The 144179-nt window shown below is 47.6% G+C and overlaps 1 protein-coding gene across 1 annotated transcript; it reads right to left on the bottom strand.

Annotated features, from left to right (window-relative positions):
* Positions 1–55682: 55682 nt before the first annotated feature.
* On the bottom strand, positions 55683–120760 carry LOC142586081 (uncharacterized). Its single transcript, XM_075697341.1, has 9 exons — positions 120680–120760; positions 110224–110313; positions 109121–109332; positions 108443–108817; positions 104610–104801; positions 103931–104170; positions 77830–78211; positions 56301–56435; positions 55683–55857 (listed from the first exon to the last, which is right to left on the bottom strand). Exons 1-9 carry the CDS (start codon positions 120694–120696, stop codon positions 55683–55685), a joined length of 1818 nt encoding a protein of 605 aa, XP_075553456.1. The 5' UTR covers positions 120697–120760.
* Between the last annotated feature and the right edge of the window lie 23419 nt (positions 120761–144179).

Here is a 144179-nt window from a genome sequence, read left to right as displayed (position 1 = left end):
GAGGTTTTTTTTAATTCAAGGCGCAACGAGTTCTATACTTTACAACCAGTAACTTGTATTTGTCGTTTTCCGTATATGTTGTGAATTGGAGGTGAGTTAAAGTTTGTCGGGCCCTCCTCTGCGGGCGCACGGGGGAAGCATTTGAAACGCGCGCCACAACAGCAAAAGCGTTTTCGCTTTATGTGCGCGTGAAAGAGTGCTTTTGTTGTTCGCTGTCGAAACTTTGTCTGCGCGCCCTGTTCACTGCTTGCTCGCTTTTTTGCAATACGCATTCTGTTATCTACCGTAAGATTGTGGTGGTTATTGGTTTGTAAATACCATTCTTTCGTCGCTCCCTTTTGCCTGTACATGTGGTTGCCTCGCTCTTCTGGCGCTCGTTTCTTCGTCTTTTTCTTTTCTGCTATCGGCCGCGAGACTGAGGTAATTGTTTTAGTGCTTCGTTACATCGTAAATTAAAGCGGTTTCTGTTCTTTGCGCCCCTGGTCCTTTGTCGTGCTGGTCACGGCTCGCGGACCCCCTGAGCGAAGGCAAGGGGCCTTCAAGTTATACGAGGCTACGTTTCTAGTGACACGCGATGCCGTCCGAAACAGGGACGCGGGTAGAAGTAGTTGGCTTCACTATAATGCTAGTAACTGGAACACTTTTTTGTTGACATAACCGATCAAATGGCAGTACGTCCATATGTTGCCATGTTGCATATGCCCATATGCAGCGGTTTATTATGATGAACTATGTCATAGTGATTAATTTCTTCTTATAGTTGTTTTCTGAATCTTACATACCGGTTGAAGGTATGTGCTGCAAGACCATGGTCAGGATTCAGCACAGTATGTTAAAGGACACCAAAGGTAAATACTAAGTCGATGTGGACGTGGACCTTTCCAGAAACCTCACAACGCCTATTTCGTGCCAAGAAAAGGCTTAGTTTACGAGAAAATTGTATCTGAAGGTTCCGAATACCTCTTTCGAAATTTAAATATGTCGCCACCCAACCGGAGGAGTGGTGACGTTGCATACGCCATCACCGCCCTTTGCTGCCGTTTGCGAGTAAAACGGGGCCCGACAGACTGCGACACCGAGCCAAGACAGAGTGGCGGATTCGAGTCTGCAACTGCTTTTTGGTCAAGCGACATAGACCGTTTGGGCATCCCGTGAGATCACAGGGAAGTTGAATTCTCTGCTACTTGCAGTTTGTGCGAGTTTCGCTAGCCAGCAAAACCAGCGCAGCACTAGGCAATCAGGAAAGTACCCAAACGCGAAAGCGTGGGGGGCACAGAGTCGAGCGAAAACGAAATCTTTCGACCACCCGCGTCGTTGCCAACGCTAATTTAAATTTATTTTTTTCTAAACATGAAATTGAACTGGACAAGTACCGTTTTATTTAATCTTATAATGCAATACAAGGATGATCTTTGCAACGAGCAGTTGAGTAAAATTGACAGAATTTACCTCAGGAGTGCTTTCGTAATTGGGCAAGTACTTGAATGTCCCTGGGGAGTTTCTTATCATGTCCTGCATTTACCTCGATTTCTCGATTATTAAGGCTCTATTCGCGATAATATTCATGCCTTAGAGATTCTCGAGCCCTAATCTATCACTTTAGCTTGGCTTAGTATTTGTCTTGAGCGTTTCTCTAAATGGCTATGTATAAATGCGAAATATAGGGTACCCAGAGCTTTGCTATCAAAGTAATTTCCGGTTTGTAATAATTGATAATTGAAGTTAGGTTAGCAGGATTCTTTGAGGACCTATCATGCATTCTTTGAGACATCACTGGCTTATACGGTGCCAAGTGCCACGCCCTCTGCTGTGGAGGATTCCCAGATAAAAAGCAGTACGGAGTAGGATTCGTAATTGATGTAGACATAGCGGGCAACATTGATGAATTCTACAGCGATAATGAAAGGCAAGCAGTAGTCGAAACAATACTTAATAAGAGCTACATAATAAAGCTAGTACAAGCCTACACTTCAACCTCCTGACATGATAATGATGAAATAGATTAGTTTTATGTAAATGTTGAACTAGCGATGAGAAAAGTGCAAGCTCAGTAAAGTGTATAAATGGGCGACTTCAATGCAAAAGTGGGGAAAAAGCAGGCTAGTGATAAGGAATTGGTAACTACGGCGTTGATTCTAGCAACGCTAGAGGAGAGAGGCTGCTAGAATTCGCAGAAAGGAATAAGCTTCGAATAATAAACACCTTTTTCCGGAAGCGTAGCAACAGAAAGTGCACCTGGAAAAGTCTCAATGGTGAAAAAAGAAATTAAATTGATTTATTACATGCTGCTGATCCGAGCATAGTGCAGGATGTAGAAGTGTTAGGTAGGGTAAGGCGGAATAATCATAGGTTAATGGGGGCTAAGATTCACTTCAGTTTGAAGAGAGAAAGGTGAAGAAAAAGAAGAGAAATTGGTCAAGAAGAAACAGGTGAACTTAGAGGCAGTAAGGGTAAAAGCAGACAAATTCAGGCTGGTACTTGCAAACAAATATTCAGCCTGGGAACAGATAGATGAAGATGACGTAGAGGTAATGAATGAAACCATTAGTACACTGGCTTCAGAAGCAGGAATTTAAGGAGGACGCTGCATGTCAAGGCAACCAGTAGGTAAGATCTCCCATGTAACAAATGACATAAAAAATGACAAAGCATGAACGTGTATAAATCCAGACATAACATAGAATTCGCCGAAATGTCATACATAGTAAACAAGAAGCAAGTAAGCGATATTCGAAATTACAGCGTCTGAAAAATTGAGGAAGCAGTAAAAAAATGGCTGCAGCATGGAATCAGAACAAAACTTGAAATAGGACATAGCAATATGTAAGCAGTGAAAGATAACAAGGGTAACGCAATCAGTAATTTTGATGATATAGTAAAAGCAGTAGAATTCTAAGGTGAGCTGTAGACTACTGAGACTGGGCAACCTTCAATGGAAGTAGTGATGAACACGATACACAGGCTCTTTATATTACTAGCGATTAAGTTAGAACGGTCTCACTAGACATGAAACAGGGAAAAGCGGCGGAAGATGGATCAGCAGAAGATTTAATCAAAAATGGAGGAGACATGACTGAGAAGCCGGCGGCGTTTTATACGGACTGTCTCACGACATCAAGGGCCCCAGAGAACGGGAGGATGCCAACAGACAATTAATCCACAATAAATAGACATTAAATAACTGAACAATTACAGCGCCCTTAGCTTACATCCGTTATTGTATAAAATGTTCACCAAGATAATCACCAATAGAATAAGGGCAACACTGGAATTCAGTAAACCAAGCGAACATGCTGGCCTCAGTCATAGACACTCTTTAATGGCTCACATCAATGTCATCAATCAGGTAATCGAGAAATCTGCAGAGTTTAATGAGCCTCTCTATATAGTTTTCATAGGTTACGAAAATGAATTTCATTCAGTACAGACCCCAGCAGTCATAGAGGCATTACGTAATGAAGAAGTGCAGCAGGCTTATGTAAATATATCGGAAAGTATCTACAAATATTCCACAGTTACCGTATTTCTCTACATCGAAAATAGAAAGTATGGGAAATCCAGCATCGGAGCCAGCATCCGAAGAAGTCGAGGACAAAGTGACTCGTGAACGGCGGAAGCGGGTGTTCGAGGGGCGGCTCTTGGGCGCGGCAGGCGAGGACGTCCTGCTGGCGTCGTCTGAGGGACCCACATGGGCGCCCGTAACGTGGGGCTCCGGCGGCGTTCGGGGCGGACTATGATCATTGGGGAGGCGGGTGGTGAACTTTCCACGGCCAGTAGCGACGCCTGCCCGGCTTGGTGCATAACCATCTCCACTGTGCCAGCTGCAGCGCCGGTGTTCACTGAGGAGCGAGTCCACCGGCTCCTCTTCTGTCGCCATCATCAGTTCTGGCATGGTATGGCAGCATGGAGACCACGCCTGGCTCTAAACCCGTTGGCGCGGCCACTTCCAGCGACTGGAGACGTCGGAGAGCGGCGACGACTGAACCGTCGACGGTAAGGGAGCCTCCAAGGCATGCAAATGCAAGCTGGCAAAGAAAATGGCTATGAAGAACCCTTCGTCGGGTAGCGAGGCCGAGAACAAGAGCGCCGCGTCATCTTCATCTGAGCCCGAGGAGGGCGAAGTCTCAGACTCTGGCGGCGGTTCCTCTGCGCCGGCCGGCGGCAGCGGCCTCGCAGACGACGAGGACGATGATTCCAAAGAGGAGTTCATCGACGGCTGCGACGAGAACCTCATGGAGGCTGAGGTCAGTTGTCAATAGTAGTGGAAGCGGCGCCGCTAGAGCGAAAATGATCATCTGCCATCTTCCCCTCCTGATAACTGGGTGGTGTGGTGCTGTGAGGTCTCTCTGTTGTGGAATGGCAGCGAGCGGGCGACTGCTACTTCCGGCAACCTGCCGCGTGCACTCATCCGAACGGTGTTGAAGAGGAAGACCTGACCAGGTGTACCTCCGGGAATGATTTAAGTCCTTCTGGTTCCTGCAAGACCTCAATAATTGGAGGCTCCATCACCTGTTCGGCCGCATCTTCGCCAAGCGTAAGTTTGGGAAGCCAGTCAGGTTTAGGGCCTTCGTGTTCCTGGAGACGTTGGTGGCTCAGACGTTGCATGTTTCGCCCATCCTCGTTTAGTGGAGCAGCCTGCAAGGTTTGCCCGCCGCTGGGGGCCTGCTGACGTGCACTGAGCAACTGCGCTGTCCGCACTATATATAAACGTATATATATATATATATATATATATATATATATATATATATATTTATGTATAAATAAAGGGGTCGGACAAGAACACAATCTCCAATGCTATTCACTGCATGCTCGGAATAAGTATTCCAGCTATTAAACAGTGAAGGCTTAAGACTAAGGATCAACGGCGAATATCTCAGCACCCTTCACTTCTTAGATTACATTGTCCTGTTTACCAGCACTGGGGATGAATTACAACATGTGATTGAGGACCTTAATAATCCCCCTCTTAACAAGTGTACAAGTGGGGTTGAAGGATAATAGTATCAGAGGAAGATCATGATCAATAGCTTATCAAGGGAACAAGACTTTAGCATCGCCAGTCACCCTCTAGAGTCTGCGAAGGAGTAGGTTTACCGAGGTCAATTACTCGCACCGGGCTCTTACCATGAAAAGGAAATTCGCTGAAGAATAAAAATGGTTTGGAGCGCACACGGCGGAAATTATAAGGTCCTGACTGGAAGCTTGCCACTATCATCGAAAATAAATGTGTACAATCAGTGCATTCTACTGGTGCTAACATATGGGGCACAAACATGGAGACTGAGAGAGAAGCTCTAGAAGAAGTTAAGGTCTGCGCATAGAGCGATGCACCGAGGAATGTTAGGCTTAACGTTAAGAGACAGGAAGAGAGCGGTGTGGATCCGAGAGCAAATGGTGGGGGTAGCCAATATGCTAACTGATGTTAAGAAACAAAATGGAGGTGGTGGGCAGGTTATGTAAAGAGTAGCGAGGATAACCGGCGGAGTATTAGGGTTAGAGAATTGGTGCCAAGAGAAGAGAAGCACAGTCGAGGATGGCCAAAGATTAGGTGGGGTGTTCAAATTAAGAAATGCGCAGGCGCTAGTTCGAATTGGATGGCGCAGGACAGGGTTAATTGGTGATGGCAGGGAGGGACCTTCGTCCTGCAGTGAACAGAAAATAGAGTGATGATGATGATAATTGATAAAATCCCCCCATAGAGCATATTACATAGCACATCAATGTGTTTTTTCCAGTGTAGGTGATTGTCTTATACTACGCCAAGATATATGAACGAGGAGGTGCGCTTGAGAGGATTGTTATTAAGTGCTATGTGAACTGAAACTACATCTAGAGGCCACATGTATTTGGTTTTTTTCAACTATAACTTCTATTTATTTTCCGCAAGCCATCTTGAACTCTTAGCCAGCTCAGCAGGACAAAAGTCCTTAATTACTCAGGTCAGGAAGGCGGCAGAGGCCAGTGGGGCCCTGGACTGAGAGGTTCGTTAAAGGAGGCACCTCTCCTTAAAATCTTTTTCTGGCAAATAAAGTTTCTATATATATATTTATAGAGCCAGCTCGGAATTAGTTTTCCTTTGAACATGCTGGGTATAGTCTCCCGTTACTATTATAACTGTATCATCGGTATACATCAGTGTTTGTGCAGAAGTTACTCCATTGGGCAACACATTAATATATAGGGGGAAAACACAGGTCCCAGGACTGATCTTACGGAACACTGGTACTGACTCGTTTAGGGGACGATGCGAAGTGCCGACTAGTACGACTACGGTTTTGTGAATAACTTCCCCACAACTCGGCAGCCTGTCCGCGAAAACCATTGCATTTTAGTTTATTTAGTAGCATGTAGCGATCGACGGTGCCGATTGGTTTCATTAGGTCAAGAAATACCAGTGCGACAAGCATATTATTTTTGAGAGCTGCTGTAAGTACTTGAATGAGAGACAATACTGCAGTACATGTGTAAAAAGCTACCCTGAGTCCTTGTTACTGCCGGCTAATTATGTTATACTTTTCTAGAAATGTTTGAATTCGCTTCGCGAGAATCTTTTCGTAAATAGTATTGAGTATACTCAGGATAGGTCGTCAGTCGATAATAAGAGGGATCAGACTTAGGATTCTTGAACATCAGTATAACCTTGACCAATTTCAGTGACGATGGGTAAGTACAACTGCTTAACGAGAGGCTGAAAATGCAGCATAGTATAGATCCTAGTAGGGCAATGATTTCTGTAACCATGCGCATAGTTACACAATCTAGGCCAGGGCCCTTTTAACATGGCATGCTTGCTCCAACTGAAACCAATTCACATAGCTCTATGCCAAAAACAGAAAACGTTTTTTCAATGAAATGGGGTATGCCTGCGCAGTGATGCAAGCTTGAGAAATTATTAACTAAAGATACCCCGACACTTCAAAAGTACGAGTTGAAATTGTCAACTGTACTAGCATCATTTTCCGTAAAACAATATTTTCATATCTGCTTATACTAGCCACTTGCACCATCTCCGAAACGTTTTGTGGCATTTTGAGCGCTCTCAATGAGATTTGACTAGTACTGCTGCTTTCAAGCTGTCATCCTTGCGACAGATTAATTGCGCTGGGTTTTGCATTGTCTTAGGTGATACATATTATGCTTCTTTTGGTTCCATTTATGATGCCCCTTAGTCTGCTTTCCTTCAAATATTTAGCATGTCGGCGGCCATCCAGGGACATATTGGAGATTTATAGGAGTGGGCGGCTACGGTTATGCGGCTACTGTCGACAGCGCACGCAAGGAAGTGAAGCTTGAGAACGCATCATTCACGCCGTTATGCTCTATTTCCCCTAATTTGATTGACAATGTTCTTGGGGAGCTAGCCTTAGTGTATTCTTGTTACACGATTGTTCTGTGGTTTCGCTGGGTCTCTGAAACTGTTAGCTCTAACAAAAAAGGGTAGATCATCGGTTATCGGGGTATCATACAAACCATCGGTACCAGGCTCTTCTATGTTAGTTTGAGCGTAATTCATTAGTGTCGAAGATGTGGTTGGTAGGCTCGTAGGTATGGTAATGACGTTACAAAATCTGAATGAATCGAGTAAGTATTTATAGCTATCTACACCTGGGCATTGCGTGTTGATATTCAGCTCGACACATTACTCCTTTGTAGCTTCTTTAGAGCCAATAGAATCGCTTCTAGGGATTTTTGTCCTTGGGAAAACAGTGCTAGCATCAAACATCAATGCACTTCCCTTCTGCTGTCCTCAAGATTTTTCCTCCTAATAAATCTCCTTTTTCTCATTCCTCACTTACAAATGCTTACGATACGGGCAGCATGTTTCTGCCCCCCATTAAGTGTTGCTATCTTGAATTTTTTTTATCACAAAAGAAATGTTCCTATTATTCAGCGGTCCTCATGGTAAGCGTCGTTATTTGTAACTATTGTACCACATAAAAAATATCGCCAACATAATCAGCCGCATGATTTCTGACAACGTAACTAGGATATCGTTATACTAAAAGCCTTTTAAACTTGGTCCGCATGATAAGCATGATTATGTTGAACTTTCATCCTAGATACACGGTGCTATTATAAGCGGCATTTGACTAAGAGTGCTGAAGGGGCGCCCTTATGTCCTGCAGTTCGCAAGCAGAAGAATAGTGAACTTAGTCTACGAAGAATATAATGAAATGAACTACTTTTAAAGGATTCAGGCAAGAGATGATACATGGGCTATTGACCACTTCTATTTCATTATGATTGTGGTTGTGCATGCTCGATATGTCAAAGATGCATACGATGTCAAACATGCATACGATGTCAAAGATGCACACGAAAACGCACAGGCTTTGGTGCGCGTTTTACAGCGAAGCTGTGTACCTCAACAGCCAACGCATACGCTTGGTTAGTCGCCAAAAATAACCTCTTTCGTTGGGCGATCCCGGAGGTAGTTCAATATCAGGCCTACCCGCGGCGGAGGTGAAGCAGGCTTTAAGTGCGCTTCTCCTAATAGTACTAAATGAAAAAAATTTCAAGATGCAATATTCCAAGTCTATGCTATACAGAAATTGTTTGTGAACAGCAGATGGACAAAGGACAAGAAGTATGTGCATGCGTAGGCCCTCGACTCGCAAGAGGACAATGTAACCAACTGTAGGGATGTCTGTGCAGTACAAACGAAAGATGGAATTGCGATATCCGCGATGTATATAATTCCAGGCACACCCAAGTGTGATATTCAGAAGGTCGTGACCACCCACTGTGCATGAGTTAGCCGTGATGACACCATCCGTGTAATCATCGTTGAAGATATCAATGAGCACATCTCAAAACCACACATGAAATGGTTCACAGAGTTCGTGCTAGAAGAATTTACTTTGAAGTGCCACACCGATCGAAGTCAGCCAACTTCTCAACAACGGTCTTGTACAGATTCAATGGTCGCACAAAATTTACCTCATTTCTAACTGAACTGGATATTGCAGTACACACAAAGCTGTCCTCCCTACCATTGCCAAATGATTAAAATACACACATGTGCCCATATCTAAACCTGTGCGATGTGCTGCAGCTTCGATGCTCATCCACCTTCTCATAAGAGAATGACTCCTCAATTTTCTTATTGCCTGCCTTATCATCTGGAAGCGTTCATTTTTCTTGTCGATGCTTTAGTAAATAAAATTAACTACTTGTAAACAAACGAAAAGCACACGTTATTAAACAACATATGTGTGAAACTGGCTCAAAATTCTGAAAGCTCTCAACTTTTAACAAGCGACCTTCATAGTGGATTTTCAACTTACCTGCTCCGCTGGCCGCTGAATCCTTGCGAGGAGTGCCGCTGCAATGTGGCAATAGGAAAGAGTTGGGTTTCAGGAAACATAACCCCCTACGTCTACTCTTGCAAAATAATTATCCGTTTTTCTGTAGCTTAAAAGTGGTCAGTAAATTCTATATTTAGGCAGCTAGATATAAGAAAGCCCGGAATACGCGCGTAATTAGTCGCCCTGCTGGAGCATTTGGCGTCTAGTGCCACTTACAAGTGTCACACTTCGTAACGGCGGAGCTGTTGCCACCTCTCTTACTGCTGCGAAAACAATGACATTGCGCGATATGTGATTACTAGCTTAGTCAGCCGCGTATTCGCTTAAGATAACAGGAGTTTTGCAATTCCATCTTTCTTTTCCGGTTTTCTCTTCTTGCGCCAAAACATCCTTCTTATTTTGCGTGTGCTCATTCCTGACAGCACCGCCCTTGCGACTGATCCGGCTCGTGTGGCGCAGTTGAAGGGTAATTCGCCACACCAACACACAAGGGATAACGTTGTGTTCACTACGAGCGAAAAGCTATTAATTACTTGTCACAGAGTCAGCTACGATTCTAGTAAGGCTTAGTAATGACATCAGTTGTTGCATTTGCTACCAAAAGAGGCGGTGCATACGAATAGCACATGTAGCTATCTAACAAAACGTAGATAAAATGTGACTTGTATAGTGCCATTAATTACGGAGTTATTAGGGAGGCCTTTTTTTTGTTTACAAGAGGCACTGTCATTGATTAGAAATAATTTTATTGCTTCGCTTCTAAAAGTGTTGAATAAGTACCATATTGTTACGATGTATTAACGGTGAAGAACACAGCAGCAAAACATGTGAATCACAAAACTAACTCTTTATTGCGCGAACCGGTGCATGTGGCAATCAAGCACAACGGTAGCGGCGAGCACAGTCGGCTATCGTTGACATGTGATCTGGGTGACAGAGAGGTCACCTGTTTGTACATGGCCCAATGAGCCTTCCAGCCTAATGGCTGGTTCTCACGGAAATTTTAGAATGTACACAAGCGTTTGCGTCACGCACAAAACTCGATTATACGAGGAACATTAACAACATTGGCAAATGATAGCACCATAGATAACATTCAAGAAAGTTCCGGTACAGAAAGACGTCTTGTGCTGAACAACAACCTTCAACGTTCGTTTGCTGGCGAATTTCGGTCATGTGACAAAGCCTAAAGAGCATGCGTGTCGCACGCCCCCCTGTTGAAAAGCATCACCCGGATGCTATAGACGTAACACGAGAGCGAAAAAATCATAGTGCCCTTCAATTCTGTAAAGAAGCATGACCAGCGAAACTGTGTATGTGGGCAACTCCGCCGCGTTTTGGCTCGGCGTTCCAGTATCTTTGGGATGGGCCCACGTGTGGGGAGTGTTTAACGCCTGCTTCACCTCAGCCGCGGCTCGGCCGGGCATTGCACCATCTTCAGGATCGCGCCACGTACGGGGAGTGCTTAGCGCTTGCTTCACATCCGTCGCGCGTCGGCTCAGCGTTTCACTATCTCCGGGATCAGCCTACATACGGGGTTTTTTTGGCTTACCACGCCAACGACACGAAATTTTCCTCAGACGGTACACGTATACAGCTTCGCTGTAAAAACAAACCTACACGTAACACAGAGCAACAACAAAGCAAAAAATAAAGAAAGCCCCAAAGTTCACTAGCGCGGGTACAAAAACTTCAGGCACACAATTGGATCTATAGCATAAAACTATTCCAAACTTTTGTATTCCAAGTCTGCAGTCAGTCCTCCGCGATCGACCAAAGCATTCTTGGACCACGCCCACTCAACTTATCTGTCACAGAACGTCACGAAAACCGTGATAGCTCCCCATCTGATCTGGTTATTTGTACAAGTAAAACTATTGCTTGGGCAAGTTGGTTCATGCTTGAAGTGGTAAAGGCAAGGGGAGAAAACCAGGACTCAAGAAGAAGAACACAAACGACAGGACCAGCGCCCTCACAACTAAGTTTATTTTCGCAACAAGCCTGCCTTATGTAGGTTATTTACGCGGAGTCGCGCACATAACTTTAGAAGTAAAAAACAGCAATCTATCGACCACTCAGGAATCTTATTTGACACATATTATCGAATGGGCACACAAGAACCACACGTGGATCAGCACAGGAGGCAATTGATCTAGTATAGTCTTTTTCCAAGCCAGCGGGGACAAAACCAGACATAAAAAGTACCGTCTACGCTTCACTACCAAACTATCCACAACATAACACACTTCAAACGCCTAAGGCCCAGTCAGTGATAAAACCCGCACGACTAAGGGAATAACGACCAACGAATAACACGGAAAGACATGAAAAATGCGTCTAAGTACAGTGTCTGCGTCAAAACTAAGATCTTTAATAGTCACTCACCTAAAAAATTGATAAAACACGTGACCGCGCGAAGAAAGAACCACGTGACAAACAATGAAATGGACAGAAGTTTTCAACGATAAAGGACTGCTCAACAGCGTCTGCGTCAAAAAAAGTGCAACAAAAGCTTAAGAGTCACTAGTAAATCGTCAACAAAATAAAACTAGTTAAATAAAAGGAAGACAGACGGTAAAACCAAATGAAACCACTCTAACATGAGGCCTAAATGAAACCTTCTAAAAAAGTCGTCTCCTTGTCACTAAGCATAATGGACGACCTGCTGACGCATGCGTTTCCCTCTTTTTTGATGAAATAGGCTTCCACAATTTCCCGTTCAAACCTGTTTTTTCCAAACTTCAAAAATTTAGTTTTGTCAAACTGAGGGCGGCAATCAGAGCAGTCTCTGCAATGCTCTGCAAGGAAACTCCCTGCCTTGTTGCGCAGATTACGACAATGTTCCATTGCACGCTCATTGAAACATCGACCTGTTTGTCCAATATAGCTGCGACCACAGCTTAGAGGGATTTAGTAGACTACACGTGTCCTGCATTCAGTGAACTTCTTCTGATGCTGAATTGAACAAGCCGGGCGTTTCTCTTCATTCATGGCACAAAGCTTAGACAGCTTGCAAGGCGCCGAGAAGATAACCTGAACGTTATGCCTACTCGCCACTTTCTTAATGTTGTGCGATACCTTATGAAGGTACGGAATTACCGCAGCAGAACTGCGTGACACTGGCTCCTTGATAAGAGGCGGGTGCTTTAGTTTTTGGAGCATCGTTTCGCAGACAGCTGAAATCAGACATGGCGGGAAGCCTGCCTGTTGTAGTCGTTGCACTTGAGCGCTAAAGCTAATTGGCACCAAATGGATACAAGACTTAGTTAAAGCCGTTTGCAGAGAATTGGTAGCAATTGCACGCTTTACAATCTTGGAATGGGCGCTCTCAAACGGTCCTGTCGTTTGGTTATTTGTGATTGTACGTCTCTTCGCCATTAGCCCTCGGCTATCGGTCAAACTTTTTTGGGCTGCACCCACTTCACCTGTCTGTCACGCGACGTCACAAAACCGCAAAAACTCACCACGTCAAAGTGACGTGTACACGTTAAAGATGCATTAATATGCCGAACAAAAATTGGAGGACGCTTAAGCTTCGCCTTCAAGAGTGGAACGCGACAGCGTTCCCGACTACCCGCCAAGGGGTGTAGGACAATGCGCTACGGCGCAGCGATCACTTACGAGGCGCCACGCATCGGACTTTGCACCCACCAATCACGCGGTGAACGTTGAGCAGCGCAGCATTCGGCGCGGCAAAGAAACGTGCGCCTGAGCAAGCGGAACGAACCGAAGAACTCGGTGTCTCGGAACGTCGTGATCGGCACGGACAGCCGGGTGGCGACGCGCCTCGCACCGGTCCCCGCACAGCCCCAATGCGCGCGTGGCGCGCCAACTATCGGGGCAGCACCGTACATTGCGAGGAGGGGGTCTTCTGTGTTTGCCGCAGGATGGCTCTGTGTGTGCGGAAAGCGCAGAAGAAATGTAACGGAAACGTACTTCGCTACGCATTTAACTGCGACTTCTGTAATTTACACGCTCATAATTACCGATATACAAAGCAGTATAACTTTCTACGGCAGGTTTGTAAGGCCATATTCACTAGAGGCGTTTTTGTCCCACCTCGAACAATCGAACTCATGGCTGAGTGGTAGCGTCTCCGCCTCACACTCCGGAGACCCTGGTTCATTTCCCCCTCCAGCCCATCTTGTAAGTTCTTTTTATTTATGAATTGCCTTCGGAAATTTTTCGCTCTCGGCCAGCGCCGCAGACGCCGACGACACCGGCTTTTCTGCGACAGGAGCTCCTTAATGCTGTCGCGTTAAAACTGCATTTTTTTCTGAATAGCCGGAGGCTGCCCCGTCCCTGAAGGAATTAGAGATGATTGCCGCCGATCGCTCAGGCGCTGGCTACTCGCACCTGCCGGAAAGCATCGGTTTATTTGCGTGTAATAGCACATTTTGCGTGACCGTGTAAGGTTTTCGAGCAATTTCGGCACGTTTACGTCCTCGTTCTGCCAACTCTTCTTTATGATCCGTTTTAGCGTCATTCTTATTCTTCCGTTGCATGCCGCCGCGATTTTCGACCAGCCACCGCAAGCTAATTGAGGGAAAGCGGACCAATCGCAGACGCCTGCACCACCCTCTTCATCCGGTTATCCATATTCAATGCACTGGCTCGGCCCCATCGAATGCTTCTCCACTTGAGCGGGATCCTCACCTCTTGGGAGCCAATTAGATAAGACAAGCCGCTTGGTGTAGGTAATGAAATTCGTTTTTCAAGCAAACAAAAGTAGCCTCCTGTGAACGAGAGCGTTTGATTGGTCTCTTCAGACAACCCTGCGGGTGACCGCCCGATGCTTGCGCCTGCGGTTAAGCAAGGTTGACGTCAGCAGATTGGAATAAAAACATATTAGAATAGTTTTACGTTATAGGGCGCAAGGACTATTTAAGCTTGTGAGCGGCGCCGCTGTGATTGCGAAATGCTGCCTGGCCCGCCAATACATCGGAGGACCTTCTCCTTTGTTATTATTACTGTTAACCCTCGCTTGAGGGTTGTTACAGGGAGGGAAAGTAGTAGAACACAAGCAAATTTGACATTTCATAGCATCAGGTCGGGTGCTCACGATACAACATATCAATCAAGCATTCAAATTTGTGCACATACGTCTGATCTGCGACAACATCAGGTAAGGCATTCCTCATTTCAATTACATACGGAAAAAAATAACGGAAAACATCAACATGTCTGTTATAAGGCTTGACGGCTCTGCTGCGGTTTATTCTCTCGCTACGATTTGCAGGGAACTGGCCATATATTTCTTTTTTTATCTTCGAAACCCTTTGAAGTGTCTCAAAAAAATCTTAAGTGTGGCTTTTTTCCTTCGAGTTTCCAGCAACTCAAGCCCACACGAACGCAGAATTGTCCTTACCGAATCCGTCCTTCGGCACCTTGAAGCAATAAAACGAGCAGCCATTCTCTGAATTATTTCTAGTTTGTCTATTAAACTTTTTGGTGGGGGCTCCAGACAGCGCAAGCGTATTCTAAAGTTGGACGTATGAGAGTTTTAAAAGCAATTAATTTGGCATCCTTCGTTGCGTGTTCCAGCTTTTTCTTCAGTGGATACAGTTTTTGTGAAGCCGTCGAGCACAGGTTATCGATATGTTTACGCCAGTCTAAATTATGTGAAACTGTGACCCATAAATACTTGAATGTATCTAAATTTCTTAGTTTGTTGCTTGCAATATTATAAAAGAACGGTGCCACACTTTTTTGTTAGCAACATGTGTAAAAGTCGATTTGTTGTTATTGATTGCCATGTCCAATTTTTCACACCAAAGGTGAAGGGAATGAAGAACCCGGTGAATTCTGATTTGGTCGTCAATGTGTGTTACCGTAGAATAAATTAAACAGTCGTCAGGAACCAGCTTCAATTTCACAGGGAACTCGACAATCTCTGTAATGTCTTTAATATAAACCAAGAACAGCAACGGGGCCTAAACAGACCCCTGGGGAACACCGGAAAGCACTTTTAACGCATGGGACAAACACTCGTCCACACGCACAACCTGCCTGCGATTGTGTAGGTAGGCTTCAATCCATATTAGAATAGTGTCATTTATTCCTGCTTTATGCAACTTGAAAAGTATTTATTGTGTGTAACATTGTCGAAGGCTTTTGCAAAGTCTGCGCAGATTATGTAAATTTGTTTTGGGCATCTATAGCTGAAGTAAAATCAAATATTTTCTATGAGCTGGGTTACTGTAGAGAGTTCGTTTCGGAAACCATGTTGGTGCTAATAAAAAAGTCGTTATTTTCAAGAAAAACGAGAATATCCATACTTATGATATGCTCTAAGACTTTACAAGAGACGCTAGTCATGGAAACGGGGCGATAGTTATTTATTAGCAATCGGTTACCGCTTTTAAGAACAGGAGTTATGACTGCGCAACGCCAGTCTTGTGGCAACGAGAGAGTTTGCAATGACTTAACAAAGATTTTATTTAAGAAAAATGACACCCACTCCGCGTATCGCTTTAGAAATTGGGTTGGTATTCCATCCGGCCCGCTAGCCTTCTTAGAATCTAAAAGCAGCAGTTGGTGAAACACGCCTGCTTGAGTGACGACAAGATTTTTCATCCCACATGAAAAGGAAGACGGCAGACAGCTGTCTGCGCAATTGATGATAGACGCTGAAAAACTGATTGGAAGAAATTATTAAAATTATTCACAATATTTGCTTTTTGCGTTACTATTACATTGTTAGCGTGGATCTTGTTTATTTGTTCTTCTTTTGTAATTCAGATAGAGCCAGAGTTCTTGAGGTGATGTTTTCATAGAGGTATTTAATGTTTGGTTAAAGAACTGCTCTTTTGTTTCCTTCAGAGCCGTTTTCAATGCCCTTCGCAATTTCGACACCTCGGCGGAGATACTTTGCCTTTTGCGTAAACGTTTTATTTTGAGCTTAATATGAATCATATGTCGATTAATCCAAGGGTGCCGTCGTTTTATATTTTTTAGTCGAATTGGGATGAAACTATCAACGCAATGTCTTATGATTTTCTTGAGACGCTGCCATAGTTCGTCAACCGATTCACAATCGCAGACAAGTTCAAATTGGTTTAATGACAATTCTCAGAAATCGAGAATAGATGGTGTCGTCTGCCCGACTATAGTCTTTAACTTTATCAGGTATAAACGGCCGGGAACGAGTGCTTGCGCTCGACACTATGTGTACAAGAACCATCTTGTGATCTGAGAGACCATTTCCACAGACACTTTATAGTCGCCTATTTTATTCGAAAGAAACACCAAGTCCAACAATGACCGAAATTCAGGCATTACCCTCGTGTTTCCTTTCACGATTTGCTTTGGATTGTGTGAGATTATTATTTGAAGCAGCTTTTCGCTACTAGAAATTTCTAGGTGCCCAGGTAGTAAACTGTCCCAGTTAATATTAGGTAGATTAAAGTCCCCTGTCATTATTAGTCTGGTGTTACTGTCCAAATGATCGTATAGGAAATCATTCAGCTTATCTAAAAATCCGGGTGCAGTGGCAGGTGGCCTATATATTGCGGCAACAAGATATACAGTGTTCGTGTTAAGTAATTTTGCACCACACAGTCTCAGGAATAATACATTCAATCATTACAACATCTATGTGCTGTTTAACAATAATTGCAACGCCTCCACCGCGAGTGTCTCTATCCCATCTAAACATTCGGTAGTTTGGTGGCACTATACAGTGACTAGTTACATTGATGTTCAACCATGTTTCGCTTACCACTAGCACATGAGCGGTCTCCGTCAGCAACAAGTAGTCAAACGCAGTTACCTTATTAACAATACTGCGTGCATTCAGCGACAAGATTCGGAAGTATGAAAGGGTTAAAGTACATGGGGAATCGCTGGGACTGCCTGAGGGACCAGAATCACCATGCCTGTCATCTGCCCTTTGTGCACGGTGCTTGTTCTTATCTCGGTGGTTTAGAAGGAAACGTGCGTTGTTTCCGTGGTCCCATACGTAAAGCGTATCGTTTACCTTAAGCTTGTCGTCAATCAAAAATACCTACGCGCCCTTCACCCTTTCGGCAGAAGCGCTCGCCCACAACTTCCTTCGCAAATCTACAGTTTCCTTTGCATAATCATTGCTGATACTAACTGATTTTTCTTCAAGTTTTTTGCAGTTCTTCAGTACCTTCTCCTTTTCTCTGGTAGCATAAAACTTCATAATAACTGGCCTCGGTCATTTACTGTTTTGTTTGCCAATGCGATGAATTCTTTCGACAGTTTTAACTTGAACCCCCAGTTTTTCATGAAACACTTCATCAGTGACAGCTGCCCTCAAGTTCGCCTCTGAGTCACCGCTTTCCTCCGAGATTCCATAAACCAACAAGGTGTTACGCCGGCTGCGGTTTTCGTACTCGATCAATTTTTCAGCCTGGTGCTGAAATATAGCCTTAAGATGCCCAATTTTCTTGTTCATTTCCTATATCATAACAAGAAATTCAGTCAGTCGATCTGTTTTTGCGTTTAACTGCACGACGTTCTAGCTACTTGAGGATAGTCGGCGATCAGTCGCTGCCTGATTCTCTATAATTGTTTGCAGCAGTTCGGTCGATTTAGGCCCGGGATTTTCTTCTATGTCTCCTGACACTAATAGCAACATCACGGACCAACGGTTAATAAGAATGCAAGAAAACCTGCGAGGGCACGGCAGCATAGCCAAATATCTGTTGTCACTTCGGTAGGAACAATCAGTGCACTGAGGACCAACCTGTACAAACAGCAGAAGCGGGTAAGCCATGCTGTCCGCCGGCCAGGTGCCGTGCCCTCTGATCCGGTCGTAGTCGCGTTGCCCCTTTAGTAAGTCTGTTGCTGATGACGTCACATCTTGCAGTTCGTATGCCACGAATAAAAAGATTGTTGTCACGTGGTTAGAGTGAAACACCAAAAATGGCATCATTCCAGCACTTATCGTCGTTATCGTGGCTGGCATTTCAGGCAGGATCCACGGCAGTACCTGCACAAACAGCAGAAGCGGGTAAGCCATGCTGTCCGCAGGCCAGATGCCGTGCCCTCTCTCTCCTAGGATCAGGAATACCGCCGCAAAAATTTCCAAGTCCTCGTCGGTGTGTCGGAGTGCAAGACCAAACACGACCGGTGGCCTTCTACTTCAGGTAGTGTCGTTGATTTTTGTGTCGGCTGTCTTTCCTTTGCTGTTTCTTAATGCACAGGCGGCCGAGCTATCGGATTAATTCACGAGCTGCAGATGGGCGGCGACATTGAGATTGTCGTAGTCGGAGACGTACGGCTGCCTGGCAACGAGTATCGTCGCTGGGTTCCTTCGGTAAATCAGCCTGAACGATTTCATCTGTGTTCTTTCTTGCACTGCCGTTTTCTAAGTGAAGGTCACATACGAAAGGACGGAATCCAACGTCTTGTGCTTGACGTCGACGTACATTCCTAACATGTCAGCGAGTGTCTCGTTCAGGTGAGGCGTTCTTTGCGACCATTATTCAGCAGGTGTCAGGTGGTTGTCCTCCGGTGACTTGTCCGGCTATATTTCCGGATAGCCTCAGTTAGCTCAGCTGTAAAATCTGTTCCTATGGCAGTGATGAGGTTTCCGGGTGCACCGCTTTTGCACCAGGATATTCTCAACGAACAATTTAACAATCTAGTCCATTCCGCTGCGCTATCTTTAGTCAGGACTTTCGTTTCGGCGTAGCAGGTAAAATAGTAAGAGCCCATGAAATCTACTTGTCTCCTGATTTTGACGTCAGAAGTGGCCCCAGGTCCACCTCGATCTGCTGAAACGGTCAATCGTTCAGGAGGTTCGATTCGATGAAGCAATCCCGCTGGCGTCGTCCGTGGTGTCTTGCGTCGCTGGCATTCATGGCACGTGTTGACATAACGGGCGACATCAGCGCTCAATTGTGCGCAGAAATACTTCTCCTGAATGATAGGAGAATCCGAGATGCCCAGCAATCGGAACTTCATGTAGGCCGTGCAGAAACCCTGGATGCAGCGCTGTGGGTACAACAAGAAGGTAGCTGGCGTGAACTGATAAGAAGTTTTGCAGCGAAGCTGTTAGCCTCTAGTTGGTCGGGATTTTCATGTCCGCCAGCAAAAAAAAAAAAAGAAAATTAACAAAAAAGTGCGTATCTCCTTTGGAATCAGGCATACAACACATAGCTCATTATGCATTTCAATAAAGAAAAGCACAAAAGAAGCGTCAAAACCTTATGATGGATAATAAGGCGCCTGTGAACAATGATAGGCACATTCCTTCTTCCCGCGTGTCTTTCCTGCTGAAGATCACGGTCGCATAAGCTACTCCAGTGGGAAATGGGCAACAGCAGCATACGCATCAGTGAGTGACGTCACCAAAGTTAATTTATACAAGGCAAACCTGCCCAGCAACACATTCAGTTCATTATAAGACCGCTATAGGCAGACCATACAAAGACTCCCAAAGAGCAGCGCGCATACGATGAGCGTCGAAGAGTGCGAAATTTGAATGCTGAACAGCGGTGTCGTGCTAAGACTAAGTAGAACACTAAAACATTTTATATCCTGCAAAGCATGCGCTTTATTTAAGTTCAATGAAGCATTGGGCTTTCAGCGTTATGATATAATAGACGGGTGAAAACCTACGAAATTACGCACCTATGACATTATTTTTGCGGTTACCGCATTATTTAGGTGACAGGGAAAGCTTGAAATACGAACTATTGGCAGCTTCGCGGAGGTACAGTGGCTGGCGGTTACGAGGGCGTGGGCGTCGTAGCAGACCTGAATTGTATCTGACAATAGAGGGAACTGTGTCCCTATTTCGTACAGGAGCTGCAAGCAAGGTGATTGAGCCAGAATGGGAATGTTGGTTAGTACACGGATTTGTCTAATATTTATTCTTGTGGCTTCAAACGGCCTTGTGAGTTCGCAAGCCCTCATTATTACGGTAGCACTGCGCTATAAACAAATAAATACATTATTAAAATTGTCGGACGGCAGAATTCGAAAATAGGATGTCTAGCACAAAAGCCTGATATTGGAAATATTTTACTGTGGACGCTTCTTTTTAATCTTTCGTGGTATGTATCTCGAATAAAAAATAGATTGTTACGGTGAAAGAAAAGAAGAAGGTGACATGAACTAGAGGAAGACGAAGACTGGCCGTTGCCTAAACGCCATTGAAACTAGTTGTAAATATACATTATTCTACACTCGTGGGCCTGCTTTCTTCCTGCAACGTTTTGGTGGAAGGTTCAGGGTACAATCACAGAACTTCGCAGCGCACGTCATCTACCTGCCGCCACAATGGCAAATCAACCGACACAAGCGACAACGCCTCAGCACCCTGTGTCAACGGTCATCCTCACTCATCCGTGGGACCCGGGGACATTTTGTGGCACGGATAACGCCGACGTCCAGGACTGGCTTACGATGTACGAGCGAGCGTGCGACAACAACAGGTGGGATTCAAGAATGATGCTAGCAAACATGATATTTTATCTGAGAGGAACTGCGAAGCAATGGTACGATGCACATGAAGCTGACCTAACGAGCTGCGATGTCTGCAAAGAAAAAATGCGAGAACTATTTGGCAGACCTGTCGGTTCTCAGCTGGCAGGAAAAAAAGAACTTGAGTGCCGCACCCAGACGTCCACAGAATTGTATTTCGTGTACATACAACATGTGCTGGATCTCTGTCGCAAGGCTGCTAAAAACATGACCGAGGCAGACAAGATTGGTCACATACTAAAGGTATTGCCGACGATGCGTTCAATCCCCTGATGTGTAAGGATTGTGCCACTGTGGATGCAATTATAAAGGAGTGCTGGCGCTTCGAACAAGCGAAAGGCTGCCGCGTCGCTCAAACGTTTGACAGATTGCCCAATACCGCCGCGACATCTTCTTGCGAAAACTCACCGCGGTTCTTTCAGCCGACAGGACCGGAAGATGTAACGCGCATCGTTCGCCGTGAGCTTGAGGCAATGGCTCCAGCTCCAGTTCATTCCGACTGTCGGGAAAGCGTGCAAGCTATCTCTCTTATACAAGCGGTCGTTCGGGAGGAAATCGCAAGTTTGGCCATTCCATCTCTGTTCGGTGCGCCATACAAACACCTATCAGACTTCTGCCACCGCTCGCTCCCAGGCGCAAAGCTTTCCGCCACTCCGTCGCAACCCAGCTGACTGGCGCACAGCGGATGATAAACCCATCTGTTTTAATTGTTGCGGTATTGGACACATCGCCCGTTATTGTCGCAACCACTGGTTGTCGCCTCCTCAGTGGTCGTCTCCGATTCACTACCGCTAAGTGCCAGACAATCGTACTTTCTCGCCCTATACACCGACCAAGAACATCAGCGCCGACAGTGCTCCACCAAGATGCAGCCGCTCGCCGTGTCCACATGGTCGTAGGTCCCATTCGCCCCTCAATCACTGCTCTTCGTCCCTGTCTGCTAGCGGTCGCTTCCCTTCGGGAAACTCGGCGGTGCAGCTCCCGGAGGTGAAGCTGCAGCTCCGACGCGGCCAACAAATCCTCTGTTGACCCTGCCTACGCCTAGAAACCTACTGGACATTGAAGTTCATGGCGTTCCTGCTACATCTCCCGTTGACACAGGAGCGCAGCTTTCAGTTATGAGCGCTGCTCTCCGCCGAAGGCTCAAAAAAGGTTCTGACGCCCAGCGTATCGTGCACTGTGCGCGGCGCCGATGGGAGTACTTCACCTGCTCTTCGATCGTGCACAGCATGTGTGAGCATTCGGGGCCATTATATCGTTGTTTTATTTATCGTCCACTGCCCGCACGACCTAATTCTCGACCTCAACTTTCTTTCGAAACACTCTGCACAAATTGACTGCTCCGCAGGTGTTGTACCGTTGGATCTGGCGCTTCCTGCCGACGCAACAAATTGTGCTTCACACCGCTTATGTTCTGCTGAGCTTGCTAGGCTGACTCCACAGGAGGCTACAAATGTCCTCCTGACGCCCTCTTCTCCCGTACCTGATGGCGCGTACGTCGTGTTGCCGCTTACTCACGCGGTTTTGTCGCTCAATATTGCCCTACCGAGGACCTTAATCGGGATCCGCGAAAACTACTCTGGCGTGTCCATCCTCAATTTTGGGTTTTCGTCGCTTGTGCTGTCACACGGTATCGCTATAGCGCATATCAGTCCTTTAGAAGAATTTGACATTTCTTCTTTGACCTCTGAATTCTTCCTCAGTACCAACGGACCTTTGTCACCCATTCCTTTGTACTCGACGCCTGCGGACGATGTTTGCAAGATGATTGCCCCTGACCTTCCATCCGTGCAAACAACAGCTCTTCGGCACCTCCTGCCATCTCACCGGGCTGTCTTTGACTTGGAAGACCGTCCACTGGGCCAGACATCTGTCGTCACGCATCTCATCAGCATCGGTGACGCCAGCCCCATTCATAGGGAGCCATATCGTGTCTCCGCAATTGAAATTGCCATCAAACAAAAAGAGATAGACAGGATGATGGACAACTTGATCCACAGAAAGTTCACACCGTGCGAAATTTTACTGTACCTTGTTCAACAAACGATATCCGTAGTTTTCTGTGCTTATGCTCTTATTTCCGGCGATGTGTGAAAAAGTTTGCCCCCCCCCATCACTCATCCTCTCACTGACCTAAAGAAAGATTTATCTTTCTCTTGGGGACCACTGCAGGAGCAAACCTTCTCTACCCCGATTGAGCGGCTTACAACTTCCCCGATTCTGTCACACTTTGACCCTTCTACGCCCACTGAAGTACAAACTGATGCGATTGGTCATGGCATCGGTGCTGCCCTGGCTCAGCGCCAACAAGGCCTAGACCATGTCATCGTTTACGCCAGCCGCCTTATTTCCACGCCCAAACGAAATTACTCCATTACTGAAAGAGAATGTCTCGCGCTCGTATGGGCGGTGGCGAAATTTAGACGGTACCTTTTCGTTCGGAGCTTCTGCGTCGTCACCGATCATCACGCCCTCTACTGGCGCTCCCCTTTGAAGGACCCAACTGGACGACTTATATGTTGTGCATTGCGTCTACACGAATATACATCTTCTGTTATGTATGAGTCAGGTTGCTTGCATAAAGACCCTGACTGCCTGTCCCGCAATCCCTTGCATCAACTGGACGCTACCGATGCAGACTCGGACATCAGTATTCTATCCATCTCCGGCTTCCTCCATATTGGCGACGAGCAACGCCAAGATTCTGTTCTTCAAACACTTATGGAACGCCTAAGCTCCTCGCCCAATGACCCGTTCCTCCGGATGTTCACCTTGCGCGATGGAACTTTATACCGTCGTAGCGTTCGTCATGATGGCCCGGAGCTCCTCCTAGTCGTTCCCAAGCACCTTCGAATGGCCGTGCTCAAGCAACTTCATGGCGCTCCTGCTGTTGGACATCTGGGCATCACTCGTACTTATGACCACCTGTAGCGTCGCTTCTTCTGACCTGGCATTTACCGATCTATGCACGTTATGTAGCTTCTTGCGACCTGTGTCAGCGCAGGAAGACGCCTGCTATGCGCCCTGCTTGTTTGCTTCAACCAATTGATATCCCTACAGAGCCATTCTTCCGTGTGGGCTTCGACCTCCTTGGCCCCTTTCCAATTTTAATTAAAGGAAACATATGGATTGCTGTGGCAACAGATTATGCCACGAGATATGCCATCGCACGTGTGACGCCAACCAGCTGCGCTACAGATGTCGCCGGCTACTTACCTTACGGTGTCATCCTGCACCATGGCGCCCCTTACCAGTTACTCACGGATCGCGGCCGCTACTTTCTATCGAAGGTTGTCAATTATCTGCTTCGCTCCTGTTCTACAGAGCACCAGCTTGCTACCACGTACCACCCTCAAACGAACGGCCTCACCGTGCGACTCAACAGCACGCTAACTGAAATGCTGGCCATGTACGCTTCCTACGATCACCGCGACTGGGGCGTAGCTTTACCATACATCACTTTCGCATACAACTCGTCCCGTCACGACACTGCCAGATTTTCACCATTCTACCTTTTGTATAGCCGCTACCCCGCCTTGCCCTTCGACACGTTGCTACCTTCCGCAGTACGATCACCCAGCACTGGTTACGATCGCAATGCGATTGCCTTAGCCGCCCAGACCCGAGATGTCGCCCGTCATCACCTCACAGTCTCGCATGCTTCTCAAAAGCGACGCTATGACCTTCGGCATTGAGACCACCATTTTTCACATGGTTCCCTTGTCCTTCTCTGGACGTCTTCACCTCGCGTCGGCTTGTCGGAAAAACTACTTTCCCGTTATTCTGGTCCGTACCAGATCTTACGTCAACCGTCCGGCGTGACATACGGGATCGCCCCCGTCGGTCAGCCTTCAGTGTCGCCCAACGTCACCAGCGATGTTGTTCGCGTCGCCAGGCTGAAGCTCTGTGTACCGCCGTTACGTGAGGCTCTATAGCTCGCACTGGGACGGAGCTAACCCCGCCGGGAGGGTGATGTTACAGTGAAGGGAAAGAAGAATTTGACATGAACTAGAGGAAGACGAAGACCGGTCATTGCCTGAACGCCATTCAAACCAGTTGTAAATGCACATTATTTTACACTCGTGGGCCTGCTTTCTTCCTACAACAATATATAGGCAAGTTATTCGCATAGGAGCCAAAATAGCCAAAACCGCGTCCGCAACCACAATACAAACACTCCACAGAGCAATTATTACATTAAACAATTTTATAAGATGGAGGCATGCGTCGACAAGCGACATAGAACAGCCTTTTTCCAGCGCGTTTCCATCCGAAGTAGAAACCGACGCATCAAAAAGACCGCGAGTACAACACGGCACTAGCGACAAACTCGAATATTAAGCAATTAATTCATATCTGATGTACTGCATGTAAATCTCTGTATATAATATGAAGCGACTGAAAAAAATATTATTTCTTCCTATTCAATGCTGCTCTTCAATGTTATCATCATATGTCGAAAACCGCACTTCATGCACACCGACACATAGTACGTGAGGAAATCACACCAAGAATGCCTCGCTTTAGGTAGATATCAGCTCTAGTTGAGTCTGCTTTCTTTCAAAGCGAAGATTTCTTTGCCTCTTCTTCTGAGTTTCGGAGGCACTGAAATGGCCTTGCCACGCGTACCGTTGGGTTTCTTGCAGCACCACCGGATGGAGCTCGCCTCCGCGCGTCGCTAGAAGGAAGGCGGTGAAATTAAAAATGCAGTCATGGGTAGAAAGTAATAGCATGCGCGCAGAACTTCATAACAGGTTCAGAAGTGGTAGGCGCTTAAATGATAGCCTGTTCGTGCTTACGCAGTGCACAGAAATAGTTAAGGTGGAAGATAGACCTCTGTATTTATCCTTCCTGCACATAAGCGGTGCATACGACAACGTGAACAGGGTACTGCTATATAACATATTAAAAGATGAAGGCATCGGTCATGAGGTAATTGATTTCTTACAGGAAATATGTCGAGAAAATAATGTTGAAATAACATGGGAAGGAATTAAGAGTACAATAACTGTCGAGGTACACAAAGATTAAGGCAAGGTTGTCCTCTGTCTCCACTGATGTTCATGTTTTATATGATAAGTATGGAAAGAAGGCTTCATGGAAGCAACCTAGGGTATAATCTGCCGTACAGATTAGGCGGAAAGGTTGTTGAGCAACGACTACCGGGTTTAATGTATACGGACGATATTGTACTGTTAGCAGATAGCCAGGAAGATTTGCAAACTCTGGTTAATTTTTGTGGAGACGACGGAGACAGTCTGGGTTTCACTTTTAGCGCAGCTATGTCCGGTGGGATGTTTTTCAACGATGCAACTGATCAGGAGCTTAAAGCACAAGGCCATGAAATACCCAGAGTGGACGAATACAAATATCTGGAGCTGTGGATAAACAAATGGCAGATGTACACGGAAAAGCATGAATAGTCTCTCATAGCACAAGGACGAAGTGATGCCGGGTGAATGAAACATAGGGAATTGGGGGGGTACTACAGGTATGAAGTACTGAGAGGTATTTGGAAAGGCATAACGGTGCCGGGGCTTACTTTCGGGAATGCGATCTTGTGCTTAAGGGCAAAAGTTCAGTCGAGACTAGAAGTAAATCGGAGAGCTGTTGGAAGATTAGCACTTAGTGCCCACGGAAAAACCACAAACGAGGCAGTACAGGGCGATATGGGCTGGGCATCGTTGGAAGCACGGGAAGCTCACAGTAAAATCCTATACGAAAAACGCCTGAAGAAATTAAATGGTAACAGGTGGGCAGCTAAGGTGTTCAAAAATCTATACAGGGAAAGCATTGACTCACAATGGAAGAAAAGAACTAGGAAACTAACCAGTAAGTACGCCAGACACGAGGACGAAGAAAGACAGCATTAAATGATAAGTTTAAAAAGCGGAAGGTAAAAATTGGATAAATTCAATGGAAAAGAAGCACAGCGTTGGCCTATATCGATACTGGAAGCATCAGATCAAGAAGGAAACGTTTATGATGTCTCAAGAGGCAGTGCCCTACTCTTTGAAGCTGGGTCAGGATGTCATAGAACGCGCAGCTACAAAAAGAAATTGAACGAAGACGAAGACACATGTACTGTGTGTGGTAAATCTGTAGAAACAATAGCACACCTCCTACTAAAATGGGATGGTATCCATCCCTATGTCGATGCGGGCACAGTCACGCTTCCTGAGGCCCTATGGTTTAGAGATAACAATAGTCATGTAAATAATTATACGGTGGAAATTAGCAAAATGGGATGGGAAGATTGGTGGCTCAAAAGCAGAGAGGTGACATAAGGTTAAAATTATAGGAAGAAGTATTTAAAAAAACCGCGAATTTTGTCATATTACAACACAATGAAACAAAAATATAAAGCTGAGCATGGTGGCAACTGCCATCACCCCGTTTCAATAGGGACGCTCCTGCCTTCAGTCCATCCATCCATCCATCCATCCATCCATCCATCCATCCATCCACCCATCCATCCATCCGTTAGTGTTCCTGTAACCTCCTGCAGGTAGCAGAGTTGTGCATAGTTTTTCTGGCTCCGTTTGTACCGCTATTCGCCGAGCGCTATAATGTGGTGGAAATTGACGTCAAATGTTTAACTGCACCGCTGAGAAGCCAACTTTACGGGCGCGACGCCGAATCGTTTCAGTCAGAGCCATCAACATTGCAATCAGCAGGTCGTGAAGCGTGCGTTGCTTTCATCGGCTCCGCGTCGCCCGTATGGTATTCGATGATGTTAAGTTAAGGATCTTGCTCAAGTGATGCGGACCAAATAATATTGTCAAGGCTCACTTGAGACAAGAGCGGAGAGCGGTATTTCATCGAGACAATTAGAACAAGCGCTCAGTTCAGGCTTCTTCTCTAGTAACTCGCTTGCACACTCGAGGTGGTCATCTTCGTCGTGAGCGTGGTTGGGCACAGATAGCGTCGCGGCATTTGCCGCCGCTGTTCTTCAGCGGCTCTGTAAAATCTGCGGCGTCAGTCTCGGAATCGCTGGAATCATGAGGAAGCATGGGATCCAGCATTGTAGTTACTTCTGGACCGTGGAGGAGACTGAATAGCGTCATTCTTGTCGTTTCTTGTCTAGCCGTATGATAAGGAAACGTTACGTAGGGTAATACTTGGTCCCATTTCTTACGTTCTAAATCGACATAAATGCACAGCATGTCTGCGATAGCCTTTTTGAGGCGCTCCGTAAGTCTATTGCTTTGCGGGTAACAGGCTGTCGTCCTTCTGTGTGCCGTGCCAGTGAGCGTGAGTACAGTTCGCAAAAGTTGAGCCGTGAACCTGGTTGCTCTGTCGGTTACGATGACCGCTGGAGCACCGTGCCTCAGGACGACGTTTTCTATGAAGAACTGTGCGACCTCGGCTGCTGTGCTGCTCGGAAGTTCCTTGATTTCTGCATATCGCGTGGGGTAATACGTCACAACTATGGTCTACCTATTTCCGGCAGTAGATATTGGGAATGGGCCCAAAAGGTCCTTCCCAATTTGTGAAAACGGCGTTTTCAGCACTGGAACGGTTGTAATAGCCCGGCAGGTTTTGGGGGTAACGTGACAGGACATCGTGATCAGGACATCGTGATAGAATTGCAAGATTTCAGTGAGGAGAGTTTTAGGGACGACTAGTAGATATCTCTTCCCTGTTGCAGAGAACTTCCTCCTAAAAAACACTGTTGCGTGTACAGAGTAATGACAGATCCCTTCGGAACAATGCAGGCTTGTTCGTGGGGCGGCCTTCTAAGAAATGAATTAGTGAAGCGAGCTCCTGCTCCTCTTGCTGTTGTTGAGAGATGGTGGTCGCATCAACAACTCCTAAAAAGCCGGCGCATTCGTCATCTCCGCCTGACGAGTCGATCGGCGATCTGGAAAGGCAGTCAGCGTCTAAGTGCTGCCTTCCCGATTTATAGATCACTATGATGTCGTACTCTTGAAGCCGTGGGCCAAGCGTGCAGATGGATCTTTCAGGTTCAACAGAGAGAATGGTCGTCACTTATGACTTGAAATTGGCCGCCGTATATATACGGGTGGAACTTGGTAACTGCCCATGCTACAGCCAAGCATTTCTTCTCTGTGTTGGAGCAGTTCGACTCGGCACGTGACAGTGTTCTACTCGCGGAAGCGATGACTCGCTCAGCGCCGTCTTGCCGTTCAACAAGGACGGCGCCTAGACCCACGTTGTTGGCATCGGGGCGGATCATTGTCAGCGCATGCAAGTCAAAGTGGGCAAGAACAGGTGGAGTTTGTAGATGGTGCTGCAACTCGTCAAATGCCGCCTCCTGCTCCTCGCCCCACACAAACGTGACATCTTCTCTGGTTAGGCAGGTGAGCGGTGAGGCGATGCGTACAAAACACGCAATAAATCGCCGGTAATATGCACATAGGCCCAGAAAGCGCCTGACTGCATTCTTGTCCGTAGGCCTTGAAAACATTGCGCCGGCTGCGATTTTCGCAGGATGAGGTCTGACACCTGAGTGTCTTACAACGTGGCCCCAAAACTGTAGTACTTGATAGCCAAACTGGGACTTTTCAGGTTTTAAGGTAAGTCCAGCTCCGGTATGGCATGAAGAACTGACTGTGGGCGTCTCAGATGTTCATCAAATATGGCAGAATAAACAATCACTTCGTCTTAGTACACTAAGCAAGGCTTCCATTTAAGGTCTCAGAGAACAGTATCCATTAGCCTTTGGAACGTGGCTGGGGCCACGCACAAACCTAAAGGGAGAACATAGAATTCATAGAGCCCATCAGGCGTCACAAAAGCAGTCTTTTCGCGAACCCGCTCATCGAGCTCTATTTGCCACTTTTGAAGTCCATCGATTAGAAGTAACGTGCATGCCGTAGCCTGTCAAGGGAATCGTCGACGCTTGATAAGGGATAATCATTTCTTTTCTTAACCCGAATGAGCTTGCAATAATCAATAAAAAACCGCAGGCTACCATCCTTCTTAATGAGTACCACGCGCGATGCCCAAGGGCTTTTTGATGGTTGGATAATATCATCTTCTAGCACTTTCATGACTTGCTGCTGTATTGCTTCGCACTCTTTCTCAGCCACGCGATACGGATGCTGTCGGATGGGTATTGCTGTTTCCTCCGTAATGATACGATGTTTCGTCAGTGGTGTTTCACGCACTCGGGACGTTGTAGTCAAGCAGTACCCTGAGGCTTTGTTTCTTTTGCCACGCTAAACCTGGGTCAGCTTCGACGACGAGGGCACGTGGCATCGTATCGGTGGTTGATTCCTCTTTTGAAGCAACGCAGTGTTCAACGTGGCCAATTTCGTCAAGTATGCCATAGAGGTCCGTTTACTGATGTGCTGGCTTTCATTGGCAAAATTTTTCAGCAGTACCTCTGTGCGACCACCGATTAGGCTGACGATACCTTGAGCGATAGCAACACCTTGATGGAACAGAAGTGCAGTTAATTGTTCGGCTACAGTGTCCTTGTTCAACTGCTCTCCGCAATTGACGGAGACAAGACTGCATGATAGTGATGGTGTGCAGACGTCGTCATCGACGACACGTAACGATGTACGTTGGCGCTCTTCGTCACATCTCGTGCCTGTACTAGTTGACAAGGTTATCTCGCCGTCCCTTATGTTAACCACGGCACCATACTCCCGCAAGAAGTCCATTCCAAGGATGAGTTGTCTGCAGCAGTCTTTTAAAATGATAAACGTGGCGACAAAAGCTGTATTTCCTATCTGGAGTCGCGCAGTACATTCTCGTGTAGGTGTCATTGTCTGGCCCCCGGCATTTCGAATACAAGGACCCGTCCATTGCCTTATGACTTTCTTAAGCGAGTCTGCCAACTGCTCACTCATTATTCGAAAAGTCTGCGCCAGCATAAACTAAAGCTGTCACGCCGTGCCCATCAATCGTTAAGAGTAGGTCGGTACTCACAAATTCGTCAGCGTTCCGTTTCTCCGGAATGCCCTCCTCGTTCCTCAGTAATAATGGGGGATTTTCGGTGGTTCGACGACTTGCAACCTTCCCCCCGGAGGTCACTTATTGCACTTTCCCTGCTGTGGGCTTGGAGGATGGCACACTGTTGTCGAAGCGTGGATGTCTCTCTACAAACTGTCACGGAGTGGCAGGTGACATTTCCTGGATGCCACCCTGGCGATAAGAGCAAAAACGACAAATGTGCCCTGGTTCGCCGCAGTGAAAACACAATGGTCGACGATCAGCAGTGCACCATACGTCGGTCCTGCGAAGCTGGGGTCACTTAAAATGATCCCACTGTATCCAGGCAGCAATAGGTGGCTGCTGGTGGTACTGCTGTATTGACGCGGTAGAAAGCGGGTGACGGACAGCGCCTGCGTAGCTGTACGCGCGCGGCTCGAGCGCGGCTCGGGACAAGGTTCAGGGAGTGGCGCAAAAGATGCAAATGCTTGCCGGATTTCTTGGCAGACAACTTCAGCGACCGAAGCAGTAGTAATCTCCTTCAGTGTCGCAGTTTGCTTCGCAATCTCTTCGCGCACAATGTCTCTTATCAGTTGATGCAACGAGGTGCCGTCTGTCACTGTCAGTACTGCGGCTACTGCAGGCTGATTGTTAGGTGTTCATATTTCCGGCAACACTGCTGCAGCGCCCGCTGGATTGCTGTGGCTCCCTTAATGAATTATTCCACTGTTGTAGGTGGGTTGCGCACGAGACCAGCTAATAGCTGTTCTTTGACGCTGTGCATGAGAGGGCTCAGCTTCTCCGAATCAAACATGTTGGTAAACGGGTGGCGAAACAAACGAGACATGCCCTCAGCGAACATGGCAAAACTTTCGTTGGGCTTCTGAATGCGCAACTCGAGAAGGCGCCGTGCATTATTTCGGCGATCAGTGCTTCCGAAGGTATCAAGTAACCGACGGCAAAATTCGTCCCACCTTGTCAAATGTGCCTCGCGGTTTTGGAACGACGTCCTTGCGCTACTTTCAAGAGCGAAGTACACAATGGAAAGCTTCTGGTCCGGACGCCTTTGATTCACCTTAGATACGCGTTCTTACTGGTCCAACCAGTCTGTGGCGTCTTCATTCGTGTCAGCCTGGAAGCTTGTGGGGACTAGATTGTTTTCAGCAGTCACCTGTGTTGGAATTGCAAGTGCGATTTCCTGAGTCGGTAAGGTCGCTGACAAAGTTCCTTGAAAGAGACCGAATTCCAGGCGCAGACCTTGCAGGCGGCGGCTTTCGCGGTATACAGGTGTCTCAACGCGTCGATGTTGTCTTGAAGGGCTGTATGGAGTGCTACTCGCAGGAGTCGTTCCCATATGATTGGGCGATGATGCGATACCCAGCACTTCCACCAGTGTAACAGCTCACTTGAGTCACGAGGGGAGAGCGGTATTTAACCAAGACAATTAAGAACAAGTGCTCAGTTTAGGCTTCTTCTCTAGTACCTCGCTTGCACAGTAGAGCTCATCGTCATCGTCGTCAGCCTGGTTTGGCACAGATAGCATCGCGGCAATACTCAAGCTTGTATTCCAGTATGACATGGTACAGCGTACCAAACTGCACAAACCGCCCCGAAGATGGCAAAGCTTCTGCGTATTGCTGTACGGAAGGACAGACGTGCGCAGGCGACTGGTATTGCTGCTGCGTATGAGCCGAGACCGGCCGGCTACGAAAGGGACCAGGATATGTGAGGTGCGTTCACCTTCTTTACAGAGCTAAGTTCTTGTTGTTTACAGTAAAGTAACATTGACCTCGGGTTACACCCATGTTACTTAGATGCGCACGCCTGGCATGAAAAGTTGTCCACTTGTACAATTCTTGGCGTATATGTGGAACGCGACAAAGACGCAGGAGCAAGAATGAACGACACGTCTCTGTCGCGCTTCACATATAAGCCAATAATGTTAACAGTACCAACTCGCCCCATTCGCTGTGTTGCTTGTACGATTGTTCTGGCTATGCGGGTAGAACAGTGTGTTTAAAACAGAGTAATTACTAGCAGATGCAATGTGCTCTCGGCACTCTGGTTTTTCTCTCCAGCGTTTTCTATTTTATTTCATGTCGAGGTTCCGATTTTTCATGTAACGTTGATTGCTGTGCTACTGTTCGTTGTTTTTTGGTAAACAGGAACCTCGCGTGACCCCCCCGTGTGAGAGCAAGGATAGCTCCTGCATTTACTGCCCGCAATATCTTGCTTGTTCCATCGGCCGTAGTCGACGTGAGGAATGTGAAATTCTGCCTGAGTGGTTAATAAGCGCTTTCTTATAGTAAATTGAACTGAGTATTATGGCGCGATACAGAAAAATATGTTATCATGTTACAGTCTGCAATGTGCGAATAAGGACACTAAAGGTTTCCCACCTTGATGTGGATAGTGCAATACAAATAACCTGATATTACTCTTTATAGCTTGTTGCCTTTCCAGTTGCTTTGAAATCTGCCCCGCAAGGCCCCAAGAACGAGCACTCTTGCCGTGCTGCCAGCAGCCCTTGTTAATCCATTGCCCCATACGAAATAATTTTAATGTAGAAACTCATGTATCTTGAATCTTCTTCGACTTGCAGATTTGCTGCTGCAAAGCAGCTGTTTAGGCTGCCGTATGAATGAATCGTCAAATAATATTTTGCATAAAATGTGTACATGTGAACATTTCAAATGCATTAAAATCTACATGTCTGCACTGCATATATAGAAACCGCGCAGCTGCTGTGAATGGCGGTTAACGATAAATGACGTTCTGTTAAAGGTCACTCCCATAACTGCAGGCACGTTAGTTCTCTTGACCACGACCATTGATCGGCTGGTTTCTGCAGCCAAAATGCGCTCACGTCATTGCCGACCTGAACTGTGTGAAATTTTCTTTAGGCACCCTTTAAAACATTTCTTCCCTTCTGGCCTCGGAGGGAAATCTTGATGCGCATGGTCAAAACATTCCACCACTTTTTGTTGCAAGGTACTGCAACATTTGAGCTGTTCGAAGCATGGGTGCAGCCAGGATAACTATTTCGGGGAACCGAGGGGGTTTCTGTAGAGGCTGCTACGTGCGATGCGCTCTATTTATGTGGTTGTCGAAAAAAGGTGTGTGGCATCCGTTCGGTCAACATGGCTCCGAGTCACTTGGGTGGACGCGGCTAGCGTCTGCCAGCATGCGGCATCGTACATGGTGTCAGAAGTGGCCGCTGTTCGCTCTCTCTAATGGCGAACAAGCCGGACGTTGCGTTTTCCGGGGGACCTGGACTCCAACAGCCATAGAGTTTCGTTTTCGCTGACCCAAGTGTATGGTCTACCTGAAATGAGAAGTTCGAGGACTATGCCTACGCTACAGGATTGCACCAAACTACCGACGAGCTTCGGATACGAAGGCTGCTTTATTGCATGGGTGTTCAAGCTCGACGCGTGCTGTCGTCTTTCAAATTGTCGGCCGGAGATGCTCACTCCTACAGCGTTGTTAAAAGCAAGTTCACCTCGTATTTCGTGCACCCGCTAAACGAAATAAACGAGAGTTATCGTTCTGACAAGCGGACGCAGCAAGGAGACGAAAGTGTCGATGATTTCTATTCCGCGTTGCGAAACATGGTAAAAAGATGCAACTACGGCTCAGCGTCCATTGAGGATAGGTTTCTTCGAGACCGATTTATCGTTGGCCTGCTTGACAGCAGGTTATCGGAATAACTCTGCCGCACTTCCGACTTGACGCTTGATGAAATGCTTCTGCATGCACGGCTGGACGAAGATGCCGAACGAGAAAAACGTGAACCAGAAAGCCAGTTATCTGGGCCAGTCGCCGCTGATGTAGCGAAACCCAGGCCAACGAGAAGGCAGTCACGTACTCAAGCGTAGGGATCAAGAGAAACGCTCCTCGCCGGCGCGCACAAATCGTGTCAGTTTTGTCCTGGCAACAAAGCTATTTGCAAGTTTAGCAAAAAGAAAGGACACATCGAAGCAGTTTGCTTAGCCAAACAGCGGTCGCAAAGCCGACAGTCACATGCCATCGAGATGCATGCTGTCAAGAGCAGTCACGAGGCAAAGGCGAAGTTTGTTTAAGTCCACGCGAATGGAGTCCCACTCAAATTCAAGGTCGACTCAGGAGGGGAAGTTACCGCCGTTCCAAGCACTTTTTCAGGAGTACCGTCGAGACTCGAAAAAGCAGAGGGTCATCTCACTGGTCCAGGCAATTGGCCTTTGAAAGTAACAGGCCAATTCACAGCTACGTTGGAAAGGAAAAGCCAAACCTGCGTACAGTCAGTACACGTCATTTCATCGCAGTCTACACCTCCACTAGCCTATCCTGCTATCCTCGCATTGGGAGTTGTCAAGTTCATCGACACCGCACAGCGACCTGAAAAGCAAGCTAGCTCTGCAAGCGACGCCACCCCTGGCGAAGAATTTTTCGAAGGGCTTGGTACCGTAGGGAAGGTGTACACTATTCGACTCAAGCCAAATGTCAGGCCATTTGCTTTCAGTGTACCTCGCAGAATTCCCATTCCTCTGTACAACCAGGGAAAAAAGGAGTTGGACCAGATGGAAAAACAAGGTGTCATCAGGCACATTACAAGCCGACGCCGTTGTGTGCCGGTCTGGTCGCAGTACCGAAGGCATGAGATGGCATCCGAATATGTATGGACTTAAAGAAGCTCAACGAAGAAGTTCTCCGTGAAAAGCATGTGCTTCCAACGGTCGCATTGGTGCTCGGGCAATCGGATGACGCCAAAGTATTCTCGAAGCTGGACCCGAAAGCAGGATTTCACCAAGTGCGATTGTCGCGAGAGTGCCAAGAGCATACCACATTCATCACGCCATTTGGATGCTACTGCTACTGTCGCCTACCTTTGACTAAGGAATATTTTCAGAGAAATGGCTCGAATTCTGGAGGGGCAACCGAACATCGCCAACATGATAGATGACATCCTGGTTTTTGGTAAAGATCGAGAAGAGCACGACAAGTGACTTGTGGAGGTTCTTCAACGTCTGAAGACAGCCGGAGTTAAACTGAAGTCAAAGTGCTGCTTCAATCAATACCAAGTAGTTTCTTGGTGTGGTTATCGACGCCAACGGTGTCTCGCCAAGTCCCAGCAAACTCGAAGCACTGTGCAACTTGGAGCCACCTAAGGTCGTCGCCGGGGTTATGTGATTCCTCGGCATGGCTAATCACATTGGTCGCTTCCTGCCCAGCCTATCGCAGGCAACCGCCCCTATTCGCGCCTTGCTAGGCGAGCAAAATGTATGGCAACGGGGACGGCTTCAAGAGACCGCTTTTAATCGGGTAAAAGCGATTCGCACCTCGGACCTGTGCATCGCTAAGTATGATCTCGGTCGTAATACCATTGTCTCATGCGACGTGGGCTCATTTGGATTGTGGACGCTTCTTCTGCAGGAACAACCATCAGGTGAGTGACGCGCGGTAGCGTTTGCATCCAGGTCGCTTACTGAAGCGGAACAGTGCTACAGCCAAATAGAGAAAGCGCTGGCGGTAGCATGGGCAGTGTACCGTTTTGGCCAATACGTGCGTGGCCTAAACTTCACTGTACAGACCGATCACCAGCCGTTGGTAACACTAATTGGAAATGCTGACTTGCACACGATGCCCCCCACGTATCGAAAGGTTTCGCATCAAATTTATGCGCTACAAGTTTAGGGTGGTCTACGTTCCTGGCAAACAGCTAGCCACTGCGGATACTTTTTCAAGGGCTCCGGATGAGAAGCCGTCAATCAGTCCGGTGGATGTGGTAGAAGAGTTTGTGGAATTTCAAGTTGCTACGGTAGAAACACGAAGCTGGTTACTGTAGATGATGTTCGCAGGCACAAAGAACTTGACTGGGAATGCAACCAGCTCGTCATATACTGCACTCAAGGATGGCGTTGTCGCGACAGGCTTCCGGAGCACATGAAGAAGTACTGGATCCATCTAGGTGATCTCTTTTAGTGCAACGGCATCCTGCTAAAAGGTAATCGTTTTGTCATCCCAGCTTTACTGCGAAAGGATACGCTTGTACTTATCCATGAAGGCCACGAGGGAATTAACCGATGCTGACTAAGGACCCAGTATTCCGTGTGGTGGTACGGATTTTCTCGGCAAGTACGGGACATAGTCACTCGCTGCAGACAGTGTGCAGTCACACGAGCGCAAAGAAGTGAGCCGCTGGTGGTAACGAAGACTCCTGAACAACCATGGCAAGAAGTAGGAATGGACTTTTCTAGTTACAAGGGGCACAACTACCTACTAGATGTTGATTATCCTTCTCGCTACCCTGAATTCATCTACATCCGAAGCACGAACTCTGAGGCGGTCATCAATGCAGTCAAAAGCAGTTTTGCTCGTTTTGGAATTCCCGCAGTAGTACGAAGTGATACAGAACCGCAATTTGCTTCACAGGCCTTTGCAGCTTTTGCGAAATGCTATGGCTTCCAACAGATCACCTCAAGTCCAAACTATCCGCAGTCAAATGGGGAAGTGGAAAGGATGGTGCGTACGATCAACGAATTGTTTGCGAAAGTAGACGATACTTTTCTGGCTCTTCTGCCGTACAGCGACACTGTAGCCGTCACAGGGTTCAGCCCAGTGCAGCTACTGTTGGGTCGCAGCTTGCGAACCAGGCTTTCAAAGACAGTGGACCACCTGGAACCAAAGTGGCCTGCGCCAGACGATGTGAAGTGCCAAGTCGAAGAGGTGAGAAGGCGGCAGAAGAAAGCCTTCAATCACTGTCATGCCGCGACCATCCTTCTTCCACTGTAGCCGGAAGATATGGTGTGGGTTGGAGACATCAATGATACGGTGTCCAAGCCCCACTCCAGTCAAGCCTCCAAGCCCCACTCGTACGCCGTGGAAACACCCAACGACGTGCTTGTGTGTAATAGGATACATGTAGTGCCCTATTGAGAAAAAACGATGAGCCAGTTCGGAGTGAAAAGCGCGAGGAGCACGAACAGACCACGGTAACAGACGCCACGGCAACAGCAACACCACAAGTCTCCAATGATTGTGGAGTGAGAGTCATCGGGTTTGGGCGTCGAGTCAATACTCCCAGAAGACTTGACTTCTGAAGCATTATGCAAAAAAGGTGAGGCGTGCAGACAGGACACAAGAGAAGAAGAAACACTTGTGAAGTGTTTGGTGTTTCTTGTGTGCATATCTCGGGGGAGAGATGTAGAGGGCGCGACGCGCCGTGCGTTCCATATATGTGGTTGTCGAATAAAGGTGTGTGGCATTCGTTCGGTCAACGCGGCTCCGAGTCACTTGGGTAAACGCGGCTAGCTACTGTCAGCACTCCGCATCGTACTGGTTCTACGCCCTATTTGTACATTCGTAGGTGTGTAATCTATATGTGTATGTATATATGTACATACAAACTGAAAATTTCGGAGCGGTCAAATTCTAACCCCCTCCGACTAGGCCAATGGTTCGAGCGCAGCCTGCTATAAAAAGTGCGATCTTGGTCAGTGACTGCGAACAATTGCTGCAAGTAGCTCGCGACCAGCAGACAAAAAATCAAATGGAACAGCGCAAAGCATTTGCCTGTTGCACACGCGAGGAGTGGTTCCACTGTCTAGCTATAACATAATGGCGGACCTATACCCAACTCTGCTGCCTGTGGGAGCACATACACGTACACTGCACTACCCTGCCGGCGCTGCCGCGGGCTCGGATGCGTAGTTTGTGCATATTACACGTGCTGTGCTTGTTTTCCAATGCGACAAAAATGCAGGTGCTGCGCTGTGTAGCTTGCGTTCTTGGCTAGCTGTGATATTGCAAGCATTAGAATCCTACATAGTCTGAAGAGAGCGCTTGAAGCTGCCCTCTCGAAAGTGTGCTGGACACGTAAACGCGCCAGAAAAATGACTGAAAAGCGAGGACACCGCGTCGAGGGCACACAGACCGCAAAGAGGCATCGCGCACAGCAGGAGCGTCCTCGCTACGAAGCGAAACGTGGTGCAGACCGCGAATGTATGTATACGTGAACACACAATCATAATAATTAATTTACTTATATGCAGTCCCATGATTCAATTATAGTTTAAAACTTTTGCCACGGTGCGATGTGCTACGTAAAGCAATTGTTAGGCTCAACTTTCTCAGTTTATGGACAGTGACGAACAACAACACCGCAAGCAAACATTCCCTGCGTGTTCATGGGGCTACCTAGACAAACAGCATGTGTGCACGCAAGATCCCGCGTTGTACTAAACACTGCAGCAATCACATATCCGCCGCCAACATCACCGCCACTTATCACCAGTCAAATGTATGAAAGCATCTAACCCTACAGCTAGAATAGAACTGGCAGAACTTTCGAAGTTAATCAACAAGCGTAAGACAGCTGACATAAGGAAGTATAATATGGATAGAATTGAACATGCTCTCAGGAACGGAGGAAGCCTAAAAACAGTGAAGAAGAAACTAGGAATTGGCAAGAATCAGATGTATGCTTTAAGAGACAAAGCCGGCAATATCATTACTAATATGGATGAGATAGTTGAAGTGGCTGAGGAGTTCTATAGAGATTTATACAGTACCAGTGGCACCCACGACGTTAATGGAAGAGAAAATAGTCTAGAGGAATTCGAAATCCCGAAGGTAACGCCGGAAGAAGTAAAGAAAGCCTTAGGAGATATGCAAAGGGGGAAGGTAGCTGGGGAGGATCAGGTAACAGCAGATTTGTTGAAGGATGGTGGACAGATTGTTCTAGAGAAACTGGCCACCCTGTATACGCAATGCCTCATGACCTCGAGCGTACCAGAATCTTGGAAGAACGCTAACATAATCCTAATCCATAAGAAAGGGGACGCGAAAGACTTGAAAAATTATAGACCGATCAGCTTACTGTCTGTTGCCTACAAAGTATTTACTAAGGTAATTGCAAATAGAATCAGGAACACCTTAGACTTCTGTCAACCAAAGGACCAGGCAGGATTCCGTAAAGGCTACTCAACAATAGACCATATTCACACTATCAATCAAGTGATAGAGAAATGTGCAGAATATAAGCAACCGTTATATATAGCTTTCATTGATTACGAGAAAGCGTTTGATTCAGTCGAAACCTCAGCAGTCATAGAGGCATTACGGAATCAGGGTGTAGATGAGCGATATGTAAAAATACTGGAAGATATATATAGCGGCTCCACAGCCACCGTAGTCCTCCATAAAGCAAGCAACAAAATCCCAATAAAGAAAGGCGTCAGGCAGGGAGATACGATATCTCCAATGCTATTCACAGCGTGTTTACAGGAGGTATTCAGAGACCTGGATTGGGAAGAATTGGGGATAAAAGTTAATGGAGAATGGCTTAGTAACTTGCGATTCGCTGATGATATTGCCTTGCTTAGTAACTCAGGGGACCAATTGCAATGCATGCTCACTGACCTGGAGAGGCAAAGCAGAAGAGTGGGTCTAAAAATTAATATGCAGAAAACTAAAGTAATGCTTAACAGTCTCGGGAGAGAACAGCAATTTACAATAGGCAGCGAAGCACTGGAAGTCGTAAGGGAATACATCTACTTAGGGCAGGTAGTGACGGCGGATCCGGATCATGAGACGGAAATAATCAGAAGAATAAGAATGGGCTGGAGTGCGTTTGGAAGGCATTCCCAAATCATGAACAGCAGGTTGCCGTTATCCCTCAAGAGAAAAGTATATAATAGCTGTGTCCTACCAGTACTCACCTATGGGGCAGAAACCTGGAGGCTTACGAAAAAGGTTCTACTCAAATTGAGGACGACACAACGAGCTATGGAAAGAAGAATGATAGGTGTAACGTTAAGGGATAAGAAAAGAGCAGATTGGGTGAGGGAACAAACGCGAGTTAATGACATCTTAGTTGAAATCAAGAAAAAGAAATGGGCATGGGCAGGACATGTAATGAGGAGGGAAGACAACCGATGGTCATTAAGGGTTACGGACTGGATCCCAAGGGAAGGGAAGCGTAGCAGGGGGCGGCAGAAAGTTAGGTGGGCGGATGAGATTAAGAAGTTTGCAGGGACGGCATGGCCACAATTAGTACATGACCGGGGTTGTTGGAGAAGTATGGGAGAGGCCTTTGCCCTGCAGTGGGCGTAACCAGGCTGATGATGATGATGATGATGAAGGCAAACATATACAAAGCTTCGTTTACATTGACTCACAGAGGGCGTGGAATGCGCAGATTTTTGCATTAGGAGTCCCGGCAGTTTTTATACAAGAAAACCCAGTGGCCTTCCAATCTGTGAAGGGGGATGACTAGCGGAGCTGCGTATGCGGGTTTTTAATGGCGAAATGCACCTCCGCCGCGGACCGGCCGGCATTGTGGTATCTTCGCAAGCGGCGCACGTATGAGGAGGGCTTAACACCTCCTTCACCTCCGCCGCGGGTGTGCCCGGCATTGCACTATCTTCTGGACTTTGTGTCTACACACGGACACGATAGACGGGGAACTAGCCCGCAACACCTTCGCCGTAAAAGAACCGTGGATGACTACCATAGAGTATCGCGATGCGAAAAAAAGCACTGTGCTTGCTATTAATCCCCTCTTGCGACCTTTCTTGCATAGCCAACACTAACAGGGCCTGGTATGTCATCAGTCGGTACGGTTGATTCAGCTATTGCTTTGTAGCCAGCCCTCGAGCGTGCAGCGTGCCAATACGAGGGCTGGTTCGCTAGGCATTTGAACTGCTTGGTGAATAAAGACCCACAGCAAGGTGCCTACCTTTCGAATCTAGCGCTAGGCTACACGCCTCCAGAGCCATCTGGTCGGTCAGTCGGCTCAAGTCCCGGGCGCGTTTTGTCGACAATCTCCTGGTCGCTGGTGACGTTCAACGATGCCTCAATTGTGATGAGCCTTCGCATAGCTGTCTCGGCAGCTGGGCCTTCGACGTTCGTGGTAGTGCCCTTATTACTATGTTCTGTGACTTCTGCATTGACCGGCCTCTTAGTAGCGCTGCTAGTGTACCGCAGCTGCTTGTTCCTTTGGCCGGTGGTGAGACAGCATCGACCTTTTACTTCAAGATCCTTGAGGGCAGAGATCGTTCTCGTTGCATCTAGGCTACTCAGCCTCGCAGCCACATGCGTGGTTGGTTTGGTATACCGTCAACGTTTCCACCGATCGTCGTAAAGCAGCTTCACCCACATTCGCGGTTCTAAGGTTCCCCTGTGAACCCGCAAGCGGTTCTTTAGGGAAGCTAGGTGACACGCACCGACGAGGTGATGGTGATTGCGATTGGCGGCGCTGATCAGGAACCTACTGGCCCGTAGATACGCTTCGATTTGGGGTGGATGCTCACTGCAGCGCGGGCACCATGCTTCAGGGTGGAACCCGAGGAGACCCAGTGGGCGGTACTGGCTGGCGCGATTCACGTGACCTGTTTAACCACAGTGGTATCAGAGCGGACGGTTATCCGACGAGCGTCATACACTTGCCTTATCAGCGATCTGTATTGAGCCCACTGGTAGATACGTAAATACGTTCGTGTACCTTGAGCCGGGTAGTGGATGCAAAGGGGTGTCCGAGAACAGAGGTGTAGCCTGGTCCACTGACCGCATGATGGGATTTGTAGACGGTGGAGCAGGAGCCCTCAGTACTGCCGCATATGTTAGGAAGGGGACCGCATGTCTTTGTGGTGCGAGTGGTTGCACCGCCGGTCAGAATTCGCTCCGCATGACAGCCGCAAGTTCTGTTACAGTCGGTTAGGGTCCCACTGGTCCCACTGCTTGGACTTGCCACTGTTTATGACACACAACAATTGGTATGAAGTCTGCGAGGGCCTGCTTCCCGCCGTTGAATCCAATATAGAGTGCAGTAGCCGTGATGTCCTGGCGTTCGTACTGTGAGGACCGTTGCTGGAGAGTACGCTCCATCGTGGTTGCCTCACTCGCGAACTCAGCCACGGTTGTTGGTGGACTGCGTACGAGTCTGGCGAAAAGCTGTTACTTGACTCTACGCAGTAAGTGCCACATGCTCTTTTCCTCGGGCATTGTAGTGCTTCACACCTCAAAAGACGAAGCATGTTCTCGACAAACATTGAGGCTCTCGCGTTTGGCGGCTGGTTAGCAGAAGACATAAATTGTTCAGCTCTCTCCTTCTTTTTGGCGTTGCGGTACCCATCGCAGAGCTGTCGACTAAACTCTTGCCATGTCGCAAAAGAACTCCCATGATTTTTCAACCACATCCTCAACGAGTCTTCCATCGCGAAGTAAATCTGCGCAGCTTGCGAACATCGCATCACTCGTTGATGCTGGTAACACGATCGAAGCGGTTCAGCCAGTCTTAAACATCCTCAAAAGTGCCCCCGCTGAACAGTCTGGGTATCTGTGGCCCATGAAAAACACGCGGGAGAGCTGACTGGGCAACGCAGGTTTGGCTCGCCTGGTCTGTAGTGGGCGTTGACATACTTATTTGCAGTCTCGATGACAAAAGAATGAGTTCGGGTGGTAGCCCTTGCAGGCGGTGGCTGCTTTTTGCTGTGGGAGCCGTTGCTGTCTGTGAGGTGCTAGAAGTTACGGCGAACACTTGGAGGTGGGAGGTGCATTCACCCAGCACTACCACCAGCAATGTCAAGGGCGAAACAACAGAGAAATCCAGGAGTCCACGTCTTTACCGCTACCAGAAAAAGAAACCGTTCTCCTCTTCTTCCAACCCTCAAGTGTGTATGTGCCACAGCGGATGACTCACATGTTCCGGCATGCGGCGGCGGCGGCGGCGGCAGCGGCGGCAGCGGCGGCAGCGGCGGCGGCGGCGGCAGCGGCGGCGGCGGCAGCAGCGGCGGCGGCAGCCGCCGCCGCCGCCGCCGCCGCCGGTTAAGGCTCATTGCAGGCCAAAGGCCTCTCCCATACTTCTCCAACTACCCCCGTCATGTACTAATTCTGGCCATGTTGTCCCTGCAAACTTCTTAATCTTATCCGCCCACCTAACTTTCTGCCGCCCTCTGCTACGCTTCCCTTCCCTTGGATTCCATTCCGTAACTCTCAATGACCATCGGTTATCTTCCCTCCTGATTACGTGTACTGCCCATGCCCATTTCCTTTTCTTGATTCCAAATAGGATGTCATTACCTCGCGTTTGTTCCCTTACCCAATCTGCTCTTTTCCTATCACCTAACGTAACACCTATCGTTCTTCTTTCCATAGCTCGTTGCGTCGTCCTCAATTTCAGTATAACCCTTTTGGAGGGCCTCCAGGTTCCCGCCCCGTACGTGAGTACTGGTAAGACACAGCTGTTATAAACTATTCTCTTACGGGTTAATGGCAACCTGCTGTTCATGATCTGAGAATGCCTGCCAAACGCACCCCAGCCCATTCTTATTCTTCTGATTATTTCAGTCGCATGATCCGAATCCACAGTCACTACCTGTCCTAAGTAGATGTATTCCCTTACCACTTCCAATGCCTCACTACCTATCGTAAACTGCTCTTCTCTACCGAGACTGTTAAACATTACTTTAGTTTTCTGTAGATTAATTTTTAGACCCACCCTTCGGCTTTGCCTCTCCAGGTCAGTGAGCATGCATTGCAATTGGCCCCCTGCGTTACTAAGCAAGGCAATATCATCAGCGAATCGCGAGTTACATTAACATTTATCCCCAATTCTTCCCAATCCAGGTCTCTGAATACCTCCTGTAAACACGCAGTGAATAGCATTGGAGAGATCGTATCTCCCTGCCTGACGCCTTTATTCAGATTTTGTTGCTTTCTTTATGGAGGACTACGGTGGCTCTGGAGCCGCTATAGATATCTTTCAGTATTTTTACATACGGCTCGTCTACCCCCTGATTCCGCAATGCCTCCATGACTGCTGAGGTTTCGCCTGAATCAGACGCTTTCTCGTAATCAATGAAAGCTATATATAAGGGTTGGTTATATTCCGCACATTTTTCTATCACCTGATTGATAGTGTGAATATGGCCTATTGTTGAGTAGCCTTTACGGAATCCTGCCTGGTCCTTTGGTTGAGAGAAGTCTAAGGTGTTCCTGATTCTATTTGCAATTACCTTACTAAATACTTTGTAGGCAACGGACAGTAAGCTGATCGGTCTATAATTTTTTAAGTCTTTGGCGTCCCGTTTCTTATGGATTAGGATTATGCTAACGTTTTTCCATGATTCCGGTACACTCGAAGTCATGAGGCACTGCGTATACAGGGTGGCCAGTTTCTCTAGAACAACCTGCCCACCATGCTTCAACAAATCTGCTCTTACCTGATCCTCCACAGCTGGCTTTCGCCTTTGCATAGCTCCCAAGGCTTTCTTTACTTCTTCCGGCGTTACCTGTGGGATTTAGAATTCCTCTAGACTATTCTCTCTTCCATTATCGTCGTGGGTGCCACTGATATTGTATAAATCTCTATAGAACTCCTCAGCCAATTGAACTATCTCATCCATATTAGTCATGATATTGCCGGCTTTGTCTAATTCCTAATTTCTTCTTCACTGCTTTTAGGCTGCCTCCGTTCCTGAGAGCATTTTCAATTCTATCCATAATATACTTCCTTATGTCAGCCGTCTTACGCTTGTTCATTAACTTCGAAAGTTCTGCCAGTTCTATTCTAGCTGTAGGGTTAGAGGCTTTCATACATTGGCGTTTCTTGCGATAGCTCATTGGTATCCTGCCTAACGGAGTTACCACCGACTTCTATTGCATACTTTTTAATGATGCCTACAAGATTGTCGTTCATTGCTTCAACGCTAAGGTCCTCTTCCTGAGTTAAAGCCGAATACCTGTACTGCAGCTTGATCTGGAATTTCTCTATTTTTCCTTTTACCGCTAACTCATTGATCGCCTTCTTATGTACCAGTTTCTTCCTTTTCTTACCATCCTATGGTCGCTGCATCGCACCTTGCTGAGACCGTCCACATCCTGTATGATGCCAGGGTAAGCACAGAGTAAGAAGTCTATTTCATTTCTAGTGTCGCCGTTCGAGCTCGTCCACGTCCACTTTCGGCTATTCCGCTTGCGGAAGAAGGTATTAATTATCCGCATATTATTATGTTCCCCAAACTCTACTTATAACTCTCCCCTGCTATTCCTAGTGCCTATGCCATATTCCCCCGCTGCCTTGTCTCCAGCCTGCTTCTTGCCTGCCTTGGCATTGAAGTCGCCCATCAGTATAGTGTATTTTGTTTTCACTTTACCCATCGCCGATTCCACGTCTTCGTAGAAGCTTTCGACTTCCTGCTCATCATGAGTGGATGTAAGGGCGTAGACCTCTACAACCTTCATTTTGTACCTCTTATTAAGTTTCATAACAAGACCTGCCACCCTTCCGTTAAAGCTATCCAATTCCTGTATGTTACCAGCTATATTCCTATTAATCAGGAATCCGACTCCTAGTTCTCGTCTCTCGGTTAAGCCCCGGTAGCACAGGACGTGCCCGCTTTGTAGCATTGTATACGCTTCTTTTGGCCTCCTAACTTCACTAAGCCCTTTTATATCCCATTTACTGCCCTCTAATGCCTTCAATAGCACTGCTAGACTCGCCTCGCTAGATAACGTTCTAGCGTTAAACGTTGCCAGGTTCATATTCCAATGGCGGCCTGTCCGGAGATAGGGATTCTTAGAACCCTCTGCTGCGTCGCAGGTCTGACCGCCGCCGTGGTCAGTTGCTTCGCAGCTGCTGGGGACTAAGGGCCGGGGTTTTATTGTTGTGTTCATATAGGAGGTTGTGGCCAAGTACTGCACCAGGGTGGCCAATCATGCTCTGGTGAGGGAGTGCGTTACCGGTTCTGGTCACCGGGATCAGGCCACAATCCAGGCGTGTTTATGCAATTTTTCAACACGCGGATTTTTTTTAATCCGGTGGAAAATTCCGCGGCAACGGGGTTTGAGCCACGGACCTCATGCACGCGAGGTGGGTGTTCTACCTCTACGCCACCGCTGCACTAAGTAAATACTTTGTAGGCAACGGACAGTAAGCTGATCGGTCTATAATTTTTCATGTCTTTGGCGTCCCCTTTCTTATGGATTCCGGTACGCTCGAAGTCATGAGGCATTGCGTATACAGGGTGGCCAGTTTCTCTATAACAATCTGCCCACCATCCTTCAACAAATCTGCTGTTACCTGATCCTCCCCAGCTGCCTTCCCCTTTGCAAAGCTCCCAAGGCTTTATTTACTTCTTCCGGCATTGCTTGTGGGATTTCAAATTCCTCTGGACTATTCTCTCCCATTATCGTCGTGGGCGCCACTGGTACTGTATAAATACCTACAGAACTCCTCAGCCACTTGAACGATCTCATCCATATTAGTAATGATATTGCCGGCTTTGTCTCTTAACGCATACATCTGATTCTTACCTATTCCTAGGTTCTTCTTCACTGCTTTTAGGCTTCCTCCGTTGCTGAGAGCATGTTCAATTCTATCGATATTATACTTCCTGTTGTCAGCTGTCTTACGCTTGTTGATTAACTTCGAAAGTTCTGCCAGTTCTATTCTAGCTGTAGGGTTAGAGGCTTTCATACATTGGCGTGTCTTGATCAGATCTTTCGTCTCCTGCGATAGCTTACTGGTATCCTGTCTAACGGAGTTACCACCGACTTCTATTTCACACTCCTTAATGATGCCCACAAGGCTGTGGTTCGTTGCTTCAACACTCGGGTCCTCTTCCTGAGTGAGAGCCGAATACCTGTTCTGTAGCTTGATCTGGAATTCCTCTATTTTCCCTCTTACCACTAACTCATAGATCGGCTTCTTATGTACCAGTTTCTTCCGTTCCCTCCTCAGGTCTAGGCTAATTCGAGTTCTTACCAACCTATGGTCACTGCATCGCACCTTGCTGAGCACGTCCACATCCTGTATGATGCCAGGGTTAGCACAGAGTAAGAAGTCTATTTCATTTCTAGTCTCGCCGTTCGGGTTCCTCCAAGGACAGGTGTGCACATTTAAATTCCCAACTACCAGACAGGGCTCCAGTCATTGTTGTAAAGGTCCTCTAACTCATGGAGGGTAATCTTTAGGTTTGGCTGCAGATACACAGAGCATGCTGTAATCGTTTTATAAGAAAGCAAAGCGGCTGCCGAAAATTCAAATTTATTTTTTAGTTTCACTTCATGAGCTGCGATACCACTTTGTACAATGATGGCTACCCCTACTGACAGCTCGTTTGCCTGCTCTCGGTCATGGGGAAAGATTTTTTTTTAAGTACACATGTATGCTGAGGACCTAAGTTCGGTTCTTGTAAGGACATTGCTGCAGGAGAGAAAGAATTTATATTGTCTTTTATATCACTGAAATTATTTAGGAGTCCTCTGCAGTTCCAGTGTATTAGGAATGCCGTGTTCATTTATGTGTGCAGGGTAGGAAAACAAGTTGCTTTTGGGCCTGTAATTCAGGGCTTGTCTTCTTTAGCACGGTCCAAGGAGTTCCGCCGTCCCTGTGACGTTGATGGCATGGAACCACCTTGGCTCATGTCCATTGCCTCATCAGAGGTGCTGGAGGGTCGTGCAGACCTCGCCTCGTGGGCAGAGGGCTTGAGGCTTGCCAACCCAAGGGATGGCATAGCCTCCTTTGCAGCTGGTTGAGCAGTGCGGGCCGCTACCACCGGGGGCGAGGATTGCTCCGTCCCAGCCTCACTGTGTGTGGTCCAGGCAGGTGCCGGAGGCCGGTGTGGTGGACTGGCCTTCCGCACCACATTGGCAAAGTTGATGTTCGGCTTGAGTGAAAACTTATGTTTGACTAGGATGCGTTTTCTGGCCTGTTTGAATGAAATGTTCACATTTGTTCGCAATGTACAGTCGCCAACTGATTTCTCGGACTCCGAAAATTCGGACATACTCGATTATACGATCTGCTTCGCGGCACCGCCATTCTCCCCATAGACCACAATGTATAACAACTGCCGAAAGTTCGGACACCTTGCAACCTCTCGTCTGATTTTTCGGACACTCCTTAAGCCCACTCGATCGAGAGCACCATGCACTGACTCTGACCGGTGCATGGTTCGACTTGCTGAAAAGCCTTTTTGTTTTTAACGGAGCTTCCTTGCTGCCCCAACATGTGTACATATGTTTTCAAATCAAATATTAATAATAATCAACGCCACGACAACCAAGAACATACATATACCTGACCTGCATACTAGCAAATCGCGAAAACCTTCCATAAAGGCTGCTCCCACAGGTCACCGCGTAAAAACAAGGTATTCAGCATTATACGTCATGTAGGCTGTCAACAGAAGAAACTGAAAGCCATCCGCCTCTGATAGCAATACACCTACGCGGCCGGGCTCAGCAGGCGCTCTAAAGCCGCTCTGAAGAGCTCGACATACCGCGTAAGCTCATTTCAGTGTTTTGGGTTGCCTCACTTGAAATGTTTTAAAGTACACATAGCCATATCCTTCAGGAGTACAGGTTGTACACGGGAGCAACTATGTATGATAATAAATAAAGATTTATAAACCTACATAATTATAAAGTAAATTGCCCACGTTTATGCTGCAGAACGCACATGCAGGGTCCACAACGGAAGCGGACGCGGTGTCCGCTCCAGAAGCCGAATACTCGAGCAATAACGAGAAAAAAGTGGATATCAGTAGATTTATTACAAACACGATAGTATCTCTATACACCCACGAGTATATTATATATTGCATTTCAGCTTGCCTTGGCTTTAATTTTATCCTGATGTTAGTATTGTGGGGTTTCGTTCTTCTGATATAATATCTCATATGTACTGTCAGCCTACTTTTCTCACAGAAAATGTGTGATACTCTCAGCTCAAGGCTTGTGGCCGCGGTATGATGGAAGATGATGATGGAAGGATGCGGTATGATGGAAGCTCTGTCCCGTGCAGTAGAAGGGAACGTCTCCGCACTGCCAAATAGCCTTGCGCCAGTTGCGCGTGCATTTTTTCGAAGCATGAGGCAGCCATGCATTAAGGAGTGCGCACAACAACCTTAGCTTGCTCTGTGTTGCTAAACCACTGCGTCAAAGCGCATGACAACGACGGCGTGTTACCAAATTTTTGTTGAGGAAACTGAAATATAAAGGTATTGTGAAATTCTGCAATGGCGGAGTTTTGATCCAATCAGAGAGGCCGGGAGGTCCTCTGAACGAATGAGAGCTGACTAGATGGCCAGTTTGACAATCTAGTGAAATAGAGCAATGTCCATAACAGAACGTTAGTTTTCGGCCTTGACCACAGTGTGAAAGATACAGAAGCACTGCTTCGAATAATGATTCATTGATTAATAGATCTTAGCTTTTAATAGAAGCATTGTGGCTGATAGGTAGCGCAGTGGATAACTTCGGATCATTTTCGCCACATCTGGATGCCTCTAATCATGCAGTAAAAGCTCCACACGGAATCATCTTCTAATGATTTTCATACTGAGACTTGGCCGCCGAGCCCCAGAATTCCTGTTTTTGCCTTGCACTAAGAAACGTCAATGAAATGTTTTCCCAGTACGAGTCCTGTTGATCGTTGCTTCGTGGCGCCAAAGGTACTAAAGCGTGTTGGCACTATGCAGTCATGGCATATCGGCTCTTTGGAAGTCCGCAAGATGGAGAAAAGTGCATGAAATGGAAATACTGGAATCCACGCCAATTGTAACGCAAATCTACAGAAGAAACCCATACGACTTTCTCAGAAAGAAAGCCTCGCAACTGAGAAACATTCATCTTGGTCCATGATTCGAACCCAGGACCAACTTCTTTCCGGGGTGGTCGTTCTGCCGCCTGAGCTAACCAGGAGGCCAGCCAATTGCAGAGCAAGGGAGAATTAATCTAGAACTCGAGGCACTGGGATATGAATATCGCAAATCAGCTCTTCGGAAGCCCGCAAGGAGGTGGGAAGTACATGAAAGGTAAAAATTGGCATCCACTCAAATTCCCCTATCGGAAACCTATGCGGAATTTTCTGAAAGAATGCCTGGCACTTGAAGCAAAATTCGTCCTGGTCCGCGACTCAACTCCGGACTCAAGTGGTTAGCTGAGATGGTAGACTGACCATCTCGGAAAGACGTTGTTCCCAGGTTCGATTGCCGGACCAAGATTACATTTCCTTCAACGGCGGGGCTTTCTTTCTGTGAAACCAATACAGGTTTCCTCTGCAGTTATATAAGAAGTAGATGACTGTGTAGGATGCACCTGAGCAGTCAAGCAAAACCGACAGCATAGCATTTAGCCTTATGTCGCGAAGGATCATTCATCACGTTGCAATCTTCTGACAAAATACTAACTGACATCACTGACAAAGTTTTTTCACGTGAAGGGCATGCACCGATTTTCGTTGTTGATGGCATAGTCAATGAGCTTAGCTTTTAGTGGCGAGCTCGTTCTTTCTTGCTTTGTAGTCATCACAGTGGCAGTAAATTCAATACCAGTACGTGCATTCAAAAACTGAATTGAAAGAGCACATTACAAGAACATGAAAAATAAAACGGTGGAACAGAAAAGAGAAGACGGCAAACATGAGGCACTTGACTTCACCTAAGCATTATTTCGACGCACGAGGAACTTATACATAGATAAATATGTCTATTCTACCTTGCTCCGTGCGTTTCGCTTTACAGCTGTTGTAGTTCTTTGTGCCGCAATGAATGGAACGCATGCCATCCGCCTGAGAGACGACGTGTGCCTAATCAACATAAAGAGATTTGTCTGTGGGGTGTGTGTGGTGGGATTATGCACCAGTGCAAATGCAACTCTATTTTGTGCTGTTTTACCTTTCTACGCGAAAGAGGGATTTCTCTGTGTGTTCCTCTTTGTGCAAAGCCCGCTACCTGGGAGCACGCGAGAATGAGGTTTCCCGGGTGGTTGAAGGTATAGGAAGGCCAGCGGGACACCACGTGGTGACACATCTCTGCCCTTGCCTGCAGTAGCACGCACTCCGAACATTTCTGTATTTTTTGTTGTATTGGAGCGCACTGCTCACGCGTGATGGTGTATTAAACTTGTGTTTACATCGCGTCGTCTTCCCTTCAGAACCCGCTCCCATGGTCAACCTGGTTCGAGCTCCAAGCAGACGCTGTTGAAGGTCGCGGAAAAGAACTGGCGGCAGCCTTGTCAGCGCTTAAAGAAATCCACCACGAACAAACTCAATCAGTCGTCGTAGCCAAGCCTGTGAAAACGGGATCTCGAGCGACATTCGCACATTCACATTCGCACGTCAGCACTTGCACGCACGCAGTAAAACATTTTCACCATTTGCTGACTTCTTCAATGGCGAACACTCTTGCCTTTCTGGCTACAAAGAAATATTATCCTCATGACACCGTTCTTAAACAACGCCTGCGACCAGAGAAGACGTTGTTCAAAACTGTTTAATATTTCTGACCACTTGGTCCACGCAGACATACTTGACAGGAGCGATAGAAAGCGCCAGCTCATAAACTTTGTTTCACAGTACTTGCTGTCGTCATGTTATTTGCCTCAAAGTGTTGCCAAGTAAACACGTTCATTTGTCCCTGTCACATATTGGGTCCTTTATAATAAATGGAATCGTTTCCTATTTTCCCATTCCAATTTTCAATTCAAATGCATGTAAAAGACTGAAACACCGTCATGAAACAACCGGCGGGCTTATTGAATGAACCTTGTTCTATTTTAGAGAACAAGTTCACTTATAGCAACCGTAGGAAGAAGAAATCTATGTGAGAACGTCAGACCTCTTTAGAAAGCCTGTGCAATATTTATGTGTACAAATTTACGGTCGGTACCTGAGATCCAAAATACATATTGTTGTCTTCTCAATAGCATCAGTTAGAAAAGCGAAACTGTGACAATTGGCTATAAAAGTTTGCAGCCTACGTCTAATCGTTACAATGTTTGCGATAATTTGGGGAAGTCGTATTAAGGAATATGTCGTATATTTCAGAGCATTGTATAATACATCGTGCAATTTCATACGATTTTTTGTTTCCTAATAGGTGCAGTTTACAAAATCGGATCATTATTTATTACTGAGTTACACTGTTCAAAGTCTTACATTGTGGAAATGTGACAGAAAATACTTATTTTTAAATTTTATTTGACGATGGGGGGCCCTAGTTGTTAGGTTTTGGTCTCAATTGTGCATCCTCGAATGCACGCGAGCCCCAGCGGGCACTCTTAACTGAACTGTGGTACCCGCCATGGTAGCGAAGTACGAGGTCGCGGGGTTGAATCCCGGCCATGGCGGCCGCATTTCGATGGGCGCGAAATGCGAGAACACTAGTGTAGTTAGATTTAGGTGCACGTTAAAGAAGGCCAGGTAGTTGAGCTTTCCGGAGTCCCCCGCCATCGCGTGCCTCATTATGAGAAAGTGGTTTTGGCGCATAAAACGCATAATTTGAGAGAGATAACTTAATTGAAAGAAGGCAGAGAGGTCGGCCTGAACTAGCGCGCTCTAGCCTGCTACTCTGCACAGGGGGAGGGGAAACGGGGACATGAAGGTGTGAAGAGGGATGATGATGCCATAGAAAGAGGGGAGCACAACGGTAAGAGCGAGTTCAACATTCTGATGATACATTCAGAAATCTGGTGCATGAAGCCACTATCAGGTTCCGTATCAAGTCTGTAGCCACCAATTCAAGTGGACTTAACAATATAGGCGCTAGCTCGAAGCTGGTCTATGGGCCTCCCCTGCGTCATTAGCACTAGCGCCAAACAAAAGCTTTATAGCATATAAAGAGCTGCGATAAGCGGCTCCAGCACGGCCAGCACTTGCAGGGCACTTTTAGCAGTCGGGTGGTCGAGGCCACCGACAATCACGCGCAATGACTTCACCAGGTGTTTCAGCGTTTTAACGCGATAGCGTTAAGGAGCTCGTGTCGCAGAAAAGCCGGTGTCGTCGGTGTCGGTGTCGTCGTCCGCGGCGTTGGCCGTGAGCGATAAATCACGGCAGGCACTTCATAAATAAAAAGCAACTTCCAAGATGGGCTGGGTGGGAATCGAACCAGGGTCTCCGGAGTGTGTGACGGAGACGTTACCACTGAGCCACGAGTTCTTTTTTTTTTCCTTTATTTCCAGCTTGGCTGCTTCAAAGCGGTACAAAAGCGCCTCTAGTGAACGCGGTGTTGCCTTAGAAATGAGCTGTTTCTAAGGCTCAGGCGTGCGTCGCTTGCTCAGGCGCACCTTTCGTTGTCGCGCCGAACGCTGCGTTGCTCGACGCTCACCGCGTCCGATGCGGGGCGCGTAGTCGCTGCGCCGTAGCCCATTGTCTTACACCCCTTGGCGGGTCGACGGGAACGCTGTCGCGTTCCACTCTTGAAGGCGAAGCTTAAGCGTCCTCCAATTTTTGTGTACACTATCCTTCTAATTGCGTTCATCGCCTTGCTTGCCCGTAGTGTCACCGGTTTCGTAGGCCCCATAATTCTTGGCTTCAGGGCGCAGAGGACCACTAGGGCCCCCTGGTATGGCCGTGGGCGTAGAGGGCAGCAAAGGCGATTCAGTGTCTGTACCAGCCGGTGGAGGTGAATGTTTGCCGCGTGCTGTCATCGACCTAGAATAAGCACTAGGCACCGTTACCGTCCTCGATGCACTCATAATTCGCCTAGCGGGTAACTGTCTTCCTGGACCCATTTGATTAGAAACCACCTGGGCCGAAAAACGACCTGGGCCAAATACAGAATTCACCGACATCGGATCTGAAACACCCGACATCTCCCATTACTGCTATACTTTACATTATAGGCCGCGGTCCTGGTGATGGAACCGAGGCTGCCACCCAAATTGCGCAATCCGTGAAAAAGGGTGACTACATCTCAAAGCAGTTACGGGTTCTGACCCGACCTGCCCACACTTTCATAAGCGCACCGGTACATAAAGTGGTCCCCGCCAACCGCCGATAGCAGGCCGACGCCTCTACCTCCCTGATGCATTCTGGCCGAGCATCCTAGACGCGAGTCCATGGGTCAAGTAACCAAACCCTTAACACCTTTTCCTCCACTATTATCAACTACCTTGAGGGTTATTTTTGCCATGCGGCTAATTACGACCACCACGCAGAGACGCCAAGTACAGCTGCACATAATCACGGTTTCACCGGTAGTGAACCAGACATAGCGAACCAGACATTTAGTTTTTTTTTAAATGTGCGGTGGTGATACATGCATAAATAGTAGGTGCGCTTTGCTGGTGAGATCGGATTGGGCGGCCGATAGTGCTCGCAGCTATTGCTGTGCCTTGAAGGTGAAGGCTCGTTCACATTGGGGCACTCGGCGTCGTGGGCTTCGCGAATTCTCCTGCCTCCGAAAAGAGGCATCATTTACAATGCCCATCCTTCGCACCACCAAAGTTGCTGCCAGCTCTAGAAATGCCGCAAAAAGAAAGAGAATGCGTGATATTTACTACACTGCGCCATCTACTAAATAAGCACTAACACATGCCCGCGCAAATTTTACCTCCTGACGTTTTTTTCCACATTCGTATGTTTTCTTCGAGGTACCGTGCATTTTTGTCGAGCAAATTCTTCCTTCATGGTATCAATCATATGTTTAACGTGGCATTTGTACAGATACCAGTAACTTCTCACCGGCTCTGCTAGCATCTAGGCTCTCGCGGCAGAACGCTGTGATATGCTGAGCTCGAAGGCCGTCAGCGCGACTTGCAGAGAGCTTCCAGGGCTTGACTTCCTTGCTTGTTCGAGTTCTGATTAATCCGCGGGGAGAGATGCCAGAAGCAGCGGTCGCACAAATTATTCGGGAAAGAATAAGTGCGGACGCGGCCTTATGGAGTGATTTCGCCAAAGCAGAATCAGATTCCGTGCTGCTCAAGATACCGAATTCATCGATGCCAGTGATTATTGAGCTTTGCTTGTCATTCTTGGCGTTAGATTCTGAAAAAAAACTTTTTGCAGTGCTTCGCTTTTCCGCTTTCACTACATAGCCATGACAATATTCTATACTCTACGTGATGTGCTGCATATGTTTCTTTGTTACCTCGTTTCAGACGACAAAGAGTGTGTGCTTTCAGCTTGGCAAGGTTGCTCAAAGAAGCGCTGCTTCATTAAATATTTTTTTAACAGAAATAAATCCGGATTTGCAGCGAGCTCATGCACTAATAGGAAGCTGAACGGGCAAATATCCACTGTCACCTGGCGTCTGACTGCGCTGCGTCGCTGTCAGTTTTCTTTTCGAGGGGTGCCGCTCGCAAGGTGGGCGTGGATCCCAGGTCCTCGGGGATGTCGAGTTCGGGCTCCTCCCCTGGTTTCACGATGCTGGCAGCCGCATCCTTCTGCCACGCAGAAGTCGGTGCAGGGTTCGCCCTGAAGAAAAACAAACAAATAAACTAAAGCAAGGTTGATAAATGACACGTCTAGCAAAAACATGATAGAAAATCAAGCTGCATAATAAATCTATCTTGCTTTTTTTGTTTTGGCAAAACACTCTTCGTGACCTTCGAGCAAAAGTGCTACATTTACGATAGAGAAGACGGGTGTTACAGCGGTGCTGCGAAATTATATTTACTGAAGTCTAGACCAGTAATCCTTGTAGGTATAACACTTGAATGCCGCAGTAAATGAAATACTGTTTTATGTAATCTTGGGGGGAGGGAATAGTTGCTGCAAATGTTGTGGCACATTAGTGCGGTGTTCTTGAATGAAATTACAGAGGTCTGTATATTTTACGGGATGTCACTGGCAGTTGATGTTGCCCGGAAAGGTCAATTGAAAATAACGGAGTACATTTTGAACAGTGTACCACTTACGCGCTTACTGGAAGAGCAACAACTGGAGGCAGGGGCTTTCCAGGTGGTGGCACAGGTGCTGGCGTCGGCTTTCCGCCGGAGGCAAAGTAGCGGGAAAAAAATGAAGGCTTGGGTTCAGTGGCAGGAGGGGCACTGCTATAAAAAAATGGAGGAAGTAACAAACAAATTTAGTATGTTTGTTTTACACTTGAAATATTACTGGCGCTTCAGAAGCTCCTGCTAATCAATGTGAGGAGTCAATATGGCAGTACGCGCAGGAAAAATGGTCTTTGCAGGCTGCCGTCTGTGAATCCTCAGGATCCACGGCCATATATACAAATTTTTTTGGTTTCTTTATAAAATTACATTATCTGGAGGTTGGTCGTCTCGAAACTGCATAGCTGGTTACGATGAATGCCCTATTCAAAGGCTACTAGTTAGTCTTGTATGTTTCCTTCAAAATGGGTTTGATTAGCTTACGTTAGTCAACGAGCGACGAAAGCGTAATACACGAACGTTTTTACATTCCGTCTCCATCGGAATGTGGCCGCCACCGCCGGCAATCAAACCCACTACATTTTGCTCAGCAGCGCCATGGTTCCTTCATAAATACAACGCTATGATTGGTGTCCATAAACACATACGAAATTGAGTAAGTTTGTTCGTGCTCGAACTTTCTGATTATGTAAGAAAAATACTGACCGACTCCTGGGACCTTGCCAAATACCCACCTGGATTCTGCGGATCAAAGTGATCTGTGAGAACGAGGCCGCTGTTTCCGGCACTTCCTGTGATGCAGCTTAGGAGCATTTTGCCACTTAAGATTTTCCTACACGCGTGTGGCATTTGATGGCTTGAACGAGGCACGTAGACGCCATCATTCGAGAAAAGAGAAGGAACAACGAACTGGGCTCGCGCTTTGAATCTAACCTCCCGGAGCGGACCGGATTCAACACCACCGCAGCAGCAAGGAAACGCAAGCCTTCGAACGACCACAGTTAAAGTGCAAGACACACCCCCCAAGGTAAGCTGGGCCGGCATTGTCTCCCACACAGGTCACACCTCACAAGCTATAGCAACCCCAGTGAGCACAGTTAGTGACGGTACCATGCACAGATTCATGCATGAGCTCCGATCCTTACGTGCTGAGATACAAGACCTCAAGACAGAAAACGGTAAGTTCAAATCACAACTTGCGGACACACAGCCCAAACACTTACCATCAAATGCAGACAACCTTCCTGTCCTTGCAATAGATTGCCCGCAAACCACCCAACAACCAACCCCGCACAAGCGCAAAGCTCTCGAACCAATCTCAACAGCGGCACCACCAGCATACACTTCAGAAGGAAATGTCAACTGTGAGGCCCTCACTGAGCTGCAACAGTGGATAGAACGCAACCTCAACGAAGCAATAGACTGTAAGCTTGCCACGTTGCTCGACGCCTCCATTGCAAATGCTCTCGGACGCGCAATGGACAACCTCCTTACTGCGAAACTAGAAACGCTACTACTGCCCAGAATTGAGCAAGCCTTTGCGGCAAGAGAACAACAGCGACAGGAAAACATGGACGACACGCGCAAAGTGTTTCAAGACATGGTCGCGACTCTGGCTCAAAATCACAACACCCGTTTGACAGAATTGGAAAACACCCTACTCCGTCCCAGAATAGGTCCCCTAAAGAAGCCGTACTCGCGTCCCGACAAAGAAGGCTGCGAGTAATCCAGAACGTGCTACCTACTGCATTTGGCAGTGGAACTTCCGGGGCTTCCGGCGAAAATGAGCACGCTTAGAGCAATATATTACCTCTCTCGCACCAGATACTTCCCCCGATGTTATCGCATTACAAGAGACCGGAGTAGCGGCTAAGCTGTCGGGATACGCGGCATACACCGCAGTTTGCGATGATAACCGCAGGCCCCAAGTAACCACACTAGTTAAGCGAAACATTGCGGTTATACAGCATCACACAGGCATTGATACAGCAGCCCACATTTTCCTGGAGATCATCCCGTCTGCAACACGCAAGCAACAGAGTCTCTTCATCCTCAACGTGTACAGCAGCCCCAAACAACAACATAGGTTTCTACGACTTTTCACCAAAGCAGATCAAGTAGCTAGGGGAGCCCCCCTGCTCAACGTAGGAGACCTAAACGCCCCTGCGGTGGCATGGGGATACCCAATAGACCGCCGAAATGGAAGACAACTATGGCTTGACGGACAGAATCTAGGTCTTACTCTTGTCACGGATCCAACTTGTCCCACCTGTATGGGAAACAGCGTAAGCAGAGACACTACTCCGGACTTAACATTAGCAAAACGAATTCCACAAGCAGACTGGATCAACACACAAGACAACTTGGGCAGCGATCACTATTTAATCCAAACAACAGTTCGAGCGGGCCCGCGAAAGCCTAAGGGCCGTCAACTCCGCATAACGAACTGGGACGCTTTCCGGCAGGCCAGAGCCCTCACCTCGTTCTCGGGTACCCAACCCCCTTTCGAAGATTGGGTCGCATCCTTGCTGCAAGACGCGAGCGAAGCCACTAAATTGGTGCCTGAGGAAGCTAATTTGCAGGAGGCAGATAGCAAGTTACTGCATATGTGGGAAGCCCTCGCCAGTCTGCAACGCAGATACAAACACAACACGCTCAACCGAACGCTCAGGAAACGTATTAGTACTCTCACCCTTCACATCGAAGACTACGCACGACAACTTACTCGTCAAAATTGGCACAGCACATGCGACAGCATGGAGCGGCAACCAAACCTGCCCAAAACGTGGAATATCCTCGGTTACCTCCTCCATCCGGCCAACAGCAAGAACACACAACAGCACAACTTGCAAAAAATTATTCACACCCATCCGGGCACGGACGCACAAGTTCTTCAAGAGCTGATAGACCGATACATAGGACCTCAACCTAAAACACCCGCTCGAGCATACACAGACACCGCTAACGACCACCTGGACGCACCCATACAAGCAGCAGAAGTGCGGGAAGCCATCCTCGCACTCCGCCCTAACTCGGCCCCGGGACCTGATGGCATTACTAATAAAATGCTTCTCAACCTAGATGAGGATTCTATACTAGCCCTCACAGCTTATTTTAACGCATACTGTGAAGCTGGAAGCCTCCCCTCACAATGGGAAGAAGCCAAAATTATTATGATTCCCAAACCCGGGAGTGGCCTCCTACTCGAAAACCTCCGCCCTATCTCCCTCACTTCATGTGTCGGAAAGGTCCTCGAACACGTCATCCTCACACGCTTACACCGACATATGAACGACAACGACCTCTTCCCCAATACAATGGTTGGCTTCCGTCCGAAAATTTCTCCTCAATATATCATGATTCAGCTCAAGCACCAAATTATCGATGGCGACAAAAGCTCAAGGCTGGACACCAAAACCATCTTGGGACTAGGCCTAACCAAGGCATTCGATAACGTCACGCATGAGGCCATACTGAACCAACTGGCACAACTCCAGGTTGGTCATCGAGCATATAACTACGTGAAGAATTTTCTTACAGGTCGCACGGCCACCTAATGGTGGGTTGCATCGGAGGGTTGCAGTCGCCAATTATTCACTTCGGTAGCAAAGGCACGCCGCAAGGATCGGTTCTATCCCCTTTTCTGTTCAACGTGGCCTTGCTCGGACTACCGCCTGCATTAGCTAGCATCCCCAACCTCAAGCATAGCCTCTACGCAGACGATATCACCCTGTGGGTCACCAAGGGCAGCGACGGGGACATCCAAGGCACGCTGCAGCAAGCCATCAACGAGGTCGTTGCATACGTAGAACCGCGCGGCCTGGCGTGCTCCCCACAGAAATCGGAGCTCCTTCTATACAAGCCTAATTGGGGAGGTCGACACCCAGACCCTCACTCGCCCGAGATAGAACTCCACGTGCACCAGCAACGCATACGTACTGTACCTAGCATACGTATCCTTGGCTTACGCATCCAACATAACGACAGAAACACGGAGATACTCAAGCAATTAGATAATCATGTACACCAAACCACTCGCCTCATTGCACGCTTCGGAAATCGATATCACGGCATGAAAGAAAGCAACCTTATACACCTGGTAACCGCCTACGCCCTGAACAGGATCACCTATGTCGCCCCGTACCTTAGCCTCAATGCAACTGACAAGCTCAAACTCAACACCATGATCAAGAGGGCCTATAAACAAGCCCTACATCTTCCCATCACCACCTCTAACGAGAAACTGGACGCCCTCGGCATCCATGACACCATAGACGAGCTTATTGAAGCGCAGCGTATTAGCCAATACGAACGACTCGCCAATTCCACCACGGGCAGGCACATTCTAGGCACCCTAGGCATAACCTACACCACCCAATTCGGACCAAAAGTACCCATCCCTCCAAACATTCGTGCTCGATTAGTTATCCCACCCATACCTCGCATAATGCACCCTGAACACAATCCGGAGCGACGTGCAGAACGAGCTAAACGACTACAAAAGCGCTACGACCAAGCCGCTGACGTAACCTACGTAGACGCAGCAGAATACCCCAACCAAAATGCCATGGCGGTCGTCGCAGTCGCGGGTTCGCAGTACCGCCTCGCCGCGGCCGCATCAATATTCACCAAGCAACCCGAAGTAGGAGAAGAAACAGCCATCACTTTGGCTTACGCGGCTACCAATGCACACTGCATCATAAGCGATTCAAAAATGGCCATTCGTAACTGCACAAGAGCACTGATAGCACCCCAAGCGCAGAAGATTCTCTCTGGCACTCCTCCATCAAGGCAACGCCGCGTGCAGATCATCTGGGCCCCTGGTCACTCGGGTCTGGCTGGAAACGAAGCCGCACACGATGCCGCCCGAGCTCTCGCACACCGGGCGCATCATCCTTCTCCTGCGTCTTCCGATCCCGACCAGCCCTCTGTTCTGCATCGCGGTCACGCGCGGGACCGAATGGTCCCGTTGAGAGAAATTCTCCTGCACTACCGCAGGGAGAGGTTACGCTACCCCCCAGCACACAAAACACTGAATAAGTCTCAATCTACCACTTGGCGACTCTTTCAGACACGAACCTTTCCGAACCCCGTGCTTTACAACCGCATGTACCCCGATGCATACTCTCCACTCTGCAAAGCGTGCGAGGCCCGCGCTGACTTCGATCATATTATCTGGCAATGCCCCAAAGCCTCACCCACTAACACCTCCCACACTAACACACGAATAACTACGGCCGAGCAGTGGGAGGCATTGCTGCTCAGCTTGGACCCAGAGGAGCAGCTCTGGGCCGTCCAGATGGCCGAAGACGCCGCCAGAAAGCAAGGACTGGCCGCCGTCTGAGGAAGGGGGGATTGGGTGTTAGTCTCCCGACCACCGCCACCCCTGAATCCCATCAAGGACATAACAAAGTTTTATCTCTCTCTTTAACCGGACAGCGCTGCAAGCGCTGTTGTACATATACCCTGAAAATAGTTGCTCGTCTTACTGACTCGTCCTTCGCGTAACATTGTGGGGAAGGTGGAACGTTCCCTGTCCTCACCATGGTGCTCTGAGCGGCCGCACCGCTGTCTTCTCAGCCATGGCTTCCGATGGAACCACCCTGTCACTACCTACACCTGCGGCGCCAACCACAACGTACGTTATGGTTCCTAGTCTCCGTAATCCTGGGACATTCTCTGCCCAAATTCACGTTGACGTCGACGACTGACTCAGCATGTAGGAGCGTGTTAGCCAAAGTCACCACTGGGGCCCTATCATCATGCTTGCCAATGTGATCTTTTATCCGGACGGGACACCACGCGTCAAGTTTCGCACCCATGACATCGAAGTCTCCAGCTGGGACATTTTCAAAGAGCGGCTTCGCTGCCTATTTGGGAACCAGTCAAGTCGCCAACAGGCTGCGCGAAAAGAGCTTGCCACCCGTGTCCAGTCGTCGACGGAACCGTATGCCTCCTACATACAGGAAGTACTCGCGCTTTGCCGGAAAGTCGACGAGCAGATGACCGAGGTTGACAAGGTGGCCCATATCCTAAAAGGCATCGCGCACGACGCCTTCAATTTGCTCGTCTATAAGGACGTTTCTACTACCGACGCCATCGTCAAAATATGCCGCCGCTTCAATGTAGCAAAAAGCCGCCGTGTCGTCCTACAGTTTTCCCGGCTCCCAAACACCCCTGCCACGTCCTCTGGCTCCGCTTTTACCGCCACACGACAATTTCAACAGAACGTCACACGTATCGTTCGCCGTGAGATTGATGCGGTGACTCCAGCCCCCCTTAATCCACGACCCCCTGACGGTACCTTTGACCAAGCGGCCCCCGCTATTTCCGTTATTCTAGCAGTTGTGGGGCAAGAAATTGTAAACCTTGGCATCCCAACCGCCTGCTCTGTCTCCCGACCTGATTCGGCACCAATTCCCGTCTCCACAGCCTGTAATAACCAGAACTGCGCTTTTTCGCTCCCAGAACAGGCAATCCCGCTCAATGACGAACCCCAGACGACAAACCGATCTGCTTCCACTGAAACCGCGTTGGTCATGTTTCGCGCCACTGCTGCACCAGCTGGATGCCGCCGTACTGGAGCTCATTCCCAGCTCCTCGCCAAACCGATGGACAGTAAACTAGGCCATGCAGCTCTTGGAGGTAGTGCTGCATCACGTTCGTCCTGTCAAAATCCTCCTCTGACGCTCCTCACCAACACGAACCTTATTGAAGTAGACGTTGATTGTGTTCCGTTGACGGCATTAATTGATGCTGGAGCCCAAGTTTCCATAATGAGCGTTAACCTAAGTCGTCGCCTCAAAATAGTTCTTACGCCTGCCATCACTCGACCAGTACGAGCCACTATTGCCGCCAGGGCTATGTGCACTGCTCGCACAGGAATTGCGGGCGGCCAAGTTCCAGTCCTGTTCACCGTGCTGACCAGCTACCCTCACCATCTAATCTTCGGGCTTGACTTTCTGACGACTACTTCTGCCCTCATCGACTGTTCCACCGGTACGCTGAGCGTGCCTCGAGCTTCGTCTTCTTCCAGACGTTCGCCCCAAACAACCGAACACCCTCTGCAATACAGCGTTTGTTCGCGTACCTCCAAAAGCCCTAAACTTCGTCAAATTGGCTTCAACGGCAACCGTCTCTAATGGCGACTATGTCGTGGCTCCTATTCGTGATGTCCTCCTGGGGCGCGACATCTCTGTGCCACACTCCGTCGTAACCCTTGCCGCTAATCGGATGTGTCTCTCCGTTATCAATTCTGGGAGCAACTGTTACCTGAAGGCATAGCGGTGGCCACACTCCGGTCAGTGACAGTTGACCACGTCACTGCTTTTGCAGCCCACGCGTCTCCAGATCCTCCTGATTACCCACAGGATGCCTGAAACCTCGACGGCCCATTACGTCCCATGGCAGCTCCGGACCTTGCACCTGACCAAGCAGCCGCCTATATCGCCTGTTGCTTACCTACCACGACATATTTGACACTGCCAATCGACCACTTGGTCAGACGTCCCTTGTTAATCATCGGATAAACACTGGTGATGCCGTTCCCATTTACTGCCAAAGCGGCTAGTTTTTCAGCAGCAAGTAAACAAGGTGCTCGCCAGAGGCACTGTTGAGCCCTCATCGAGTCCTTGGGGATCGGCGGTCGTACTCGTCAAAAATAAAGATGGCACGTGGCGTTTCTGCGCTCATTACCGCCACCTAAACGGAATTAATTAAAAAGGACGTTTATCCTTTACCACGAATCGACGACGCTCTTTATTGTCTTCACGGTGCCAAATACTTTTAGTCCGTCCCCCTTCGATCTGCTTATTGAAAGATTTCCGTCGACCAGCAAGACCAAGAAAAGACCACTCTCTTCACTCCTGATGGCCTCTACCAATTCAAGGTTATGCCGTTCAGTTTATGCAATGCCCCCGCCACGTTCGAATGGATGATCGACTCTCTGAAATAAGGTTTCCAATGATCAACTTGCCTTTGTTACCTTGACGACGTCCTTGTGTTTTCTCCAACATTTGAGACGCACCTTGAGCGCGTCGCAGCTATCCTGAACGTCTTCCGCAAGGCTGGGCTCGAAATAAAGTCATCGAAGTGTCACTTCGGGCGCCGACAGATTACAGTGCTAGGCCATCTCATCGATGGTTCCGGAGTACCACCCGGCCCAGAGATGGTTCAAGCAGTAACGGCTTTTCCTGTACCTCAGTCTGTCAAACACGTCCAGAGTTTTGTGGGGCTGTGTTCTTATTTCCGACGGTTCGTCAATTGTTCGACCACTCACTGAACTTCTGAAGAAAGACGTGCCTTTTACGTGGGGTTCCCCCCAGGCGGCGTCATTTTCATGCCTTATCACGATTTTCACCAATCCACCGGTCTTGGCCCACTTCGACCCGTCCTCACCTACAGAGGTCCGAGCCGATGCCACTGGTTATTTTGACCCGTCCTCATCTATATAGGTCCGAACCGATGCGCATGGTTATGGGACTGGCGCCGTCTTATCGCAACGCCAACATGGACACTACCGTGTTATAGACTAAGCTAGCTGGCTCCTGACAACTGCAGAGCGCAACTATTTGATTACCGAGCGCGAATGTCTTGCTCTCGTCTGGGCTGGTTCAAAGTTCCACCGATATTTAAATAGCAAGCCCTTCTCAGTCATCACAGACCGTCATGCGCTCTGGTGGCTTTCGTCGCTCAAGGATCCTACTGGCCGGCTCAGTCGTTGGGTCCTCCGACTATAAGAATATCCCTATACAGTGACATACAAGTCGGGACGACAACACGAGGACGCAGTATTGCCTCTCTCGTCAACCAGTCGAATACGCGACCTCTACGTCTGATACTGACACCAACGGCTGTGTTTTCTCTCTTTTGCCACTGCTCCATGTCGCCGACGAGCAGCGCCGTAACCCGTCCTTGCGTATCATCATTGACCGCATGGAATGGTGACTTGCCGTCAGTTCGCTTCCCTTATTCACACTTCAAAATGGCGTACTCTACCACCACAACTTTCACTCTGACAGCCCTGCATTACTCCATTTGATTCCTAAACATGTTGGCTCGGCTGTTCTCCACGAATTTCACGACCTCCCCACTGCCGATCACCTGGGTGGTTCACGTGCCTACGACCGGATCCTCCGACGCTTCTTTTGGCCAGGGTTTGCTCGCTCCGTTCGAAGATACGTAGCTTCATGTGAGAAATGCCAGCGAAGCAAGACACCATCGACGCTCCCTGCTTGCTGCCTTCAACCACTCGAATTTCCCGCGGGACCATTCTTTCGGGTTCGTTTGAACTTACTTGGCCCTTTTCCTCTTTCTACCTCTGGGAACAGGTGGATCGCTGTGGCCACAGATTACGCCACGCGCTACGGCATCACCCAAGCGCTTCCTACAATCTTCGCCACGGATGTCGCCGATTTTTTTCTACGCGACGTGATTTTGTTACGTGGAGCTCCGCGACAACTTCTCACAGACCATTGTCGGACATTCCTATCAAAAGTTACCGCGGACATCCTGCAGTCCTATGCCACGAGGCACAAGCTATCCACGTCATATCATCCGCAAACAAATGGCCTCACGGAGCTTCTCAATCGCACTCTAACAGATATGCTCACGAAATATGTATCTTCAGACCACACTGACGGTGACCTCACTCTACCGTTTTTCGGATTTGCTTATAATTCCTGGTGCCACGACACAGCCGATTATTCGCCATTTTTTCTTCTATTCGGCCTAGAACCAGCACTGCCCCTCGACACAACCCTCCCTGTTCACGCGGCACCGACCAGTGAATATGCACTTGACGCCATCGCCCGCTTTACCCACACAAAGGAAATTGCCCGGGACCGTCTTGTAAAATTCTGGGAAAGTCAATAACGTTTGTACGAGCGGAGACACCGAGCCTTCCACTTCCCGCCTGTTTTTCGGTGCTTATATGGTCTCCGTCGCTTCAGGTCGGCCTGTCAGAAAAACAGCTGTCTCGTTGCACCGGCCCACACCGAGTGTTTCGTGCCGTGACTTCCGTCACCTACGAGATCGCCACTGACGGCCCATCTGCTTCCCAGTCCAGTGATATCGCGCACATTACACGACTGAAGCAGTATCACCCTCCCTGTTGTGACATTTAGGCGCTCTGGGATGTCGCTTCTACCGCCGAAGGATTATGCTACGCGCGTGTGGTATTTGATGGTTTGAACGAGGCGCGTGGGCACCATCACTGGAGAAAAGAAAAGGAAGAACGAACTGGGCTCGCGCTGTCAATATAACTGGTGAGCGCTGCAACCGCTGTTGTAAGTACAATCTCTAAATAGTTGCTCGTCTTAGTGACTCGTCTTTCGCATAAAAATACCTTTTGGAACTTCTTCGCAGTCTTCTATCGCCTTCCACCCGACATATGCGGGACGCTACGAGATACACGAGGCGACCTTAAACACGCTGCCGCTTCCAATTTTGCTCGGGACAACGTGACTGTGAGTGGAAAATGTGCTATGTTTGTCGTTGTAAACACAAACATTTCATTTTGTTTTGCCCTCATATGCCCTTTGATACCGAAACAACATGCTATTGATACATGCAATCGCTTCAATCCTTAAGATACACTGAAAAAATAAAATTATATTTCTGGTGGCAGTTTGCAGCACGTTCAAATCGGCGGACGTTGCCCCGTAGGTATTCCTGATGATTTGGTACATAAAAAGTTACTAGCAGCGGTATCTTAAGTGTAGATTGTACAGTGTGGAAACGCGTCAAGAGAGGCAAGTTTACAATGTAGAAAAGTGGTGAAGCTATTCAAAAATACGCTTTCGAGTGCCTGTTTGGGCAGCGCAGTATTCGTGAACGGCAGGGTTCTGGAGGAGCCGTTGCGTGACCAAGAATTATTTTCGGGGTAGCGGGTTGCACGCACAGGACGGGGCCGCGGAGTGGGGTGTTGTTGCACGTCGATCATCCCAGTTATCTTTAGTAGACTAATAATCTGAGGTAGGAAGTCGGGGGGAGAGGGCGCAAGTACCCGGGTGACCGTCCCCTCGGCTGCGTCCCCATGCATGAGGCGGGCGGCTCTTATCTACCACCTTCGCTGTTTTTTCACGACTGACATATGGTTTTAGGAGAACACTGGCATAATGATTTTCTGTTATCTCGATTTTCTCCAGGTTCAATAAACAGAATTCCCTTTGCGCCCCAGAAAAGAATCGGCGTCTTTTTCTTCCAGGGCGACTTAATTTACTGAGGAGGGATGACCGAAAATGTTTCTCCAGCATAGACATTTGCTTTCTTTTTATATGGCGCTAGTAAACAGACGTCTTATCACCTCCCGAAAGGCAGGAGAGAAGGCTTTCCTTACTGATTTATTCAATAGCTCGTATGAGCATTGCAAGTAGTGATGTCGTTCTTACGTGAGAAGGCTTCATGGTGCCTGTTATACCGAGACTTTCGAGATTGCCAAAGTGTCATGAATGTTTGCACCCGCCCTACAAAAGACTGAGTTCCATGAAAAATTTTACATTTCAACAAGGGAATTCTTCATGAGGCAGTCATCTTGGGCAGACTGACCCAAATCACTAGAAGTAATGGGCCGTCCTGATTATGGATTTTCCTAGATATCTGACGGCGTCTTCACTGGTAGGACCAATACGTTTAACACGACATTTCATACACATTTACCGTCCTACTATGAATTGTCCTGGTTAAACTTTCTTTGCCCAGAAACACCGTCAGGATCCGGTGCGGCACTCAAGCTTGAAATCACGGGAGGACGCCATGTTTAACTGGCTGATGCGGATTATGTGCAGAACTATGCAGTCTCGTTATTATGATAGACGCTGAGCTAGTTGTTGGAGATTCATTGTAAAGGAGAGACGCAAGGCAGCTGTGCGCTAAGTGTGGTGACAGGATGTCTTACATTTGCTTGTTTGCGCTCCTTTACAATAAACTTGTCAGTACGACCATCTTCCTCTGGATCTGCGAGCTCACCAAACGAAAGGGATACATTGCTGTGTAGTCAAGTTAGCTTATTTTTTGTTTGATCCTGGCAATATGTGCGAGATCTCTTGTTGAGATATTTAACATTTTGGGGCTTGAAATGTGCTTGGGGCAAAATGAACGTTGTTTTATGAGCGAAATTTGAGCAGAAGTTCCTACAATAAAGGTGTTTGTGATTTCACTACATTGCATAGGAGCTTTCTGTTTCTGAGATTCCATAGGAACACGTAGAATTCCTGGTGCGAAATGCGTCAGTATTGCCGGTAGAGCGCCACCATTGTGGGATATATACTACAGGGTCTAAACGTGAAACTATCAATAATCTTAAAAAGGAGAGAGCATGCTAGCTGCACAAGTGCTAATTGCGAGGGTTGCTAACGCGCGAGTGAGCTAGTAAATAAGCAAATTCGGTTTATCAACATCTAAAATGTTTAGTATAAATCAAGATGATAGAATTTTGTTGCGATTAGACTCCATTTGCGCAAATCAACATTAGAATTTTGTTTATTTGTTGCCTTGGAAGCGTTTGTGTTTCTAAATATTCATAATAAAATTTAATTATCAGTGCGCTAATTCTGCATTCAAAGGGTGGTGTCTCGATACAAAGACGAAACCTGGAGTGAGGCATCTCATTGCAGGGGAGAGGGGGAAGCCATGCCTTTTCATTGCCGCTTTTGTCAACTCCAATCGCCTTCTAGACAGGCATGCTATGCATAATAAGTTACGTCGTGTCGGTCACTTGCTTCGTGTCGGGACTCCCACGAAACATTGTCGGGGCTCTCTTCTATGAATACGAAACTAGCTTATTGACCGTCAAACGTGATAATGATTATCTTCGAACACGAGCGCTTTAGAAATGCCAAATAAGCTGAAGCTCTTGTTGAATACGATTTTTTCAAGCTTCTAATATATACAGAAGCCATATTAGGAAAATTCAATTAAAGGGAGCAACAAATTTCGCTAAAAACTCACGCGCCTGCTCTTCTTACTAGTGAAATTTGTGTACGCCATAGAGCCGCAACCATATCTGCAAGCGGCACTTATTTAGCTACCATACAGTTTTTTAAAAACTGGAATCATTATTTTTAGAACGCTATTCAACTCTTCGATTCCACACCATAGCAACATATTCGATGCGGTATTCGAGTGATATCACAAATACTCAAACGCCAATTATTAACTTGGAGCAACAACGAAGCCTTTCGTTCGGCCACGTGATCTCTGGATCGAGCCAACAATGGATAATAATTTTGAGTTTATGGAATCTTTGAGGGACAGCTAGGATTCTAGGTTCAAAATGCCTCAGTATTGATGATAGGGCATTTCATTTTGGCATATATATTACAGCCTCTAAGATTAAGACATTAAGATCCTTTGTAATCCCGTACTGAACAGCTAAAGGCCGTGTCCAAGGCACTGCGTCCTACGAAGATTGTTCGTTATTGCAGGTGTTTATACGTCGCTATGTTGGGTAGCCGAGCACACAGAGCGCCTTAATTTATTAGCCGCTTGCGTGAAAGCTTCAATAGATGCTAAAAGCCGCAGAAAACGCACGCAGCATTTTACTGCATGAGTTCGTAATTGTCGCATGCATGAAGTTAGGAAAGCACCGAGCCTCAATCATACGTGTTCTTACGTCTACATTTGCACAATACATATGCAGATATATATCCCCATCATCATCATTATCTGCCTGTTTTAGTTCCACTGCAGGACAAATGCCTCTCCCTGCACTCTCCAATTACCCCTGTCCTGCGCCACGTACCCAACTATGCTCTTCGAACTATGGGTTGACGACGGGATTCTTGGAGGCGACTTACGCGAACATTTTAGCGAACCACAGGAGGAATTTGTATATATTCAAATGCTCCCTTAAAATCACTTCAGGTTTTGTTTATCAATATCAGTTGCCTTAAAGGAAAACAAAACTTTAGTTTCCTGGGAAGCATGTCGTTTCCAATTCTATTTGTATCCTTCAATATTTAGAAATATGAAGTACCTTGTCTTTAGATGGACTAGAAATCGAAGCTAATGTAATTCCGCCTATTGAGATGAAGTACTTCAATAGGTGGACCATATGTATGCAATTAAGCGTAATGTTTACACGGACAATTAAAGCAAGTCAAAGATTTTCCGTAGAATTCTAACGCGCCCATAGGGGCTTTTGGTGCAATTACTCAATAGAAGCCGCCCGCCAACTAATTCATGGCCAGTAGGCGAAATTTTGAAAATAGTATTACTACTTCAGATATTCGTTCACGAATTCTGCTAAGAAACGCCACGTATGTGAAACAAAATAAAAAAAGCCTTGCGTCGTGTAGTGCCATACACAATAATGAAACACCAGCATTTCTCGCAGAACAATACGAAGGGATATGTGAAAGCTAGTGATAGTCATAGCATTTCTGCTTTTGGACATAGTTGCCACAGTCCTGCCGTTTTGCCGCTGATCATGCGCTTCATGATGAAATACTAGCGTTAGTGAAATGTAATTAAAACAGAGTTGTTACGATAACAGTGAACAATGCCACTTTGATGCCAGTTTTACTAGCAGGGTGTCGAACCGTAACCCTTTGGGTTTGGTTCGGGTTTAAGTACAGGCTTCTGCATATTTTCCGATTTGTTTCAGGTTCCCCGCTGGAGCAACAATGTAACGGTTCGAACCGATTTGAACTTGTTCATACTGTTCGAAATTAGGGAGAATGGAAATCTGTAGAAAACAAGGTTCCTGAGCTTCACCCATGAATTCCAATCAGCGAAAGACAGATCACATGTTTACATGAAGCCGACCGCTGTCTCTCCACTGTTTTTAATATCACGCAAGAAACTGAATGCACTATTGCACGAAGCGCCCGAGCGTACTTCATACATGCGAATAGTTCTAGAAGGCCATGGCGCCCAATGGGTTGAAAACGCATTGAATTTGCTCTAATCGCCCCTTTCCGCTACCTTAGAGAGGCGTGTGCTACGCGCGTTGAAGTTGACAGACCAGTGAAAAAAAAATACATTAAAATTTGCCGATTACCGAGGCCTGTATGATAAGTGTCCTGTGTGAGAATAGAGCATCCTTTTAAAGGATGGTCTATTCAGTACTGCCCGCAACTGACTTTTAACGATGGACCCATGAAAATTGCGTTGTTTCGAAAGGTGAACATTTGGTGCTCTCACATGCTCTTTGCGTGTTTGAATTAACGCGCTTTTATGCTTCAGACGTTTGGGGCATTTAGTAGTTGGAGATGGTCTTTTAATCCCATGCAACGTTTGACCCAAAAAGCAGCTACGGAGGTAGCGTTTCTGTTGGTTGTCAAATTTCCAAAATTAGTGCACCGACCAACAGTGATGGCCTCCTAGTATTAATGCAAGCAAGCTACCTATACCGCAGAAGCAACTTGCGGCACACGCAAAAGTAACTGGCGTTCTAAATGAGAAGTATTTTCTTTTGAACCTTCTAATCGCCTTAATCGCCTTAATCACCAAAGACTTGAAAACTTATAGACCGATCAGCTTACTGTCCGTTGCCTACAAACTATTTCCTAAGCTAATCGCAAATAGAATCAGGAACGCCTTAGACTTCTGTCAAGCAAAGGACCAGGCAGGATTCCGTAAAGGCTACTCAGCAATAGATCATATTCACACTAACAATCAGGTGATAGACAAATGTGCGGAATATAACCAACCCTTATATATAGCTTTCATTGATTACGAGAAAGCGTTTGATTCTGTTGAAACCTCAGCAGTCATGGAGGCATTACGGAATCAGGGTGTAGACGAGCCGTATGTAAAAATACTGAAAGATATCTATAGCGGCTCCACAACCACCATAGTCCTCCATAAAGCACGCAATAAAATCCCAATAAAGAAAGGCGTCAGGCCGGGAGATACGATATCTCCAATGCTATTCACAGCATGTTTACAGGAGGTATTCAGAGACCTGGATTGGGAAGAATTGGGGATAGAAGTTAATGGAGAATACCTTAGTAACTTGCGATTTGTAGATGATATTGCCTTGCTTAGTAACGCAGGGGACCGATTGCAATGCATGCTCAGTGACATGGAGAGGCAAAGCAGAAGAGTGGGTCTAAAGATTAATCTGCAGAAAACTAAAGTAATGCTTAACAGTCTCGGAAGAGAACAGCAATTTACAATAGGCAGCGAGGCACTGGAAGTCGTAAGAGAATACATCTACTTAGGGCAGGTAGTGACGGCGGATCCGGATCATGAGAGGGAAATAATCAGAAGAATAAGAATGGGCTGGGGTGCGTTTGGCAGGCATTCTCAGATCATGAACAGCAGGTTGCCATTATCCCTCAAGAGAAAAGTCTATAATAGCCGTGTCTTACCAGTACTCACATACGGGGCAGAAACTTGGAGGCTTACGAAAAGGGTTCTACTCAAATTGAGGACGACGCAACGAGCTATGGAAAGAAGAATGATAGGTGTAACGTTAAGGGATAAGAAAAGACCAGATTGGGTGAGGGAACAAACGCGAGTTAATGACATCTTAGTTGAAATCAAGAAAAAGAAATGGGCATGGGCAGGACATGCAATGAGGAGGGAAGATAACCGTTGGTCATTAAGGGTTACGGACTGGATCCCAAGGGAAGGGAAGCGTAGCAGGGGGCTGCAGAAAGTTAGGTGGGCGGATGAGATTAAGAAGTTTGCAGGCAAGGCATGGCCACAATTAGTACATGACCGGGGTTGTTGGAGAAGTATGGGAGATGCCTTTTTCCCTGCAGTGGGCGTAACCAGGCTGATGATGATGATGATGATGATGATGATGATGATGATGAATCGCCTTGAAGACACCACTTAGATGACTAAAAATTCAAAACAACCATACGCCAAAGCAGTATTATTCTTAAAATTCTATTCATGAATGTCCTGTCTGTAACGCACTTTAGCAAGTTAAAATGGACTACCATGTCGCCAGAGTTAACAACTTCTTTTATCACACACCTATCTGCTGCCCAAATCCCAAAACTTCCCATTCATAAGTGCTGTTGACCGTGGGCGGCGGCTTTCCCTAATTTATTATCCAGCGTCAGGAGCGGCTGGAATTTTGTTCTTGCGAAGACTCTTGCTCGAAGAGCTATTAGAGAATATGAGCCGTGATCTGTTGATTGGAAGGGGGGCTTGCCCGTCCCGCTTTTTTCACGGTCGTTGTCATCGTCACGTCACACGTGGCGTAAAACAGGAAAAAAGGTCAGAAGTTTCAACGCTATTGATTTGTAGTGGTCCATTAAATTACAACAAGCGTTGCCAAACCTCTTCAAGCGTGCTGTAAGACAGAGAAAATGAAATTCGTTAGTACTTATGAAATTCCCAAGCAAAGGTGCTAAGAATTGTCGTTGAAAGTTCCAAGATAATTTGATGTAGATGGTCTGCAATACTTTTAAGTACGCGTGCACCAAAACGTTTAATATTAGTTTGGGGTCAATGCAAGTAAAAAATATACAATAAATTCCCCTTCCGGGTGCTGATAACGTAAGCTTTACTAGTAGGTTTACAGCACAAGCGATGACAAACGTTTTTTTGCATACATTAGGATGGTAAAGTTACAAATCCGCCACAGTTTTACATAACGCGATAATGTAACTTTCTTAGCAATAACTCACTTAGTCCAGGTTATTACTGGCAGCTATTTACAGTTCGGCGCCCGTGAGATGACAATTAAATTCTGTGGCACGCGCTTCTTTATGCTGTTATTACGGCGACGAAATTTACATTAAATTTGTACAGATATATACGCCAATATTTTTTACACTTGAAAGCTCCCAGCAATGATCATTTCACCAGGCGAGGAGGCTACGGCATTGCTCTTCTAAGCGCGAAGGAGCGTAATAAAATCCCTGCCGCAGAGGCAGCATTTGCATGGAGGCGAGCGGCATGCAAAAAATGCCGCCTCCATTGCACCCTATGAAAGTGGATGTAAGCCACGCTGTTGGCGACGTCAGACAGGCGCAACCTACGTTAGCTGACGCCTACCAATAGCTCGGCTGCAATCACACTGGAATCCGTTCCTGGACTGCAACAACTGCTACTCGTAAAGGCGCCGCCAAATTCCTCTGCGTCGCGCTCATCGACGTCCATCCACACGCCGCCCACTGCATATGTGTGCTGTCTAGAAGTGTCAGCCCACACGCCCGGTGTTCTAGGCCCTCGGTCAAGCGCAAATACCTTATTTAAGTTGGCGAAATTTTCAAAAAAAAATTGCGTCAGGAAATTTATAAAGCACGACTTTACACAGGCTGCAGAAATGGTAGCTACGGATTGTAATTTGAGGGCACGAGAAAACATAATTCTGTTACGCCGAAACTCAAACACAGAGTCCTCTTCCAGCTGTCATATGAAGTCTGTCTGAGTGGCTGCGGCCGCTAGGTGGCAGTGCTGTTTATGGATGGGTTAATTCAGATTTGGGATCAGTAAATTGGGGTGGGGGAGTTCATCGTGATTATTTTTTTTAAATTTTGTTTCACCTAGGTATGATATTAGGCAACATAACAGCAAGAGCTTGATGGCGTAACCCACCGCCCCGTTCCTAATGGGACGCTCATAACATCCATTCCATCCGTTTCATTTCATCGCCTTCCATTCCATTCCGAGCCCCAGCCGACGAAAAATTCCGACAAACTACTAACAGCTTCGCTGTGAAGCGCCCGTGTGCAGCGCATTGGATTAGAAACCCAGGTTGTCGAAATTAATCCGCCTACCATGCACTTGCGTGCCTCATAATTTTTTCCTGGTTTTAAATGCGATGGTCCGCATTTTGAAATTATTTGTTTCATCTAAAGCTAAGAGAAAAAGACACTGAGCATTCAGATTCCTATGAACTTCGCGTTAACGAGCCCAGTCACCAATTTTCGCATTTCATCAATCGTGTTATCGACCTGCTATCTCATCACAAATTGTATACAACAAGCGCTCATTTTATTTACGTGGTAAAGTCAACCTGATGAACGAATTCAGTTAAAGCGCAGGAGCCAAAGCTTTAAGACCCTTCCGTACTGTGTAGTAAAGAAGAAAGAAAGGCGTTGATTTTGAAAGCACATACACCCTGATTGTTTCGGAGCATTTCAAATTTTTGTATGGAAAGCGTCAGTGCATTTAGTTATTGTGTGAGCATGCATGCTCACGCAATAACTGAATGCAATGGTCGCAGAGTCCATGCGCCACACAGCTAGTTTAAGCCATCTCACAGCTCCTGCTTGAAAGTGCCGTTGTCAGGCAACGGTCTCATTAACACCGAAGTCGCTAAAATTCATCTAATAGTTCCACCTGTCCCTAAAAATTCACTGGTCGCTAATAGGAAAGGTTTGTCACTAAACAGATGCCAAATCCGCTAATTTGAGCCATAACAATGATAAATGGCAACACTGGTTTCAACTTTAGCCCAGCCGGCTATGCACCGCATTAGCTCATTAGCGCCAAGTGCTTCTTAATGTGTCGCAACATTGTTATGTCTAAATAAAAGAAAAGCATATACTTTTCTATGTGGCATTTTACTACGAAAAGAATTGCCAAAATGACCAAATTTCGCATTTTTGTCAGCTTCCTTATATATTTCATATGAGTATCGCCAAACTTAAAAAACTAGGAAACACAGCAGCTACTGCTGCACGTCTTGCCTAAATATCTTTCATTATTCTTTGGAATTTCTACGGCAAACTTCTTATCATGCGCACGTTTTACGAAAAAGAAATTGCTGCAAAAGATAAAATCATGACATATTGTATACTGAATCTTTTTGTAGCGCTGCAAGAAAAGGAATGGAAGGGTTCTTTATGAAAAACGCTGGTCTTTTGTGTATGCGGGAAAGGCTTGCTTGATCTGTTTCGAAGAAATATTTTTTGTCGGCAAGAAAAAGCTTCATTTGCAGTTGGAGGTAAAATTATGGAATATGAGCATGGGCCACAAGAACATTGCTACTGATCGTGCCGCTCATTTCCTTCCCCTAAAAAACACTAGGCGATAAAGTTGTTTTCATGGCCAATGAAAATGTCAGCAATGTAATAAATAACCTAGGGTAATTAATAACTACTGATACATCGCACGAAGCTTTTTTGACATAAAGAGGTCATTTATGCATTGTTTTACAGATTCTAATGTGATCGGGAGAAGGAACATAAATGACAAAGGCAATGTATACTGCTTTGTGAACGAGACGAGCTTCATAGTAAAGGTTAAGTAGCCATTAATCGGTATCAGTGGTGGTTTAAAAGAACTGTTGGCGAAAAACATCCTACAACAATGGGTTTATTCAAATATCGTCAAGCAATGTATACCAGAGCCTTGCAATACACGAAATCGACTCACATTGCTAGAAGGACCAATAGTGACGTTGATTGTTTCTATTTCGTTTGAATTAAATGTTCAATGTTACAGTATTTATTGCCTGCGTTCACTGAGTGCGTCTCAGAAAGTAGGACGAAAACGCTTCCCTATTACCGAGCTAAGTGATACGCCATGCACAAATGAATGGTGGAAGCATCAGTCTAACAAGGAATAATTACTGCTAAAATGACAATTTTTCAATCAACAGGCGGAAGAAGGTTTGGTGTGGGTCTTTTTTGTAAGACTCTTATCGTAAGGGTGTCCCAAATTAAACATAGTTCGAGCACCTGCACCGATCTTTGCTGCAAAAAGCGCCCAGCGTACTATATAAAGCTCGCTATTGTAGCTCCTATATAAATAAAAAAAAGGTTCATTTCCCAATAAAGTTGTTGCATGGGAAGATCATTGCGTACCAAAAATAATAAAATCTGGTAGGTAGATTGGCAATGAAGGAATAAAAACAAAGCAGAAAGTTCACTATTGTGCGGCATTTGCATCAAGATGTGAGAGAACGCGTAGAGCACCAGCATATTTCATCGCGTGATAGGCAGCCTTGACTTCACAAAAATTTGGAACCTAATGAGTGCTGCAAACGATTGGAAATTATTCAAAGTCATTTTATTCTTGTCTGTAGCGTGGAAGTTGTTTGTTGACTTCGGCAGGCAAACGGGAGCCTTTGTCCAACCTTTATTTCTGATGTGTCCTAGCCATGGTTTCACTAGGCTCATTGAAGCACTTTTTGAACGTACTCTAAATGCTCCTTCAGTGAACTCAGGTCGAATTGTAGAATGCAGAAAGGTAGGTCGTAGAATGCCAGAAAATAACCGTTCGGCTCGTTCAGTTGAAAATAATGGTTCAACTCTTGTTTTTGCTTCAGTTCTCATTTATTACACACCCTGCTTAGGAGACCTTTCTGTGTACGAGAATGAGGGGCGCCTTGTTCTCATTAGGGCTGCTAGATATTTTGTAATGAAGTGACAAAGCGCATTGCATACATTAAGATTGTCATGCTAAGGAGCGCCCGGTCCGCGTCATTTTTCAACGTTCTTAACAGAGAATTAATAAATTTTCAGATATGGAGGTAGCAAAGCTTATAAGCTGGTATGTACTGGGCACTACGGGTTGCAGGTTTCTTATTTCCATTTCAGAAGTTTTATTTCCAATGTTTTGAATTGCTTTTACATTTCTCAGAATTTTTCTTTACATCTTCGTATCCGTAAAACCTTATATCAAAATAAGCACTTACGGTGGCTGCTGGGATGGCGGTGGTTTCGAAGGCGTTGATGCACCAGACGCTGGCTTGCGAAAAAAAGGCAACCTCAGGCCAATCCTTTGAGGTGGCAGCGGAGCTTCCGCCGTGGCCTTCGTGGCATCAGCGGGTACTACGGGAGCGTCGTCCATGGGCTTTGCAGATTCTAAAGGTGCTGCGGCTGCTGTTTCAGCGGCAGGCTTCCTTCGGAAGAAATTGAAGAAGGATCTCTTGGGTGGTTCTGCGGCTGGTGGTACCTGCTTTTCTGGCAGGTCAAGGGATATTGGTGGAGGCGTATCAATTGCCTTTTCATCGGGGGTCACTTTGCCAGCCCCAGAAGCCGACTCTGGGTATTCCGTGCTACCTTGCCCGCTCTCGTCTGCACACGCATCAACAGCAAGTAAACGGTAAAGTGTAGGCCGATGGTAAGCACTACTTCTTTCATTCCAATCTCTGCAAAAGCGAATTTGCAAGTAGCCACGCCTGCTGTAGTACATGCAAAGGGCTACCACCCTTAAGCAAGTACGTGCAAGTATATAGAGAAACGACGGGGAATGCGGGAGATGGAAATTCAAGACGATGAGCAAAACGTGAACAAGGTGAAGGCAGGAGCCAACGTTTCAACAAGTGGACTTGTCGCCTTGAAGAAGACAAGTCCACTTGTCGAAATGTTGGCTCCTGCATTCACCTCGTTCACGTTTTGCTTATCGTGCAAGTATATAGTTACCTGCCGTCACAAAGATAAGCTCTACGATCTGTTACGTTCTGTATAATTAAACTGTGATCTTTTTGTACTTCAAGACAGCCAAGTCATCATGACGGTTTTCCCATGTCGGAATTGAGAAAACGGAGTGGACAAAAAGAAGCAGTGTTCAAATCACAGAACTCTGGGCAAATTCGGTTTGCATTATACTAATGGACGTCTTAACCACCACAACTCCGTTCTTCGGGCCTCGTTAATGCATGTCTAAAATATCTAGGCGCAATCATTTTCAATTTGAACCAAGATATATATTATTTAGGTATTAGGATAAATATACTAGAACAGATAGGATACTCTACCATGAATGGTGTCGCTGCCAGAAGCTGACAGACGCTTGACCTCTCACCTGGAAGGTGTGGGCCGTTAAGCCTAGTACCCACAATACAAGCTACTCGTATACCCCGTGATAGATAAGTAGACTATAATGCTCTTTTACAATCAGTTAGGGCAAAGGAAGCTCTCTGAAAACGTGCGCAAGGCAAACACCGGACAGAATACACGCAGAAGCATATACTTCGACAGCCACGTCGACGTAAGCCGTAGACGGGAGAGCGTGCGTTTAGAGTGGTTGTCCATGTGGACCAACGAGTCGTCATGCGCAAACGTAACATCTAGCTTATGCTTGCCGACATAACTGTGGGAGGTGACTCGAAGACGTAGCCACAGTGGTTACGGTTTATTTAGGTCGGCCGGCCATGGCACCGCGGGATCTCGGGAGCGGCCGACGCCGCGGCAACTCAGGTCGGGCGCCTTCGCGTGTTGTTTTCTGGCACCACCTGCTCGTGAGCCGTCTTCTTCTCAACCGGCTCTGGAGGCGATGGTTTGAGTTATTGAGTGTTACATGAGGGTTACATATGGAGACACGTATAAAGAAAGAGGTCCCTTAGTGTGAACACTGCAATGTACCTCTTGTCAGAGTATGCATAAAAATAATACAAACAAAAGCAATTGTGAAATGCATGCACACAATACAAGCAAACAGAATCAATTGCTTAATACAAGCATACAATACTAACAGACACAGGAAGTTGGCAAGAACATGAAGTAACGAACAGAAGAACTAATCAAAACTGAATAGCGTATGCCAATAAGTGAGTAAATAAGCGAAGGCATAACGAAGTGTACCAGACGAAGTCAATAAAAATTGAAGACTAATAAATAACACGACATGAACTAAGTGTATGAAAATAAATAAGAATCCACCAAATGGCCATGAGGTAGGCAATGAGAAAAAAATTAAAGAAAATGTTATTTGAAATAGGAAGGACATTTAATAAGGAAAATAGTGGAGTCGAATGTACTTGATATGTGCTTTTGGTTATGATACGGAGTGACTGCTTTTCCATATGTTCTAGTAGGCACAAGCAAGTTTTATATGTAAGGTCGCATGACTCGATACGATAGGTCAAATAACTATAGATGAACGCAAAATAGAGAGAAGTTGGAGTCGCCGCTCGAGGCATCACTTCTATGTCTACATCGTAAGTGACTAACACTTGCGTTATCTCCACGCATGCCCCAAATGAAGAAACCAGATGGCAGAGCTGCTCCTGTAAAACTTTGGTAGGCCATGCATCCGCAAAAAGTGTGAGCATAGAAAATGATGCTGCTTGCGGTGAAATATCGAATGTCGATAGCATCATAGTTGACGTGGTCATTGAAGGCATCGCCAATGTTGTGCTTGTGGCATCACCGTGCCTAGGACAGTCAAATTTCCGCGTAGTGAAGACGGTGAGAGAGCCTTTGAATATGTTATGAGGGGTAGCTTGCGGAAACGTCCTAGGAAGGGGAGAAGCAGGCCGTAGAGCAGCCGAAAGCCCTTGCGTTCAGCTCAGCTAATTCCTTGGAAAGAGTCGCCGCGCACCTGCCTTTGAGCTGGAGAGGAGGCTCACGGGCCGAGCAGACGTTTGGTTCCGGGGCCGGCGCGCGCTGACAATCCAAACGGGTGGACGCAGGTGATGTGGGACGACAAGACGTGGTATGATGCGGTGGTTCAAATGGCGAGAGTGGTTGTCAATGAGCGCTCGAGGTGGCGTAGTGAGCAAAGACGGCTGACAGCAAGTATGCGTAGAAGTAGGTGCCTAGGGGGTGGCTGCTGGAGCCTGGAACCTTGTCGATACGAAAGTGGCTGTCCAGCTTGATGAAGCAGATCTTCGGCACGTGGATGTACAATTTCTGGACATCCTACAACCGTGGGACATCTGCCGGAACGCGTGAGGCCATGTCACTGTTGCCTGGGTGGAGTCGGCACGCTGACGCTGGGATGACTAGGCTTGGTTGTCCGGAGTCACCAATTTGTGGGAGAGATTGCTCGGTCGTTCAGTGTGACGAATTTGCGGCTGGTGTCGCGAAGAGGCAGCCGCCATGGCCGAGGCTCATTTAGGCCGGCCAGTCATTGTGTCGCCGGCTCTCAGGAGCGGTCGATGCCGCGGCCGTAGCCACTGAGGTCGAGCGCAATCGCGTGTTCATTTCTCGCGCTACACGCTCATGAGCCGTCTTCTTCACCGGCGCTGGAGGCGACAATCGCGCCGCTACGATAACGTACTACTTGAATGACAGCACAAAGTCTGCCAATTGACGAGCGAAAAGTAGCCGGTTGCACCTCCGTCCGCAGCAACTTCGGGAGGTGCTCCTCAAGCACGTTGTCCGCATGTAATAACGGTGCCAAGGCGCTTCAGTTGTAGAGATTCCGTGTATAGAGATCTAGCGTAACCTGTTGAATATAGAAGACGAGGAAAGCCTTGTCTCGTGCACGTACCATCTTCTTGATTGGCCCTAGAGTTCCATGGTAGAAAAATATAACGGCTGCCTTGGCGTAAGTCTCGGTTAACTTCCATTTGGCAGCACAAAACCCGGGGCTGCGACTGCAGCAGAGACTGAGATCGAGCATGTCGAGCCGTGGGTGGACGTGGCTGTAGGCGTCGCCTGGAGGTTGATTTTACGCTTACTTCCGCTGCGTTCGGCCCTTGCCCTTGAGCATGAGGCCCGAGGCTTGCAAGCTAGGGGTGTCCATGGAGATTCGTGATGCGTACCCTATCTGCCGACACCTCGGTGAAGCTTACGGTGTCGTATCTGCCCATTCACCGAAGTTTCACTTGTACGATAACTCTGACGCTCGCAGCGCCACAGCGGCCAATTTCTTCGGCCGTGTTGTAGGCCGTGAAGCCACCGACTGGGAACCTGCCGATATGCGGTGCCGTCGTCGCAACGGCCACTTGGGGGTTTACGAGGACGGGTTGAGGTTTTCCAACTGGAGTCATTTTACCGGCCTTGCCATTAAAGCACCGTGCACCAGGTTAACAAAATCATCGATCGCATGAAGCCACTAGGAACATAGGCAATGACTACGCAAGTTTGCTGAACGGTCATTGATGTGATCTCGCAAGCGATCACAGAATAAAACAATTTGAATACAAGGACATAGAGCACCTACAAGTTACACGGATTGCCATGTGCTGAATATTCAAGAGATTATAACCAAAAATGGTCAACTCTTCCTGGATACTCGACAGGGTTTCGCTAAGCTAAATGAAAAGTGCTAGCTTTTAGAACAAAGAATTCCCCACCTGAAAAGCGCGAATAGACCAATACATAACCTCATCAAACTGGAAAAATAAAGAATGACGTCTACGCGATCGAAGAATTCAAATTTAAAACCTGCCTCACAAAGCAAAGCTTCCCGTCAGAATTGAGGAATTAGAAAGACGGCCAGAAAAGAACACTGAACCTAAAAGAAGTAGTACAGCTACGGAAATGATAACAATTCTCTTAGATAAGGCAACTGCACCAACGCATGCAGACAGAAAGCGTGTGAAGTCACTCGAGCTAATTGAATCGGAAGAGGTCGATATGAGGATGTTTGCAAGAAACGAGTTTCTTTTTTTGACATTTAGCTCCGACTGCGCGGAAAGTCTTGAAGATGTTCGCAGTCATGATGTCATCGAGGAGCCATCTAGTCTTTTGTATTTTCCCTTAACTCTGTCTCACGCAGAAAAAGTATGGTAGAGCAAAGGAACAAGGAAAATAGGATGCCTCTGAAAGAAGAAGCGGACAAGATTAAAAGATAGGCTCTTGCAACCTCATGCAAAGAAGTAAAAGAACAAAAGTTGAAAAACGGAAAAGAAGCGGAAGCAGTGCTCAAAGCGTTGAGAAAATTGTCACCAAGACTGGAAGAAAAACCGGGTCTTTGCGGCAAAGAAACGTCCATGCAGATGTAAAAAGGAAGCGCGCCTTTAAGGGGGCGCTGGAGAATACTTATGACCAAAAAGGAAGCAAAACAACGCAAGAACATTCAATGCCGTCGCATCGGGCCGAAAATGGATGCGGCACTCGCATGCAGCGGGGCTCAAACGCATAGCAGTAATGGTATCAGAAGGTTCATTGTGCGAAAGCACTGCAACCAGTGGCAGCACCACTGGCAGTCTTTTTACGTAAGTGTGCATATACAAAACCTCTATTGATTGAAGTGACTGGGATGCTCAACCAAGGCGCTTGTTAAGGTGCAACGTGAAATAAAGGCAAAAACAACATAGTAGTTGGCACGCTACAAAGAAGCTCACTGGAGGGTGATCGGCTAATGCGTATCATGACCCAGTTGCCGGTAGCTGATGAATGAAAGTGCACTGAGTTCTGCAAGATTTCTCGGAGAACCTGGAACTGCAGTCTAACAGGCGAACAGAAATTTGATTCCACCGAGTGAAAAGGAGAAGTGAACGCCAAGAGTCACGAGAAGACGCCCAGCATCGAAAGCTTGATGAGGTTGACATGACTGTCTTTCCGAGGGCCAACCACTCGCATCGACGGCAGCCAGCTCACAAAGCTCTCAAGCGCACACGCTGCACAAGTTTTGACTTCGGCGACTTCACGTTGGCGTGAGCAGGAATATTGTCTTATGAATATTGTCATATTGTTCTAAGCAGCAGCTGCAACTAAACAGTACGCAGTGTAACCATCTGCTATTTCTACTGCTGCTCGTGTTTACTGCTGTCATCTACGGCAGACCATATCTCCGTGCCTCCCCTCTGACTCCTGCATGCGGCTTCATCATGCGTGCTGACAAGCAGGGCGTACTGCACACATCACATAGAGCAGGAACACTCTGCGACTTTCCTGGAGACCTACGGAACCAGCGCTTGGTGGACTAGAGAGATAAAAAATAAAGAAAGTCTAAAGTAACACAGCCCCCCCCCCAAAAAAAAATAAAGAAAGAAGTTCAGCTATGCAAAGTTCCAAAGTACATTACCGTTGACAGAATGGCTTAGGTCGCACAACATGGACTATTTCAGATAGCCAATCGCGCCGGGGTGTTTGCGAAATGCCGTCTGGCACGACTTCGTAGTCGAGTGCACCAATGCGTCGGATGATCTTGTAGGCTCCGAAATAGCAGGGCAAAAGCTTATCGCTAAGTCCTCGTCACCGTATTGGGGTACGAACACAAACACGGGCACCAGGCACGTATTCCACGTATCGTCGTCGAAGATTGTAATGCCGGCTATTGTTCCTCTGCTGATTCTTCATGTTCAGGCACGCGATTTGTCGGGCTTCTTTGCGTGCTGAAGATATGCGCTGACGTCGAGATTCTCTTCGTCGGTTACGTGCGGCAGCATGAAGTCGAGAGTGGCCGGGGGGTTCTTCCGTGAAAAAGCGTGAATGGCATCATTTGACCTGTTTCTTGCACTGCTGTGTTATAAGCGAAGAATATTCCAAAAGAACTTCTTGTTGGGCAAGTTGGTGCTTCGACTTCCTAGGTGTAATTTTTGGTGCAAGATAGATTTCTTGAAAAGGGACAGAAGAAAGGAAGACAGTGAAGCGCCAAACTACCAACTGTTTAATGAGAGCCCGAATAAACGTACAGAAGAAAAGATAACTTACGCTGATGCGCAGGGAGCCAAGGTGTGACAGAAAAACATGGTCATGGTAACATACTTTGGATAAAGCACATTTCTGCGAAATATAATACAATAGATGTATCGATGACACAATGAGACAGTTTCTTCTTTATATAAAACGTATCCATCTCCCTTGCACTTTCGTTCCTACTTTTGCCATGAATCAATACTTGCTCGAGGCATGGCGTACAACGACAGGCTTTACAGTGTGCATGGAGATGCGCCTTGTCACACTTACCGACACTATTAGCACGCTCTCTCAGTCTGTCATTATTACAACGTGCCGTTTGTCCAACGCATGACTTGCCGCAATGTAGTGGTACGTCGTAAACCACACCTTCAATCAAGTCCCTGAAATTTTTGGCGTGCTGCTTCTGGTAGCCCTGCGGCCCTTCGCGTGTGATTCAGGGGCATAATTGAGCTAACTTGTTGGAAGCCGAAAAGACAACCCGAATGCCATATCTGGTATCTACCTTCTTGAGGTTATGGCTCACACGGTGCTCATAAGGTACTACTACTGGTTTTACACGCTCCTTTTCCTTCGAGTACGTTTTCACACTCGCAGCGGTAGTTTTTGACTTCCGTAGGAGGGACTCTACCACGGAATTTAAGACAGACTGAGGGCAGCCTGCTTCTAAAAGTCACTCTAGTTGATGACAAAAACTCGCCTGCATCACATGCACGCACGACTTGCGTAGAGCCGATTTCAGGCAAAGTTAGGCGAATCCGCGCTTCACAGTCTTAGAGTGCGCTGATTCATATTGCAACAATTCATTGTTACCTCGAGTGAAGTACGCACAGCAAACGCGATCACTCATAAGTGTTAGATTAAGGTCTAAAAACTGCAACGAACTGTCCTTCGGAAGCTCATTGGTAACAGTAAGTCGTTTTGCGTTTGCTCTAAAAACGTGTAAGAACTGCTCAACCATTTCATGGCATGGCAAGGGGTATCTATTGTCAACAACTTATCTAAAAAAATGGGGAACATTAGGATTTCAAGAAATGTATTTTGTGCCACAAATTATACCTAGCTAATATAAGCGAACGTTACGTACGGCAGGACCGCTTCCCACGTCTTGTGCTCGACGACGACGTAGGTACCTAACATGTCGGCGGGGTTCCTGTTCATGCGCTCAGTAACGCCATTCGTCTGCGGGTGGTAGGCAGTTGTCCTCCCGTGACTTGTCTGGCAGTATTGCAGAATCACTTCGGTGAGCTCCACTGTAAAGGCCGTTCCTCTGTAGTTGATGAGGACTTCTTAGGCGCCATGTCGTAGCAGGATGTTCTCGACGAATTTCGCCACTTCGACTGCGCTGCCTTTCGACAAAGCTTTCGTTTCAGCGAAGCGGGTGAGGTAGAACGTAGCTACGACTATTCGCTTATTTCCGGAGGTTTGACGTCTGAAAGGGTCGCAAAATATTTATCCCTATTTGCTGAAATGGTCGGCAAAGAGGCTCGAACGGCTGTAGTAATCCCGCTGGCGTTGTCGGTGGTGCCTTGCTTTGTTGGCAGTCTCAGCATGTCTTGACGTAACGGGTGACGTCGGTGGTGAGGCATGATCAATAATAGCTTTCCTATATCCACGTTAGCGTCCGGAAGATTCCGAGGTACCCAGCAGTCGGATCGTCATGAAGACACGCAGTACTTCTGGACGCAGTGCTGAGGGAACAAGAAGGTAGGTAGTGCTGACTGATGAGAAGTTCTTCTTTACGAGTAGCCTGTTTTGAAACAAAACGAAGACAATGCACACCTAAATGTTCTAGGTACAACGTAGGTGTTCCCTTCCAAATACTCGACGACGCATTTTTAGCTCGGGCTCTGCCTGCTGCGCCCCGCAGGGGCGTTTGCGTCAGCAGGCATTTGGTGTGTTGCGGCACCACGTACCCGGGCACATGAGGGTTGGACGCTCCCGCGTGTAGCCGTGCGCGGCTTAGCCGTGTCCGGGGAAAAGGGGATCCTGGGGGTTGAGCCAATGCCGGGTGTTTGGACCTTTCCGGCCCCTCGGCGGCGGCAACACGCTCCTTTGGCCTCGGCTTCACGTAGTCGGCACCCCTGGACTGATCCACCCGGGGGAAATCGGTAGTTGCCTTTTCCTATCCTCCTCTCTAATCTTCGTCTTTCGCTTGCTTTCGGTTTTTCCTGTCTCCTCCTAGCTTCCTTTTTATTTCCACTTTTCCCAGGCAGCAAGGGTTAACCTTGTGTGATATAGCCAACCTGGGTATAACACATTTGGTTATAGTAGTGTCGTACAGCTTTTGAGGCTAAGTGCCTCAAAACAATGAACTTATTGAAACTTCTATCAAGTACAACATGGGGCCGTGACAGGAAGTGCCTTTGAACTTGTATAGGTGTCTTGTCGGCTCACGTCTTGACTATGGCGCTATAGTATATCAGTCCGCTACACGAAGTGCTTTAAAGATGTTGGATCCTGTCCATCATTTAGGAATCCACCTCGCGACTGGAGCCTTCAGGACAAGCCCCGTACAAAGCCTTTATGCAGAAGCAAATGTATGGTCACTCCATTTTCAGAGATCATATGGCAGTTTTACATATTTCCTAAAAGTAAATTCTAACAGCGAACACCCCTCTTATTCATGCATAAACGATATGACCGATGCCATACTCTTCAATAACCGACCTACAGCGAGAAGACATTTCTCTTTGCGCGCAAGGAACCTCAGTGAGGAAATGGGTGTTCCGGTGCTTGAGCATTGTCTTATGGCTCCAGTGAAACTGTTAGCGCCATGGCAGTGGCAGCTGAAAGAGTGTGACACATCCTTTGTAGAGGTCACTAAACATGCGCCAGACACACATATAAAAACGCATTTCTTGGAGCTCCAGTACAAGTACTCGTGCACAGAGTTTTACACAGACGCTTCTAAGTCGCATGCCGGAGTGTCCTACGCAGCCATTGGTCCATCCTTCTTGGAATCCGGTGTACTGCACCCTGAAACAAGTATATCTACGGCTGAAGCCCATGCACTGTTGTCGGCTGTGAAACATATCAGAAAATCAAATCTTCAAAAACCAATTATATTTACAGACTCCTTAAGCGTCGTAAAAGCCTCGAAGTCACTCTGTTAACACAAAAACCCTGTACTTACTGAGCTCTATTCCATTCTCTGTAGAGCTTATATGTCTAGCCAGCATGTCATTATATGCTGGGTACCTGGCCATAGAGGCATCGAGGGGAATGTACTAGCTGACGAAATGGTGACGTCAATCACCTCGCAAGCTATTATTCCTACGGCTGCTGTCCCTGTCACAGATCTGAAGCCTCTCTTACGGAAGAATCTGCGAAGCCACTGGCAGCGCTTGTGGGACATGGAAGCTACGAATAAGCTTCATTTGGTTAAGCCACAGTTAGGTTTCTGGCCCCCGAAAACGAAAACACGACCAACTGATGCCCTGTACTGTCGACTCAGGATAAGACGCACCTATGACACCCACTATTTTTTACTGACCGGAAATGAACCTCCAACGTGTGGTAGATGTGGTGAGAGGCGGACCGTTCTCCACCTCCTCCTGGAGTGTCGGGAAGCCGAAGCTGAGAGAAAGAGACACTTTCCCCTTGTATATCGCCAGCACACCCCTTTCCATCCAGCAATATTCCTTGGTGAAGAACCGTTCTTAGACACCAAAGCAGTTCTATATTTCTTGAGCGATGTCGACTTGCAAGTTTTTAGCCCCAGAAATTTATAACACATCCTCTTTCTAGAGGATGCCGCTTTGATGGTAGTCTAGCATAGCACATGCCTACAGGCCCTTGCATCCCAAGGACTCTGTTAAGGCAGTAGTGCTTATTGGAAAAAGTATATCTGTGAGATATATCACTAAGTCATCATTATTTCACAATGTGTATTTCGTGTCCATTGTACAGCCCAATAAACATCGGCATAGTTTTATCTTGTATAGGTTTTATGCACTTTAGAGCGACTGTTTTAGGCCCCTCTACAGCCACCATAACGCCTGCCCTTCGTTATTCATACCTCCATTGCGAACACATTACCACCGGCCTGGCGCTCTTTGGCCACATTTGGCTCTTGCGCCAAAAAGACCTCGTTCATCATTCATCATCTGGTTGCTGCTGTTTAGCGAACTCTTCCGCATTTATTATTCCAAGGAAGGCGTCACCATCCTCCTCAGCTTGCGGTGGCGGGTCAATGGGGGAGCAAGATGGGCAATTGCCATCAGTGTTTTATTCCGGACTTGTAAATTACAGTTATGTCACATACTTGCACTCTGAGGCTCCAACGCGCCAGGGGCCCTTAAGGGACTTTTAATTCAGATAGCCAACACCACGTGTGATGGTCGCCGGCGACATTGAAAGGCTTGTCATATAGGTAAGGGCGGAATTTGACTGCAGCCCAAATGATGGCTAGGGATTCGTCTTTGGTCGTAGAATAATGACGTTCCGCATTTGACAACTACCGGCTCGCGCAAGCTATGGCCGGTTCAAGCCCGTCTTTCCTCTAGACTAGGATGGCATTGGAAGTCTAAGCTACTGGCGCCAGTGGGGATTACTGTATCGGCGTCCTCGTTGAAGTCCTCAAGTAGTGGTGGCGACTGCATGCGTCGTTTCAGTTGTTGAAATGCGTCGGCCTGGGGCGTTTCCCACTAGAACTCGACGTCACATTTAGTTAAATGTATCAGCGGCTCAGCGATGCGTGAGAAGTCCTGGACAAAACGCCTGTAGTCGGCACACATGCCAAGAAATCTACGCACTCCCTTCTTCTTGATGGACTGCTGGAACTTTGAGATGGCAGCTGTCTTTTGTGGTTCGGGCGGACTCCAGATTTGCTTATTATGTGGCCCAGGAACAGAAGCTCATCTTAAGCGAAACGGCACTTTTCCAGCTTCAGAGTGAGTTATGATGACCTGAAGGCCTCAAGCACTCTCGCAAGCCTCCTAAGGGGATTGTCGACATTTCCGGCAAAGACGACGGCATCATCCAATAATACAAGTCTGCTACTTCAATCCTACTAACACCGTGTCCATGACGCACCGTAACGTTGCAGTGCCAAGCACAGTCGGAATAGCATGACCTTCATCTCATAGAGGCCATGTGGCGTGATGAAGGCGGTCTTTTCGCGATCCCTATCGGCGACTTTTATTTGTCAGTAGGCAGTTTTGAGACCCATTGACGACAATTATTCAGCGTTACACAGCCGATTTAATGCGTCGTCTATTCGTGAGACGGGGTGTACTTCATCCTTGATTTTTTTCAGTGGACGATAATTGATGCAGAAAAGCAGGTTTCCGTCCTTTTCTTCACCCAGACTGCAGGAGATGCCCAAAGGCTTTTCAACTGGTGGGTGATGTCGTCACGCAGCAATTCGCCGACTTGCTCCCTTATAGCCTCACGTTCGCGCGTCTAAATTTGTTAAGAGCTCTAGCGGAGTGATCGAGCGTACTATTCGGTTAGTATGCGATGCTTTGCGACTGGTTTTCATGAAATTCTCAGTCTTTGTATCGTCGCACATTTATAAGCTGTTGCTGCATACTCATGGGGAGGCTTAGTCAGGAACTATGGTCGTCAAGCATGATGAGGCCCAATCCGAGATGACAAACTCATTGCTGGTTTATTCAAATTCCTCGATGAATGCGATCGTCATGCTTTTGTTGATGTGGTCGAACTCCCGGCTGAAGTTGCTCAGCATCACTTCCACTTGTCCTCCATGCAGTCCTGCGATCCCTCTTCCGACGCAAATTTACATTCGAGCAGTAGACGGTGATCACCCTCGATGATGCTTTCCACTTGTGCGGGTGCCGACGCAAATAACAGTTCTGGAGCGAGGCGGGATGTTCACTTGATCTTCTAGCATGCTTTAGACGTTGTAACTACGACAGCCCTCCTACGGTATCGCTTGAACTTCTGACAGTGCTGTCGACTTGGATTTTAGGTCAATGATTGCGCGGTGTTCGCTCAGGAAATGCATGCCGAGAATGACGTCTCGTCAACAGTGTTGGATAACGAATACAGCAAGGTGGGTCCGGTCATGAACGGTAATTACTGTCGTGCAGATTCGAGTCGGCGTTATTCAGTGTGTTCCAGCTGTCGGAATTTGAGGGCCTTCTCATGCAGTCTTAACTTTCTTCAAATGGGCGGCAAGGTATTCACTGATGACGGAGTAGTCGGCTCCTGCGTCCACTAAACCAGTGACTGCGCTGCCATCGAGAAGAGCGTCGAGCTCGGCGGTCCTTAGCCTTGCGTTGCTGTTAGGTGTCGGCGTCGGATCACGGCTTCGTCGTGTTGACTTGTCGCTTGAAAGTCCTGTCATCAGGTTTTTTTTGTCGGAGTATTCCTTCCTGCTAGGCTTCATCGGGATGGCGGCGTTTTGTTCATATATCGTCGAGATGTTCATTTCAGCGTCTTCATGGGCGGCGGATGATTTTCATCGGTTCGACGAACAGCAGCCGCACCTCCATCGGTTACTGCTTTTAGTTTTCCGGATATCGGCTCGCAGACCAGCCCCGGGCGCGGCGGGTGTATGGTTGGCGTTGCGGCGACAGGCACCGGCCTGGTGAGGGCGAACGAGGCCGTCGTCGAGAACTCTAGTGAGTGGAAGCGAGGTAGTCCGCAACATCACGAAGGCGTTCAGCATGCTCTGGACGAAGCGCGTTGAAGGCGAATCCTCGCAGTCCCAAGTCGAGGTATGGGGATCAGCGGTACACATGGCTGGCTTCCTGGCAATGGTAGCAGAGCGGGCGTGGTCGGGAGCACGCGAAGTGTCTGTCTTTCTTGAGGCGTTTCGCTGGCCAACAGGTGGACGGGTTGGCGGCGTCTGGCGATGCAATCGTGGTGTCATAGGGCTCCGGCGCGGGCGCGGAGATGGTATCTGAAAGCGGAAAACGGCGGTGTATGTCAACGCTTCTGGCTGGGGTTCTGGCGATGGCGGTGGCACTTCAGTAACGCCACATCATTGTTAAACTTCTATGTCAGCAATTGAGGCCACTTGAGGCTGCGACCTTGTGAAGAAGATCTGCTATTCCTCGCGAACAACCTCTTTGATGGTCTCTCGCACGTCGCCACTGCAGAGTGGTTGCGCATCGGTGTAGTTTTGGCAGTTGTATTGCCTTGTCCGCATATCAAGCGTGTCCTGAAAGGTTGTGGCTTTGTAAACGCAATAAGCAACATTCTTGGGCGGGTTGCGTATCAATTCGGCAAAGAGCTCTTGCTTGCCATCCCTCATAAAGAAGCGAATTTTTATTGTTCTGGCAGGGTCGGCGTGTCTGAGTTGTCGAGCCATCTCCTCCGTAAAAATTTCGATGTTCTCATGGGGTAGTTGTACTCGGGCTTCTAGCATACCTTCGGCCCTTTCCTTGCGTACGACGCTCGTAAAGGTCCGCAGGAAGCCGCTATGGAACCGGTTGGATGTTGTCAGGGTCGACTCTCGGTTCTCATACCACGTTCTGGTGGCATCTTCTAATGCGCAGTGTACATGCCGCAGCTCATCGTGAGAGTTCCTAGGACTCCAGCCTTGTTCTTTGGTCTTCAGACGATTATTCACGGAAGGCTGGTGGGTCCCGGGGTTGTTGAAGCAGAATCGGGGACGCTGGGGCAGCCATCGGGATTGCTTACTTGGGTTTGCTCCATCTGGTCTTCTCTGTGGACAGGAAGGCGAGAATTTAGGTTAAAAATTTAGCGTTACAACATCAGGTGTTATGGTATTCAGTGAAAATAGTGAACACACAGTGGCAATACAGGGCCAGGAAATACCTCGTGTAAAAGAAGACAAATAACTTCGCATATGGATAAACGAAAGCAATAGATATATGGAAACACAGGGAAAGAACAATAACAGTAAGGAAGAAGAGAAATGCCTCCATAATGAAGCACAGAGCGCCATGGGGATACAATAGGTACGAAGTCCTCCGAGGTATGTGGAAAGGGGTAATGGTTCCAGGACTTACTTTTGGAAATGCGGTTGTTTGCTTTAAATCAGGGGTACAATCAGGACTCGACGGGAACCAAAGGTCAGTGGGTCGCCTCGCATTGGGTGCTCACGGGAAGACTACAAATGGAGCTGTGCAGGGTGATAAGGGCTGGACTAGATTTGAAGTGAGGGAAGCTCACAGTAAAATTGAGTATGAAGAATGCCTGAGGAATACGGAATAAAGTAAGTGGGCTGGGAGACTGTTGGGTATCTGTACAGGAAAAACATTCATTCACAGTGGAGAAAAAGAACTAGGAAAATTACAAACAAGTATGGGGCCTGTAGGGCGAGAAGCAGAGCAAGAAACAACGTCAAGCGGAAAGTCAGAGAGGCTGAAATAATCTCATGAGTGGCGGAAATGGAAAAGAAACATGTGATAAATAACTCCTTAACAGGAAATAAGGAAATCAGGAAAGAAACAAATTATGATAACTCGAAGCGATATCGGGATGCCTTAGAACACGCAACTATAGAGCAATATATAAGATGGAAGAAGAAGGATATGCTTGCGGCGGTGAGGCTAACGGAACGATGTAGCATATTTTATTAGAATGTGAAGACATCTGCCCAGCGGTCGATTTAGGCACCACTGGCCTCCTTAAAGCCCTTGGTTTCAGCGAGAGCAGAGGAAAAGTAAACATGTCCGCAATAGAGATTAGTAAGCGGCGATTGGAAGATTGGTGGAAGAAAAGTAGGGAAACGACAAACAACGGAGACGTAGAAAAGCAAAGTTCACAATGGTGGGTCAGGAAATGGGGTTGTTGGGTTCATCGTGCTTTTTTTTTCTTTTTTTAACATAGGTGGGACATTAGGCAGTGTAATAGGAAGAGCTTGGCGACGCAACCCACGGCCCCGTTACAAAGGGGTCGCTCATAACATCTATTCATCCATAGGTGGGGTGAAAACGAATTTCTCCTGTCGCCTTTCCTTTCGGACTCGCGCCTGTGCTCAATATACACGCTCTGACACACCCCTCCCCCCCCCCCCCCCCCCCGAGGCGGTGTGCGCGACAGCAGGCCACAGCAGCAGCATTGGGAATGTCGGAGGAAGCGGCAAATAAAGGTTCGCTTTAACAAGATAAAGCACAGGTGTCAATAGGTTGAATATAGAAGACGCAGACCGCAGCGTCCCGCCCCCATACCATCATCGTCAATGACACTAAGGTTCCAACAGAGGAAGCAGATCCGCCGACCAAGGCGTCTGTGTCGGTAGTTACCATACGCTACCAAGCCCACGCACATTCTAGAACAATGCCGGCAAGTAGACGAGCACGATAAAAATGCTGACGCCTTCCTTAGTGAGATACCAAGGGAGGTGAAATAGACTGCAAACATGGTCGTAATTCAAACACGACTGCTACAACTATTCGTAAAGGACGGAAGACCTACACCTCCGGATTACGCAGACAGGTTCGGACTCTTCGTTGCTCCGGTGACCGGCACAACACGGTAATACTCGTTCAGGCGGACATTCGTTCAGGCGTTCAGGCGTCTCTACCGTCTTGCCTGTTGTTACATCGAAAGCACTAAGCACTAATACTGAACGCTGAGGTTTTATCGTGATTTATTTGTAATAGTGCAGAAACACGTTTTTGAGATAAGGTACTACACATTTTTTATGGATAAACTGCAATGCTTTATGCATGCCGCTTTCAAGGCAGCACCGTACCATTTCAGACATTTCAGACATGATTGATTAGCTTCTGTCATAATCTGCGTCCTTTTTTAGGAAACAATGGACCGATATTGTGGATGCGTGGTTCTTCGGAAACATATGGAGCTATTCGTGCAATCGTCATTTAACACAGTGCCTCAGAGACCGTCTTTTATATCAAGCTTATTAATTTGTACAACGGTTATCGATGGCTTGCTGAATTACTGCCGACGAACTTAAACTTCAGAAATGCTTATAATTGCTGATCAACTGCACAGTCGCCTGCAGGATATGTGGCTTGACGGAAAAAAGGAAAATCAATGCACGAAAATGTCCGCGTTCTCCCTCCGCATAATCTTGTTACCTTAGTAGTGAAAAAATTGGCAGTGGCTTAGCTCGGCTATGCCAGGATGTACGTAGCGAAAGCTAAGGCATGGCATGGTTAGCCTTGGTTAATCTTGATTGAAAGTCCAGGTTAGTCTGGTTCTCTAGCTGTGTTGCGGCGTCTACCCAGTCGTTCGGCGCGCTGTTCGTCTGTTTCCTGGGCGATTCGTTTCCTCTTCATCTCGTACTGATATCGATTCCAGGCCTTCTACTGCTTATCAGAATTGTCGCCGTCCACACTGCCGCCTCAACTGTGGTTGCGACGCAGGCGAGCTCTTCTTTTCAATCCTCCGGCATGTTATCAGGCATGCGACGCAGCTGGCGAAGCTAGCGGAGGCGAGCGCAACGACGAGGAAAGCCGTGTGACGTCATACCAAACGGCGGCAGCGGATGGCGCAGCGCTGCGCAGAGGCGGAAGCCCTGTGACTCGGTGCTACTACTAGTGGCGCATGCGTAGTAGTGACTAGGCAGCGAAAGAGAGAGAGAAATATCCGCGACGAGGTACGCGTAGTGAGGTAATGTGCCTCCTCGGAGCACCGCCACGGCGAAATCGCAAGTTCGTGGCATGTAAAGCTTTCGCTTGAAAATGTGGGCCCCAACTAGAAACGAAGAAGGCGGTTGGTGTTCCTGGTGCTCGCGCTTTTTTTTTTGTCGGTGTCGGAAGCTTATGTCGGTGTCGGTGCCGTTCTACGGGGCTCAAGAACATTCGTTGTCTGCGATGGCCGTGTACCATGCCTGGTCCGGACCTCATCCGGATTTGCTGACAAGTTAGGATGGATAGTTGGGCGTGTTGGTTAAGCATGATCATGTAGTAGTAGTTGAATATTTTTCAAGGCAGCCAGAAGGCAGAATTAGAGGCCTTTTCTGTAGATCTAAAATATCTATTTTATAGCATGCCAAAGCAGAATTGCTTCAGTGCGTCCAGAAGGCATTGACAGTTTCAAGTCCCTGGCTTTTCAGAACGAAGCTGGCATTCCGGAAGAAAATTCGTGGCTATGCTTTAACTTTACCTGGCTTCCACCTATATTGAACGGGACAGCCGTTTGTACCGGCAAAGGAGCGGCGTCTGCATATAGTCGTGTTTAGCTCCGATCCTGAGTGACCTATTTTAGCTCGTGCTGGCAGAACCATTCCTAGCAGTCTCCAGGTTAGTGGCGTATTCAAAGCTTTAGATTCGTTGGCGACTTCCTAATTTTGGTAAATAAAGGTTACAGTGACGCCCACTAGGTCGTTAGTCAAGCATTGACAACCTTCAGGCAGATTTTATCTCCTATCGAAGTGACCCACCAACTTTCAGTAGATTCCTCCATCAGGTTTTTAGATCTTAGATTGTTTTTGCAAGTAAACATGTCTGTTGGCAGTATGAACTTCGGGCTAGTAAACCTCTGCTACCTTTTAGTTCCTCTCCCTCTAACCTAGTTAAACGCAGCATTGCTCGCATGTGCCTGCTGAATGTTTTTAAGTGGTCTTGTGCACATCGAGCTGCGGCGAGTTTTCTTAAGCAGATTGACCGACTGGAAGAGGCAGGCTGCCCGCATCCTGTTTTAGTGTCCGTAGCGGAAACAATCCTGAAGAACTCGTGAACACGCCAACCGGACCAGGGGTCACTCCGCGAAAAAGAAAAGGTAGCTGTCGTACCCTACATACACCGCATGTCGCATAATTTGAATAAGATTGCAAAGCCAGCTAACGTAAATGTCGTCTTTTCTGCCCCGTGCAAGCTCTCTAACCTCTGTAGAATGGCCAACCCTTTTTCCCACAAGGCACCGGCCTGTGTCACAAAACACGATAACAAATGCGTAAATTGTCAGGCAGGAGTTGTTTATGAGGTTCTTTTAGATTGTGGTAGAAAGTACGTGGGCCAAACAGAGCAGTGCCTGAATGACAGGCTGGGTCAACACAATAACAAAGTCAACAATTGGAGGGATGGCCCCCTGGCAATTCATTGCAGAAATTGCAAATGTAAGCCAGACTTCCACGCCTGTGCTGTGATTTCCAGAAGCCAAGACAAATGGGTTCGATTAATAATTGAGGCCAAAAGGATCATTGAAGCAGGTGATAACTGCGTAAGTGTTGCATCCAGATCACTATCACGCAAGGAAGTGCTTTACCTGAATGCGAATGCGCACTAAGAAACTGATAGCGCTCCTCGTGCAAATCAGTGGCGTTTTTCCTGATTAAACATTGTTGGAAGTGGCGCTTTGTGTGTGTGTGTGTGTGTGTGTGTGTGTGTGTGTGTGTGTGTGTGTGTGTGTGTGTGTGTGTGTGTGTGTGTGTGTGTGTGTGTGTGTGTGTGTGTGTGTGTGTGTGTGTGTGTGTGTGTGTGTGTGTGTGTGTGTGTGTGTGTGTGTGTGTTCCTTCTTCGTCCACTGTCGTTTCAGCGCCTTCACTTCAGATCACGCTGACAAGTAGCCGGTGGTTACTTTTCTTTTCATAACTATTGTTTCTTTCTGATTCATTTTGTTAAAGGTGATGGTTATTGATTTGGCCCAGAGGGCTGCCCTCTGGCCTGCTTCCATTCCGCCGCAGGATCTACCAGTGGAATTGTTCCTTCGCAGTGGAAACAGTAGCGCTCCTGCGGCTTTGGTACCTACGAATGGAGGAGCTATTCGTATGAAGAACCCCAATGCTATTCAATCAGAGCATCGCGCAATCTCGTCGCACTTCCTCTACATGACCGAGGCACATACTCGAGGTCAGTTTGGGCGTTGTTCAACCTGTTGTTATTTAAACAACGAACAAGAAATCCTCTGTTGTTCACCAGACCTGGCCTTTATGCAGGATCTGTTGAAATGCACTAACTTTGCCACGCAGCCGGTGAGCTCCTCCATACCCCCTCACCTACCTTGCTGAAAAGTCCTAGTCCGCAGTGTGGACATAAGCTGATGTGCATCAGAAACCCTAGAGATATATTCTGCAGCAGGTGTAGTTTCCGCGTACCACTGTACCAGGCTTGTAGATAAGAAGAGGGTCTCTGCACTAACAACAATAGCAACGTTTCAAGGAACGGTTCGCCCATCAGCGATAAAGGCGTGGCGATTATTCTACAGAGTAGAATCCTTAGCTCCACAACCACTAAGATTCCTCAAGTGCTGGTGGTACGGACACATTGCTAATGGTTCTCGATCAAGTACTCATTTCCATTTATGCGGTTAAGGCTATCTTGCCAACGATCGCACGTCTCAGGCTCAGTCATGCTGGTTGTGCATTGCAAATCATGCTGCCGACAACTCCAACTGCCCTACAAGGTCGAAAGCAATCCAAGTAATCGAAATAATTGAGAGGAGGCGGTGCTCTCGTCGAGAAGCCCAGAGCAGAAGTTCAGAGCAGGACCCAGGGTAATGCTGGTGTAACAGCCCGTCAGTCACTTGGCATGGACTTGTCAATTTCCCAGAAAAGTGAAACCGTGATAGAAAAAGCGATGGAAAAAGCATTAGAAAAAATTCTACTGAACCTATCTGACTCTTTGGCTACAGATATATCCACGCAATTTTCTGGTATGTCTGAGACAATAACAAACAGCGTACAAATTCGACCGCCTTATTTAAAACGTCACCTGAGTGTCAGACTGATTTTCCCTCTAACAGTATGAATTTAGCAAGACTTTCGACTTCAAAACAGGTTGATCGTGAATGCCATTCGGAATGAGTCTCTAGGCAATGAAGATGTGGATATGGACTCTATAGTTCTTAAACGCACAACAAGATCGCCTAACAACAAACTGCCTGATTGTTCTGACTCTTAAACAAAAAAGTGTGTGAAAGAATCACTTGCGATTTCTAAAGAAAACAGTATTCTGGAGGAATGCAGTTGACGCTGCTTGTCCACTGTCAACATAGGGTGCCTGAGAATACCCCAGTGGAACTGGCTATCAATACTTTCTGCAGCTACAGATTTATTATATTTATTATTCGAACAATCTCCAGACATACTATTACAAGAAACTCTTATGTCCGCTGACCAAGACATTCACTTAAACGACTACAAGTGTTTTGATTGGATATATCTTTCAGAGGTGGTTGATCAGCTTTCTTTATTTCGTGTATATTCTGTCATAAAGCCAAAATTTCACATCATTTATCATCCGATTGTGAAATAATAATGTTACAAATAACTATTCTGGGTTGCGCCCCGCTCACAATAATTAACTCCTACTTTCCCGCTGGGGTGCAAGACGTACGCTCACGTTGGCTATTGCAAAAAGAGCTTCCGGGAGACTTGCTCAGATCATGTAACATGTGGATCCCGCAGTAACTCATCTCGAAAACGCTTATGGGACTGGACTAATGTCCACAGTTCCATATGTTTGGATACAAAAGTTACCACTTTCGTGCGTTCTCAGTCGCGATTTGTCCTAGATTTCACATTTGCTACCTCAGGCGTTTCGATCTTTTCTTGGGCTCTGGTCGATACCACCACTAGTAGTGGCCACCGCTGAACTGTCATTGCTATTAACAACCCTCTGATTTCTTTAAATAAGCATGCGCAGACTTTCATGGACAATTCAAAATTGAAAAACAAATTAGAGTACTTTGTATTCTATGACAAGTATGGAAAGATATATTAAAGCGAAAAGCCTTTCTGCGATATTGAAAGGTACTATTAAAAATCAGAATTTGTAGTCTCACCAAAAAAAGGGAAGCACTGATTGCCTAAGGTGGAATAGTGATTGCGTTCGACAATATAGACGCTGAAAAGCTGCACGGAAGAAACTTATGTTCAATCAGTGCCGTACTAATTGGAGTAATTATAAGTATGCTGCTGCTATGTTTAAAAGAACAATTTCGTTAGCGAAGGATAAATGTGATCAAAACGGTCAAATTTTTTATCAAAAAGTGGTAATTAAAAACACTGCCTAGGTGTCTCTGCTCTCGCAAGGCCATTCAATGGTCATGAATATTGACTCAATTGTTCTGTCACCAAAGAATTGTTAGAATCACTAGATAAAATTGCTAAAGGTTTAGAACAGTGCTTTACAACTCAGCTACTGGTTAACTTCGTAGGGGCCCTGGCAGGGGATGATTTCTTCGAAGTAACAATGGAAGAGCGTCATCACGTTATTCAACTGCTTCCTGGCACAGCTCCGCGTCCAGATGGCATTACAGCTGGCATATTAAATATATTGTTTGACCTCTGCCCGCAGGACCTCTACAACAAAGTTAATTACTCCCTCATGAACACATGGCTGCCTACTGACTAAAAACTCGCAAAAGTAATCCTCCTGGTTCAAAAGGAAGGAGCGGGAATGTATATATATATATATATATATATATATATATATATATATATATATATATATATATATATATATGTATATATAACATGAGGCCAACCGCACTAACTTCGGGTGTTATAAAATTAACAGAAATGGGTATTGCACATTCGTATCAAGACATGTTTAAATGATAATACACTATAAAGCCCACGTTCGATTGGATTTAGACCAGGATATTCACTATAGTACGCACATGTCAATAGGAGGGCCGCATTAAGCTTGCTCGAAACAGGCGGCGATATGCAGCTTAGTGACCCTTGATTAAGCTAAAGCATACGACAGAGTGGAGCCTGTAATAATACTTAACGCTTTAAGTAACATGAGGGTTCCTCGGTACATTTTAAATTAGATGTACGAATTTTCATATGATAGAAAATTTTATTGTTCCCGACGTGACTTGTTGACGAAAAGATACAATCAGGAGGCGTTTTTCAGGGATTAGACCTTTCTCCTATATTGTTTACCAATTTATTAGGCCCAATCCCATTGTGAGATACCGTACAAGTGTGTGTCTATGCAGACGACTTAGCATTCTTTGCATCTGCGAGTGATATTCACTCACTACAAATAACACTGCGATCATACTTAGGAACGCTTGAAGCTTGGTTTGCAGATAATCGAATGTTGCCTAAAGTCAACAAAAGTTCGTTGATTTTATTTCCATTGAATGTACCACGTAATATCTCCCCCCAATACCGCCAGTAAATAATTCCGCAAGTTGACTTCATCAAATATCTAGGTGTAATATACGACGCAAAACTGAGCTGGCGAAATCACATGGATCCTGTTAAATCTAGGGCAGCACGCACTGCTGGCATGATAAGCAGACTTCGCTGACGTCGCGCTGGGCAATGCAGGGATACTCTACTAGCGATTTATCGCATCTACGTTCGACTGATACTGGCATTGGGTTCGTGCTTTCTCTTGTGGGCCAGCATACAAAAGTAACCCCCTGGTTCTTCTAGAGCGGAAGACTCTCCGGAATTCTCTTGTTTTACCAAAATTGGTAGATAACAGCATTTTATATCAAGAAGCACGACTTCTTACACTTTCCTGTCGATTCCGCATCTAACAGTAAAAACGTAGTTAAATAGTTATGAATCTTCTTTGAGACAATCACAATTTGTATTTATTAGTGAAACGAGGGAATATTTCGATGAGCATTGGTCTCGCTCATATAGACCTCGGGTTTTGTTTGCACACGCTGAGCTTGATCAACTAAACAGTAATATACTGAAGCAAGGTTTGGGTACGGGCTAGTTGGTATTCCATGGCATCAATCGTCACTTACAACGCATACATAGACGAGGGAGTAAAAAAGGACGACGGAGACAAGCGCTGACTTCCAACTTTTTTCAGAAAGAAACATATAGTTACTGCGACACCAAGACAAAAGCGCCCCCTACAAAGCATCAGGCCGACATGAGTATGCATTCAAAATTCATGACTTAAGATGAACGAGAGCGCATGTGCGACCTCAGAAAAACCAGTTCTTTTTCTGTTAATGCAACTGATGGCCTGCTAACTGAGTCACCATCGGCAATCGCCGCTACTTCAATGATAAGCCTGGTGCATTCATTAGAATGCCTAGGTAAGATAGTGGTTTCTTCAAAAAGCGGGATACAGCCGCATCGTGCGCAATGAACACCTAGAAACCCTTCCCGCCCTTTACGCACTTTATTGCTGTGTTCTTGTAACCTAACGTTAAGACATCTACCCGTCTGCCCTACATTAGACTGACCGCATTTCAGAGGTATCTTATACACAACACCTTTCGAACAAACTGTATACTTTTTTCAGCGCTGGTGACGAAAACGCGTAGTCGATGGCAGCAAGGGAAGTCGTGCCACTTGACGTGGGGGAGCGAGAGAAAGCGTCGGCGTCGATGTGTTGGTGGGCACAGCGACAGACAACGCGCCTGTCGAAGTCTTGTAACAGGAGGGCCCAGCGGGCGATGCGGCCTGATGGGTCTTTCAATGCCGACAGCCAACATAGGGAGTGATGGTCGGTAATGACATCGAAGGGATGGCCGTGCAGGTATGGTCGAACATTTTGAAGAGCCGAAACGATAGCTAAGCTCTAATTTTCAGTTACGGAGTAATTAGATTCGGACTTGGTTAGTGACCTTCCGGCGCAGGCTACCACGTATTCACCGTGTCCAGCTTCGTGCGTAGCTAGGACAGCACCATGTCCTACACCGCTGGCGTTCGTGTGAACTTTTGTGGGAGCCATGGGGCCGAAATGGCGCAGTACGCAAGGCGATGTGAGCAGACGGCGCAATGTTCGAAACGCGTGGTCAGAAGCTGGGGACCAGGCAGAAATGACGGCGTCACCTCGCAGGAGTTATATACAGGAGTTATATACGCAGCAATTATACAAAAAATTCCTAGTAGAACGACGAAAGTATGAGCAGAGTGCGATGAAACTTCAAAGTTACTTCAGGGTCGTTAATTTCGGGCAACCGGTGACAGCGCGAAGTTTAGAAGCATAGGGTAAAATGCCTTCTTTCGATACCACGTGTCGGATTATCATCAGTTGCTTGGCTCCAAAGTGACATTTCTTCATATTGAGTTGGAGGCCTGCGTAAGTTAAACACTGAAACAGCTGCTCGACATGTCACAGATGAGAAGCGAAGTCAGGAGGAAGGACTACCATGTCATGAAGGTAACATAAGCAAGTCTTTCCATTTCAGACCACGGAGGCTGAAATCGTCCATCGTCGTATCGTAAAGTCGTATCGTATCGTAAATCGTCCATCATCGTCCATCGTAAAGGACGAATCCATCGTCCTTTAAAAAGTAGCAGAAGCATCGCAAAGACTAAATGGCATAACGTTAAATTTATACAGGTCGTCTGGTATTACAAAAGCTGTTTTTCGGGGAATCTGCTGGTGCCGTTCTACTGTCCGCAGTAGCAGGACAGTAAGTCGAGTGAAGAAAAGTACTCCGCGCCTTGCAAAGAATCGAGGACGGCGTCAATACGTGGCAAAGGATATACATCTCTGTTCGTTATCTCGTTAAGAGGGCGGTTCCACGTAAAACAGGATGCACCCATCCTTTTTCTTCACAAGGGCTATATGGGACGCCCAGGGACTGTTAGAAGGTTGAACAAGTTCGCGCTGAAGCATATCACTGATTTGGACTTTAATACCGCGTCACTCTGTGGGTGACACGCGATAAGGTCGCTGGCACAGCGGAGCGTGGACGGCCCTATCGACCTCGTGATACACGGTCGATGTGAAGTCGAAAGTCGCTTGTTGACACTCGAATGCAGAGTAGTAATTTCGAAGCAGGTTGAGAAGTTGGAAACGTTGTGCGGGGCTCAGGTTGGTATCCATAGAACTGTCGAAGATTTCCGGTGGAGGCAAGGGGCAACGAGGGCAACAAGGCAATGTACTGATCTCGGAGCAGGTGCGACCAAGAGGGGCATCGAAGATGGTCCTAGATTCGATGCGTTCAAGACGTTCACGTAACCCACCATGATGCAGAGTGAAGGCCAAGGGTTAATCTTTGGAGATAGACATATCAGTGAAGCACCCCATTGACAGTTAGGACAGCGAAGGCAAGATAACACCATCGATGAACAAAAATATGCGACAGTGTAAAACGAGCAGTGGTATCTTTAACATTGTTGGAGCAGGCAGTTGCAATCACAGATAAGTGCAGTGGTATCGTAGTGCCGTCAGCAGCGAGCAGCTTGGCGCCGGAATAATCAGGATCGTCAAGTTGGGCGTCAGGAAGCGGCCAAAATTCGACTTCGGCACGAGAAAAGTCAATGACGGCCTTGTGATTGGAAAGGAAGTACCTCGCCCCCCCCCCCCGAAGCTGGTGTCGTATAAGCAGGAAGACAGAAACACAAATTCGACTGTGTACCTGAGTCCTTGAATGGCGATGCGCATAGTGCATGCAACAGCAGGGGTAATGTACTGTACGCTTGCGGTACGGATCGACAGAGCAGACAAGGGTGTCATTACTTTTCAGAGCAAGCGACGAAATTTTTTGGTAATTACAGAAACGGCGGCTCCTCTGCCCACTAGCGCAATTGCAACAATTCTATCTACAGATACTTCAATAACGTTCGTCGAAGAATAGCGAGGCCTTGCGCTGTTCGACACAGATGCAGTTCTTGCCTCGGGAACTGTAGGAACTAATTTTCCTGCTCGGTAGGAGTCGGACGACGACGCATTGGCGAGAGCGAACGGTTTCGGGGAGATGGCGAGCGGCGCCCGTTGGCAGCGCTGGCGGTGCGCAGAGGTCGGACGTGATTCACGAGGCGACGAGATGACGGGAACTTGAGAGGCCTATGATGGCGCAGGTTGTTCAGCTCGAGGAAGCCATGGGCGATGGCGACAGAAGCGTCCCACATGACCAGGGTTGCCACAATAGAAGCATATTGGGTGGTTGTCGGGCGTGCACCATGGTCCAGTGTTGGCTGGTATCCTGGTGGGAAACGCAGGCGGACATGATATTAGAGCGGGCTGTGGTGGCGAGAACGTCGGTGGTATGGTCCGCGGCACAACTTCAGCGTATGTCATAGGTGCCGGCGCCAGCGTTGGTGCACGCAGGGACGGAATAGCCTTAGATACTTGCTCCTGTATCATTTGTCGTAGGTTTGGAGTCAAAAACGAAGAGCCTGGAACGGCAGTGAGTAGAGACAGCTGCCGAGAGACTTCAGCACGGATGAACTCTTTGATCTCACAGAGCAGTGGGCCATGGTCGGGAACTTTAGTTAAGCTCGAAAAAGAAACATCCTGCGTGGAATAACGCCGGGTCAGGAGACGTCTGCGGAGTTCATTGTAACTCTGTCAATCACCAGCGACTTCGATGACGTTCTGCGGGTTTTTCGATAGAAGCATTTGAAATGCATCATCTTCAATACCCTTCAAAATATGACGGATCTTTTCGGATTTGGTCAATGATGCGTTGACACGCTTGCAAAGGTTGAGGACGTCTTCTATGTAGTTGATGAGCTTCTCACCGGGCTGCTGGGAACGGTTGCGCAAGTTCTCTTCGGCACGAAGCTTTCGCACCGCGGGCTGACCGATAAGTTGCCTGAAGCTCCTCTCGAAGTCTGACCGGGTGCGATGGTCGGATTCGTGGTTGTGGAACCACACGTTCGCAACGCCCATGAGACAGAAGACTGTATTTGTTCAACTTGGTGAGCATCGTCCTATTTGTTTTGCACAGACACGCGCTCATAGGATGAGAGCCAGCCTTCGACGTCGTTTTCGTCGGAGCCGCTGAAAATGGCGAGATCCCGTTGACGCAGCGAGCCGGAACAGAGAAAGGTGACCGAGGCCGGTGGTGGTGTTTGGCTTGCGTCTTCGGGCATGATGGGGGGCAACGTACGACAGCGGAGTTCCAAGGTTGAAGAAAACTTTGAAACCTTCTCCAAATATGTAAGATGGCTTAAGTAACAAGCCAGAACGTTGCACCATACACAGGCAGGTCTGTTGATAAAGCACCGCGCACAGAGCGCGTGAGCTCTGTTCTCGACGGAGGCGCTGGCTATGCGCCTGAAGCACACGCCTGTCTTCTTCGCTACAAAAGATTGAATTTGATTATATATATTCATCGAATGCCAAACTCCTACCCAGTGCATGTTTAATTGGCATCATACACAATAATTTAACGCAATTGGGAATGGATCATGGGATTGCGACCGATGCGTCAGTGAGTGAGGCGAGAATGGGTGGCGGCATTTTTTCCAAGCCACTATCACGGTAATATGCATTATGCCTTCCGGATTTCGCGCCCATATTTCTGGCTGAACTATCAGCCGTTATCCTAGCTTTTCGAAAATTTCTTTCAAATTATTTAACAGCGGTTATAGTGACTAATTCACTGTCAGTGTGCACATCACTCACCTCGTCTTCAGGCACTACTGAAGCCAATGCATTTAAATCTCTAATCTCTGAAACTTCAGCTTAGTGCGGTTGGTAAGATTCCAGGCCATCATGGTATATTCCTAAATGAAATGGCAAACACTTGCTCGGATCTCTCTTGATGGGCCAACTATGTCCGTTATGCCTACTTCGGTTTATGTCACTGCTATTATGCTTAGAAAGTTTTATCTTTTTCAAGATTCTATAAAATAAAAAATCCAAATGTCAGAATTTAACCATTTGGCCTTTTCATGGGAAAATAAATTGTGTCGTACGCATAAACTTGAAATCTCCGTAACCAAATTACTGTCCCGCATCCTACCATTATATTTTTACCTATACAGGTCTGGTCAGGCACCACTACCTCTGGGTCCAACCTGCCAGGAATACGTAAACATTAAGGACAGATTGACTAGTTATGCCGAAGTAACCAAGTGTTACCGCTTAGCTCGACGGACAATACCGCCTCCCCGCCCGGCACTCAGTCGGGAGGAGGGCGTAACCCTAAGACAAATACAGACCGCGTCACTCCTCGCCCCCGCAATGCTGCACGTGCTTCACTCAGAGCTCTATAAGAGTGGGCTGTGCGGTGTTTGTTCAGCGGGTACGGCGAACCAATGGCACATCATGTGGGACTGTACCAGGTTTCCGACGGCAGCTACCTCCAGGACTTACCCGCCAGAACTTCAAAGTGCACTGCAGTCTGCAGACAAGGACTCAACTATGGGCCGTCCAGCAGGCCCGGGGTGCGCTCGAAAAGCACAAGCCTCATGGCCCACTACAAACGGGCCCAACTAGGCTAGTGCAGAGTAGGGTATAACCCCAGGTCGACACTTGGCCAGCGTCACGACTCGTTAAATCGTCGTTTGCCGGCACTTTATTAAAGTTATTCCTATCCTATCCTATTGATCACTTTCTAATAGTATGCCGCCAATTTAGAAATCAGATGAAGAAATTAGAATTTTCATTCCAAAGATTGGGTATTGTTCTAACTACTCAAGATATCCTCTCCTTCGGGGCTTCTTCATTGGGCCACGGAAACATCTGCGGGGCCATTTGTGACAATCTTTGTGACACAAGACGGCTACCATGTTAATTCTCGAAATCTATAATTGGATAGATCATTAATCCTCTGATTTTATCGTCGAAATTATTCGAATAGCATCCAAAAAAAGAATACAAAATTTGCTGTTTATATAGAACCTTAAAAAATTATTTCTATAACTGCCACGCAAATGTATTTCTTTAAATAGCGTGAACGATATACTTCATCCGAATTTAATTTCACGTACAAGCTTTTCTCCTTCCATTCCCCTGTAACTTTTAACCTTTAACCGCCGGCTTCTTGGCCGAATACCACGTAGGAGGTAAGCGCCCCAAGTGAGTGACAAACAAACAATAGAAATCGCACTCGCCCCGCTCAGCCGTTGTGTCTTTCTGTGCATTTTTATAAAACTCCCAGCGCATATAACCTTAAAGGCCTACTATCAAATCGTGGAGCGTACACACAGCGACATTAGTGCAGTTAAACATGCCACCAACGAATGTTCGATCCTGCAGGCAGACCGAACCATGAATGTCAAAGGCGATCAATCAAAGACAATGATCCTGGCGTCTAATTTTTTCACGCAATCTCGTCTCTTGATTTAATGAAGGAAATTGGGCCAAGGGATACACGATAAGTAGTGCACGACAGTTCTTGAAGCTTTGTCAGAGTTTTAAGTACAGCTCTTAGGCGCCCGTTGTCGACGCCCTCGTAACCGAGCGAACGAGTAAAGCGAAGCATGAAAGAGCGAGTGCGCAGCGCAGTGACGATAGTGAACATAGCGCGAGGCGGTAAGCGGAGGAGGAGGGTACTGCGGAACCATTAGGCGGAAAGCGGAGGAAGAGGGTATGGCGAAAGCATGATAAGCATAGTGCCGGGCAAGACAGAGTTTGCGGCGACGATGGCTACGAGATGGTGCTTAAGTAGCATGGGTCGCCTGTTCGCCCATGACGTCGCCGATACCATACTCGGAAACAAAGCGCTGCATGGGAGGAGGTCTGTCTGCGGCGGTTGCTGTGAATCACGTCCACGAGTCACCCACCCTCTGCCCCTCGCGATCTCCCGATTATTGAGACGGTCGTACCACGCTTCACTTTCTTTGCAACATCCCGCACAAGCCAGATTGTGCCCGCTAGCCAATATATCGCGAAATGAACACGCGCATACAGCTGCGATCAAAATTTGTAATAGGCAGTGTCGTAATCGTCGGTGAATTTCTTGTTGTCTGGAGGCCGCATAAAAGGTGAGGAGCTTTTGGTGGCCGATGGCGACGACTCAGAGACGGGCACGGCGATCGCCTCTTATTTTCACTAGCGGCCACACTAAGGTCCCAGTCTGCCTGAAACATCGATCATTTGTTTGTAACATGTTTGGGGGCTTTAAATTTGCTGCGCGTTTAGCTTAGTTACATGGCACTTCTTTTCTAATCTAACGCGCTTTCGTCCTTGTAGCCCGGAAAAATTAAATTTATTCCATCGCAAATTTTCTCATGTATATGAATGCTTCGGATATTTGTGAATAACCTCAGCAAGTTCTGTAATGAAGATTTTACGTTTTACTCAATACGTTAACAGTTGATCAATAATTATTGGTAACTGATAACCTAAATTCATGTAGGAACTAATTGTTTTTGCTTAATAGGACAGTGACAAATACCACTTTGCTACATTTTCGTACTACTGTGTTGTATTTTTTATGCTTAATTGGAACAAGTTAGCTGAAAGAAACTGTGTAATCACAAAATAAACGAGGGAAGCGATAGAAAGGATGAAAGGGACGTACGAGTCGATCTGGTACGAGTCTTTCGGCTTCCCTTTCCGGTGCCTTCTTCGTTCTCTCCACTTTCCGCAGCTGCAGTCTGTTCCCCGCTTGCAGGTGCCTCCGTCGCCGCGGCACTGTCCTTGGTGGATCCCTCGCTACCCTGCTTAGAGCCCGTCTCCCCGGCTGTGTCTTCTCCAGAGACTTTGGTAGTGCCTTCCTGTGTGTCTCTGCTGCTTCGCTTGCCACTGCCCTTGCGATTCCCTCTAGAAGTCTCCTTCACTGCACTGCCCTTTGTAGTCATGGCAACGGTCTCTTCGTTTTCTTCCGGCTGCTGTCCTTCGGTCTCTTCTTCCGGATGCTCCGTGGCTTCAGCTTCCGTTTCTTCATGCCCTTCCCCTTCAAGGAAAACACAAAATCAAATAGTGTTATCGTGCAATAGTGCAATGATGTCACCTGGGTCCGATATGGATCAGCGTGAGTGAGTCTAAAGTTAAGGATCTGTGCTATGATTATGCATATTTAGTTTCTTTTCCATAGTTTTACTGATTTCTGAGGCAGAACATAAGTTATGCAGCGATTTCTTTCAGCACGTTTTCATTCTGCGCATGGAACATTCAAAGCATGATGCGTTATGAATACATTGAGGCTCACTGTTCTGGTATTAGGGGACTGGTGAAATAAATTTCAAGAGCATCTCACCTTTGGCGTGCTTGCTCTCTTTTGACGTGATTGAACTGCGAGCGTGGCGCTTGCCGGAGCTGCCTGCAGCATCTTCCTTCCCAGTGGATAAGCCTGTTCTCTGGTCACCAGCGTCGGCGGAGACAATAGACTTCTTGCTGTCCTTTCTGGGCCGGGACACTGACTTCTCCGGCGAGTCGTGGCTTTTACTGCCGCTTGTTCTCTTGCTAGACCTGCGCATTGAAACTCTACTAAACTGCGGTAGTAACATCATCATTGATGACTTCGGCCTCTACCGATGAAATAACATAGAGCAACCTTAAAAAACGAGTTGAACTGAACATTTTATTTTTCTTGAAGAATGGTGCAGTAATTAGGTGTTGAAATATGATGCACCAAAAAGGACAGCATAATTTCTGAATGAGGAAGGAACAAGATATCAGGTGGAAAAATAAGGACGGAATGCAAGGCATCGTACATGTGCGCTGATCAGAGAACGTTTTCGTGTCGATCACTGGTGCGGCGGGCGGCTGGACCTTAGAAATAACATTATATATGTGATTTAAACTTCAGTACCACGCAGTTGTCTATAGCGGAGGTGGTAACCGAGTGTGAAGAGCTATATATGGCCTCCTGGGGTTCTTGAATTTGCAATCGTAGCCTGATAAACGAAAGCTTCCCAGCCCCTCCACTGTCCCTTGCCTTCGAAATACGACCCCTGGGGTATGGAGTTGAACCGGCGACGTTGTTTTCGGGAGCATGCCGCCCTAGCTACTGAGCCACCGTAATCACTACACTTTGCATACGAGCCGATGCAAGAACTAAACAGGGGTCACAGGCCGCCGCAAGGTGCAAACAAATGTTGAGGCATTATTGGGCTTCGTTACCGCATTAGCGAATTAGCTGTTCTTTCCAACGCAACTACAGCTCTATCGGCATCACCGCAGAGTCAAACTTTTCTGATTGTATGGTGAAACAATATGACTTATCACTTTTCACGTTAATTCTGTAGCGGGAAACGAATATATGCATTGTACTTGAATATTTGTTTTACTCCTCATGTTATTACACCAACAATACTTCATTGGATACCCGTTCGATATTCTGAGACGAGACAGCCGTACTTTTCATGGCCACCAGTGCCTTCCTCTTCTTCGCCTTCGTTTTCTTCTTCCTCGGGAGCTTCAGTCTGTTCTTCAGCGGTCTCTTCCTCACTAAAGGCATCAAAAAGAAAAACAATCTCTCATTAGCTTTCACGGCAGTCGCATTGAAAAAAAATGCTAGTTTCTGTTGTACTCGGGTAGGCTGCTGAAGGAAAAGGAGTGCCGGATACGCGATAAACCAGCTCATTTGGTTCATAGTGTATATACATTCAAATAGGTATTGCGTCCACCACTCACATAATGCAGGATTTCAGAAATAATATTTGGCATTTCGTACATTTTAATTTCTGGAATTTCCACTAGACATAATTGTTACAAAATATTCACGTGCGAAAAATTGCGAAATTGCGAAAACATGCGAAAAATCGATCCAGAAATCATGAAAGATGATTGTCAAAGTAAACTAAGAGCACCCTACACACACTGCAGAAACGAAATTGACACAATACAAAAACATTTCCAATGAATACTGTCGACTGCAAGGTTTGGTAGGTGGCTTGACAGAGTGAAAAAGGCGACAGCGCTGTGACAATGATTGAACGGCGCCGATGGAGGTGATGACGATGCGACAGTGACGGCAGCGCCACCAAAATGCCATGACGAATTGGAATCATGGCAGCGTGTCGACGACGGAGGCACGGCACTAAAGGAATGGTGACAGCGTGATGACAATGGTGTGGCAAAGACAACACACCTGCCCTTTCTGCTTAATTTGCTTTATACACGCAGGTTACGTACTCTTCCGACAATTCCCTTTACAATACCTTTAAATTGTGCGATCGTGTTGTGACACGGGAAGACTACACAGCGCATCTTGACAAGTCGCGTGCAGCGGACTTCGGCGACAAATGCGGCCCGCAATGATTTGTCCAAGCTGTGGATAACCGCGGCACAGCGGCACAACCGACGGAAGTTCTGAAACCTTCAAAAGTGACGAACTGTTCCCGAGGCAGCCCAAGCTCAGGCATTTAGTAGCTCCTTGCAGTAACGTTACAGCTGCAAGACTCCTGAGCCACTCGAAATACCGAATGCCCCTCGACATGTGTTCATCCACGCCGCGTCATCGGCTCGGATTGTGCGCACCGTCCTGTCCATCCGCGTTTTCTGAATTAGTGGGAACGCAGATGCAAAAGCTTATTCGAGCTGTATACCACAAGAAACGAGTTTTGCGCCAAAAACCACAAACACAACAAAGGAGACAACACGGGCGCTTACTTCAGCTCTAGTTTTAAACAAGGAATGAACTGTTTCTAGTGAAGAAATGGTAAACAGTGTTTTAGATGACCTTACAAAACTCGGAAAGGGGCTATCGTTTACCCATGAACGGCATGCTTCAATTTTTTATGTACGGTTAAAATTTGTAGATGGTCATATTTGCAGGGCTATTCGCTTCTCATGCGCAAAAAGGACTCCTGCCGTATAATTCCGCCCACGAAAAAGTAGTAAAAAGAGGCATCACAAACTACTATCTGGCGTTGTCGCTCCCGAACTCGGATGTGCATGAGATGCAAGCTAGCTTTGACAACAAATTCGACACGCTGGTTGCAGCTGGGTTCCCTGAGTTGGTCTCGGTCCCTGTGGCAGAAACCCCTGTGAAGAAGATAACAGCTGGTGTCAGCAGGAAAGAATCGGTGAGCAAGGAATGGCCTGTAGTGGTTCCCTACATCCGCACAGGGTTTCGCACTGCCTGAAAAAAGTGGCCAACCGACACAACGCACAGGTAATGTTTTCAGCTACCAAAATCTAGCCCAGCTTAGCCGACCCATCTGTTGCGAAGGCCAGAAGGTCGGCTGTCAGAAAAGACTTACGCAACCTTTCATAAAGTGTGCCACAAACGTCGTTTATGAAATTCTCCTGTCCTGAGGAAAAATTAATATTGGGCAGACGAGCGTTGCGAGAATGACTGACTTAGAGCACAGGCAAAAAATATTGAAAGTAGTGGTGGTAAACGGCTAGTATAACAACGCAGGGCTTGCACCAATTGCATTTCACGGTTCCGAGTTGTAAGGATTTTGGGTACAGATAGGCAGCAAACGGGCTAGTGAAACCTTGGACGCTTTTTAGATTAGCAAAACTGGTCCAAGTTTTGTCAGTGACACATGTATTTTTCTGTATGAGGGCGAGCAGACATTTATTCCCCGCTTGCTCAGATAACGTGTTTTTTACACGAATCTACTTGACGCCTTGTACGCGTGCGCATAAACTCGGGTTCTGGGAAAGCTATATATGTAGGATGCTTTTAAGCTCAATAAACAGTTGAAGCAAACGCTAGAGTTTTCTCCTTTCTCGTGTGTGTGGCTTTGGGGCAAAACTCGTCTATTATATCGGATAACCATATAGCCCAGTTGTTCACTCTTCTAAAGTACACTATGGGCCACGTTTACTTGCGGGAACGTAGATGCAAAAGCTTATTCAAGCTGCATATCATAGGCCACGTTTACATGAACGTAACAGTGGGGCATCGTGTTACCTATACATTTTAATATTAGTTTCTTGCCGCCTGTTTAGCGAACCTCAGGGGAGAACGCCTCTGTAATGATAGCATACATTCGAACAGCCGCTTACAAGACCTGAGCTATAAAGTGGCGCGGTTTACATTCGGCTAATCGAAATTGAGTGCTCTGAAGATAATCGCCTGGTTATTAAGAGTGCCAAGGTCGAGTTCAGAGCGCTCGAAGGCTCTGTGCTGGAGCCTTAGTAGGCTGCGCTGTCTTACCCTGAAGTCGACCATCAGCTCCAATTAGCAGAGCGAGCTCGCCATGCAGCACAAGCCTCTCGCCTCCTGAACTAGACGTTACAACTTATGAAGACTCCCAGAAGCGTCACCTTGCTTTTAAACAATAAAAGGTACTCAATCAATCAATAAATCAATCGATCAAGCAATCAATCAACCAATCGATCAATCAATACTCTTTTATATTTCTATCCGAAACATTGCCGCAGAGAGCTCTCCACATGCCTGTTACAAGTACTCTCATAAAGTACCCTTCCAAGCGCCTCATCGCCAACGCCCCTAGGCATTACTCATCGCATCGCCGTTAGGGGAGCGCCAGCAACGCTAGGCGCATGGCGATACATGGCGTGCCTCCCGTGCACGCGCACGCGGCACCGCCTGAGTTCCCCCGTCCGATGGGAAGTCACGGCGTGGTTCCTTGTCTCCGGGGCGCATGAAAGCGTGTTCAGTGTGGAGACGCGGTTCATTGTTTATTAGGCGCCTGTTAACTCTCCTTGCAAATTTTGTGAAAATATTTTAGTATTCAGTTTCCCGGCACAAGTTCGCACACAATAAACCAGTTTCTTTAGTGTGCCTCATTGAAGAGTGCTACATTTCTGCTGGAGGTGCGTGGTATGATTGGACGACCCCAGTTCGCAAGAGTGCAGAGCCCCGACCCTGAGCGATTAGAACCCAGAGAACTGACTCTAGTACACCAGTGCACAAGCCGCCGCCTCCCAGGAGACCCGCCCGAGTTCGTAACTCTTCCTGTTGCTTCATCAGTGCAGGCAACAGTTACCAGCGACGGTGCAACCATGACCAGCCCGCTAGCATCGTCCCAGCTCATCATGTACCCACCACGCACGCCCAAGTCCTTCCACGGTGATACGTTCGAAGTTGTGGAAGGCTGGTGGGAACACTTCGAGCGAGTCGCAGATTTCAACGACTGGGAAGAGGCACGGAAGCTTCGAAACGTGTACTTCGTGTCAGAAGAGTAAGCGAGAACATGGTACGTGAAACATGAAGCGGCGCTCTCTTCATGAGAAGAATTTCGGGGACAGTTGCTTGCCACATATGCCAGCACTGATCGGCAAGGGAAGGTAGAGCGCGCTATCCTAGCCAGAAACCAGCGCACTAACGAGACTGTCGGCATGTATATCGAGCACATGTCCCGCCACTTCAAGAGCGCTGATCTAAACATGACCGAAGAGAGGAAATCACGCCATCTGATTCGTGGCGTGAAGCAGGAGCTGTTTGTAGGACTGGTTCGCAACCGACCACACAGTGTTGCTGAGTTTTGCACCGAAGCGACGAACATAGAGAAGGCGCTGCAGCAGCGTGCCCATACCTACAATCGCGATATCTACAGCGCACCAGCCGACCTCCTGTCAGAAGACCCAGGAAGTAAGCCTGAAGCGCTAAGAGGTGCGATCAATCATAAAGGAGGAGCTTCGAAATCTGCAGCAACCGGAAGCCACGTCGCCAGTTTCAACTCTGGCCGCCGTCATTCTGAATGAAGTTCGGCACGCCATTCTGCACCCAAGACTTGAGGCGCCGCCTGTGCATCTTGAACAACCACCACCGGTACGTCGCCGACTGACGTACGCTGATGTGTTATGCAAAGCCGACTGGGCATAGTGCTCCATTCACGACCCTCAGCAGCCGCCAGCCGGCTCTGCGCAGTGGACATTTACTAGCAGAGCTGAGGCCATGAAAAAGTGACGTGTGGCGTGCACCCGACCGGACGCCACTCTGTTTTCACTGCGGAGAAGCTGGACTCTTTTACAGATCGTGCCCATATCGCAAAGCAGGTCTTCGCCGCTTTACGATAAATGTACCTGGTCCCCGTATTAGTGAAAGACCCATCGAAATTCAGGACTACTTGACCAGACGACAGGACCAGGCTGCTAGATGCATACACCAGCCACGATCTAACGCCAGCTACGCGCTAACCCCCAGCTACGCGCTAACGATCACTGAGCCAACGTCAGGAAAATTGAAGCCAGTGACCTCTCGAGGGGAGGCCACTGCCGTTCGAAAAAGCCAAGATCCTCGATCAAGTTTATAAAACAGCAGCGACGAACGGAAAGGGATGAATAGGAAAAGTGAAGAGGGAACTTTTTCAGACTTGCGTATTACCGTAGACGTTCGCTAATCGAGAGAATTATTTGAGACAGGTGCTGACTATTCCGTCGTATGATATGCACTTACCAAGGAACTGAAAAGAATATTTTATGCCGTGGAGTGGACCCCAGATACGCACCGCTGGTACGCACCCCATTAGGCCTCTGGGTAAATGTACAACTAAAGCCCCTGCATCTACGCGCCACCCCCGCTTTCTTAAGTAGCGACAACCTTTGTTGTGCGACGCCTTTTCCCCTCACACCAAATCCGGTTCCGGTATTTCCGGTTCCGGCATTTCCGGTTTAAAAATTTCCGGTTCCGGCGTTTCCACTTCCTGTAGTTGCGCTTCGGGAATTTCTGCTTTGACTGCTGTTAGACGATGGTGAGACGCCCGCGCGTGCTTAGCAGAGCTGCGGCAGTCACAATAAGAAGAATGCAAAGGGGACAAGCTGGTGTATTCCGCTGAAGTAGTAGGTCAGGGTCGCTGTTGTCCAAATGCACGAAAAGCGGCAGTGGTCTCCAAGCGCCCACGCACTACATTCCACTGTACTTTGTCGCGCGTGCCACAACCCGTCGCAGGTTGACGCGAAGCAGCGAACACGAGCAGATCGCTGGTTACAGTAGGCGGTAGTTCTTGGATGTAATCGCATTCACAGTTTCAACCGCAGCTCGTGCAATTAAAGCCTCTCCAGCGGCGCGAAAGTAAACAACGCTAAAAAACAAAGTGTCACTTCCACTCGGAACAGGAAGCTGCAGCTACGTAAGTTCCGCTTGACACCGGAAGCTAAGGGGGTGAGGGGGAGAGGGGCGTGGAGAAGGAGGGCAGGTTGGCGGTACTTAACCTGGTCGGCGGAAACGTGTATGGAGGGGCTTTATGTACAACGAGAATCGGATTTCTAAGTTTTTCTTACGTCGCTGATTTTGTCATACTACCAGAATGTTCGAAGGCTGTAATACTCGGAATGGACTTCCTTCTAGCAAATGGTGCCATAATTAACCTGCAGAATTATAGTGTATCATTTTCTACGAAGCAGGCTATAGACATGCAAGAGTCGGAGGAGACAAAGCACGTTGTCTCGCGGGTTACCGACGATTACAAAACCGTGGCACCACAATGCAGAGTGCTGGTTCGCGTAAGAAACGAAGCATTCGACGACTCGGAAAGTATAGCGGGCACCAACATCGAGCTACTGTTAGAGAAAGGTATGTGCGTGGCGCGAGGAATTGTCTAACTACGCGATGGTGTGCTGATGTATTGCCGACGAATTTCGGAAGTGAATTTCAGCATACCGCAAAGAACATAGCCATCGCCTTCCTGCGCAGGCTTACTGCAGTCACAGATGTATGTTGCTTAGCGTCAAGATCGCCTGCTGCGGAAAGTACGCATGACGTCGTAACATCAGTTGCGATCAATCCAAGTCTGTCGCCAGCCCAGAAAGAAATGATGGAGAACCTTGTAAATGACTTCGCAGAATGCTTCTCCACCTCGTCAAAAGTAAGGTGCACACCGATTGTAAAACACCGTATAATAACAGACGAAGCGACCAGGCCAGTATACCAACATCCGCACCGAATGTCACCGGTTGAACGAGAGGTCATAAAGAGTCAGGTGCAAGAGATGCTTGAGGACGATGTCATTCGGTGATCAAACAGCCCGTGGGCGTCGCCTGTAGTCCTTGTGAGAAAAGAGCTGCGTCGATTACCGGAAATGGGACAGCGGGACCAAGTGATATGTATACCCCCTGCCACGCACTGATGACACCTTGGACCGACTACGACATGCAATGCTCTTTTTCTTCATTAGAACTCAAGAAGGGGTATTGGCAAATTGAAGTAGATGAAAGAGACCATGAAAAAATTGCTTTCATAAACAAAGATGACATGTGAGTTCAAAACGCTAGTATTCGGCCTCTTTCGTGTGCCGGTGACATGCCAGCGCATGATGGACAATGTCCTCTTGGGTCTGAAATGACAATCATGCTTAGTTTACCTAGACCACGTTCTTGCATTTTTCGCAACATTGGACCAGCATGCACAGAGGCTGCGCTAGCGCTCGAAGCCATACGCTCAGCAGGCCTGACCTTTAAACCGGAAAAGTGCTAGCTTGGATTCCGAAAACTTCGTTTCCTGGGTCACGTAATTATTGCGAAAGGTATTGGTCCGGATCCCGACAAGACTGCTGCCATGGCGCGATTTGCAAAGCCGACAAACAAGAAGAGAATACGACAATTTTTGGCACTATGCGCTTATTACAGTCTATTTGTAGAAAACTTCTCCAAAATTGCCCAACCTCTAACGAGACTTACTAAAGAAGACGTGGACCTAATGTGGAACACTAAACAAGTACGTGCATTCATTGAATTAAAAGAACGATTGCAAGCCCTACCAACCCTCGCCCATTTAAACGAGACAGCGGACACAAAAGTCCATACAGATGCAAGAAATCTTCGTCTCGGCGCGGTTCTAGTTCAGCGGCCAAATGGGGAAGAGAAACTCATAGCGTATGCTAGCCGAACCCTCTCGAAAGCTGAAACAAATTGCTCTGCGACAGAAAAGGAGTGTTTCGCTGTCACATGGGCCATCAGCGAGTTCGAAACAACTCTACGGTAGGCCGTTCCATGCTGTCAGCCATCACCATTCTATTTGCTGGATGGTAAGCCTGAAGGTTCAGATTCCAATGGCGGCCTCTCCGGTCCCACGGATTCTTAGCACCCTCTGCTGCGTCAGAAGTCTGACCGCCACAGTGGTCAGTTCATTCACAGCTGCTGGGGAATCTGAACCTGGCAACGTTTAAGGCTAGAGCGTTATCTAGTGGGGTGAGTCTAGCAGTGCTTTTCGAGGAATTAGACGGCAGTAAATGGGATATAATATGGCTCAGTGAAGTTAGGACGACAAAAGGAGCATATACAGTGCTAAAAAGCGGCCACGTCCTGTGCTACCGGGGCCTAGTGGAGCGAAGAGAACTAAGAGTCCGATTCCTGATTAATAAGGATATAGCTGGTAACATACAGGAATTCTATAACATTAACGAGGGGGTGGCAGGTCTCCTTGAGAAGCTTAATAACAGGTACAAATTGAAGGTTGTACAGGTCTACACCCCTACATCCAGTCATGATGACCAGGAACTCCAAAACTTCTATGAAGACTTGGAATCGGCGATGGGTAAAGTCAAAACAAAATACACTGTACTGATGGCCGACTTCAATGCCAGGGTAGGCAAGAAGCAGGCTAGAGACAAGTCAGTGGGGGAATTTAGCGTAGCTTCTAGCAATAGCAGCGTAGAGTTGTTAGTAGAGATTGCAGAACAGAATACTATGCGGATAATGAATACCTTCTTCGGCAAGCGGGATAGTCGAAAGTGGACGTGGAGGAGACCGAATGGCGAGTGTAGAAATGAAATATACTTTATACTCTGCGCTAATTCTGGCATCATACAAGTTGTGGACGTGCTCGGCAAGGTGCGCTGCAGTGACCAAAGAATTCTAAGAACTCGAATTATCCTAGACTTGAGAATGGAACGGAAAAAACTGGTACATAAGGAGCCGATCAATGAGTCAGCGGTAAGAGGGAAAAATAGAGGAATTCCGGATCAAGCTGCAGAACCGGTATTCGGCGTTACCTCAGGAAGAGGACCTCAGTGTTGAAGCAATGAACGATACTCTTATGGACATCATTAAGGAGTGTGCAATAGAAGTCAGTGGTTCATTATGCAAAAAAGAAGTGAGGCGTGCAGACAGGACACAAGACTAGAAAAGTGGACAACACGACCGCCGACTATCCACTTCTCCACTTCTCTACTCTTGTGTCCTGTATGCACGCCTCACTTCTTTTTTGCATAATGAATCCTTACCAACTAGCTCAGCTTTCTGTCGTTCGAAGTCAGTGGTAACTCCGTTGGACAGGATAAAAGTAAGTTATCTCAGTAGAAGAAAGGTCGGATCAAGAAATGCCAATGTAAGAAAGTCTCTAACCGTACAGCTAGAACTAGCAAAACTTCACAAGTTAATCAACAAGAGTTAGACAGCTGACATAAGGAAGTACAATATGGTTAGAATAGAACATGCTCTCAGAACGGAGGAAGCCTAAAAGCAGTGAAGAAGAAACTAGGAATAGGAAAGAATCACATGTATGCGTTAACAGACAAAGTCGGCCATATCATTACCAATATGGATGAGATAGTTCAAGTGGCGGAGGAGTTCTATAGAGACTTATACAGTACCAGTGCCACCCCCGACGATAACGGAAGAGAAAATAGCCTAGAGGAATTTGAAATCCCACAAGTAACGCCGGAAGAAGTAAAGAAAGCCTTGGGAGCTATGCAAATGGGGAAGGCAGCTGTGAATGATCATGTAACAGCAGATTTGTTGAAGTATGGTGGGGAGATTGTTCTAGAAAACTAGAACAATCTAGTTCTAGACCGGAAATTTTGGAAGGCTGTCATGATGTACCATCGTCGGGTCACTTAGGTGTTAGCCGAACGTTCGCCAGAATTCGTCTCAGATACTTCTGGCCTAAATTGTTAGCATCGGTGCAGCATTACGTGAAGACAAGTTGCCAATGCCAAAGGGGGAAAACACCACCCTTGAAATTGGCCAGCCTTCTCTCCAACCATTAGGCCCACTGAAGACTCCATTTCAACAAGTTGGAATGTATCTTCTTCGATCGTTCCCAACATCATCGTCAGGGAAGAGATGGATAGTAGTATTGACGGACTATTTATTACGATATGCTGAAACTGGTTGCCTTGAGTGAGGAATTGCAGTTGAACTCGCCAATTTCTACGTTTGTAACATAGTAGTCCGACATGTTGCACCTATGGTCGCGATTACCGATCAAGGAACGCCTTTCACAGTTGATTTGCTCCAATGTTTGATGAACATGGCTCCCACCACTCAAAGGACAAGCAATGCATACCATCCCCAAACAAACGGCCTGACGGAAATTCTAAACCGAACCTTGGCCAACATGCTGTCCATGTATGTCGATCTCGAACAAAAGACACGTGACGCAATCTTGCCTTACGCCACTTTCGCCTATAATATGGCTGTACAGGACAACTCTGGTCACTATACTTTCACTGGTCCCTGGCTGTACAGTCACAACTACACTGGGTGCTATGTTGTCAGTAGATGATGACAACAGCTACCCGCACGACGCCGACGACTTCCTACAAGGAGCTGAAGAAGCCTGGCAGATGGCATGGTTCCGCATACGCCAGCAGTAACGCAGGGACGCAGGCTACTACAACCTGCGCCGCAGAGAAGTTCAGTACCAGTCAGGCGATAACGTGTGGGTATGGACACCAGTGCGTCCTTGACTATGTGAAAAACTCCTTCGCCGATACTTTGGCCCTTAGATTGGTATTCGGCGGGTAGATGACCTGAATTACGAAGTCATCCTTCATGAACAAGAGCGCTCAAATCGGCTTTACTGCATGAAGCCTTACTGCGACAGGCAATGAAAACACTTCTATATATCAATTTGGTTCCCACGAATCGCGACGATGTGTTTTCGGAGGGTGTCTAATGCCGCACAGAGCTCTTCACATGCCAGTTACGAGCACTCTCGTGAGGTACGTACCTTTTCAAGCGCCTCATTGCTGAAAGTCCCTAGGAATTACTCATCGCATCGCCATTAGATGAGCGCCAGCAACGCCTCGAGCATGCCGAGACAGCGCGTGTCCCTCGTGAACGTGCACGCGGCAGCGCCTGAGTCCCCCCATCCAAGGAAAATTCACGACGTGGCTACTGGTTTTCGGTGTGCGTGAAAGTGTGTCCAGTGTGGAGACGCGGTTCACTGTTGAAGAGGCGTCTGTTGACTCTGCTTGAAAATTGCGCAAAAGTACTTTAGTCTTGAGTTTCCAGGCAGAAGTTCGCCCCCAATAAACCTGTTTGTTTAGTGCGCGTCATTGAAGAGTGCAACAATATTTAGCGCATCTTTGTCTTCGTAGTATTTGCCGACTCACTAACTCAACGCGAAAATGATTGTTATTGACACGTGTACTTGTTTGTTTTTATCGGGCGACAAGTTTCATCGCTAAGAAATGTTATCGCACAGAGCAGGACGCGCCTACACCTATCGGAAGTTTCTCGAATGTTATCGATGCTTCCATCCGCTGTCTGTGACCGAACCTTGTGCAATCTGATCGCATGTGTGCGCGACGCGAATATTGTAGAACTTTGTAGAAAGCACGCGGGTCCCAGCGATTAGGCTGGAACATTCGACGATTGATGTATAAAAGCCGACGGGCTCGACCCGCCGATCAGATTTCGACGACCGCCGATCGTGTTCGCCGCAACCGTTGTTCCTTGACTGTAGCCTGGTTTTGAGGGCACGAGCTCGCCCGATAAAACGCTCGTTTCGGTAATCACAGTTTTGCTGCCTCCTTACTCGTCTTCACCGGAAATTTCGACGATCACCTTAGGCGGCTTGTAACAGTATTGGAGGCCATGAAGTCATCAGGGCTCACTCTGAAGCCAGAAAAGTGCCGCTTCGCTTACGATGAGCTTCTGTTTCTAGGCCACGTCATCAGCAACTCTGGAGTCCGCCCCGACCCGCAGAAGACAGCTGCCATACCAAAGTTCCCGGAGCTCACCGACAAGAAGGCAGTGCGTACATTTCTTGGCATGTGTGCCTACTACAGGCGATTTGTCAAGGACTTTTCACGCATCGCTGAGCCACTGACACAGCTAACTAAATGTGATGTCAAGTTCGAGTGGGAAACGCCGCAGGCCGACGCCTTTCAAGAACTCAAACGACGCATGCAGTCGCCGCCCGTACTTGCGCACTTCGACGAGCACGCCGATACAGAAATCCACACTGACGCCAGCAGCCTAGGCTTCGGTGCCGTTCTAGTCCAGAGGAGAAACGGAGTCGAACAGGCGATAGCTTATGCTAGCCGGTCGATGTCAAAAGCGGAAGGCAAATATTCTACAGCGGAAAAGGAATGCCTCGCCATCGTTTGGGCTACAGCGAAACTTCGCCCTTACCTATATGGCAGGCCATTCAAAGTGGTCAGCGACCATCACGCGATGTGTTGGCTGGCTAACTTAAAGGACCCTTCAGGACGGCTGACACGGTGGAGCCTCAGACTTCAAGCATGCGACATCACTGTAACATACAAGACCGGACGAAAACACTCAGATGCCGATTGCCTATCACGCGCGCCCATTGACGCTCCGCCGAATGATGACGAGGATGACGACGCCTTCCGTGGAATAATAAGCGCGGAAGACTTCGCCGGACATCAACGAGGGGACCCGGAGATAAAAGCCCTAGTCGAGTATTTGGAAGGGCACAGCGACGTTGTACCTAGGGCATTTAAGCGTGGATTGTCTTCGTTGACGCTTCAAAACAACCTACTCGTGAAGAACTTCTCACCAGTCCGCACCAAGTACCTTCTTGTTGTTCCGTTCGCGCTGCGTCCAGAAGTACTGCACGCCCTACATGACGATCCGACCGCTGGGCACCTCGGTTTCTCCCGGACGCTATCGAGGATACCAGAACGGTATTACTGGCCGCACCTAACCACCCATGTCGCCCGTTACGTCAGGACATGCTGAGACTGTCAGCGACGCAAGGCACCACCGACAAGGCCAGCGGGATTACTACAGCCGATCAAGCCTCCTTGCCGACTTTTTCAGCAGATCGGGATGGACTTGTTGGGACCCTTTCCGACATCAACTTCCGGAAATAAGTGGATCTTCGTGGCGACGGCCTATCTGACCCGCTTCGCTGAAACTAAAGCTCTACCGAAAGGCAGCGCTGCCGAAATGGGAAAATTTTTCGCCGAGAACATCCTGATGCGACATGGTGCTCCAGAAGTCCTCATCACCGACAGAGGAACGGCTTGCAGAGTAGAGCTCACGCAAGCCATTCTGCAATAGAGCCAGACAAGTTACAGGAGGACAACTGCCTACCATCCGGAGACGAATGGTCTCACGGAGCGCCTGAACAAGACCCTAGCCGACATGCTAGCAATGTACAGTCTCGTCCACTCTTAGGGTGAACACGGCTCACCGTGACCGCGCTCTGCGGGGCGCCAGTGCATCCGGCACGGTGGCGCATCGAAACGGACACGAACACGGACCCAGGGGAGGTGCTTCGCGTCGTCTGCTACAGCGCTGGAGCGCGCCGCTTCTTGCTTTGCTGTAAAGTACACTTCGCTGAACCCAGGTGACTGAGTGCCCGAGGGGGCATTGCGGGAAGGCGCACTTCACTAACTGGAGAATTTTCCAGCTGGTGCCATCGACAGCTTGTGAACAGCCTGCTTAATACAGATAAACACAAACAAGCTTCTCACCAGATAAATCACTTAGCATGTTTTATAGGTGATGAACGTAAAAATACAGTCATTTTTTCGCACTCTTAATTAGGTTGGGGCCCTTTTATTTTACTCCCACAGCACTTGGTGCTCTGCGTACCGAGAAACCTATCAGGCGCGCTCTTGGTTGGAGTCATCATGTGATGAACCTAGCGCACGTTTCGCGCAAGTCTTGATGCTACAACGAGTGTGCTTATTTGACTTAAAAAAACAACCGGAAACCGCTATATATTTCGCAGAAACTTAGATAGCGATTGTTCAATCACGCATCATCATGTTTGCCATGGATTTTACCATTAAGCAGGGCAATACTACTGCTTCTACAGCAACTAAGAACTGATATCCGCTGCTTCGCACTCTCTTATTGACATGTTAATGTCGCTGGTAGGAAAGCATGGAGCGCTTTACGCGATGTAGGAAAGTGCTCTCCCCGGAGTAGCAACTCATTTGGCGGCAATATTACTCCGCCTTATCATCTTTCCACATCCAAAAATTAATTTTTGTTGTCACAGTTTGGGTAAAATAACCGAAGGAGTGCCGGTCCTCTGACGGCTACCTGACGTGAGAAGTCGCATTCTCATTTAGAGGAATTTACAAGTTTTTTTATTGTTGTTTGTTCTTTTCTCCGTGGAGTCAATGCACGCCGCATGCGAATGCTGTTTACATCCGTTTTGAATAGGTAATTGGAGTGGAAAATCTGTAACCTACATGTCTGTTTTCTAGCTTAAATTACGTCTTGCAGGGTAATTAAGTCGTTATTCGCTTCTATTTCATTTCAGTACTTCCTCTGAATGGGCCATATGTACATTCTCACTAGCATATAATTTGTTAATTGCGCGGTATACGTCCCGATGCGACACATGGCATCTGAGTTACGCCATAGAGGTGGGCATCAGATGAATTTGTAGATTAGGACGAATTGATTTCTTTTTTTCTTTTTTAGGGGTAGGCGGGCGTGGGCTCAGCTGAGTGGGTGAAACCCAAATATGAATATGGCAAAGGCACCCTTGCCGCGGACAAGAGATGCTGTTGCCGTCGTGTGGAAGTGGCCGGTCCGTGTGTTGGACGAACACGGCCACGATATTGACACGTGTACTTATCTTTATCGGGCGACCACGTTTCGCCGCCTAACAAATGTTATCGCACAGCGCGGGACGCGCCTGCATGTATCCGAGGTTTCTGGAAAGTTATCGATGCTTCTATCCGGCTGTCTGTTGTCGCCGAACGTTGTGTTATCTGATTTCATCGCGTGACGCCAATGGTGTAGAACTTTGTGGAAGGCACGCGGGTCCGAACGATTAGTCTGGAACATTCGACGACTGCTGTATAAAAGCGGACTTGCTTGACCCGCAGATCAGATTTTCGACGATCGCCGACCGTGTTCGCCGCTATCGTTGTGCTCTAAGTGCAGCCTGCTTTTGTGGGCACAGGTTCGCCCAATAAAGGTTAGTTTTGTGTTTCACAGTATTTGCTACTGTGTTCTTCAACGTCACCACCACGCGACATCTGGTTGAGGTGCTGGGTACCTCCACCAGATGGAAGACGCCGCCAGGACGTGGTTCGAGAATCGAGAAGCCACCCTAACGACGTGGGACCTGTTTCGAAGCGGCTTCTTGCAAACGTTTGCAAGCGTCGTGCGAAAAGAGCGAGCCCAAGCTCTACTAGAAACCAGAGTGCAGATGCCAAATGAGACGATCGCGATCTTCACGGAGGAGATGGCCCGTCTTTTCCGGCACGCCGACCCGGAAATGTCGGAGGAGAAAAAGTCCGCTTCCTGATGCGGAGCTTCAAGCAAGAACTTTTCGCCGGGCTTATTCGTAACCCACCGAAGACTCTGGCTGAGTTTTCTGCGGAAGCATCGATGATCGAGAAAGCTCTGGAGATGCGCACCCGGCAATATAACCGCCAGGGGCCCACGCCGCAGTACGCCATCCAAGGACTGGGTTCGGACGACCTTCAAGAGACCATCAGGGCCATTGTGCGCGAAGAACAGCGCAAGGTCCTGCCTACGTCGCAGCCTCAAGTGGCCTCGATCGCCGACATCGTGACAGATGAGGTTCAGCGATCGCTTGGGGTTCCTGAGGTGCAACCTCAATTACCGCTGCCCCAGCCAGAAGCGATGACCCACGCCGCCGTCGCACTCCGTCAAGGCCCCTTCCGCGACCGCGCCAGGGTCCTGTAACGCCGCAATTCCGTTGTCCGCCGCCGCCGCCGCCAGCACGCCCACCCGTCGCCCAGCGCACCTACGCGAGGAAGACGGACATTCGCCGAGCCCCCGACCACCGCCCGCTCTGCTATCAGTGCGGAGAAGCCGGCCATGTGTACCGCCGATGCCCATACCGCGACATGGGAATGAGAGGCTTCGCCGTCGACGCACCGCGTCCACAGCTTGGGGAGTGCCCACGTGACATCGCCGAATACGTAGCCGCCACTCAGTGCAACGCTCGACGACCGTCCCGCTCGCCGTCACCAGGCCGCTACCTGTCGCCGCAGCGCCGTCTATACACTGGCCCAGCCCGGGGCCGGTCAGCGAGCCCATATCCGGAAAACTAAACGCAACAACCGATGGAGGTGCGGTTGCTGTTCGTCGAACTGACGCAGATCCTCCGTCGCCGACGAAGACGCCGAAGAAACTACCTCGCCGACTTAACGACGCGCCGCCGTCCCGACGAATTGTCAAAGCAAAGAATACGAGGACGAAAGACGACCTGACGACTTCCCATACCAGCCACAGGTCAACGCGACACAGCCTGATCCGACGCCAAGACCTAACTGTAACCCTAGGCAAAGAACCACCGACCTCGACGTGCTTCTCGACGGCCACGCAGTCACCGGCTTAGTGGACACAGGGGCCGATTAATCCGTAATGAGTGGACACATCGCCGCCCAGTTGAGGAAGGTTAAGACTGCATGAGAAGGCCCTCAAATTAGGACCGCTGGAGGACACCTGATTACGCCGACTGGAATCCACCGTTCATGACTGGACTTACCCTGCCACCTTCGTTATCCTCCAACAATGTTCACGCGACGTCATTCTCGGCATGGACTTCCTAAACCAACACGGCGCAGTCATCGACCTGAAGTCGAAGTCGATAACCCTGTCTGAAGATCAAGCGATACCACCGGAGAGCTCTCGTAGTCAGCATGCTTTAAGCGTGCTCGAAAGTCAAGTCAGCATCCCACCTCGCTCCAGCATTGTCATTTCCGTCGGCACCAAAACACCTGCCGACGTAGAAGGCGTCATCGAGGGTGACCAAAGCCTACTCCTAGGCCGTGAAATTTGCGTCGCAAGAGGGATCGCTCGACTCCACGGAGAGAAAACGGAAGTGATGCTAACCAACTTCAGCAAAGAGTTCAAGCACATCAGCAAGGGCACGACAATCGCGTACATCGAGGAAATTGTGGAAACGAGCAATGCCTTTGTCCTGTCAAATTCTGCAGCATCTACCCCGCCGACCATAGTCCCCGAACCAGGATTCGACGTAAATCTAAGTCTCCCCATGAGCAAGCAGCAAAAGCTCAGACGTCTTTTCCGACGATACAAGGACTGCTTTTCGACTTCATCGAAGATTCGACAAACACCAGTTGCAAAGCATTGCATAATAACCGAAGAGTGCGCTCAACCACTCCGCCAGAGCCGTTACCGAGTTTCGACGCGAGAACGTGAAGCTATTAGGCAACAAGTTGACTAAATGCTCCGCGACGACATCATCCAGCCGTCGAAAAGCCCGTGGGCATCTCCTGATGTCCTGGTGAAGAAAAAGGACGGAACCCTACGTTTCTGCGTCGATTATCGTCGTCTGAACAAGATCACGAAGAAGAACGTATACCCCCTCCCACGAATAGACGACGCGTTGGATCGGCTCTGCAACGGTAAATACTTCTCGTCGATGAACCTCAAGTCTGGCCACTGGCAAATAGAAGTCGACGAAAGAGATCGCGAAAATACCGCCTTCATCACCCCAGACGGCCTCTACGAGTTCAAGGTTATGCCATACGGACTGTGCTCGGCCCTTGCAACGTTCCAGCGCGTCATGGACACGGTTTTAGCAGGATTGAAGTGGTAGACCTGTCTCGTATACTTGGATGATGTCTTCTTCGCCGGAAATTTCGACGATCACCTAAGGCGGCTTGCAACAGTACTAGAGGCCATCAAATCATCAGGGCTCACACTGAAGCCAGAAAAGTGCCGCTTCGCTTACGACGAGCTTCTGTTCCTAGGCCACGTCATCGGCAAATCTGGAGTCCGCCCCGACCGGCAGAAAACAGCTCCCATTGCAAAGTTTCCGCAGCCCATCGACAAAAAGGCAGTGCGTAGATTCCTTGGCATGTGTGCCTACTACAGGCGCTTTGTCAAGGACTTTTCACCCATCGCTGAGCCGCTAACGCATCTAAGCAAATCTTATGTCGAGTTCAAATGGTAAACGCCGCAAGCCGACGTATTTTAAGAACTAAAACGACGCATGCCGTCACCGCCGGTACTTGCGCACTTCGACGAGCACGCCGATACCGAAATACACACTGACGCCAGTAGCCTAGGCCCCGGTGCCGTCCTAGTCCAGAAGACGGACATGGGCGGGTGATATCTTATGCTAGCCGGTCGCTGTCAAAAGCGGAAGGCAATTATTCTACGACTGAAAAGGAATGCCTCGCCATCACTTGGGCTACAGCAAAATTCCGCCCTTACCTATATGACAGGCCATTCAACGTCGTCAGCGACCATCACGCGTTGTGTTGGCTAGCTAACTTAAAGGACCCTTCAGGACGGCTGGCGAGGTGGCGCCTCAGACTACAAGAATATGACGTCACGGTAATCTACAAGTCCGCACGAAAACACTCAGACGCCGACTGCCTATTACGCGCCCCCATCGTTTCCCCGCCGGAAGACGACGAGAATGACGACGCCTTCCTCGGAATAATAAGCGCAGAAGAGTTCACTATACAGCAACGAGCAGACCCGGAGCTAAAATGTCTCGTCGAGTATTCGGAAGGGAACACCGACGTAGTACCAGGGGCAGTTAAGCGCGGATTGTCTTGATTCACATTACAAAACATCCTGCTCGTAAAGAAGAACTTCTCAACAGTCCGCGCCAGCTACCTTCTTTTTGTTCCGGCAGTGCTGCGTCCAGAAATACTGTACGCCTTACATGACGATCCAACCGTTGGGCACCTCGGATTCTCCCGAACGCTGTCGAGGGTACAGGAAAGGTATTACTGGCCGCGTCTGACCGCCGCCGTCGGTCGTCACGTGAAGACATGCCGAGACTGTCAGCGACGCAAGACACCACCGACAAGGCGAGCAGGATTACTACAGCCGATAAAACCTTGCCGACAATTTCAGCAGATCGGGATGGATTTGTGGATGGATCCGGAAATAAGTGGATCGTAGTGGCGACGGACTATCTCACCCGCTTTGCTGAAACTAAAGCTATACCGTAAGGAAGCGCAGCCGAAGTGGCGAAACTTTTCGTCCAGAACATTCTGCTGCGACATGGTGCCCCAGAAGTCCTCATCACCGACAGAGGAACAGCGTTTACCGCAGAGCTCACCGAAGCCATTACAGCCATACAAGCCACAGGAGGACAACTGCCTACCACCTGCAGACGAATGGTCTCACGGAGCGCCTGAACAAGACCCTCGCCGATATGCTAGCAATGTACGTCGACGTCGAGCACAAGACGTGGGACGCGGTTCTGCCGTACGTATCCTTTGCTTACAACACGGCGGTGCAAGAAACAACACAGATCACGCCATTTAAGCTGGTTTACGGCAGGAACCCGTCGACGACGCTCGACGCCATGCTGCCGCACGTCAGCGACGAAGATAATCTTGACGTCGCGACCTTTCTCCAGCGCGCCGAAGAAGCCCGACCACTCGCCCGCCTACGGATCAAGAACCAGCAGCGTACCGACACTACAACCTCCGACGGTTCATCGAGTACCAGCCAGGTGACCGTGTTTGGGTTTGGACCCCTATACGGCAACGAGGACTGAGCGAGAAGCTTTTGCGTCGCTATTTCGGACCGTACATGATCATCCGATGTATTGGCGCACTGGACTTTGAGGTCGTGCCAGACGGCATTTCGCAGTCACAGCTGCGCCGCTCTCGACGTGAAATTGTCCACGTTGTGCGACTCAAGCCGTACAACGAGCGTTGATGAACTTTGGGACTTCGCGTAACTTACCTTTGGACTTTGATTCTTTTCGTTGTTTTATTACTTAAGTTTAATAAGTGTCCTTATGTGTTTCGCTCTCGTATATTTGTAGCATCGGGACGATCCTTTTTAAGCGGGGGGTATTGACACGTGTACTTATCTTTATCGGGCAACCACGTTTCGCCGCCTAACAAATGTAATCGCACAGTGCGGGACGCGCCTGCATGTATCCGAAGTTTCTGGAAAGTTATCGATGCTTCTATCGGGCTGTCTGTTGTCGCCGAACGTTGTGTTATCTGATTTCATCGCGTGACGCGAATGGTGTAGAAGTTTGTGGAAGGCACGCCGGTCCGAACGATTAGTCTGGAACATTCGACGACTGCTGTATAAAAGCGGACGCGCTTGACCCGCCGATCAGATTTTCGACGATCGCCGACCGTGTTCGCCGCTATCGTTGTGCTATAAGTGCAGCCTGTTTTTGTGGGCACAGGTTCGCCCAATAAAAGTTATGTTTGTCTTTCACAGTATTTGCTACTGTGTTCTTCAAAGTCACCACCACATGACAATATATAAACCGGCCATGAGGTCGGCTCGGTGTCGTCTGCCCACAGCATGCCGGTGGTCGGCAAACGGGCTCGTCATTTGTAAAAGCTAAGCCCGGCCCAAGCCAGATTGCTGTGGTCGGGCCAGCCTACTTTTTAACTGACCATGGGCGTCAGCCCGATCAACCGCCGAGCCCCCTCCCCCTTTTTTCTTCTTAGGTCATGCTACCCCATCTTAGTTTATTATGATGCGGTGCAGCCAACGACTACTCTACTGAGTGACTGGTCGCTCAGTAGTTAAAGATACTGGGATGACTCGCCAAATCGAGACACCAGAGGTGCTTCCATTAAACTCATTTCCGTCGACTTGCATGATGAATTGCATTTTATTCGGTTGCTGGTTGCCATGGCACTTCGGCGATAAAAATGCTGTGACAGTGCAGAATAATTCAATTTCCCTTAGTGCACGCTGTGAACTACTCATGTTGCGGGTACTGGAAAAAGAAAGACGACACATTGTCGATCTGTGCCTACAAAACTATTCTCAACGCGTTATATCGGAGATGACAAAAATGCCACTGAAAACTGTAAATAGAATCGTCCAGGCTTACAAGAAGCATGAAAGAATTGCGGATGATCCCCGTAAAGCCCGGCAAAGAATGACCATTGTTGCGGCGGCTGCTACAAACTCAACCTGTATTTTACCCTCATCACTTGTGAAAAACATGCTAAGTGATTTATGTGGTGCGAAGCTTGTTTCTGTTTATGTATATTGATTAAGCAGGCTGTTCACAAGCTGTAGGCGGAACCAGCTGGAAAATGCTCCAAATAGTGAAGTGCACCTTCCCGCAAAGCCGCCTCGGGCACTCAGTCACCTGGGTCCAGCGAAGTGTACTTTACAGCAAATAAAGAGGCGGTGCTCTCCAGAGCTGTAGCAGACGACGCGAAGTACCTCCCCTATGTCCGTGTGCGCCTGCGCCGCTTCGCTTCGATGCACTGCCGCGCCGGATGCACTGGCTCCCCGCGGAGCGCGGCCACGGTCCGTACGTCGATGTCGAGCACAAGACGTGGGATGCGGTCCTGCCGTGCGTAACATTCGCTTACAACACGGCGGTACAAGAAACAACACAGATCACGCCATTTGCGCTGGTTTACGGCAGGAACCCGACGACGACGCTCGACGCCATGCTGCCGCACGTCACTGACGAGGAAAATCTTAACGCCGCTACCTATCTCCAGCGCGCCGAAGAAGGCCGACAGTTCGTCCGCCTGCGGATCAAGAACCAGCAGAGGACAGACAGCCGACGCTACAACATCCGACGACGCTTCGTCGAGCACCAGCCCGGTGACCGTGTTTGGGTATGGACCCCGATACGCCAACGAGGACTCAGTGAGAAACTCCTGCGACGCTATTTTGAACCCTACAAGGTCATCCGACGTATGGGCGCACTGGACTATGAGGTCGTGCCAGATGGCATTTCGCATTTACAGCGGTGCCACGCACGATCTGAAGTGGTCCATGTTCTGCGTCCTAAACCCTTTTACGCACGCTGACGCACTTCCTTGTTTTGTTGTTTCTTTGATACAGATATTTTTCTTTATTACTTTCGTTTGCAGCATCGGGTCGATGCTTCTTATGATGGAGGTATTGACACGTGTACTTGTTCGTCTTTATCGGTCTACACGTTTCACCGCCTAAGAAATGTTATCGCACAGCGCAGGACGTGCCTGCATGTATCGGAAGTTTTTGGAATGTTACCGGTGCTTCCATCCGCTGTCTGTCACCGAACCTTGTGTAATCTGATCGCATGTGTGCTCGACGCGAATAATGTAGAACTTTGTAGAACGCACGCGAGTCCCAGCGATTACTCTGGAGCATTCGACGATTGATGTATAGAAGCGGACCCGCTTGACCCGCTTATCAGGTTTCGACGACCGCCAATCGTGTTCGCCGCTACCGTTGTTCTTTGAATGTAGCCTGTTTTCGAGGGCACAAATTCGCCCAATAAAGCGCTCGTTTCGGTAATCACACTTTTGCTGCCTTCTTACCCGTCACTACTACTTGACACTATTCACGATGATGTTGACCGACGCTGTGTACACGACTGCTGCCAATTACTCTGACCACGTCGTGTTGTAAATCGAACATATATATCACTGCCAATCTCATGCTCACAACATTAAACTTTAATAATGCCTTCAGGAATGCATTCTTTACTGCTACTCAACCGGTAAAAGTCATTCGCAATCCGAGTCAGCGCAGCTTTTGACAAATCAGACCGAACTGATATTCCATTTTTAGATTTCACTGAAGCCTTTGCAAGGTGCCATATAACGAACTCCTTTCCAGTGAAGACAGAGTGGAGTACAGGCGCCCCAATCTTTAACTGGCGTGCGCGAGCGGCGACTTTTCCGTGCGTCAGCTCCGTATGACGGGGCGAGGCTGGAAACAGCTTAGCAGACGATGGGCCCAGCTGAGCGCGCTTTGTCCGTATGCACTTAGCCTCAGACTCTTTGCAGCCGCGCCCCGTCATACGGCGCTGACGCACGGAAAAGTCGCCGCTCGCGCGCGGCAGTTAAAGATTTGGGCGCCTGCACCTTCACCAATCGTTCCCGGCTAGTTGCCTGGATTGCTGCTTACTTTCATCACAGGATGAAGTTTGTACAGTCTGGTCGTCTTTGTTCTTTACCTCTGCATGCAACTTCCGGAGTCCCTCAAAGAAGTGGGCTTGGACCCGTGCTTTTTCCTGATTTATTTAAACGATGCATTTCTTTCATTATACCAACAGTTAAAATCGGTCTGTTTGCTGAGCATTGAATGATATGTAGCCAATAATCTTCCATTTCCGACCAGCATTTCTGACCATTTCTCTCAGAAATCTTAATTTAGATGCCTGCTTCGACAACGTAGAATTTACGCGTTTTCAGGAAGGACTTGAATTATATAGGTGCTCAAATGCCATCTACGTGCCTACTCGCATTCATCTAGAAAGAAGACGACGCTTCAATTCTGTGTGAAGACTTCTTCTTCTTAATGAATAAGAGCAGGAGTCCTGATGTCTGACCTCAGTGATCACTTCCCGGTGTAATATCTGTAATCCCATAAACAGCTATCGCGAATATGACATGCAAGTTTAAACCGAATCTATTCAGAGCAAAATGCCAAGAAATTTGTACAATTTGTCTCTTGCAGCGAAGTTGTTAGCATGCCTCTTGCCCATATCTATACTTTAATTCCTTCTAAAGGTGTGTTTCCAAGTAACGTTAAGCTAGACCGAGTGACTGTTACTTATAAAAGTGGCACACTAAATGATATGAACAACTACAGACCAATATCCGTACTTTCTGTCTCGGGGAAAATTGCTGAGCAGGTTATTAACAGAAAACTGCGTAAGTTTTTTGACCACGTGTAAAATAATACCACGAGACCAATATGATTTCTGCAAGAGCAAATATTCAGAAACCACTTTACTTAAAACAATAAGCCTTCAGGTTTCAATTTTTTCCTTAAACTATCACCGAGTAGAATTCCTTCCGGTGAGCTTGCTATCGGCTACTGACTTCAAAATCACTTTGTTGTATATTTAAATATTCTATATTGTGCCAACTTTATTTTATGTATGTTCTAACAAACTTTGCCGGCCATTGCATTGATTTTGATGAACTTCCTCCGTCCCTGCCTTGACCTAAACCAAGGTACGCAGTATTCTGCAGAGAAGGCGCAGCTTCGCTCGAAATGCGGAGCATCGATTACGACAGCAAATCAGTAGAGTTCTACGAAGTAAGGGTAGTAGTTTTATTGGCCGTACAAACTTCGAAACATTCGGTAACTGACTGAATTAACAGGCCTGGTGTCAGTGCGCATAGCCAAACATGAACATATCACACTCAATGACCACGGACGCTCGCTGTCAAAACGCTCGCGTGGGTAAGCGCGGCAGCAACAGTGAGTGCCTTGCGCTATCTATCGCTTCAACGCTAACAGCGGCAAGAAAACAGCACGCACAAACGTTTCAGCCTTCCGCAGGTCGCTTTCAAGATACGGCGCCCCCCCCCCCCCGCGCGCCCCCTCCTCCTCTCCAATCCCCACACTGCATTTTGCGCGACGGAAGAGGGCGCGTTTACCCTCAGCCTTCTTGCCGCCTTCTACCCGCGCGCGCGCCAGATTGAGCCGCTATCGTCGGCTCCCCTCGCGTGATTTACTCGCACATGCACTGCAGCACACGGTGCCAGGCGACGGTGTTATCGCCCTTCGAATTGATACGGAACGTCACGGTGATGGGCACGGCAAAAATGCGCCTGCAGTGTGCATATAATTGCTATCGCAATAAAAATGCAACTACATGTACGTGCACGATAGGTCAACTACGTATCGGAGAATAACTGCTAGACAGCACTGTATGCAGGCACTGCAGTTGTTCATAGATGATGGTTCAACAACTTGCAGTGCTTATCCGTTCTGTATCCGTTCTCGTCAACGTGCGCTTAATGTACGCGGTAACCTAAGGCGATGTTTCATACTATAATTAGTTTGTTCGTGCTGTGCACCACATCTTTAGGTCCCTTTGAATTAGGAAGCAACTTGCCCTGTATTTATTCTCGACAGAAGGAACGACGTTTACATTTACTTCAATTCGACCTCCTTGAAGCGGTGGTATATGTCATGAATAGGGTTGAGAGTTGTTCGTGTAAACCGGAAAAAACGCCATTGCAAATTTCTTTTTTAGAATTCTCGTTGTACCTATAGTTTTTTTTTTCTTTTTCTACGTGGTTTTTGGTTTTTCAATTCCTGCGCTTTGATAACATCCGCGCGTCATCAGCCGCTCGCGCGCGCCGGTTGGTTTCGCTTCTGTCGCGCGAGCTGTTTCCGTTTGTTTTGCTCGCAAAGGCAACCTCTCTGCTTTTTAATCTTTCAGAGTGTAACTGCGAGTACCTCGCCTGTTTATTTCCCACAGGGTTGCGATTACATCTGTTTACAGGCTGACGCTGGTACATATAAACGATGCCGCGTATACCAACGTTGCCACTGCGCCTGCGCTTTCTTTCACGAGGCCCACGAAAACTGCTTGCACCTCGCTGGCGTTAGGATAACCCACTGCTGCAAGTTTTCCACTCGTTTCATTTTTCTGAGAGGCGCACAACCACCGAGCGTTCTTGCGTGCGCTCATACGCAGACTTCGCTCTGGACATGCACACCGGTTGTTCTGCTACGATTCTTCCGTTTGTGACGCGCATTTCTGCATATATTTTTCATTGCATTTATTTTATTCATGCCCATCTGTACTCACTTATAAAACATGCTTGTACACCTACACAAAAAGGGTGAATTTGAGGTCATTAAATAACTGCAGCAATTCTTTTCTCACAGTTCTAAATCCGAAATAAAAGTACAGACTTTGAAAATTTATGCTTTGTGAAAAAGACTCGACCAGAAAAGGTTTAGTAAAAAGCTGCAGTTTTGACGATGCCTGTGCATGCAATTCCTATTTTGCCTGCGAAATTGGGTGGTGATGGGCTAGGCTGCTGAAAATAACTGCTCCCTAAAGGTTGAGCTTCATAAGTGCTGCAGAAAAATACGTAACCTAGCTTGTCAACTTCACCTCTTACAGACAGCAAAGGCAACAGAACAAAAAAACAGTGCAAATTATTTATTTAATGTCAAGTGCAGTCGACCATGAAAAAACGCAAACTACAATACAAGTAAGCAAGACAGAGGGACAGATAAGTGGGACATGTACAATGGGGTTTAACCTTAAGAAGAGAACATAAAAGCAAAACATGAAAAAAGATGTAAATCTCCAAATAAGCGTGCAAGACATAGGGACAAAAAGTTGCTACGTGCACTGTGGTGTTACCTTTGCAACAAACATGAAAACAAAGCATGAAGAAAGATGCAAACTACAAAATAACCCAGCAAGTCAGTGGTAAAAAAGCAGCTATTTACAGAGTTGTGTAAGATTTAAAGCAAGGTACTGTACGGCAAGTTCACGCCAGCCACAGTCTTGTTGCCATAACCGTCGTCTGAATCATCAGGTTCTTTCAGCCAGCGCAGGTAGATACGCAGTCGCATGACAACTAAACGGCACATCAGTTTTCTCATAACGCTTGGGTAGTCAGCGCATTCACTAGGTGGCAAAGAAACTAATCGCTCAATAAGGCTTGTCAATGTATTGATTGGGTGATTCAAATGACAAATATCATTTTCCTGTGGAAATTTCTTAAAGACACATTCACAGGAAGAAACAAAGCGCAGTACCGTATGACTTACACCAAATTTCTAGAACCTTGATCGTACTCCTTGAGCTGCACAAGAGCATGCTCAACGGAAACCTCATCAGCAATCAGGGTCTCAGTACAGGTGGAGCATGGTTTGTTAGTAGATATAAAAGACTTCACCAAGTACCCTGCCAAGTGAGCAATGATGTCATTTTGTACAAGAGACAATGGCTCGCCCTCTGTGCATTCATCATCGTACGAGGGTTCTTGAAATTCTTTCTGCACTTCTTGAATCTCTGCAGAGAAGAAATCCACTAAGTAGTTGCTGTCGTCAGCTTCATAACCAGAGTTCTTAGGTACCTTGAGGAATTAGCTAACTGACACAATTCTGAGCGCATTTTTGACATCATATGCACTGGGCACGAGAGAAATCATCCGGATGACCGAAAACAAGTTCTCCAGGCAATCTTGGGCCAATCGTCCTGTCAAGGAGAATGCGTAGCCACATTTCTTTAGCAGAAATTCATGCAGTTGAAGCACTGCAGCAGTGGACGTTAGCAGCCCTGCCTGGCATGGCTTCCAGACCTTTTTGATGCCAATGCCTAAGCTCTCAATGACTTCAGCGAGTTTCAGCGTTGCAATATGCTCTTCATATTTGCTTTCATTTGATAAGCTTAGAGCAACAACAGGGTGCCGTGCAGTGATGATTGTGTACCACTTGAAAATTACTTCACAAAGCCAGGCTCTTGTTTCAGTCTTGGGCGGCAGCTTCATGCGCTCTACACAGTACCTTATAGCTGCAGGTGCTTCCCGGAATAAATGAACAGCTACCCTTACCTTCATCGTTGTGAAGTGGCCGTTGGAAATGTGCGCGGTACTCAGGTTAGGTGCCACCTTCAGTCGTTCTGAGTCCATCTTTAGGACTGCTTCTATGTACTCAATCGACACATGTCTGCTGCGTAAATTGTACTTTGCCACTATTTCTTCACCAAGTTTCATGGGATCTTTACGCAAGAGGTGCCCTCTTATATTTTTTAGTACATCTGAAGGATCCAGCACAAAAAACAATGATATAGAATTGTCACATGGGTGGGGAACAGTGCATCTAGTGACAGAGTAGCGGGAGCTTGAGAGGTTTAAGCTCCGCCACATCGCACGGTTGGAGCTCCCCATGTCGCATGTCACGCACAGCACACGCAAAGAAATGTTTGCACAAAGGTTGATTAAATGGAAGACAAAGTCTCTCAGCTTCTCTCCATTGACAAAAGCACCTGTGTAGCGATAAGCAATCACCTGCTTCCAGCGGGTGTTTAGGCCCCTAACCATAAAGACGAGTACATGGTTTGCTGCTCGGTCGGTTTCAGGGAGCGTCACCTTGCCAAGGAAGCCGTCACCACTGCGGTCTAGCTCGACACCCTTGCGAATCTCCATTTCACCGAGAAATATGACGCAGTCTTTTTCAATGTTTGACACTGCGGCCACTTTCACTATCATCATCTTTACTGTATCAATCAAAACGCCGGGCTTAAATGACAGGTGCTGCAGTTGTCTGCAAAGTGTTCTTCGTGAGGGAAGAGGATTGCCCTGTTCTAAAAGTAAGTCGTAGCCTGCAGAGCCACAAGCAAATTTGAGTTGCAGCGCTTTCTATATGGTTTCTGCACTCCATGCACTAGCTTTCCGGCTCTTTCTCTTCAAGGCAGCCTTCTGGTCCTCGTTCAAGAAATCCAGATTTTTGGTCAGCGCTGAGAGATCTTTTTCTAACCGCTTTGTTTTCCTGGCAGCAGTCTTCAACTTCTTTTTGATGTCGACAAGTTTTCATGCAAATCAGTGTTTTTCTTTTTCGCATCTTGCAGAGCCTTTCGTAGCTCACATACAGAGAGCGAGGAAATATTATTCATTGCTCTCATGCTCGACTGCATTTTCTTCGAAAGAAGAGGTACTATCTCGAATCAGTTCAGCGGAGTCTTCTTGGTGAGCGTCTGTAGCAACTGTTGAGGAGGAGTTGATGCCTTCTTCGCCAACAGGTCCGCATTCGGCAGTCCGTCTCATAGGGAGTTTCCTTCGCTTAGGTTGAGCTGAATTAATAATAACAATAAAAAAGACATGTCTCAATGCTTATTGAAATAACTGTAAATCGCGGAATACGCTCCACTACAATTATTACTCACGTCTAAAGTCGAACAGCGTGGGCAGAGCTGTAGACTTTAACAGGTGGCGTCCATCCTGTCGATTTCTTTCAAACTGATCCTCTTGAAACTGGAGCTAAAAATAAATAAAACACAAAATGTGATTATTCACGTTTGTTTGGACTGATACAAAAACACTTGCAAAAAATAACCAGCTATTTAAGGTGCTTAACAGAAAATGTTCATAAAAAATGTTGCTGTATTACCGAACCTCGCACGTTTCCAAACAACGCGCAGGCTACGACGGACGCCGAGCCAGAAAGCTCAAGAAAAATTTGACCCGTAATGTGCGTTATCTGCACGTTTACGTGTGTAAAGCCTGCTTAGGTATTTAGCTCCGTCAGAGTATAGTAACCATGATCGGGAATGAACATGCAGCGATAAGGTCTGCTTACGAGCAGCGTGGTGCAAATATGCCCGCGATGATAACATCGGCTACGTCGCTTTCGAATAGTACGATGCAATTATACACCAATAAAAAAATCGTCTATGCACTTTGACATGAGAGCCGCAATTATCTATTGAGATCTCAAAAAAAAAAAACGCAGGGCTTCGAGTGGCACCAGCACAACAGCCGCACTCTCCAGACGAAGCAGTGGGTGCCTTCAGTAGCAAATAACGAGCACTTAACTTTTGGTTCGTCTATTTTCGCTCAACGTAAAAGTAACTCTGCTGTCTAAACAACAGCGATGCGAACTTTGCAAAAGAGACGCCAGTGCTTCCTGTGAAAATTTAAAACACGTGTGCGGCTTTACGATTTTTTGCTAGTGTTAAATATTCCGCGAATGAAAATCCCCCTTGTCCGACTCTATATTCAGGGCACTACTCGCGTAGAAAAGCTAAGTTCAAAACGAAAAACACGCTCGCGCCCGTACGTATGCGCGTACCTATACGCTGCCTATGCTGCAGTGGCGTACACGAGTTTGCTTTAATTGCAAAATACGGATCGATAAGACTTAACTGTTTTGCAACTCACCTGTCAAATATATGAGCTGTCAGTTGCGTTCCACCGATCCCGTTTTACTTGAGCTTCCCATTTCTTTCTTCGCTCCGAGTCTCGGGGGAGGCGAAAACAGCGCAGGCTTTTACGTGTTGACCCGGAGCACATTGGCACACAACAGCCCGTCATGATGGCTCAGTGGACTTGACAAGCTTGCCAGTCATGCAGTCGAACACTGTCAAACAAGTTGAACAACCAGCGAGTGCCTCGAAAAACGCAAGCTCAGCTGTTAGCACCGATCAACTGCGACCACTCTGACCGCCCGCCGTGATTCAAATTGGCGTCGCAGCGAGAAAGAGGCGGCGTGGGAGTGGTCAAAGGATGGCACCACCCTGAACGGCGGCGCTGGCATCGAGGCACCCTAGGCGGCAACTGTGTATAGCGCACCCTCGCGGGCTCTATGAGTGGCGAGAAGTTGGAGGGGCGCCCTCTGCCGTGTGACGTCATGGCCAGGACGCCGCTCGCTCGGCTGCTAGGCGCGCCCTCCTTCTCTTCCGTGCGTGCTTGAAATACTGGTTGCTCGCGCCGTGCTTATTGAAGGATATGTTGGCTTCTTTCTGCTGCCATGCCTGAACCGCAGTTTCTTCTTCAAAGCAGCGTGAGTGGAGAAAATTTACGGCTTGGATGTTGCAAGCTATGTAGCGTTGAAGGTGTCCAGCGGTGTTGCAATGCATATATGCGCCTACTCTGTCGATAAATATTGAGTAAAAAGAATATCTCCAAGTTCAACATGGGAAGTTATGTCTGATGCTCGGCTAAACACTTAACATTTCCTTCGTACTTAGCTATGAGGGACATTACATTTTACATGGAACAAAAGTCTTCGCAATTGGTGTCGACATTATAAATCCGTGTTAGAAGGACCCTGCGCAGCGAAGCTTTCATCATGATTCTGAAAACTCTGGTGAGTTGTTCTGGTGAAATATGGCCACTTCAGTAATTCGTAAAACGTAAAGTTAGGTGCGTTTTGCATGAAAAAGTATGCTACTTTTCTTAAAGCGTTGCCTGAAACAGGCACCGAGATGACGGTTAACGTGACGGCGGGCCATGTAAACGCTTCATGAATACTCTAAAAATCACCTGAAACAAAAGTTCCTTCGTTAAGATCGAGAACCAATCAAGTGACGCTATGTATATCGTATCATAGTGGCTGCCAGTAGCCTTTATCAACAATGTGGCAAAGCCCTCACGAAACAGAAGCAACCGACTACGGTTATGGCGAGGCACGCATTGTTCACAAAATCCATCAGTTCACCACAACTGATGTGGTGAACGCTGATGCTGTTTTTACAGCGCCAATTGCAATGCCTAAAGTATACTCGAGGCACAGCAGCGTAGCGTAGGCTGTCTTGAAAATGAAAATTCAGACACCTTCTGCCTGACCATGTCTCGAACCTGCGTAGTTTAATTATACAAACTGAGAACTAGTCTCTTCATCAGTACATCAAACGGAACCTCGTATATCCGCCTCAGGAGGAAGACACCACAAGCCTGACATAAATTTACGTGATTTGCGACCTCCACCACGGAATAATGATATCTTCCCCAATATGTCCCACACTACTAATAAATGAGGCTTCCGCGTCTTTCCGGCTGCAGCCATGCGGTCAAAAAGGCATGTTTCACTAAAAAATTTGGGCCTAGGTGCCTGTGTCAGTTCGCCAAACAGATTCTTCATGTTTGTTCCTCAAGCAACAAGCACCAGTAAATCAGTAAATTGCTCAAGTGAATGTAATGTGTACCACAGAAATGAGAATAAATAATGGTACATTCCCTACCGTCTCTTGCAAAGAGCTGTAAGCCTCAATTACGTTTGCTACGGTGTGCCGCCACTTAAAATTAACACGTGAAGAACCGCGTAATTTTGCGAAGCAGTTAAAGAAGCAAGTTGCGCTGGTAGAATCTGAACTGCAGTGCTGCTCTTGCAGTTCATAAACAAGAACAACTTCAACGTGATACATCCTCATGTTACTGTTGAGTGCTACTGTGAGCAAATTCGATAACTCGTTATATGCCATGAATGACTAGTCCTGAGCAAACATAAATTAGCGGGTTAAAATGAAGGTAAATGTTGCAGCAATCACAAATTGCAACGTTTTGGATGCTTGTTTCATCGCAGTACATATGATATTCTAACTGGATCCTTATGTGCTGTGCTTTTTGCGTTTTCGTTTTTATTATTCACGTTAGCTACCACTGCAAAGTATATAGATCCGCGCACGAAAAACCCGCAGTGGGCTGGACTGAGCTCCTTCAGCTATACTGTAGAGTAACCTTTGTAAAATATATTGCGACAAAGGAAATAAGCTCTCAGAATAAATGTACGCGAACGAAGATATCGTAAAAATATATTTGAGACGACCGTCACAAGTATACAAGCATAGGAAGTGAGAGCGAACAAGCGAAAACATTTCAGCAGGCGCCCGGACGCATCTTTACAAGTGCTAGTAGGCACAGCGATGCGTGGCGTTTCTCGAGGCGCTCGACGTTTCTGCGCAGGCGCGACTAAGAGCGGGTGCGAGAGAGAAAATAAGCGGACCTTTGCTCCTTGTATAGACCGTTTTATTCAGGACGCCGCCATTTTTTAATTGCAGCACCGTCTGTCGTGCGGTGCCATGCTGGCATGTGGGATCGCGCTAGAGGGTGCGTGGCGAACGCGCTGTTGACGACGAGTGGCAAGTTTTCACGCTTTCCCGGGAGGTGTCAACAAGTTGTTTAGATTGCAAAACTTCTTAGGGGGTCTTCAATGAGCGTTTAGCTTACATACAATAGCAAAATCGGACGGTGACGGGCCCATAGGGGCTCCCGCAGCTCTCCCCACGATCGAAATAGTAGGCGAGTCAAGTCTGAACATTGTCAATACGTAACGTATACATGTAACGTGCTATTATTGTATGTCTAGCCTTAAACTCTGTTAAAGTATCACTCAGGCGACAAGAATCAGAAGTGTCTCCGTGTGTCATGCCAGAAGTGTCTCCATGCGTCATTCGGGGTGCCGCACCAGCGTACATCCCAATCCTAGTAAGTGCGAGGCTCCGAGGAAGCACGTTTTGCTAGCTTTAGTGGTTCTAAAATTTTCGCGTTACGATTTTCTTCACATGGCTTATCTGGCACTCGGGCATCAAGCTTTACAAAAGAAGGAACTGGAAAATGACTCGATCGGAAAGGCTGTTAACCTGGATAAAATGAACTGATAATACTCACTGCGAATGTGCCACGATCAACCAGACGCACCCGACGAGTCGAAAAACTGTGCGCACTCTTAGGTCTCGAATGGTGCCTCAGCGTGCAAGGGCACTTCGCCTACTCGAGATACCTCAATTAACGAACAACTACTCTTTAAACAGCAACTTTACTTTCTGCAGTAATACAGCGCTGGATGAGTGACATCAACAGCTGAGTCGGAAGCACGGGTGAGCCCATGTGAACTAGGGCCGGCCGGCACATGGTAGGCATGGCCTTGGTTACATAATGGAAAAGAACACACCTTCATAGTCACCGCTTACTATTTTTAAAATACGTCCTCGGTCAACTTCCGCCAGAACGTTGGTTGCCAAGCATGATAATCTTAGAACACGTTTGAAGAAAATAAGTTTAATGTGTGTGCACGAAGAAATTCACCAATTCGAAGTAGTTGACCTTCTTGAATATACGCGTCTTTCTTTCGTATCACAGTTTCATCAAAGGTGCCCAGTTCCGAGTTCGTCATCGAGCGCTCACTGGGAACAAAATCTTCTGAACATACACGCGATGGCATCCAGTCCTTTCTGTTTATGCTGGCAATGCAACGCGGACGCTTCTCTATCCTAGCCGCGGTTTCTACGAAGATGCCGCGGCTGAAGATGCACTTCACACTTGCTCCCTAAAGTTATTTTAGCGGCCCAATAAAGCAGAGTGGGAGCCCGTCGACTTTGAGTCATCTGACATGGCAGAAATTCGAGTACGAAGATGCTAGAATTGCACTAATTTTCAATTAAACCGCTAGAGAAAACGCAATCCGCACAAACCAGTGCGAGGAAGAGAGCGGCGCGCTGGTTTGAGGGTACGTTCTTCCTCGCCGATGAAACGGTCTATATGTGAACCTGCCTAGGGACTACGGCGGAGAAGTTCATTCACGAGTGTTATACGCCTCTTTCCCTAGGCGTGCCGGCATTGCGGAATGAAGTCGAGTTTGGTTACGCACAGACGCTGGCCGCCGGCGCGGTGAAACAGGTGAACCAGTGCGCATTGACGCCCCATTTGATGATGGCTGTGTCTAAAGGTACATCGGACAGACTTTCTCGCATGTGTGGCGCTGGTACTGAGTCAGCCATGCCAGATAATAACTATGGCGCGCCTTACGGCACTCTACCTCCCCCCCCCCCCGAATAAAAAGGAGAAAGAAAAACATCGCTGATATTCCCGGGGAAACAATAGGGGCCATAGTAAAAGCCTGGCCCGCTTTTCTGGACTTTTAAGGAGTATTTTTAGTGGGCCCCTTTGAATTAAATAAACGCACAGCGCCTTAGCAACCACGGTTGAACGTGCCTGTCTAATGTCACGACGCGACGATTATTGGCTTTGCGTCTCGTCCACGTTAGGTTAGATTAGCTAAGGTTTAGGTTAGGTTTAGTTAGCTTAGGTTGTGTTAGGTTAGCGTAAAAGGCGTTAGAGTGGCGC

Source organism: Dermacentor variabilis, chromosome 6 (assembly GCF_050947875.1).
Source record: "Dermacentor variabilis isolate Ectoservices chromosome 6, ASM5094787v1, whole genome shotgun sequence".
NCBI classification, from domain to species: Eukaryota; Metazoa; Arthropoda; class Arachnida; order Ixodida; family Ixodidae; genus Dermacentor; species Dermacentor variabilis.
The sequence above is the reverse complement of the archived record's forward strand: the minus strand, read 5'-3'. Positions and strand labels throughout refer to the sequence as shown.

Excerpts from the sequence above, each read along its gene's own strand:
- LOC142586081 (XM_075697341.1), bottom strand. Across the intron at positions 109,333-110,223 it reads GGCACTGGTGGCCATGAAAA|GTCTAGCAAGAGAACAAGCG; the intron begins GTACGGCTGTCT and ends TTCAATGCGCAG. Across the intron at positions 104,171-104,609 it reads GATCCGTCATATTTTGAAGG|GATACCAGCCAACACTGGAC; the intron begins GTATTGAAGATG and ends GTTTCCCACCAG.